This window comes from Pagrus major, chromosome 8 (assembly GCF_040436345.1).
Source record: "Pagrus major chromosome 8, Pma_NU_1.0".
NCBI classification, from domain to species: Eukaryota; Metazoa; Chordata; class Actinopteri; order Spariformes; family Sparidae; genus Pagrus; species Pagrus major.
The window spans coordinates 19,425,278-19,569,456 of record NC_133222.1 but is presented as its reverse complement, the minus strand read 5'-3'; the positions used below and the strand labels follow the sequence as shown (position 1 = coordinate 19,569,456).

The 144,179-nt window shown below is 40.1% G+C and overlaps 4 protein-coding genes across 8 annotated transcripts in view; 3 read left to right on the top strand and 1 right to left on the bottom strand.

Moving 5' to 3' along the window:
* Nucleotides 1-16,382, top strand: part of mfge8b (milk fat globule EGF and factor V/VIII domain containing b) — a 24,424-nt gene extending 8,042 nt beyond the window's left edge. Inside the window, exons 2-11 of one of the 4 annotated variants that reach the window (XM_073472560.1) lie at nt 1,119-1,241; nt 1,391-1,522; nt 2,505-2,537; nt 8,698-8,811; nt 9,521-9,702; nt 9,957-10,112; nt 10,202-10,346; nt 11,623-11,807; nt 11,903-12,058; nt 13,173-16,382. In XM_073472560.1, coding sequence (XP_073328661.1) covers nt 1,119-1,241; nt 1,391-1,522; nt 2,505-2,537; nt 8,698-8,811; nt 9,521-9,702; nt 9,957-10,112; nt 10,202-10,346; nt 11,623-11,807; nt 11,903-12,058; nt 13,173-13,316 — 1,370 coding nt within the window. In that variant the 3' untranslated portion in view covers nt 13,317-16,382. Of the gene's footprint in view, nt 1-1,118; nt 1,242-1,390; nt 1,523-2,504; nt 2,538-8,697; nt 8,812-9,520; nt 9,703-9,956; nt 10,113-10,201; nt 10,347-11,604; nt 11,808-11,902; nt 12,059-13,172 lie in introns of all 4 variants that reach the window. The other 3 variants (XM_073472559.1, XM_073472562.1, XM_073472561.1) reach the window with 3 other exon arrangements.
* A 13,947-nt stretch (nt 16,383-30,329) lies between these two features.
* Nucleotides 30,330-33,374, top strand: hapln3 (hyaluronan and proteoglycan link protein 3). Its single transcript, XM_073472598.1, has 4 exons — nt 30,330-30,474; nt 32,021-32,419; nt 32,540-32,842; nt 33,097-33,374. The coding sequence occupies exons 1-4, from the start codon at nt 30,330-30,332 to the stop codon at nt 33,372-33,374; spliced, it is 1,125 nt and encodes a 374-aa protein (XP_073328699.1).
* Nucleotides 33,375-40,123: 6,749 nt separating this feature from the next.
* On the bottom strand, nt 40,124-49,509 carry acanb (aggrecan b). The gene is made up of 18 exons (XM_073471847.1): nt 49,437-49,509; nt 48,110-48,493; nt 47,597-47,771; nt 47,245-47,372; nt 46,848-47,141; nt 46,393-46,647; nt 46,016-46,190; nt 45,588-45,715; nt 45,203-45,496; nt 44,051-44,140; nt 43,752-43,880; nt 42,592-43,644; nt 42,335-42,448; nt 42,020-42,178; nt 41,263-41,345; nt 41,040-41,184; nt 40,544-40,726; nt 40,124-40,215 (listed from the first exon to the last, which is right to left on the bottom strand). The coding sequence occupies exons 1-18, from the start codon at nt 49,507-49,509 to the stop codon at nt 40,124-40,126; spliced, it is 3,954 nt and encodes a 1,317-aa protein (XP_073327948.1).
* An 18,691-nt stretch (nt 49,510-68,200) lies between these two features.
* On the top strand, nt 68,201-125,312 carry LOC141001288 (inositol hexakisphosphate and diphosphoinositol-pentakisphosphate kinase 1-like). 2 transcript variants are annotated; one of them, XM_073472312.1, is made up of 30 exons: nt 68,201-68,334; nt 76,783-77,331; nt 79,292-79,487; nt 80,778-80,868; nt 81,363-81,448; nt 82,065-82,219; nt 83,241-83,342; nt 83,487-83,648; nt 84,902-85,023; nt 88,044-88,145; nt 88,596-88,682; nt 89,255-89,330; nt 89,752-89,861; nt 92,267-92,352; nt 92,552-92,677; nt 95,674-95,795; nt 96,121-96,303; nt 96,606-96,747; nt 97,153-97,376; nt 97,993-98,120; nt 98,207-98,321; nt 98,464-98,571; nt 98,666-98,782; nt 99,804-99,944; nt 100,157-100,265; nt 104,715-104,858; nt 107,696-107,758; nt 116,804-116,941; nt 117,683-117,796; nt 122,524-125,312. In XM_073472312.1, exons 2-30 carry the CDS (start codon nt 77,167-77,169, stop codon nt 122,613-122,615), a joined length of 3,606 nt encoding a protein of 1,201 aa, XP_073328413.1. In that variant the 5' UTR covers nt 68,201-68,334; nt 76,783-77,166; the 3' UTR covers nt 122,616-125,312. The 2 variants fall into 2 exon arrangements, with proteins under 2 accessions (XP_073328413.1, XP_073328415.1); XM_073472314.1 differs by lacking the exon at nt 104,715-104,858.
* The last annotated feature ends 18,867 nt before the right edge of the window (nt 125,313-144,179 follow it).

Genomic DNA, 144,179 nt, shown 5'->3' with positions numbered 1-144,179 from the left:
CCTGTAAGTGTCAAAACAGGGTATAATTGAAAAGTGCACTTTAAAATGCTATGTGCTGTATCTATATTGAGAAAAATGTTACTGGTAATTACTGGTTCAATATATTTATATAAACTAGATGATACATTCATTTGTCAGGAACTAGGTTACCTCACTCATGTACTGTAGGACACTTAATTTCCAGTTTTTGACATTTAGGATTTGTAAGCATTGTTGTCATAGTTTCTGTAAGGCATAAATCTTATTTTGGAATAAAACTCTCTCTGACTGTAAATCATAGCTCATTCAATCTTCATGCTTTTGAAAAACACTACACGCCTCTTCATTCCTTTTTTTCCCCACCCACTGAGAGATGACATGATTTCCCTCATGCCCAGAGAGCTGCCAGATTGTCAGGTTCAGGCCAAGCGGCTGTGATGCTGGTGGAAGCATCGAGTGTTTGTGTTGTGTTTACAGTGTAGTGATGGCTTACTCAGCTGTTCGAAACAGCACATCCAACCTGCAGTAGGCTGTTTACTCTTCACTCAGCAGCACAACAAAAGCGTGGAGTGAACAACTTAATAATGGAATATAACATCATTATAACTGATACTATCTCAGAACATCTCTTACTCTTTCTTATTGATAACATAAACTGGTTTTAATGCTAAAAACTGCACAAGAACTCCTCGCAGCAGTCACTACTGCAACAGAGTCTGATCGCTTTCTTCCTGTCCTGAAATATGGGCCTGGAAATATCAGATTTGATTCGACAGGAAATGCCTGGCAGTCAGCCGTTTATGAATGTGAATGTGAAAGTACACAACACAGCTGGATCAAACCGGATTTACAACCAGTTTTACATTATGCTCTTCTTTTACAGAATCTGTCTTTTGCGTTATTTTGTTTGCAACACTACACATTTAAATGAAAACAGCCAACACCTCAGTCAAAAAAGTTTGAGTGAAAGCTTAGCTGATACATTCGTAGGTGTCCTTTAGAAATGAACCCTAAACATTTGCTCTTGTAAGAGGAGATGTTGACTAAAACAATGTAGATGATTACTCTGAATGAGAAAAAAGTGTGTTGTGTACTGTGGTGGTCACTTTGTCACTCTCCCCCCCCCTCTCTCTCCTCAGGTGATTACTGCAAGGTGAATGTGTGCAGTAATGGTGGAACCTGTGTGACTGGGGCAGGAGCTCCGTTCATCTGTATCTGCCCTGATGGCTTCTCTGGAGAAACCTGCAATGAGACTGAGACTGGTAAGCCACGCATCTGAGGTTGAAATGAATGTTATATCTGATTTTTGATTGTTTAGACTTCGCCCTAGATCAATTCCTGAAAAAAATACGTATTACTGCTCAACCGCTGTTAAACCGCTCCTACTTCTGTGTCTCTCCTCATACAAAAGGGCCCTGCAACCCCAATCCTTGCAAGAATGATGCCATCTGTGAGTTGACCGGTCAGTCCCGCCGAGGTGATGTCTTCAGCGAGTATGTCTGCAAGTGCCAGCCGGGCTTTGATGGAGTTCACTGCCAGAACAGTAAGTCTGTGCTCCCTCCTCAATGGCTTTATCACTGTACAGTTGTGTTATAAGTGATCAGGGGTTCTAGTAGTTTAGTTCTGACACAATTCCAAATCAGTTACACTCTGTCATATTTGGGTATTTATATCATGATCCATGTAAACTCTGTTCTGTTGTTTGGAAGTATTTTTGTTACTGCCAGATTAAAAGTTTTCAGTGTATTTACATTTTGGTTGGCCTTTTTCCCGTGCCGTAAGGCACCACTGGACTGTATAAATGTATAACTACATGGCAAGTCTGCCTATGAGTGAGTATTATAAACACTGTATATACATTATATAACAGTATTGCAAAATGTCAGAATCAGTGAGCATCAGTAGGTGCCATCTTATACCAACAAATTTCTTTGGATATTTTTATTTTTAATTAAAGTGTAATTAAGATTGATTGTCAAAGTACTGAAACAGATTTAGTCATTAGTCTTGATCATTTGAGGAAAACTCCCCCCTCTTTGTTACTAATCGCTACACTACATCCTCACTACTTTCAGCTGCAGCAGCACACCAAATTAAATGTTTCTGATATGCTTGTATCCTTTTTTTACAGAGTACAGATATACATACCTATACAATTAATTAGCAAGTCTAATGAGGTCCCTGTTTATCCGTCTAACCTGACACACTAACATGCAGACAGCTGCTGTGAGTGTTGGCCACCAGACAGACAGCTGACGTCCTTATGGGAGCTTCATTCACACGTCACTCAGACTAGGTTGGTTCAGTCAGGGTCAGAGGGAAGCAACGGTGGGAACATGTGCTGTGCTCCTCCAACTGCCTCCAGCCCGGCACACAGAGACAGATGGCTACTGTTTGCGCGAGAAGGCGGCAGAATAACAGTGGCCAAGTGTGCACAAAGAAGTAATTTAGCAGGAATCAATTGGGGCTTTAGGGAAAAGCCTATTTATATTTTGTGTTTGATCATGTATGCCTTTTTATCCTAGGTGTCCAAGGGGCTGATTTAAGTTCCCAAAAAGGTAACAGTGGAAATGGGACTCGAGGAGAGAAAGATGTCTGTGTGTTTGTGTTTCGTGCTGTGGTCTCCTATCCTTCTTGGATCCAGGTGCTCTCTGTTCTCTTGGCTGCATGCGGAGGCTGAGGAATTCAGCAACACACACATACACACACATAAACAGTATGCACATACAAACACACACACTCACCGATGGGGGAACCGCTGAGTTCAGCACTATCTCTCCTTGTTTCTGAGTCAAGGCTAGCAGCAAAACCGGCAGTGAGATAATCTCCACGTTAGATACACCGCCTTTTTATCAGTTCACCAACCCTGACAGGAAGAAGTGCTTGCATATTAAAAGATTTGTTGTTCAACCCCCTCAAGCCTTATCAAAAATACAGCCACGGTTTACGGTTTGTGTTTTCTTTAACCCCTGAGAACCACAAATCACAGCTCATCAAGATCCATACATTCACAAGTCCATTGGCAGGTACTTATGTCTAAGCAGCCAGAATAAGAGCCCTCTGCAGAGAAGCCATTTACACTAATTAGATAATGCCTGAAGGATAATGATGAGGGGAATTTATGTGACTGTGTTGGTTTCTGAGAACCCCTCTGAGAACTGCGGGGTCAGGGAGGTGCCCCTCCATTCACAGCTACTGATGACTGTGTTGTGACAGTTTAAGTGCTCTCTAATTTGTGTGTGTGTGTGTGTGTGTGGGGGGGGGGGGGGGGGGGGTGGGGCAAGGCGTGAGGCTCATGGCAGCTAGCTCCTATGGTTTGTATGATACACAGAGACAGGCTGTAGAAATCCAGTGACTGTGGTTAGCTCTGGGAGTTGTAGTTTAAACATTTAACAAGCATCCTGACACTTACTTCATACATGAAAAAGTATATTGAGATGCACATTTTGGTTCAGAAATTGATTAAAAAGTTCAGAAATGTGACCGCAATCCTCTCACTGGTCAAGTGTGAAAATTTATGGGAGCCTGTTATTGGAGGATGAACTGTCTTTTTGTTTTTTTTGTTTTTTTTTTACAGTAAGCTGCCTAAAACAGAGCCTGACAAGTAGGTGTTTGCAAACTGGAGTTAGATGTAGAAGTTGTTCTCACACAAACCCACTGCATCTAGAAAACTATAAATAGAATAACGCAGCAGTAAAGAAGTGAAAGATGGACTAGTTGGGAATAGAATAAGATGGTAGAAAATAGCACCATTCTCTCTTTCAGGTATGGGAATGAAGTAAAAAACAAATGACAAATATGTTTTTTTTACCAATATGTAGTTACAATTTATGTCATTGGGGAATACATTTTTCCTTAAAGGAATAGAATTCCTCTGAGAAACAGATCAAGAGGGCAAGAAAATCTCCACTGGAAAAAGCTTAATCATTTGAGTGCAGCTCATCCCACATGAACAACCACACACAGCTCATGATCTCATATACAGACTGTTTAGAAATCACATACACACACAGTTCATCCCTCATGCCAGCCTAGCCAACAGAAAGTGGCGGTCCACGCTGAGTGTTCGCAACGTCAGTACTGCTACTGTTGCCGGGCGGAAAAGTGAACGTGGAGGCGGAACGATGAATTAAGTCTGCCCTCCTGACAATGTCACACTCACTACTCAGGTCTGACTGCAGCACTTCTGACTGTCCTGTCAAATTGGCCTAAAAGCCTTTATGGGTTGCAGAGAGAGAGAGAGAGTGTGTGTGTGTGTGTGTGTGTCCTTATGGGAGGCTCAAGTATGGAGATGCAGAGAAAGAGAGAGAGGGAAATGTCAATAGCCGTTCACTTCACTTTGGGCCAACGCAAATGGAAAAAGTGAGGGAAGATGGAGTCTTTTTCTTGCTTACAGTCTCCAAATCCCAGATTTTCATAACAGATTAAGGCACTTATTTGCTTCTTGGAAGTCTCAAAGGGGTGTGTGCATGCATTTGCTGCGTTTTCAGTTGTTTTGGGAGAATTTTCAGCTCCTCCCAGGATGTGGTTGCGTGGGCAGACTGGGCTCCATGCCCCCTGTCGAGTACAGGGTTTGTGTATGTATAATATATATGTATGTATGCCTGTATGCCTTAGTGCTGTCATGGATCTGACTAAGACTGGCATGCGTTTCCTAGTTTACTATTGTCCACATTAAACATGCTAGAATGTCCTATTAGATCCCCAAAGCTGCTTACTTGGAATGACAACATGATCTGAAGTAACAGAAGTATCTTTGAGGTGTTTTGACAAATGAGACTGAGCCTTCACAGGTAAACATAAACATGAAAACAGCAACAGACTTATAAGGGCTGTTAAAACAATGAGCCACATAGGGTGCTCTCATGAATATGAAATCAATACAGCAGATATGACAGAACTGTACAGATTTCAACGGTGGAACTGAGATTTTAATTCAGTTTCACAGTTAATTAGTGTGCGTTGTTGGCAAGTTTGTATTAGAAAGAATCTTACAGTAGAAAGTAAAGATTAGCATTAAACCTGTAAACTAACTCGATACTGAATTCAGATTTTTCTTCTCTGCTAAACTACCAAATTATGAAAACAAATGCTTTTTATCATCAAAATACGCTTTTTCATCAGCATTCTGGTATTCACTCAATAAGTACTGTATATTCACGTCTGTAACTCCTCTTCTGTTGACCACTAAGCAGTCTGGGGTTGAGTTCCTTGCTTGAGATCCTTCAGAAAATTTAACAACCACGTTTGTAAATATTTAACCATAATGTGGTGATGAACAACTCTATGTTCAGCAGGGGGAAAATCCATTGTGTACAACTTCTAGACTCACTTTTTTATTTAACCCACAAGGACATAAAGTCATGACTTTGTCAGTTTTATGACACTTTATTTCTCTGACTCAGATATTCTTAAAGTTCCCTCTGTATATTCATTATAAAGAAAAAGAGAAATAACACATCTAGCATACATGCAGGGAATCTAGACTTACTGTAGCAAATGTACATTATGAGTTTAGGTAAGCTGATCTTACAAAAATAATAAATGTTCAGTTCAAAAACTTAAGAAATGTAGCAATATAGATATTTTAAATGCTGCAGACTTGAACCATAGCTATCATTTTCTTGCACACGGGATCTGATGTCACCATGATCTTTTCAGGGTGAGCGCTTCGAGACAGTGCTTTAAATACCATGCTCTGTAAATAAACTTTATGACATCAGAAGTTTTGTCTCAGAGCTCTTCATCCCTCCAGCAGAGAGTGACACCCTGGCAGAGATCCGATTCAAAAGCTATTCTGGGTCTTGCTGGTGCTCCTTGGTGCACTGCAGGCTGTCCACACAGTACACAGCAAATTACACATCTGGAAACCTTTCAGCCTTTTTTTTTTACTTTAATGTGGTTTTATTTGGTGACCATAAAGCCTTCAGAGCACCCCCCCTTGGTTGCTCTACCATGGCAACGGTGAGAGTGGTGCTTAAAAATATGTAATTTCGTTATTTTGTGTTGTCGTTGGTTGGAAGAAAAGACCAACTTTTCTTCTCTGCAACAGTCCCATTACAAATGTTGCATCTAAAATGTGGAACGTTGATATTCATAACAATTATACCATAAATTCAATACTTTAATACAGTGTTGGACAATGTGTCTGTGGGGATAAAAGATACCTTTTCTAAGTTTTACTTCTCACACTGTCATTGCTCTTTGACTTCATAGGAAAGTGTACAAACACCACAGATGGTTTAATTTTAAAACTCAGTTTGAGTACCTTGTGGGCTGAGGCCTCACACTGTGAGTTATGGAGAATGTATCATGTAACACTCTTCTCGCACAGTAACACATAAGCAGGTTTGGGCCGTCAGACGCAGGCTCACACATTTTTTTAGTCCCAAATCCTGCTGGCTGTAGCACAGATCCTGGACGTAGATAGCTTTGCTGATCACCACATGCACTGCCAGCTGACCTTGGCTTTGCATTGATTAGGGTTGGGTTTCAAACAAGCCGCATGAGATTTGTATTGGTTTTCGCTTCATGCTGGGACAGATATTGATGCTCTAAATATTGTGGTAGTGTGCTGTTTCCATAATAAGCTACAGGGTTTGTTGGATACAGACCATGGAGTGTCTAGCACATGCTCTGCTTCCAAAAATCTATATGTATATACAAACAGTGTGCTGCTAGCGGATACTGCTAAGTATGTAACAGCTGATTAGATGTCAGTATTGGTTTTCTTGGTTGAAGTTGCTGACAGTTGCTCAGTTTTCACCCAGAAACATCTCTGTAAGACATTTCATGATTATAGTTGATCAGAACTCCATGAGTGTGTACATTTCAGGCATGTGTAGCCCTGTTGATAAACAAACCTACACACCTTTGTAGTCGTACTGCCTCCACCTGTTCCTTTACCTGTCTCAGTGATACTATGTGCTCTTTAGGCTTCTCCGTCAACTGCCCCTCCTCTGGTTAATGGATTAGACCCTGGGGCAGACAGGCTGTAAGGTCGTCCTGGTGCCCAATCCTCTTACTGGAGAGAAAACCACAAGCTGACGCACGTCAGGCCCAGGGTTTCCATCAGTCTGTCATCAATTACTGATATAGGTCTCTGAGTTGTATGGTGTGTCTTCTCTGAAGCCTCAGTCTGTATGCAACAAGGTAAGGAACACGTGGTCGGTTGTTGGTAACCTGATATCATGTCAACAATATGTCCAGTCAACCTCTTAAAGCCTGAAGTAAGGATTGCTTTAGAACAATACTCCCATACTACCTACAATAGTTATTTTATTTGATCCCCATACAGCAAATAAATTGGAATGAATCTTTTCATCCATCTTCATGAGTTACCTTTTAACTTCTAGCTGATGATACTCTCTGACCTAAGGGTATTTGGTCTTAATGCAAAACTGACCTAATCAATTTCTTTTGTTACACTTTGTAACAGTGTTTTTATTTTACTCTTATTCAGTATCCTAATTTAAAATAATTAAAACACATTAAATTGCCTGTAGCCCTGGAAAAAGCCCCTCACATTGTAAATTCTTAAAACCCAAAGATGCCCTGACATTATGAATATTCAGCATATGTGGATACAGACAGAGGCAGCTGCTACCTCCTGATGTGTTCCAAGACAGTAAATTGATCAAAGAGCTTATTTACAATTTGTAGAGAGCTTGATGTGTAAAATATTCAGCTGCTGCTGCTAGAAAAAGTGTATTAATGTGATTTTGTGTAAGCTTCAGAGCCAGAAGTGTCATGCCTGTGGACCTCGTTATCCAGAGTTTGTGGATGCACATTTCAAAATAACTGTATTCCTCCTGCGACTGTGTGAAAATGAACGTTTGGACACGGAGCTATTTATGGAGAGAGCATGTGGGTAGGGAGATGCTGCCATGTGTGTGTTTGTTGGATAGAAAAATAAAACTGGTGTGTCTGGATTGTTTGCGTGCATTTTCTTCCATAATAACCACTGAGGATTAAAGCTCCAAATACCCACTGAAATCCCCCTTTTGGTTTGCAGTCATCTATACAACCAGCTAAATTTGTGCCTTTTTCCTGTCCTATGTGGTCAATAGAGTGTGTTCAAAGCTGGTTAGTCACACTGACAGTTCTTGTGGGTGAGAGATGAAAAGGAGTTAGAGTTGATTCCCATTTCATTCTGCTGACTTGTTTTTCTCACCCTGACTCATTTGAGCTGGACAGATAGTGTTGGTTGGGGAGCCATCAAGAGGCAAAACAAAGAATTACAAGGGAATTAAACATACAGTACATTGCACTGAAATGGCCCTCAATAATACTTAACTATACTTTTATCATGAAGTTTGGGATTTCTTGTGAAGCTCATCTCCACACTCACCCAGCTAAACACATTCACTCCTGGGAGCTTTCCATTATATACTCCACATCTTGGCTAAATGAGCTCCTGGTGCAGCTGGTTCTTTGGTCTCTGATATCTTGATCAAGGCTTTGCTTACTGTCTAATAACAAGGAACAAGCACCTCCCTTTAGCCTCCTCTCTGCTACACCTGCAGTCCCGTTGGCATGGCTTCAACTAACCTCAGTGTGAAGCAGTTGAAGAAACATCAAACCCTCTGTCTTCTCTCGTCTCTTCAGCATGACCTGTGATCTTCATTCACACTAACTGTGATCTGCTTCAAGACAGTTGACCGGAAATCTGTTTATGTTTGACTTCAGTGAGTGACGGTGTGATTTATCTCTCTGCAGATGTAAATGACTGTGCCGGCCAGCCGTGTGAGAATGGTGGCACCTGCAGGGACCTGGACGGAGATTTCAAATGCCACTGTCCCTCCCCTTATGTGGGCAAACACTGCCAACTGCGTAAGTATGACCAGTCAACCCTTGAAAATACATCATGTTGATCACTGTCACTATCTTTACCTGGAAATAATTATAACTAATTATACTGTGTGTAAACTAGATGTGTTTCACAAATTCAATAATTTCACATTTATTCAAGTAAACTAACTGCACGCATATACACACAGGCATAATCAATCCACATGTGATGGTGTACTATTGCTGGTAGAAAAATATTAATTGAAAGAAGTACGATTGAAGGCAGACATTGAAGATGACAGGACTGGGAAGGCTGCCAAGCTGCTGCAATTTAGGATGATCAATAGGCAGCATTAAGAGAGATTGCCAAATGAGGAATCAATACTTTATTTAGTTAAGCTGATTCAAAGCTCTGCATCCTTAATGACTTCATGGTTTACAAAGCTCAGTGAAGGTTGTAGTGCACACAAGAACTATAGTTGAATGTGTGTTAGACTTCGATTATTTTGATTCTCTTTCTAAGTCCCTCTCATTGTGCACTTGCAATTGTTCTCTACTGCTGTAGTGTAAAAGTGTTGTCTATATTTATATACAGTAGCAGAATTCCTATTTATTTTAAAGTAAAGCAATTAATAAAGCTAATTTTTTCTCAAGAAATATGAGTACTTTTATCAGGCTTCTGAAAGGTTATTGTCACAGTAGGAAATCTTCCGCTGACGTCAGAATTTGCCCCCCCACCTCTCCCCTACAGGCTGTATTTCTCTGCTTGGCATGGAGGGAGGGGGCATCGCTGAGTCCCAGATCTCAGCCTCATCGGTCCGTTACAGCATGCTGGGCCTGCAGCGCTGGGGACCTGAGCTCGCCCGCCTTAACAACAAGGGGCTGGTTAACGCCTGGAGTGCTGCTGCACATGACAAGAACCCATGGATAGAGGTGAGATGTGTAGACAGATGTCAAGTGCATGGTTAGATAAATGCTTGGTTGTCTGGATGTTTGTAGATCTACCAGGCTAGAAAGATCTTGTCCGTCTACCATTAAATAATTAGAACTTAAGCTTTTGTTAATCATTCCCCACATTTCCTGCTGTTATTGTATGTCACTTGATGCTTTAATTAAACTTTTGGATAGAAGTCGCATCGAAAAATAAACATAATTTACGAATGTCTGCTCTCTCGTTACAATTTCAGATCAATATGCAAAGAAAGATGCGCTTTACAGGTATTGTGACGCAGGGTGCCAGTCGCATCGGAACAGCTGAGTTCATCAAGGCCTTCAAGGTGGCTTCAAGCCTGGACGGCAAGACCTACACCATGTACAGAACAGAAGGAGAGAGGAAGGACCGTGTAAGGAGACTATCATTAGCATCACTTATCAGTTCAAATAACAAATTAATAGTACACTTGACACAGTTTACTAATTCCTTTCTTTGTAGGTATTTGTTGGAAACGTGGACAACGACGGCACCAAGACCAACCTGTTTGACCCCCCGATCATTGCCCAGTACATCCGCATTGTCCCTGTGGTGTGTCGCAAGGCCTGCACCCTGCGCATAGAGATGGTGGGCTGTGAGCTCAACGGTAAACTCACACAGAAAACATACAAAACACACACTTTTGTCTTTCAGTATCTTTCTGTTAGTGTCTTTTTGTTAGTGACTGAAACAAGCTTTTTCACAATTTAAGTATTCAAACTCCAGGTGGGAAAAATTGTCATCCGACAGTCTTTTTTCTTTTTTAAACCAGTATGTAAGTCATATGCTTCCTCACTAATTGTTTTCAGCCCTCTTCACTCAGTGATTGATCATATTTCGAAGGGTGTTACTCAGAGGATTGTAATTAAACTTTGTAACTTAGAAACACAGATGTGTATTGATCAAAACCATATTTTGGAGTGATACTGGCAAGCATACTGCACATTGGATGCTAATGATTTAGGGACTGAAAGTCACATTCACATCTAAAAATTGTCGCCCCAGCAGGCAGATGTGATACATTTTCTTTTAAGTCTTCTGTATGCAGCACATTTCTGTTCCTCTAGCTGTTTCTTTTATGTAGTGTGATTCTTTTGAACTCGCCAACCTCATTACACTGCTGAATATTTGTCTCTCTTGATTGTCGTCTCATTCATCAGATCAGTGTCTGTCCTCCTCCCACCGATGCATGTTTCCAAAATTTTCAGTCGCCTGTCAGTCCGGCATAAGACAGCCATCATGCATGAGATTGGGCCCTTTTTTAAATGATGTTTGTACTTTTAAGTACATTTGCTCTAAAATTATGTTATGGAAATGAGAAAGGATGTTGCATAGCAGCTACATGCGAAGCTCGACAGTACAGTTTTCATGCGTCTTTGACCCTATGTTCATCTGACCTGCATGCCTGGCTTCTTCACTAACTCATACTCATTAAAAAGTCTGTTACTGCCTGTGAAGACTGTGTAATGAGCTCCAGAAGTTTGTTTCTACTTAAGGATTTGCACTCTTCTCATACTGACCATGTGTAATGATACAGAAAGTATGAGAATACTTTGTGTCATTAATGTCATAATATCATAATGTGGGTGTGATTATCTTGAACCACAGATGGTGGAAACAATCAGTGAAGGCGGTTAAAGATTCCACCATGTGAGCTTAGCTAAGCCTAAAGCTGCTCATTTATGGTTTCACCTGCATGCCATATCACTGTCCACTGCATCTGCTGCGCTCGCACTTCACGTCATCGTCGCTGGCTGGCCTGGGCTGCTTCTGTCCGTCCCCTGTCTATCATACTTTCTCTCTCTTTCTATTCCTTTCTTTTTCTGTCTCTTCCTCCGTCTCTCTGTCTGGTCTCACCTCTACAGTGTATTCAAACACTTCAGGTTGTTCAGAGCCGATGGGCATGAAGTCCCGGTTGGTGTCTAACCGCCAGATCACGGCCTCCAGCACCTTCCGCACCTGGGGCATCGAAGCCTTCACCTGGCACCCACACTACGCCCGGCTGGACAAACAGGGCAAGACCAATGCCTGGACCGCCGCCACAAACAACCGATCTGAGTGGCTGCAGGTAGGACAGAAAGGCATAACGGGCCAGGATATTTGTTGCTTTTTTTGTTTTCCCATTAATGTGTTTGTTAAGCGAAGCTGTGTCTGTGTCTTTAGGTGGACCTGGAGTCTCCCAAGAAGATCACAGGAATCATCACACAGGGGGCCAAAGACTTCGGTTCCATCCAGTTTGTCACAGCCTTCAAAGTGGCTCACAGTGATGACGGACAGTCCTGGACCATCGTGAAAGATGAGACCACGAGGACAGACAGGGTCAGTCCAGTTGTGCTTAGAAACATGCTTGCAAATGTTAATTAAAAAACCTAAAACCTGAAATGATCCACGTGGAAATTAATAAAAAATAAAGACTACAGCTTTAGGAATGAAAAAGAAAATTACCTTTCAAATAGAAAAAAATAGCAGTATTATGAGGGCATGTAAGATATGTTGTTGATACAGTTAATCAAAAATATTGTACATCTGATAGAAAATACATATGTTCTTATAATGATGATATTCATTGATATAGAATGAATAACATCTTGCTGAATTTGATGAAAACAGTAAAGAATACAGGTTTTTTCAGAGTTGTTTATTTGTGTGGTTGTAAAGGAATCTATAAAAAAGGGGCTTAGCTTTCCTCTGACGTACTCGTCTCTGCACCTGGAAGCAATTGGGTTGACGCTGGGTTTGATTAGTTTTCTGTATGCACTTCATATTGCATCCAAAAGTCTATTCACCTGCCAGATGTGCGCCCTAGTACAGCCAGATGAAGTATTAAGTCAGGATGTGGAACAAGTGACAGTTTTCTGACTTAATCGATGAAATATGTATTATTGAAGTTCAGTTTATGATTTGACTCTGTCTTTGATGGAATAATGTTTGCATGTGTTTATAAGGTTTTACTAATTGTGAAGGTTAATTTCATGATTTTTTCTGATGTCTGTGTTCAGTTGACTTATTGATTGATCTGTTTTTCACTGCTTTTCCTCAAAAAGTTTGAGTCTGTCAGTAGTTTTTAACCCTATTTCATTCTGCCTGAGGGCCAGAGAGCGCTTTAATATGCGTTTCTCATTGTTGCATTCTTATTATTGTAATTATAGGAGAATAATCCCTGAAAATATACACAGTTTATTATCATACAAATTTATTTGTATTTAGCTGGGACAGCAGTTTATTTTAAGCCGGAAAAGTAACGTTTTAAAGAAATCTAAAGTAAAAGTAAACAAGCTGTCAAATGAAGCAAAACTGACTTTAACTCCAGAAGTGACCAATATTTTTAGTCATTAAGGAAACAAGTAGCATCAACAGTCTTGTTATCTGAATTTTCAAAACTGTCAACAGCTTTAATCTGTATTGTTTTGATTTGCTGCTGTTCTCTGTCCAGATCTTCCCAGGCAACAGCGACAACAACGTTCACAAAAAGAACATCTTTGAGCCTCCGTTCTACGGGCGATATGTCCGCATCCTGCCGTGGGAGTGGCACGAGCGCATCACCCTGCGAATCGAGCTTCTCGGCTGTGACGAGTAGCGCCATCCTGGACCCACCTCCCCCCTCCTCCTCCTCCCCTTTTCTCTACCTCCTCCTCTTCCCTCCCTCCCTTCTCCCTCCTGAGCCACACCTGCACTGCCTTGCTCTCAGCCCTAGGGGGCAGCAAACACCAGAGTAGCACACCACCACCCCAACCCTGGCTGGTTGGAGGTGGGAAATGTTACCCTTAACCACTGTTATCAGGGCCCTGGTTGAGTTTAGCTCCTGTGTCTCTTCTTAATCCATTTCCTGAATCGATCACTCATCTTTTCCACCTGAACCAAATCTGTGATCATTTCAAGAAATTACTCTATATCTTTTTTGTCACTGAGCACAGTTGGGGTCAGATTTGTATCCCACCTACAAGCTAAATAAAAGGTGGTGACTCCCCCTCGTCCCTGTGTCAGAGGTCAGGGGTAACAGGACTGCTGCTGTATCAGTTGGTGCTGCCTAGACTCTGATCCTAGATCAGTTCTACCTGGAACATTGAACCTCCAAGACCCACGGCTGGTGATGTACATAAGCTCCACTTAATAGCTTGCACACGTCCTATAACCATTCACCTCCGCTCAAGACACACAGAATATATATTACCTTTAGAAAATATATTGACATTTATAGTTGATTTTTTTCTTTCCAAAAAAAAAAAGAAATTGTGAATTAAAAAATATGATTAATATTCTTGAAAGAAGCCTTTGTCTTTAAATCTGGGAAGAGACATGTTTGTTTGCTTGTTGCTTTTTAGTGGGGAAAAATATTGAATTCCAAATCAATTTACAAGACAATTTGGCATATTATTGTCTTTGTTTGAGCAAAAATAAGAGATTAAACATCTCAAGCTGTGTCACTGTGTGTTCTTCAGTATTCAGAGTATTTCTCTGCAGTGGTTTGGACGGTAAAATCCTCAGTTCATGTTTCTGCTTTAGAAGGTTAACACCCATGGTGTAAACAATGTATTCACGCTATTAAAACATATACGTGTAGCAGCCAATAACAGACTATTTACGCTATTCCTCGTTTTAACTGAACATGTTTAGGGAAGCGTATTGAAACTTTTACCAAGCGTCATCTACAAACTCATTTGAAAGTCAAAACAGTATTAAGTAATAAACTCATCTTGTGCCAACGCCCCCTTGAATCTTTTTGTTTTTGTGGGTTTATTTGAAATAAAAAAAAGTATATGGTGCAGTGACACAGACACTCGAAACAAAAGATTCATAAAATAAATTAATCTCTGTCATTGTGGGACACAATCAGTCAATGAACTTTATAAACTTTCACGGTCAGTCAGTTTAACAGAGAAACAGATGTGATTTCAAAGCTGGAGGAGACACCCTCATTGACAGACAGGATGTTATAAACAAAGGACAAAAAGAGTTTGAGATCATTGTCAAGTGAAAGACAAGAGACACTTTATTGCTCTTTGGATAATGAATAAAAGCTATTGACTCACACAGATTCACACATGAACTGGTGTGACAAAAATCTGACACAAGAACTCATCTTTTGAAATGTTATGTTTTAGTTTCTTGACTAAATTTTGTTATACATTGCACTGTTATTTCAGTATTCACATGTTACTGGCTGCTACAGCAGATGTGTTTCAAATCTCATGACTTGGTTCAATTAAAAAAATATCATCTTTATGGTCAGTTCATAGCTGTGTCTGGCTAACAAGCTGTTTGAAGTGGAATAATTCTGTAAAGAAGCATGCGTTGAGATTTTTCTCACCATCTGTAATTCTTCAGATCTTGACATTTCCATTTCAAATCAATTTTTAATTGCTGACAAGATTCTTGGAATGACTAGAATGGCAGTATCATATCAATAACAATCCAGTAATTGTGTCACTAATTGGTAGGCATAAACTGAGAGATTAACTATAGTGTAGAGGCTGCATATTTAAAATATATGATGTACGTTGTCGTCTCAGGTCAAAGCAGATCTGCTCCTAATGTACAGTAAATGCTAGTTAAACGCTACTAATTCACTCACACACTCGGCTGTGCTTCTAGTTGTGTTCACACAGTTAAACTTTTTTCATGGCACTTTGATGTTCGTGTTTTGACATTTGAAATATCCAAAAACCAAAAAGAAAAAACAAGAAAAAAACAGTATTGTGCTTTGATGAACAAACTGTAAAGATACTCATTACTACATATAGGAGAAAAAGAAAAGAAAATATAGTTGCAGTTCAGTTTCTTTGTTGGATTAAACTGAGCTTTGAAAGTCTGAGTTTGGTGTTAATATGTGACATGCATATATACAGTACTTTTGTACTGAGAACTGTCCGTATTAGTAGATGTTAATGTTTGCTGCCGATCATCTATTTTTGGGGTCCAACATTCTGCCTCCAGTTAAAAGCTGAGGCCCCGCTGATAAGACTGTAAGAGAGAAACCAAATTAAAACTGATTTTTACGGTTCCACTGGACATGTGACACGACCCGCCATATCATCCGCTTCTGCCGCCCCCGTCACAGTATTCTAAACCTTTTCCACCCCATGAATTATGAATTATGGGCTTGTGCAATATTATACTGTGTTAGTTTTGATAACAATGAATATTAATTCAATATCCTTAAAAAATGCATGAGGGGATAGCGGTGCCACTGAGAGGTCGAGGATAGATGTTGGTGTCAAACACTGTACAATATTTATTATTGTCGCAGACGATTCCACGAGCAGTCACCATTGTTATCCATGTATGCATGCATTTTATTGAATAGTATTACTCAGTTTAAGTTCAACCGATTTGAATTTATTGGTGACATAGCTTCTTTTCTTTAGGTGTTCATTAACATTCAAAGTATCAAAGTATTGTAGATATCTTGTTTCCCCGCTGTTCAGGTTTTCTATGATTGAGCTAGAAGAATTGATGACATTGATGTGTTTTTATGGTATAATATGAGTTCATTTCTTTCTATACTGACTGTTGACCTCACAGAATTTAAACTCTATTTGAAGTTGTTTTTTTTATTCCAGTATTGTGTTTCTAAGAGGATTCCTTTTATGTTTGGCCTTTGTATCTGAAAATGAAGAATAAATAAAGAATTAAAAATGTTTAACTGACTCTAAATGTCTTGAATAGCACGACAACAGTCTGCACTTCTTTGTATGTCAATGGATGGAATATTTAGGTTATATTATTAATCATATTGCTGAATTAATTGGAGCTGTTTTCCATTTAAAAAGGTGGGAGATCAAAAGACCAAAAGCACTGAGGGTCGTTTTGCCTGTTTAGCATTTAAACACCCCAGGGGCATAATCTCTTTTACACCAATATACAATCTTCCAAAGGTATCCTCACCCGAGGAGTCTCCTTCGCAGTCTCATTACAGTCTGTGAAGGTCACACTAAAGTGGTGAAATCCTCTGAACCACATCATATTCAGAAAATACATTCATACTTTGACACTGTGAAGGTTAAATAATGGAGGAAGCTCTTTATAATGTTGGTGCCGTGTTTCAGCACAGCGGTAGTATTTGCGAAAAAAGGCTGGTTACGTCACATTTTGTGCTCAATTAGTAAATACCTGCTAATTATCATGTAAGACAACAGTTGTCAGATGAGCTCATCTCGTTACCACCGGCCCTCCCCGACAGAGCAGCTGTTTTTCCCTCTGGAGTTGCAGGCAGTTAAAGTGTTCATGAACTAATGACAGCTTTCTCCTCTGTGTCCCCTCCAAATCTCCATCTTGTCTTCCCACCTATTGTCCTTTCTCTGCACAGCTTGGAGGGTAATTCCTACTGGTCCAGTATTCAGTGGAGGGATGATAGTTTTGTTTCTATATGCTTCTCCTTTAATTGGATTCCCAACCCTCAAAAATATTGAAAAAATACGGCTTGTGGTGCGCTGGGTCAGGGATAAACATGGAGAAATGTGGATGTAAAGAATTAGGTGCTCTTCAAGGAGGAGGACAAAGAAAATGAAAAAACAGTGACTGTCCATGTTATATGTAGGCGTTCTGACTGAGAATCTGCAGCACTCTGGTATACAGTAGTTTAACTACATTTATATATATTTTTTTAAATATATCAGAGTTCTTCGGATTATCAGACTGCCTACATATATCATGGACTGTTTTGCAAGTAAGCTGGACAATCCCTTTTTTTCGATTGGGGAGCTCTTGAAAAAACAATCCAGAAAACTTTTTCAGTTGCTTCCCACAATGAGAGCTTGAACGACCAAAAAGAATAAAGACACCAATAGAAGATGCATCTTGTTGTTGTGAAAGATTTCAGCCACATTTGGTGACATTTTTCAAGCGAGTTGTTGAGTTGTCATCGGAAAAAAATGTCTCATGCACTTTTACCAAAACGTTCAGATAAAATCATTGGATGGCCATCAGTCGCTTTTTTGCTTTTTTTGCTGATGAAACCAAAAGGTTGTAGGGGATTTAGTCAGCTAGTATAAGAAGTATTGCATAAACAACTTTGTTTTTGTCCTAAAATTACATAGGCCTATGTTTATCTGCTTTTTACTTTATTGGAAAAGAATAGGATACACCCCTGAATTAAATGAAAAACGTTCTGTTCTTGTATCAGATGTTTAAACATGTAAGGATTATATTCCATGGAAAAAGAGACTTGATACCTAAAAAAATGTGAAAAAGCCTATAACATATCATTTTGTGAGTATTTATTTACACTTCTGGTTCTCTGACCAGAAGTGTCCTTTTTCCCTAAGTTTGTTATCAAAACCAAGGCATTACGAGGGTCATTAAGCACAAAATTGCTAATGCGAATACAGACATATTTTCTTTGTAAATTACATAATATCTCCTAGAGTTGTCTTGGACAATATGAGGAATTTAATCCGACTGACTGCACCTCCAACAGCTCCGTGCCAGGCTTCTCTGTATTTGGTTTCCTGGTATGACAGCTGGCCAGGGACGGACCGAGGGCGTCAGGCCAAAGGAGGCAGGAAACTGGAGGCACCGCAGCGGGTTTCGAGCAGGAAGGATCCAATCCTGGAAAACAACTGCTATTTCAGATCAAGTATGTACCAACACAGACAACATCTCAAGGGACGTCATCTAAAAGAGGGGAAATCCTATGTTACTTCTGCTCAATTAAATGTCCGAAACTGTTGATTTGACAGGTGATGATGGCTTTAAAATAGTCATGACCATAACTACACCCTTATTTGGCATTCTGTATGTTTAGTCGGTGCTAAACTTACATCACTGAGTAACAAAAAGTTGGGAAATTGTAGTGTTTATTTGTCATTACAGCTCATTTTACCCTCTATCTTTTAATCAAGATGGAAACTGTCACCCCGAACCCGGCACTTCACTCTCCTGTTGGTCTTTTATTGAAACCTTCCTCTCTAATCATTTCAGTCACACTAAAACCACACACACTCACTCTCTCACACACCTTTCTATGAGGAGTCTCTGCTAATGACAGCGTGTGACTGCATACTGACACGATCGACTGCTTTGCTCTTCAGTCAAACCGCTCAAATGTAAGCACACTCAGTCATCTCTTCCTCTTTCATGTTGTCTCTCTGGGCTCCAGGTCCAGGCTCTGCTCGCCTCTCTGGGCCTGAATGTTGCTGCCTTGCAGAAATTACACCCCTCCAAACACCACAGTCACCCTGCAGTTCACAGGAGCTGCTGGTATTTGGGGCCCCAGGCCAAAACCTTTCATCTGGGGCTTTGAGAAGAGCACTGGTCTGCTCTCATCAAACGCACTGGGAGATAATGACTTAGAGACACACAGGGAGGGGAAACGGCTGTCACACTGGCTGAGAGCGGGGGCTGCAGCCGGTGACACACTGAGGGGCGGTTTTAGGGTTTTAGGAGCCCTTGATGACTAACCTCGCAGCCTGTTAAGTTTAATTTAATTTGGGAATAAAGCAACTTCACTGTTTCAGTGAAATCCATATAAAAAGGGTTTATTTGTTGGTGGATTTGTCGTTCATTTAGTCCTGTGAGCAGAAACATCCAAACAGACATTAAAGTCAAAAGTCAAAAAATTATCCCAAATGTTTAGAACAGTGTCTAAACCCAGAGAAATCTGAAATCTCGCTCAAGGTGAAGGTGCATTTTATTTGGTTACCTATCGCTATAATGTTTGCGGGAAGACCAGATGATATGTCAGAGAGTGAGGAAGGAAGTCAACGCAGTCACCAGAATAAATGCTGGCAATGTACGTATCTACAGACAACTGATATGATGCAACTTGACATTTCAATATGATGTTGTGACAATGCTGTGCTTATGGTCGGGTTAGCTTCAGGCACAAAACACAGCTGGAAATTGTCACCATGTCTCCTTAAAAATAAGGAGCTAGCTTACAAATGTTGAAACGCCATGGCCCCTCTTCAAAAATATCCTTAATATCTCAACTACGAGACTTGGCAGCCTTCTCGCCTAGCTCTTACTTCATCACCATCCTCTTCACCTTCTTATATTAAAGTCAGGTCAAAAACATGTACTGTGAACTATGACACATTTTGCAGAATTGGTACATATGATACGTACAAATGTGAATGTATCAGTGGTTTGCTGAAATGTTTATTGGCAACATTTGCTTCTGAAACATGATATAAAACTTCATTTCCTCATCTGTGAGGCAGATTTCTTCCACATTAACATCAGATAGATTTTCCACGGCAATGGTTGTTGGTTAACAATGAAGACAACAACTCTCATGAATCCACGCTTATTTACAACATCAAACAGGGTTTTTTCTTTTCTTGTTTTTTAAACTATATCCTGTGTGTTTAGGACATTATTGAGAAAATAACAAACTTCATAAAACTTAAATTCAAATTGAGCTAAATGCTAATATCAATAGCATTATATATGTTCGCATCATAGTTTCAAAACAGAACTAGATAGTGAACCCAAAGACGGCGCCAATTCAGTGAATTCAGTGAGAATTACTCACCTGGCGAGGTGAGTTTTCCAGCTCTCAGGTTTACTTCCTGGTTATGTGACCCACTGAATATGCAAGGTAGAGTTTCTCCCACTGGCCCGGTCCACAAGTTCCCGCACTGCCCTTAGACTGACATCGTCAGATTTTAAATCTTCTCAGCTCAAGATTTGCACGAATATAAAACCTCCATGGATCAGAACTTCATAACTGACCTTGCTTGCAGTTCGAGGTCTTTTTTATAATGGTGGTCTGAAGGAGAAAGTTTTGCTGCAATACCGTCAGTGACCACAGGGCAAAATTGGACGCTAGTATCCAGGTGTTTCATACTACGGAAGCCCTAAAGGGCCATGCATTCATACATTTTATTTCCTCCGTTTTCCCGTGATAACGAGTTAATTTGATTTGTTTTCTCGAGATCTCGAGTTATTATCTCGAAATAACAACTGCCGTTTTCCTGAGATAACAAGATAGTTTTCTCGAGATCTTGAGATAACGAAACGATAGTGTAGTATATTAAATCATTGCAGGAAACATCATTCAGTGTAGCAATGTCAGAGGAGAAGGAGCATATCGATCACAGCGTGATCGAGGCCTGAGGCTGAAATAGCATTATGCCTTGCTATTACAGATAATATACACATTAGTGTACATAATCTAAAAAGACAGTTAGCAAGGCTTCAGCTATATCGGCGGCGCAATCTAAGGGAGCCTGATGTCGTCATTAACTACATAGCTGACCAGCTATGTAGTTAATGAGGAGATCTCGAATTAATTATATCGTTATCTCGGGAAAACAAAGTTTCGTTATCTCGAGATCTTGAGAAAATTATCTCGTTATCTCGGGAAAACAGCAGTTGTTATTTCGAGATAATAACTCGAGATCTCGAGAAAACAAATGAAATTAACTCGTTATCACGGGAAAACAGAGGAAATAAAATGTATGAATGCATGGCCCTTTAGGGCTTCCGTATCATGCATTCATGGTTTGCATGCATTAAAGTAACCAAGTTAGTCAGAGAAACCAGATTATGTTGGCAATCGGTGACAATGACGTTCAGCACCTAAAATCTTTACCACGTTACGCATATTAGCATTACTAACATTTGCTGATCAGCACTAACCAAAACGTACAGCAGAGGCTAAATGGTAAGTCATTTGTTTTGCAGGTGTTTGGTCTTAAAGTATTGGATACATTTTAATTTTGACCTGATGTTGACGCTAGAAGATGCTAACTAGAAGTTAACCAAATACATTTCAATTCATCTTTAGCGGAGAATGATTTGCTGTAACAAATTTTATGGCAAATCATTCAACAGTCGGGGAGACATTTTACTTAATAATCAACCACATGGTGGCTCTCAATGAAAAGTCAGGGCATCACCAGAGTCAGAAGGATTCATCTTCTGGGGACTATGAGTGTCTGTACAAAAATATTATGCCAATCCATTCAGTAGATGCTGAGATATTTCAACAGAAATTTGAAAACTTTGAGCTGCTGGTGCCGCTAGTTGTCAAAGTTGACTCATCGCTGGAGACTCAAAGAGACATGTCAACCTCATGCACCAGACAACAAGCCAGGCGATCACCAAAGTGAGCAGAATTTATCCTCTTGAAACCGTAAATCACTGTAGTTGTTGAAATGGACCAAAGTAGTGGACTGACTTATCAGCACCGCCATCCCGACGCTAGCGATGTGGCATAAAAAGGAAGCAGGCCATTTTTTTAACCCATGATACATATCTATTTTCAAAGCGCATATTTTAGATGGTAATGAAGACGGTTCAGGGAAGTGATGAGAGAGGGAGGAGAAGGAGTGAGTGTGAAGGGTTTACCAAAACAGAGCTGTAATTCATGGTGTTCAGTGTCGGTGGTGAGTGAAGATGCAAATATTCAGAACCTTTACTCAAACCTTAACCAGAAATAAGTTAATTGAGTCAATTCAACCTCTGTTGGTGACAAATGTGGAAAAAATGTTGTTTTTTTTTAATTTATTTTTTATTGTTTTTTTCAATTGTATAAGTACAAACAGGACATAGCAGAACAACTAAAAAGGAAAAAGAAAAAGAAAACCCACCCCAAACCAACAGTGAGCGCTGCGTTGTACGTATGCATAAAGTGAATAAGTAAATAAAAATAAATAAATAAGGAGAGACAGGTAAATGAAGAGCACATACACAGAATAAGTTACAGAAAAAACTGGCAGTCCTCATCTTGCATGGACAGACGCTGAGTTAAAGCTTCTTTAAAAAGGAGTCCAATGGTTCCCAGATCCTCCAAAATTTGTCCGATTTGTGATTGAGGTCATGAGTCAACTTCTCGAGAGGAATAAGAGCAGAAATCTGTGATATCCACATGTCAACTGTGGGAACCTGGGGAGTTGACCACCGCAGCAAGATACATTTTTTAGCCAGGAACAAAAGAATTGTCAATAGAGATTTTGTGTCTGTGTCCAAAGAATTGTCTGGAGCATCATGGTTAAGTAAAAAGAAAGAAGGAGTCAACAAAAGCTGTTTACCAGTGACCTCCTGGATTACAGAGTGAACCCCCTTCCAGAAAGTCTGGATGTGGTCACATGACCAAAACACACGGATAAATGTACCTTTGTGTGTCTTACATTTAAAACAAAGGTTGGAAGTGTCAGGAAACATTTTCTGGAGGCGAACAGGAGTATAGTAAGTTCTGTGAAAAAATTTAAAGTTCTGTTCATGTATAGAGATTGAAGTACATTTAGGAAAAATCCCACTGCAGATCTTGTCCCAGTTTACAGGAGTAAACGTCACCTCCAAATCACGTTCCCACAACCACTTCAGAGAGTCATAACCAGAAGAATCAGAATAAAGTAGTGAAGTATAAAGCTTGGAAATCAGTCCTTTAGGAGACTTTGCCAGAACTATAGTGTTTTCCAGTTCTGACAATCTCATACGTATCCCGCCTGTCTTCAAGAGAGATCCTACAAAGTGGCGAATTTGGAGATACTTATAAAAATCTTTGTGGGGTATATTAAAACCCGCCCTGATTTGCTCAAATGATTTAACCGAGTCAGAATCCAACAGGTCTGCAAGATTTGACAAACCCTTAGACGAAAAAATGTTTTTGACACTTTTGATATTGTGAATATAGTGAGAGTCATCACATCGCTAACTGAGTTTCCACACCGTGTAAATTTGTAGGGAAGAACAGAATCAGATTGATCTTTGTAGTAGCAGGAGGAGCTGCAGCTGCTTTGGACAGTCATTGTGGGTTTGTGGATGGAAAGAAAAGAAAGTAAGAAAGGACTGAGAAGGTGGAGTACAACTGGATGGCAACTGAGGGTTAACTGGCATGAGGAGTTCGACTTGAGGCAAACCACAACTGATGAGATGTTGGTGTTGATCCCGGATCTGGGATTCGTGCCATTAGATGATTATCGTCTTTTAGCTGTGACTGTAACATTAATGTAACTTGACTGTTTGCAGGGTCACGCAAACTCAAACTGAGTTTCAGATGCCTTTTGAGTGTAAAGTCAGAGAAATGTTCAGCTTTTGTGAAGGCTGCTCCTCCTTTAGTACATTGTAGTTTTAAGCAATGCTATGTCTGTCAGTGGGACCACTGCTTTGGTCCAGACAGCAGTATCTCAACAACTGCAAGAATGATTGCCAGGAATAATTTTTACATACATTTATGGTTCCCAGAGGATAAATCCTGAAATCTTTTGTAATCTTCTTACTTATTATCTAGCACCCCCATGAGGCTGACATTTTTAGTTTTAATAGAACTGCCTCTGCAAAACACAGATATGTTCTTGAACACTGGTTTGTCACGCCACCACCACCACACCACGCATCCCCTCCTCCTGACATCCATCCATCCTGACAATCAGCTCATATACATGTAATCTGACTATGATGTGACATGTATTGTACAAATGTTAGTATGATACATATAAAAACAAACAGATTTAAAGTACCTGTGGTTTGTCGAAACATCCAATGCCAGCATTTTATTCTGGCCCTCGACTGCACATATCAAGCTTGATTACATCCAGGGTTTTTTATTTACAGGCTTGAATAAATGTTCCCATGATGTTCATTGATATATCAGAATTAATTTATCCCTTTCCTGCCATATTGTGTGACACTGTCAAACATGTTAGCCAGTAAGTGGTTGAATGCTAACATTAGCTGTTGTCTAATGGTAGCTAGTGGGTTACCAAATATGTTTGGATGTCCCTCTGTATTTTCAGTATTCATTGCCTTCAATGTAATTTGTCAGATTTCCTGCGTTTGAACGACTTGTAAACTGGAACTCAGCAGTGTAACCTTATCCTTTTGATGACAGCATTTGAGCTTCCCACCCTGAACATGACTTCAGAGGAAAATGGCCGCTATGTGAACATTGTCTGTTGGATGTGGTGTGGTTCAGACATTTATGTTCTCCAAATTCACTTTGGTGATTCCTTAATTTTCCATCTGGCACCATTATCAGGTCAAAATGTTAATTTGTCCAACGTTTTCATTTAAGACCAAATAACTGCAAAACTATTGACACTCCCACCAGTCTTCACAGTACTTTATGTTTAATACTAATTCGCAAATGTTAGCATGCTGACTTGCAAAATTAATATAATGAACACTCTAATCATCAGCATGCTACAATGTTACTTAAAGGGGCATTATGTAGTTTTGTACAAGAAATTCAGATTTTTTTTCCATAACTGAATAAACAAGCTGTTCTCAGAGGAAAATAATGAATTTTGTTTGAAGCTTGAAAGGTGGCAGGGTCCACCGAATATAAACAAAGTAAAACAGCATGAAATTGTGTTTTCCTTCAAGGTCAGTTTGCTTATTCAGTCATGAAAACAAAGAGAGTTTGCTTACTTAGTTTGTTTAGGCATTAAACTCATTTGATGATGATCTTTCTCTTCTGATTAAAATGTCTTCCCCAAAACTACATAGTGCACCTTTAAGTACAAATTCAAGCTATTTATATTTTACTTGAGTATTTTCATTTTATGCAACTTTATATGCTGACTCCACTACATTTCAGAGTCAAACATTGGACTTTTCACTCCACTACCTTTGTCTGACAGCTTCAGTTACTTGTTACTTTTCAATTTTCAGGTACTTTTTTATACAGCCAACAGTACATAAAGTAGTCACAGAACAACCTTATGCAAAAGTAATATTAACCCAAAACATCATATGTAATAGTTCTCTCTCTAATGAGAGACCTCTGATACTTGAAGTAAAATGTTCCTTACTTACCTCTACTTAAGTACGTTTTTGATTTCAGGACTTTAACTTGTTGTGGAGTACATATACAGCGTGCTGCTGTTTTTACTGAGTGAAAGAATCTTCCACCACTGATGCTATTGTTAGCATGCAGCACAATGTACTACTGTGCCTAAATACAGCATCACAGAGTCACTAGCGAGACTCTTTTGTTTCACTGGAAACAGTATTTGGTGTAATACAACTTTTGGGTTTAAAAAATGAAGAGCATAATGGCAGAAACATGTGAATGAGGTAAATAAACAAATTTTATAATCAGTGTGTATGCTAACAACCCTTGATTACTGACCACAACAGGGATTTCAAAGAAATGTCCTGGTTGTTTTCCAGGAGCTTGGGGCAGCTTTTTACTGAACATCCACAAACCCACAATCACTGCCCCCACTCCTGAAATGTGGTGGTCTTGGGTTTTTGTTATGTCGGCTGGGTGTCAGTCAAGTCCCTATAAAAACATCAGTGGCTGCAGGGGTCTGACCGCAGAGGAAAGCATTGCGTGCAGATCTCAGAGAGGCTTTTATTTTGGGTTAGTCTAAATGCTGTGGCTCTTTTGGGGGATGGCAGTGTCGTGTCAGACAATAATATCTCGTGTGCCCGTGTCAGGAGGGCAGTTTCCATCTGCACCGTGATAGCCAGACTTCACTTGGATATTCGAGCGGCGGTGCAGCAGCAGCACATTCTCTCAGGCCCCCGAGGAGAACTGGAATTGCTCCTGTTTTCCACCATGGCTGCTATTATTTCAGCTAATGACTGAAATATGAGTTCATGTGGCAATATTTGCTGTGTTACTTGAGGCCACGGCAAAATAGGGGCATGGAATATGCTCTGTCGGCCTTAACATACCACGAATACAGAAGTTGGCAGTGTTTGACAGAGCTGCAGACTGAACAGCGTTTACACTTGACACCTAAATAAATCTCAATTATTTGTTGTAATAAATAAAATGTGCAGTTTTCTTGGTCACAGAGTATCTCCATCACACGCACGACATTTAACATTTAAAGGATTTAGATTAAGTTTCTATACAAAGATTACGATTACAAAGATACAAGTGTTTTTCCTCATTTATACATAAAAACTCCAGGGGTCAGAGATAGGCCATTTTGGGTTGCATCATCCAGAGAAGATGCAATAAAAAACACCTGCCTTGTTAACTGTTAATGAGGACTTTCTTATGCTGTTAAATGGACTTAAACCTCGTAAAATTCTCAGGGTATTAATAGAATGCTAACATGAAGCTACAGCATGTTTAAGCTAGGCTTTTAATGTTAATGTCCTGTTGTTACACACCCAGAAGTGCTTGTTTTGACTGAAGGATGGTTGAGAAAAAGCAGAAAAAGAACATAAGTTGGGTTTGACTGCATTCTTAGTGGGATGAGACAAGGTCAAGAAAGGGGTCACCTGGGCTGACCTGACCCCCATTAGTTTTAAACAATGATGCAAGTAGCGTTCAGGTTGCATCTGTGTGCAAGATGGGGTGATGTGGTTAAAGTATCTGTACAGGTATTAGTATAAGTGTCACTGTTATATTTAATGAAAATAGTAAAATTCTTTAATATGCTACTCACATTTAGATGTTTCATTTAAGTCAGTTGTTTTCGTGGTGTTTGTAGCCGGGGGAGTGAAGTCAGTAATACAGTAATAACGTGATTTTTTTTGCCTTTGCCTTTGCATTTCTTTTCTTCTCTTTTAATTTGCTCTATTTCTTACATACAAGCTGCTTTAGAATAAGATATTTCTTGACTTTTATCTCTTATTTGTCTCAATTAAGACACGTTATGTTATAACTTAAATCGGAGATCACAACAAGCTAGCATTCAAACTGCTTTTTAATCATACTGTAACTGTCACTGTGTAAATAATCGTTCCATTTTTAAGTCCTGTTGAAATCTGAAGATTTACAATCGAACAGTAAAAATGAAAACAGATATGTTTTATTATGGCTGTCATTGTGTTGCTTAGATGATCAGTCTCTTGGGGCTCACTCGGTTAATCTGTGGTGATCTGTAGATTTCATTATCGGTCTATGTAATGGAATATTTTATGATTAAATGTCACTATTCAAATAAATCTCACATGAAATATGAGTTAAATATAGGTCACTTTTACAGGTCAAGCTGAACTTCATATTATTACATGTAAGAGTACTGCCAGTAGTGTTGTGTTGCCACAAATATCATGTGTGTTGGTATCTTATTTTTAGCCAGTGGTAGCAGAGGTATTCAATTCCTTTACTTAAGCTAAAGAAGTATTACAAAGTATGGGTCCTGCATTCAAAAACCTTCTTAAGTGAAAGTATAATCACCAAAATGAGCTCAGTAAGAGTAAAAATACTGCAGTACAATGTCTCCTTTGTCTGATATGTCATTATATATGACATCGCTAGATTTTGAATGTGTAAACATGTATTTTAAGGAATCTTATCCAACACTGGTGGTTACTCTACTACTGACTGAATGTCATGTTGTGTACAAGTCATTGCATTCTATTGTGTTGCCAGCAGCTGTCTTATCTGTGTGCTAGTCTTGTCTTGTTTATTTTTGTTTGTGGTTCATTACATAACGTCATGTGTTAGTTGTTTTGATGTCACAATGTAAAGTGTGTTGTGAACCCCAGAAAGAATAGCTGCAGCAATGCTAAAACTAAAACTAAAATTAAACTGCTTCATATTTTAGTCCACTGATTCCCAACCTGGGGGTCAGGCTCTGCCAAAGGATCACAAGATAAACCTGAGGGGTCGTGATTTGATTAATAGGGAAGGAAAGAAGAAAGAATAATCTTCTCTTACACAATTTTTTCTTAATTTTATTTTTATTTCTTTAGTTTTCTGTTGTAAGGTCCCATGGGGCAAACTTAAAGGGGCGTGACTTTGGCTCTCTGTATGTTGGCTTTGTTGTGAAGTTTTGGATACTGCGACCTCTTTGGGACTGCATCTGTTATAAGATGAAACCATCTGAAAAGTTTAGAGAGGTAATCAGTCTGTCATCTGAAATAGAAACCATTTGTTTTGTCACAAGTCAAAAATGTTAGAAACCACTTGATCTTCTAACAAAGCGTTGTATTTTATACTTTATTACATTATACAGTATGTTTTGTTTATGTAAAAATCTGAAAACTAACCAACAGGCTTGTATGAAATATAGTGGAGTAGAAGTAGCATAAAATTAAAATAAGTAGAGTAACATGAGTATTAAGTTGGCTACGGTACGTGAGTAATTGTATGCATTCACTTTCCATTTTACCTCACTTAATACTTTTACGTTACTTTACTTTACTTTAACTATACTGTATTTTCTGGACTATAGTTACTTTTACTTTTTAAGCCTGATCGGAGCACATTGGGCAATTTTTTGAGCACCTATGGTAACATATAAGTGAAACATATAGTTGGTACCTGAGAAATGTTAAATGGCACAGATGGTGCCACATTTGGAGATTCTGCCTGAGTACTCTGTACTAAAACCTCTTTAATTTTGCTCTGGTTCACTTTATTAGCATAAAAGTTGGCAGAGGTCATGTTCAGATGTTTTTCTGTGGTTTGCTAGAGATGTGGAGCTGCAGCTGATCATTCCTCAGGGATACTTATTCTAAAATTGTAATTAAAAAAAAAATCTTTCATTTATGCTGTGTGCCAACTTCAGTGACTCGGACCCAGTGACATATATACTTACACTTACACATCTGAACAAATATTTCAAGCGTTCCCTTTATTATGATACCTTGATTATTCAGATAGACCTTGTAGTTGCAGAGGTACACTCTGTTTACTAGTACTACAGTGTGGCATTAGTACTACTTGTACTGAAGTGTCTGAATACTCTGTCCACCGCCCTTACTGTCATTATGAATGGACCTATTAGTATCATTACAGATGTTGTATTTGGTACTCTGTTGTGCGGGCTCGTGTATAATGACGTCACTGTTGGAGCATCAAAGAGGATGCCTGTCCCGTGACGTCACCGCGCGTGAGTGTCGGGACGGTCCGGTGAGCGCAGCGACAGACAGCAGAGGATGAGGAGGGGATGAGCTGAAGACACGCTGGGCCGACAACTGCTTATCTGTGAGTCACTTTTTACGACTTTACACTTTTTATTCCCCCACAAAGAGACGCTCATGAGGCGGATTTAAACCGGAGATGGTTCGCTTATTTTACTTTCGAGGCTGCAGGCTGTGTGGCTGAATGTGGAGAGAAGGTTTGATTCAGCTGGTGAGCAGAAAGATGATGTTTATACTTTAGTGAAAATGCGGCTCATTAGGCGTTAGACAGACATAAACACGATCCTTTTTAAAATCATAGCTTTACTGGAAAACAAAGAGGTTAAATGAAAATAAAGTGGGAGAGAAAACTGCGAAGAAAGAAATTAAAAGAGGTTATTGTCTAATGAGATGTGAGAGAAGGCATGTGGTCGATCTACTGTGGCTTTTAAGTCATCACGGTGCATTCACGTTTTTTTTAAAGGTCTTCGTCCATCTTGGCTGAGAAACGATTGTTTTTATTTACTATGAAGGAATGTGCAGGACAGCAACAACAACTGTGGACAGACTCAATAAATAAATGCGTGAAGAAAGTAGCTCGTTTTTTCTGTGACATTCACAGTTTTGAGGATAAAAACAGAGTGATTTATTTGTGAAATTGGATTCTCATCACTTTTATACCACAAGTCTCCCTTCAGCTATGTTTAAGTTATTGTAGTTATTTTGGGAAAAGGCTCATTTCTTATTTTTACTTTTATTTTACTTTTACACGAACAATGCAGTCTCCAGTCTGTGATTTTCCTCCTGGTATTTATGGCAGTTGAACAGAATAAGGAGCACAGTGTTTATTCTGATCCTTTTCGTTCAGCAGAGGACAGACAGCACGATGCTCAGTCTACTGCGCCCCCTACTGGCCACCTGCATGTACCTGCTGCTGCTGCTGCCCGGCGGTCAGTGCAGGATCCCCGCGTACAGCAACGGCTTTCACTACCAGGACATCAGCAATGGGAACGGAAACGGAAACGGAGAGAGTAGGTCCTCCTGTGTGTGTGTGTGTGTGTGTGTGTGTGTGTGTGTGTGTGTGTCTGTGTCTGTGTGTGTGTGTGAGTCACAGATCAACTACATGCTTCGTTTATTTACATCACAACACCTGCATGTTGGGAGAAGACAGCTTTAATGAATGGAGCCCAGGCACTCAACCCAGTTATGAAAACAAACTCTGCCAGTGATTGATGTGGTTTGTAGTCCTCGTCCTGTGTGTGTGTGTGTGTGTGTGTGTGTGTGTGTGTGTGTGTGTGTGTGTGTGTGTGTGTGTGTGTGTGTGTGTCTGTGATAGAGATTTTTCGAGAACTCTACCTTCAAACAGAAACTGTTTGTTTTCTATTTGGGGCCCCTTGTCTGGCCCCGTCTTACTGATCCGTCTGTGGTCGCCCTTAGTGTTTCCTGTTGCTACAAACAGTTAAGCATGTTCATTTTTGTACACCGGTAAGTGTGAATAGTTTATGCTGTATACAAGAGGGGTGATTGATGAGTTCATGGCCTCAGGTAAAACAAGATTTCTCGTTCAATACAACTCTTGGAGTGATTATGCAGAAAGGTTGAAGTTAATAACTTTTGTGGTATTTCTGTTCCGGTAATTGTAAATTGCAAGTCAGCACTGTCTGAGAAAATGAACAAGCTGACAAGTCCATAGTCAGTGGTAATGGCTGCCATCCAGGAATGCTGATTTGACACCCTCAGACTACTACCTTCACCCCAAAATGAAGAAAAAGCTCAGAGGTTGTCATTTTGACTGTGATAATGACGTTAGCGCTGCTGAGGACCACTTCCTGGGGGTCTAAGACGCCGATCCGTTTGCTCCATTACCGTTCCATGAAATATAAATGTGCTTGATTTTCTGAAATTGACTCCTTCTACCTCAGGTCATGAACTTATCAATCACCCCTCGTTCAGTACTGTATAGAATTGGTATAGTCATGAAACTTAAAGAAAGTTTATGTCACACATTTAACATATCATATCAGGGAAAGTACTGCTACTGTAACACCTGACCAGTTCAGTACTGCCTAAGGACGCATGATATATACATTTCCCAATATTGACTTAATAAGCACAGCATCTACACACTACAGTAGTTGTCAGTATGCCCCTAAAAGTTGGTTTACAACTGCAAATATATATACATATATAACTTTTATTTCACTAGAAAGTCACATTGAGATCAAAATTTCTTTTACAAGTGAGAACTAGCCAAGACAGGATCAATATAGCAGCGTCACAGACATGACAAGACAACTACAACCTTAAATCACATCACAATAGCAGCAGTAAGCATACAAATACATTAAATAATATAGTGCATAGACAAAGCAACAATATTTATGCATTAGTGAAGCAACTGCAGCTGGCAGTGACCACTTCCGTTGTTCTGCAGTTAAATTAATTTAAAGATACAAGACTCTCAAGTTTAAGCTTGGCGTGCAGATCACTGCAGGACCAAGGACCAAAGTAGAACAGGTTGGAAATCAGAGTTATGATTCTCCTGTTTTCGATTTTCGATGCTTGTATCTTTTCTAGTTTACTTCAACGGGGTTCGTCTGCACGTGGAATCCCCGCAGCTTGCAGTGTCAGCCACCAGGGGGAGCAGCGTCACCCTCCCCTGTCACTACCACTACGAGCCTGAACTGGCCACACCACGCAGGACCCGGGTCAAATGGTCCTGGTTGCCCGCCAACATCATCGGTGCAGCTGTTTCCCCTGCAGCCTCCGCCAGGGAAACTGAGGTTATGGTCGCCATGGGCAACCGTCACCGCAGCTATGGCAACTTCAGGGGCCGCGTGCGCCTGCGACGCTCTGCACCAGGCGACATGTCTCTGGTGATCAATGAGCTGCAACTGAACGACACAGGAAGATACCGCTGTGAGGTGATCGATGGCCTGGAGGACGAGAGTGTGACGGTGGAGCTGGAGCTGCAGGGTGAGGAGTGTGTGTGTGTGTGTGTGTGTGTTAAGTGTGTTGATGAGTGTGAAATGTTACAGTAGTGTCATTTGGAAGCGTCATGGAAGTCTTGTATTGAGTCTTCTCTACTCTACACAGGCGTGGTGTTCCCCTATCACTCTCAGGAAGGACGCTACCATTACAACTTCTTTGGGGCCCAACAAGCGTGCCAGGATCAGGACGCCACCCTCGCTACATTTGAGCAGCTCTTCACAGCGTGGGAGGAGGGGCTGGACTGGTGTAACGCTGGCTGGTTGGCTGACGGCACAGTGCAGTATCCAATCACAGACCCACGTGCAGGCTGTGGGGGCGTGGACTTCGCTCCTGGCTTACGCAGCTACGGGCAACGGCATCGACTCCTCCACCGCTTTGATGCTTTCTGCTTCACCGCCTCCGTCAAGGGTAAGTATGACTGTATGTGAACATTTTTAAAGGTGCACTATGTAGTTTTGGGGAAGAACATTTAATCAGAAGGGAAAGATCTTCTTTTTCATGACTGAATAAACTGAACAAACAAACTGACCTTAAAGGACAACACAATTTCATTTCGATTACTGTTTTACTTTGTTTATATGTGGCGGACCCTGCCACCTTTCTAGCTTTAAAACAGCGTTCTGGGGACCTTATTTTCCTCTGATGATTTTCTCCTGCTTTAGGGAATGTGTACTTCTTAAAACACCCAACCAGGCTCAACTTCACCGAAGCGGTCCAGGCTTGTGTCAGTGATGGAAGTCAAATTGCCAAAGTGGGCCAGCTGTACGCCGCCTGGAGGCTGATGGGATTGGACCGCTGTGATGCTGGCTGGTTGGCTGACGGGAGTGTCCGTTATCCTATCACAAGGGTCCGGGCTAACTGTGGCCCACCAGAACCAGGGGTGCGTAGTTTTGGGTTCCGCCCACCGTACCTGAAATTTGGCGTCTACTGTTATCGGTAGATGCCGTGGCTCAATAACAAACCATTCTTACAGTGTACTGGTTCAAAGCTCTGTGTGAGAGGTTAGCATTAGCTGTAGCCTGGAATCAAATTAGCAGTTAGCCAGTTTGTTCATTTCTGAGCTATTTTGAAGCCTCTTGGTTTAATCGCTCTCCACCTTTATAAGACTGTAACTGACGTCTCAGTATTGAACTTTATTACCAGTCAACAACTGTTAAACTATGAACATTCATCATGTGATGCTACTTTTACTTAGACAAAATGTCTGCACCATATGGCCATAAGTATGTGGACACATGTGTAATTGTTGTTGGCATTAATACGCTGCTACAGCACTCTATCTATAAGATTTTGGAACCGGTCACAACAGCGTTAGTGAGAACAGCTACAGACGTTGGGTGATAAGGTCGGGCTGCAGGTGGTATTTCAGTTCATCAGAGTAAGACGGGGATGAGGTCAGGGCTCTGTGCAGGCCTGTTTTTCCACATCGGACTCTGAGAACCATTTTTTTATGGACGTCCATTTGTTCATGTGGGCATTGTCATGTTGAAATAGAAAGGTAGATTTTCTAAACTGTTGGAAGCACGCCATTGTCTAAAATGTATGCTGTACAGTAGAGGCCAAGCCCTGACCATGAAAAACAGCCCCCGATCAAATGCACATGAACGTATGTTGGCAAGTGTGTCCACATATTATTGGCCATATTGTGTGTAAAAAGAAAAAAAGAACATCTTCTTGGATTTAGATTATTTTTGCTGCAAGCTTTCCATTACAGAACAAATCGAGCTACAGACAGGTGACAAATTAAATGAAAACCCTGATTAAATGAGTGGAGAAACATCACAAACAGTGGCTCTGTTCTGCTGTGCGGGACATTTTGCTGGCATGGTTTGGGTCCACTTTTCCACCGGCACTCTCGGCCACGTCGAGTCAAACAGAGCCGTACCAATTTGCATTTCCAATACCAGTTTTACTATGCTGAGTTGAACTGCGCCATGTCTGGGATGGACCCTCTCTGTAGTGGGGCCAAAGCATGCCCGTGCTTCTGCTTGGAGGCTTGACACCCCAGTATCTCCCTCAAACGAGCGTGTGTTGCGGGACTTAACTCATGTCTGTGCATGAAAGTTGTTTTTAAAAGTTACTGTGTGTTCAGCTCACAGCAGCTTCTTACTGAATCTCTGTGGTTTGAAGTTGAGTTTCTCTCCAGTTTCCACGTTTGTACTTTTAGATATCTGCTGTATTTTACTGTTTCTTGTTAAGTTCCTGCTAGGGAAAACCCAACATTTCCTGATTTTGTTGCTTCATAATAAAAGCTTTGAAGTAAATACACATCAGAGGACTTTTATTGTGAAGAATTTATAGGAAAGGAAATGTGTTTGTCACTGAACTAATGGCTATTCTACATCAGTACTGCGGGAAAGAAGAGTATTTACTGACCACTATTCAAGACAAGCGCATCATTAGTTTAAGACACACCTTCAAGCAGGTAGCTCTCTTGTAATGGAAATGCAAATCCCTGCCGCGCTGGGCTGACGTGCCGAGTCAAACCGAGAAAGGCTGAGCCAGCACATGTGTATGGAAAAGCCCCGTCAGAGCCCCATCAATACAAAGTTGTTCTGAGTGATCATCTTTATCCTATGTGAAACATTTCTATCCTGTTGTGCTGTTTCATCCTTCCACTAGAGTTGCAGACTGTTGTAGAAATCCATGCTGAGGGTCATTGAAGCTGTTCTGGCAACATGTGGTGGTCCCACCCCTACTAAAACACTTAATGTTGTTTTTTTTCTTTAATTTATCACCCATCTGTAGTTTTGCTTCAAATTCTTTCATTTCAAACTCATGACGGTTATCAAACTCAGAAAAACCTTCTTATTCAAATGAATTCACTGCACTCCAGCCGTACCTCAGTCTGTCATCTATCCTGTAGCCTATTTATTCAACATTGAACATCGTCTTTGTCAGCAGTGTCCTCCAGAACATTGCAGTCAAACAGCAGCAAACATTTAAATATTCAGTTTTTCAAAGTGCCTTGTGAAAGGGCACCTTAATGGTTGAGCATTTTCCTGTCATCTCTTTCCATTTACTTCCACCACCGACTCTTTTTGTTGTCTTTCTAACACTGTGAAATTTATTGGAATCTCTGTTTGTCTCCTGAAATATCTGTGTATCCCATTTTATGAAATATAAAGCATCTCTTGTTCCTGTTTCTGGGTGACTAAGGGTAGTGCTCTGTGATGGAGAGTTATGAGTGAGTATTTGTATTGTTTGTAATATTTAAACTACCTTGTTTACATCCTTTGTGGAAGAAGAAACAGTGTTTCGTTACATACATGTACCTTTTGTTGTTTTTCATCATATATGTCTATGCATTTGTACTATTTTCTACAAATAAATAAAAACACCACTGTAAAGACATGTTTAGGCTCTGCTTTTTAGCTGTATGCTCACATTAGCATGCTTGTGGTTATCAAGTTAACAACTTCTGGATGGTATTATACGGAAGCCCTAAAGGGCCATGCATTCATACATTTTATTTCCTCCGTTTTCCCGTGATAACGAGTTAATTTCATTTGTTTTCTCGAGATCTCGAGTTATTATCTCGAAATAACAACTGCCGTTTTCCCGAGATAACGGGATAATTTTCTCGAGATCTTGAGATAACGAAACGATAGTGTAGTATATTAAATCATTGCAGGAAACATCATTCAGTGTAGCAATGTCACAGGAGCAGGAGCAGATCGATCACCGCGTCACATATCTTTTCAATCAAGGCCTGACACAGGCTGAAATAGCATTATGCCTTGCTATTACAGATAATATACACATTAGTGTGCATAATCTAAAAAGACGGTTAGCAAGGCTTCAGCTATATCGGCGGCGCAATCTAAGTGAGCCTGATGTCGTCGTTAACTACATAGCTGACCAGCTATGTAGTTAATGACGAGATCTCGAATTAATTATCTCGTTATCTCGAGAAAACGGCAGTTGTTATTTCGAGATAATAACTCGAGATCTCGAGAAAACAAATGAAATTAACTCGTTATCACGGGAAAACGGAGGAAGTAGAAGAAGTGTGAAAGTACTTATGTAGATTTTTCAGCTATTTGTACTTTACTTGAGTATTTATTTTTCAGAAAACTTTTTACTTTTACTCCTTACATTTTTAATACAAATATCTGTACGTTCTGCTGCGTAAACTTTCTAATCAGGCTTGTTACTTTAGTTTGAATGGATTTGAGGGGAATTATCATTTGATGCTTAACCAATCCAAAATGTCGGCATTTGACATCCTGGGAATGATGCTCAACAATAAACTATCTTTTATGGTGAATTTACAAACAAATCCTACTGATTCTACCTTTGAGTTTAATAGTCTTTGAATTATATTAATACGACGCGAGGTTCAGTTAGCTTCCCACAGAAATGGCAGGTAGAAATGTCCTTCAGTGGGATACTTGTACTTTTATACTCTTGAGTACTTTTCAGAGCCTGTACTATCTTACTTTTACTTGAGTAAAGAATGTGTGTATTTTTGCCACCTCTGGATACAGGAGGTGATTTGGAAGTCTGGAAGCAGAGTAGAACTAAAGTGTTAGAAATGTTGACTTGTAGGAAACGCTGCATGAAAAGGCGGGATCCCACCAAAGTAATCTCCTGGGGCCCATCTATTTATCATATTTCATGTCAATCCATTGTGTGCTTGTTGAGTGATTCATAGAAATATGCATTGAACTGACATCGCACGCAACATGTTTGGAAATCTTTCTTGATGCCCTTTGATTCTTTTTTCCGATTCTGTTTTTCTCAGATCCTCTGAGAGCACACCACCACTGGTTGGTGGATGCTCAAGGGCGCCGTACAGTTTTACTTACAGTTCAAACAGGAATTCCAGGGTAGAGAGGTGAGATGGGTCACTGACCCATACAAACAGCTACTGTATGTAAACAGCGTCACTCTGTCTGAGCACGATGCACTTTTAGATGAGTGGAGTCGAACACGTTGCTACGCCCTCCTGCATCCGGGTGTGAACAGAAGTCCCAGTGATTATACGGCCAACGGGTTTTATAAACACGTCCTATTTACACCTGCTGGCCAAACATGAGTGGACACACACACACACACACACACACACACACACACACACACACACACACACACACACACACACACACACACACACACACACAGATTACATGCCTACACACACACTGCCACATATACATCAGATTAACACACCACTTAGATGCATATGTGTATATGCAACCACACATGTACTTATATACATTCAGGGCTTCTCTCCCTGTTACACACACACAGAGCGGATCTGTTTGCAGTGACTGTAGTGATGAAGGTACTCGCTGTCGAGGCTGATGAAGGACCTATTTACTGTGTGTTTTTTCACGGTCGAGTTCCACAGGAAGGTAAAAACAAACTAAATGCCAGGTTTGTTCCTCTGGCTCGGAGAGTTTACCTCAAATTTAACAGCTCCAGGGAAAGAAAACGACAGAAAATCTCTGTGTGTGATTTTCATAAGTTAGGTAACATACAGTGCAAAGAGCCCTGTATAGTTGCTTAATACAAATTGTGAATGACCCCGGGGTAAAAAGTGCACACAATGATTTCACAGAGATCGATGATTCCAAGTTTTATTTGGCACAGCACAGTACAGCATACTGCATGTTCACATCAGGATTCGGGATCTGTCTGTTTGCAGCGTTACACATATTTTGGTTTATTTGTCAAAAGATAAGTTCTACACATAGTTGCTCACATGTTGGCGTCATGTTGGAATTTGAGCACATCCTGTAGAGTAATAGATTTAAAATTTCGACTTCATTCATGTATTTATTTGTACAAAACGTACAATTCTTTAGGCAAGCTTGGTGTTTCTCTTTGTGGCCTCGTCAGGCTCACTCATCCACTTTAATACTCTGTAGTGTGTTTATTGAAGTGTGTGTGTGTCCATGAAAGTACCATTTTACTGTGTGCGCGGTTGCGTTTCAGTGTTTGTGAATTTTCTGTGAGAAGTCAGATATGGACACGAGTATCTGCTCTCAAAGTTGAAGCAAATCTTGACCTTTAAAAGGTCATGGTCAACATTTTAAAACCTCCTCCTCCACCTCAACCCTCTTCTTCTTCTTCGTCTTCTTCTTCTTCTTCTTCTTCTTCTTCTTCTTCATCATTTTAATAATTTCTACTGCTTTCACAGCTTCTTTTCGCTACAATTGTGTCATTTCTCAAGTTTTAAGAAGTATTTCTATTGATAACACACGTGAAACACAAGCAATAAACCTCTGCAAAGATGTCTGAGGGTTTACTATAAAAATCCATTTGCGTCTTCCTGTCAAAACCAGTCATGCCTACTTGATTAGTATCTGCAACTTACCAGTAAATTAAACTAACAAATCAACAAACAGGTTGATGACGAACTGATTGAACAATAAAATCGTCTGATACGTTATCGACAGATCCTGCTGTTCAGAGAATTGTAGAGAGAATATTTACAGTGAGATCTATAAATGCATGATTCTCACATCAGACAGTGTTGACTGTTGAGTGTTGAGGTTGTTGCTCTTAAGAAGTCGCAAATATAAACCCCAACCTGCAAAACATCTTTTGCAACAGGTGACCCACAGAGGTCGACTTCCTGGAGGCTCCAGCCGATTCAGCGGTACACAATAATTCTCACTTGTTACTCTGTATGGTTTCCTTGCCATGTGTCAGCCACAGATGAGGACTGTTATAAATTTTATGTGGAGTTTTTTAAGGTGCACTTGATTCAAATGATTAGCACTGAAGTGACTGAAGACTCCCAAAAGTGCACAAGTGCCGACTGTTTTAATCCAGGTCTGTTGCAGTGACTTTAATCACGTCTTGAACTTGGATTTCTATTCATCATCAAATGGAACAGCACAATCATTTCAGTACATCTGATACTGCGGTGGTGCAGTTGATCAGTGGTTCTCAAACTTGAGGTTGTGACAAGATAATTCAGGGTCCGTAAAGATGATTTATGGTATTAAAAACCAATTTCTACTGCACCAATGTATGTCTTACTTGGATTTGTGATTTTATGCAAGACTAAGTTTCTGTAAGCCTCAAAGAATACAGAACGGAATTTCCACCGTTCTCCATCATTTAAGGGCTCACAACCAAAAAGTTTGAAAATCACCGTCCTCGTCTACAATGTAAGAAACCATTTGTTTCGCCGGCCTGAAGCGCACAATTGTAGTCATTAGAGTTTAAGACCAAATAAAAGAAATAAAAAACACTAAGAAACACTAGAAAAATTGCCCTAAAAATATAGCAAAAGTCTATGTAACAATGTGTTTTACTTCAGAGAATCCAGCTGCAATTGAAAACACTTCTTTCAGGGGTTGTTTTGGACTTTGTGTGTCACTCTAAAGCCTCTTATATCTCTACTTTATCTACCTTACTTTGTGTGCAGTGCTGGCAACTGTTTGCAGAAAAATGTCATGTTGTGCATTGAAATAATACGCCCTAATGTTGGGTCACAGCTATAAATTAGACAGCATAAATACAAAGAAAACTGCCTTCAGAAGGTGCAGAGTGACACTCAAAGATCCAAAACGTCAGTCAGTTAAACTATCACTGTCTAAATGTGCTTTAGTGTGTTTATATACATGGTCGGGACTGTTATCTTTTTGGTCGGGCATTTGCATTGGTGTCCATGCTTCTTTGCAAGAGGGGTCCTTTGTGGCTCTCTGCTGCATGTCCTTTCATTCCTGCTCAGAGCTGCTTCCTCGTTTCCTGTTGGCTGCTGACCCCTTTACTTCTCCTCCTCAGGGATCTTTTGTGTAGCCTGTTGCTGTTGGTGCCAGCTGGGGGAGAAGAGGTACGAATACTGATGACATCATGTAAACACGAGCTGCCAAAAAGACTTATAAACTACCTTGAATTGACTTGTGTTGTTAAAGGATCCAGTTAAAGGATCCAAAAGCTACCGTGAGCTCTTCATCAGTGTAATGTTGAAATGTTAGCTCTGCGGGAGGTTTTCTGTGTACAAAATACTAGATCACTGATGCTGGCTGACTTTCACACATCTTACAATTTATGTCCTGTTTGTTTCAAGGTTTTAATCTCCCTACATTAGTATTGGTAATCCCTCTGATAATCAATTTATATTTCAGTATTTCCCTGAAAATTTACCTTCTGTACATTCCACCTGTGGCTCCTCCCACTGTCCGTCTGGCTTGCAGCGTATCACCGGCAGGTGGCGCTGTGTGTAGCCCGCGTCACACTGGTAGCGGACTATAGAGTTGACGGGGTAGCGCTCTCTGCTGCCGCCCATAGGTCGGCTGTGTTCCACCTCAGGGGGAGCTCCGCACATGACTGGAAAAGAAGACAGGCAACAGATAAAGAACAGACATCAAGTGATAGTTAAGAAGCTTTTCCTGGTCGTGGTTGGTAGTTCATTTTTGTCCCATGACCTCGATCAAGATTCTTGTTGTGGTGCTTTGGTTTAATCCAAAGTGTCTTAGAGTGCACGAAGATGTATCTCTGTTCTGATTGACATAATCTCCAACCACAAAAAAACAACATTTTTGTTATTCCAACTGTATGTTCCACATCAGAGAAAATTTTACAACCAGAAAGAATTCAATAACTTCTTGACCAGACATACATTTTAACTCAGTAAACCTACCAGGTCCAGCCTTGCAGGTGAAGGGAAGGTGGTAGTTACAGGGCACGTCGTTCCACTGTCCACCCTCGTGCCAGATCATCACCACACAATCCTCTCCGGAGTTGAAGTAGTTATCTGGCTGGTTGGGCCTCCAGTTCTCAAAAGTCTGAGGAAGTTACAAAGACAATCAGTAAAAACATTGAAAAACAGTTTATGTAGAGATTTGTGAAGGAGCCAAACTCACCAGAGGACTTCCGTCTGTCCAGCGGAACTCATTCTGCACATCTTTGTCATTAAGTCCAATCCACTGGTAGTCCTGACCGTTGGCTGCAGCGCAAAGAAATTTTTAGCTTTGAAACAATTTATTCACCACGTCCCCTCATTCTATCCTTACATCCCACAAATAACTAATATGTAGTAGTAGTAGTAAGAAGAAAAATTAATCAGCAATAAGGTCCTGGGTTTGTGAACAACCCAGTTAGATAGGGAGCTGTTCAGGGGTGCAGCCTGCCTGTCACCCAGTCGATGTAGGGTGGGAAACGTGAATAAGATCAGCATGTATAGGAAGAGATGAATGCATTGGTGAATTTTGAATTTCACCTAGAAAATATGTTTTTCATCTCCCTTTTAAAGTAGTTCAAAGAAGCATCATCACTCCAGAAGTTGTTTTTTGCTATTTTAAAAAAACATTTCTCCCCAAGTTTGAACGCTTATTTCCCTTTCCTGCAATCCATATTACATATAATATAAAGTATTACTGCAACACTTATCACATATATCTGGAGAATCTCTACAGCCAATATCTTGAAAATCTATATTAAAACTCACAATAAAACAATTTAGATGAATAAAGAAAGAAAGATGGATAAGAAAAATATGTATTTTTAATTTTGGAGTGAATTGTCCCTTTATAAAAAGGCATGCTTGCATGCTTACAAGTTTGCAAATGCCACTGATTGCCTCAAGACCAGCTAGACACACACACTGACACATTTACTCACAGTTGACAAACTGCTGCTCCTCCTTAGAGCTGATGCTGACCAGGTGGGCGTTGAGCTCCTGACAGCGTTGCTGGGCCTCAGACCAGGTGTCTCTCTCAGCAAAGTGGAGGTAACAGCTGCCCATGAACTCCAACCAGCCTTCAGCACAGCCCTGCACAGCTACACACACAAACACACACATCACAACACATTAAGACAAACTGTAAATACATTAAGGATGTCATTTCTATGTTGATATCAGTTGACTTCCTTTAATTATCAGCTAAATGGCTTTGAAAACAATGTGCTGTTTGTTGCAGTAGTTTGGTGACTCACGTGTTGAGCAGTCTTCACCAGTGAAACCATTGGGACACTGACACACAGCGACCCCTCCCTGCACAGAGCAGGATCCTGAGCTGCAGGGGTTTGGATCACAGGGGTCTGCAGAGTCTGAGAGTAGCGAGAAAGAGATTTAATGACTGATTATGTCATTCCTGTTCATCAGTGGTGCTGCACCAAAACATTGAACATGTTTTTGGCTTTATGATGAAGTATTTATCAACAGAATTACAGTAAACACCTGAACCACATACCTTCCACCACTTCAGGCTGTTCCACAACAGCAGGGGTTTCCAGTGACATTGATGGTGCTGTGGTTGGGCTGGTGTAGGCTGCGTCTGGAGTCACTACGTACTCTGTAGGTCCTGCACGGCCTTCCTGACTCTCTTCCCAGAGTCCTGATTGGCCGAGACTCTCAATGTACTCATTGTACGCGGTTGGTGTTTCATGAGGGGCTCCACTTGCTGAGAAATGCAACCTCTGGTCCAAAGTGCCACTGAATTCATGATGAATCCCTGACCCACTTCCCTCCCCGCTCACCTCCACAACCCCCCGACCCTGCTCAGGGTGGCGTACCTGTGGCGGTTCGGTCACTTCCATCATGTCGTTGTCTGTTAGGTAGATGACATCACCACGATGCTGGAAAGAGTCCCCAGAGGCAGAGGCACTGCCTGAGACACCAGATGGAAAGCCACTGTGGAACCCTGATCCAAAGGGGCGATATCCAGACACCTCCTGCTCACCAGACTGCTGGACTGTGAGGTCAACGGCACTGTGGTCGACAAACGAGATGCCAGAAAATCCACCAGACCCTGATGCAGACACTCCTCCTGATCCGGATGCACTTGATTCCAAGAAACCTCCACTGGTTTCAACACCTCCCTGTCCTAATTCCTGCTCCGTTGGCTTTTCGTGTTTTGACACCTCCACCATCTTCCCATCCACTATGATGATAATCGACTCTCCACTGATGTCCCCACCTTCACTGCTAAAACCTGATCCTGATATACCAAAGCCAGAGTGTTGTCTGTCAGGGCCCTCTCCAGATCCAGATGCACTACCCAGTTCTCCAGATGTGACTATGACAGCACTTCCTCCTTCTGCCTCCTGTGGACCTCCAGAGGCAGATTCCTCTCCGGAGAAGACATCAGTGTGTCCGCTGAAGATGACTTCCTGTCCTGAACCAGAGGAGTCAACACCGCTGGCACTGGAGGTGCTGGACTCCACCGGGATCTCCCCGCTAGCTGACTGATCAGCTGAACCAGAACCAGACTCATCGACAGGGAGTGGAGGTAAGATGGGTTTCACTGTGGGAAATGTTAAGAATCCAGACAAGAGTACATTAGATGCTCAATGCAGATTGTGTTATATTGTCATGTTTGCAGAAAGACACTTTTCATTCACACTTTCTTACCAGTAGGGGCAACTTGATGAGTTGTGATGGTCGTCTTGTTGATAAACTCCTCTATTTCAGTAATATTTACACTGGTTTCAGTTTCATTGTAGATAACAGTAGTTTCGACTAAGGAAACAGTAGTTTCAACTACAGAAAAGCAGACAAAACAAAGCTGAGATGATGAAGACGCACAGAAATATCAATGATGATACTGATGAACAAACTCGCAAATTTAGGCTCATGTATTGTGAAAATATATTCAAGATCAAGCCTTGTAACAAAGACTTAAGAGAACAGATTTAATGCATCTGTCTTACCTGTGGGAGCAAAGTGATCAACTGCGACTGTTGTCTCTTTGATAACATCCACCGTCACTATTGTCAGATTCACACTGGTTTCAATTTCAGCTGAAAAAGACAGAATGAGATAACAGATTAGTTAAGCAAGAGTAAAAAAAATAAGTAATTTGGCAAAACTAACTACTTATTTCTCATTACTTTTAGCTAATTTGTTCAACCATTTATCCCTGATGTGTGACTTTGACTGAACTTAAAGCAGCTGTAAGCAATATTTTTTTTCTTTTTTATTTAGAATAAGTGTTAAATAGCTCTATAATGTTTAGTTAGTAACTAATGTATCTCCTTCCTCTGCTCATGCAGTAAAAGAGAAAATACATTTTCTGGTATCCCTGCCCAGGGAGGGGATCGCTAATTGCAAAACAGACAGGAAGTAAGCTGAAATGATGACAATGCTCTTAACCCCATTGAGGGACTTAGGGCATCCACAAGAGTCCACCAATGATTGCCTCTGATTTCTGGTTCAGTTGTATGATGATAAATTAGTTGAGCTTCTCTATGATCTTCCTAAAGTATCTCCTGGGGTACAAATACCTCTGTCTAGGAATCACTGCAATACAGTATCAAGTTGATATGATGAATTGAAATGAATTCTGGCAAATATATACTCTAGAGTTTCACTGTCTAATACATACACAGCTCTCTATGCATTGTAAACATTTGTGAACATTGTAGCTGGATTTAAAGAGAAATTGTCTTGTATTCTATGTACTTTTACTACATAGCTGTGCATCAACACATTGGCAGCCGTCAAATAGAAACAGTTTTTTTTTCCAAAGTCAATAGCCAGAAATCATATGAAATAAAGTTATTAAACTGTGCATAACTATATAGTCGGTTTGTGATCACTTTCTTCTAAAGAATGTAAGATGTTAGGAGAGGCATACCATCTTATGTTAGTGAATTTGGCTGAAAGGAGAGCTGTTTAATAAACAGTTTGTACTTTATTGTAAGTTTCAGTGTGACTTATCAGGTGGGCAAATGTACTGTATACTCCAAACAGAGTATCTAATTGCCTATATCCCACACTTCTCATCTCTATATGATTTTGTAATGCATGTGTTTATCTTACCATTAAAATATAACATATAAACGTGACTACATCTCTCCTACCTTTAAAACAGTAGGCATCGTAGCGCGAGTGCTCATCAGGAAATCCTGTCTGGTTGGGGAAGGCGTAGATGATCTGGACCCCGACCTGACCACCTCCACAGTGGGACCTGGGGGTTGTGATGGGGTAGCGGACGCTGCGGTCCATCAACCAGCCTGGACGGCACTTGTCAAGCCCTTGTTTCCAGGCAGCGTACAGCTGGCCAGTGGTGGCCAGGGTGGTGTTTAGTTTCTGACAGTGCTGCACAGCCTCCTCATAGGAGAAGCTGTCATAGTCACTGGTGAAGAAGACCTCGCCTGGGAGGAGCATTTACAAGAATTCAGAAGAGTTCAAGCAGATAGGCAGATAGATATATGTGTTTAAATGTAAATTCTAATAAATCCTCACCTTGCAGACGTTCCACATAACAAAATACATCATAGAGTTCAGTAGCTGGCCTCAGGCCATAGGATCTGACTCCTGGGAGGTGTGGCAGATTACCAGCACAGTTATCTCTGGGTGATACGATGGGATACCTGAGCATGAAAGAGGATGTTGATACAGCTATATTAAGGATTTGATTTGCTGTAATATTCCTACAGGAATCTGTTTTTTCATACAAAATAAACCTTTTTCATTAAGCAATTTTAAATCCTGGAGTTTTGAAATTTTAGAACAACAAATTCCCCCATTGAGACAGGAAGAGCAATGGTCTTCAAGATTTTTTACAGTTATTTGATCCCATCACAGTTTTGCTCCGATAAGTAGCCTGGTCCAAGAACAAATTTAGATATTTTGCAGGGGAGAAAATAATGATATCATTGCCTCCAGCTCACCTGACAGTCTGGTCGCGGAGCCAGCCAGCATCACACTGGTGAAGGCCTTTCTCGAAGGCCGCCTGCAGCTGCTGAGGGCTGGCGATGACAGCCCCAATATTTTTGCAGGCCTGCTGAGCCTCCAGGAAGGTCAGAGTGTAACGACCAGTGATGGGTCGGTAGTGGAACACCACACCTGGGACATGAGAGTGAGGGAAGAGAAGAAGCACAGAAGACAGAAGGAAGGTAAACTGTCTCATTTTATGGTATTTATTTTCCTTTGAGCTCAGCCTACTTTGTTCAGTTATCTTTATATCCTCATCGTGCATTGTTCCCCAACTGCAGATTGTGGTCATTTTTTTCATAGTTTGAACATTTATAAGTCATTTACAACTTACCTGTGGGAGCCATTGCAGCATCAATGCCCGTCAGATCGAGTCCAGGCTCACGTATTACAGGAGTCACTTTAGAGTATGTGTCTGTCACACTGGGCGGGAGGGGCAGTGGGAATAGGGTGGCGACTTTTCCACCACTGAACTCCTTACGCTCAGATGGAGTCGTGAGGCCCGGGTACACTCCAGGAGCAGGTGTCATGCGGATGATATCTGGGAAAGGGGTAGTCCTCATGGGCACAGCACCTACATCCTCACCAGCTGAGGACACAAGATTGCAGACAGTTCTGAAGCCTTAGTGAGGAACACCAGGTTAATGTTGATGGTTCCAATGCTAGAATAGCAGATATATTGAAATCTTAAAGAAGAAATCCATCCTAAAATAACTTTTTTACAGAATAAATATAAATTATTTTGTCAACAATGAAAAGATTTTCTCTTATTCTCCATTAAGTGTTTACCTTGGAAGCAGATAGCATCATAGCGAGAGTCTGGGTAGGGGTATCCTGTCTGGTTGGGGAACAGGTAGATGGTTCTCACTCCCAGGAGCCCCCCTCCACACTGAGGCCTGGCGATGTTGATGGGGTAACGCACACTCCTGTCCCCGAGCCAGCCAGCGTTACACACATCCATGCCGGCCTGCCAGGCCAGGTAAAGCTCTCCGGTGTTGGCGAGCCGAGCTCCGAGTTTAGCACACTGGTCACCTGCTTCATAGAAGGTGAACTTCTCTACAGACATGGAGTAGAAGACTCTGCCTGGGAGGAGAGAGGACGACACAGACGACACACTGACATGACAGTCCACAGCTATGTGCAGAGGGTTCATGTGTGTCGGGTAGCTTTTGTTAGATGAGTGTACCTGACATCTTCTGGGCAAAACAGTACACATCGTAGGTCTCGTTGACATCTCTAACTCCATAGGTTCTCACGCCAGGGAAGGTTTCCTTGTCTCCATAGCAACGCTCCCGCGGCTCCTGGATGGGGTACCTGGAGAGGTGAAGAGAGATGTCAGTCAGCAGGTGGACTTGGATGAAAATGATGAACATTTTCTTAACTAACATCATGTATGTAATATAATGTTTACATAATTATCATAGTTATTGTAGCCAAAATCAGGCCTAAACCTAACAAAACTGCGACTGTTTTACATTGTTCAAACATCATCAGTTGGACTGTCCCATCAGATCATCAAAGTAATGGATGGACACTACCTGACAGTCTGATCAGAGAGCCATCCAGCATCACACTGGTGGTATCCGTCATCGTAAGCAGCCTGGAGCTGTGCTGGAGTGGCGATGCTGGCACTGTTCTGGATACAGGCTGCCTTGGCCTTCTCAAACGTCAGGGTGTAGCGGGTGGAGATGGCTCGGTAGTGGAACACGATACCTGTGAGACACAGGAATTTTTTTATTTTATGAGCTATTTTTTAACATTTTTGTTTTAATTTTGTCAGACCTCAACTGGCATGATAAGACAGTGGGCTTGATTAATTAATTAATTTATTCTATATATACTTCTTTGTACCCAACAAAACACCAATATAGTGTATAAAGTTTTAAGAACACCTGCAATTTGATGCAAAACATGTTTGTAGAAGTTTAAACTTTTTTCTAGTGGTGTAAAAGATCATCTTGTTTACCTTTAGTTTGAGAAAACAATTGAGATACAATTATAGGGGCTAAGTTTCTGTATGTTTCAACAAACATTGATGGAAGTTTGTCTACCTTGAACCTGGATCTCCACAGAGTCATAGTTGTCCTCAATGCCGTGCATCACCTCGCAGCGGTAGATGCCAGAATCTTTAGACCTCAGCTCTGTTATCTCGATGGTGGCGTCAGTAGGTACCAGCGGGTAGTTGATCATCGTCACTCTGTCCAAATACTCAATCTCCACGTGAACTTTTCCCTCTGACGCCACCAGGATCGTGGTGACTTTCTCCTTGGTGACGTAGGTCCATTTGATGCGGTGGGAGAGCGGGGCGACAGTCGGGGCTCCGGGGTCATTGACGGTGTTGTCCTGGAAGTAGCATGGTACCACTACCTTACTGCCCAGCAGAGGATGGAGAGGCATCTCCATGGGGATGCTGACACGCAGCGTGCCATCCATGTCTGGGGTAGAGATAGGTCATGATTAATTAGTTAGTCTTCTTATTTGTTAATGACGATACAACCTAATGTTTTGGCAACATCTCTTACAGTCATGTGAGCTGTGGGCTGTGGCAAAGCCTTTATACAAATAGTAAAATGGTAAGTGTACTGTGCTTATATATCACAAAGCGCTTACCCTACACACATATTCACACATGGGTGCAGCAATGCAGAACTATAAAGGAACCAGGGATCCAATTACCAACCCTATCTACACTTAAAGGGTAACGCCACCAATTGTACCCATTAAAGTGTGTTTTAAGGTCTTGGGGAGTAGTACTTCATATGTGAAGTAGTATAAAGCCTTTTGTGGCTCCAGAAGAAGCTGCATGTCATCTGATAAACTGCCTCCAGGGGTGTCACTCAGTGGCTCAGTGGCATTGTGGGTAATGTAGGCACCAGGTTTTGAAAAGGAAGAAAAATATGTAAAATAAAAAAAGTGACATTTGTCATTCTGCTTTACTCATTTTGATCATTTGTTTTTAAACTGTCCTGCAATGTTAGACCAGTGGACTGCTTTTTGGTGTTCATGAACAGTGGGGGGGCCTACATACATAGATTCTACATAATGTTGCTTGAAGAATATTTAGATAGAAATAACTAATCTTCTCGCTGATAGTCTCTTTTGCTTATGTAGGTCGTATAGAGGCATCAGTATTAAATTTAGACTGTAATTAAGTTCTAATCAGATAGAAGATAACATAAAAAGGACAGGACTAATGAATCCCTTTTTATGCCACAGCATAATATTCATTTCTCATTGTCTTAAAATAGTCAGGTTTCCAAGGGGTCCTGAGACAGGTGTTTAATTTCTATACAATGATGATAAAGATAAGAATCCATTTAATGAAACTGAAATTCAACAATTGCTACTGAAGTTTTCAACAGTTTTTTCAACACTTACCTTCCTGGTCTTCAAACGTTATTGTTGCCGAGATGAGGGGCAAGGACACGCACAGCAGAAGCAGAGGGGTCATGGTTACCTGAAAGAATACCCAAATGTTTGAACAAGATAATTAATGACAGAAAAGACAGGCAGAGCTTAATGCTACAGAAAGTCATTTTGATGTTTAAGGTTATATTTGGTCTTTACATCACTTACTGATCACAAGTCGGCTAAAATTAGCACAAAGAATAAACAAAGGGAGTACACAGAGGGAATGTAATAACTACCATAAATGCTCAGTGAAATGCTCACACAAGTGTGAGAATGAATAAGCAGGTTTATTATCATTTCCTCTACTCCCGAATACCACTGTATTTTTCCTAACTCCTTTGTGCCTACATTCATACTCCATGTAATCCAGGATATTCAGTGAATTTGGTTATAACGTCACCCTCATTAGCTACAATGGAAATAGGACGTCAGGAGTCTGTAGTATCATTTGGAAATACCATACATGCCCAGTTAGGAATGAAAGCCCCTCTGTCTCAGTACACAGGAAATGTCTTTAGTTCTAAAATAAGGTTGAGAGGGAGAAGTATGATTCATTCGTCTCAAGTGCTTTTCCATTTGTTGAAAACTAATTAAGAAATTAATGTTGAAATGAGGCTATTTTTCCACCTTAAAAACATTTCAACACGTGTCCTTGTCTATTTGTCTGTGTGCATACAGTTTATTTATAGTGTCTGTGCATGAATGAATATACATTCAGCAACTGTCATATTGTTTTCTGTATCTTAAGTATTAGGAGTACATCTGTTTGCTCAAATATAATTTACATATATACTGTATCTGTGTTAAAGCTGCTATGAATATGCTTCTATTTCATTGACAATTGAAATGGCACGGCTCGAGGGATGGTTGGTCTACCACTTTGGTTCAGACCGAAATATTTTCAAATCTAATGTGTAGACATTCATGAAGCACAGAGGATGAAATGTGCTGACTTTGGTGATCTCCTGACTTTCCTCTAAAGCCACCATGAGGTTGTCCTTTTTGGCTTTTGGCGAAGTACCTCAGCTATTAGATGGATTCATGGTCCCCAGAAGATGAATCCTCAGGACTTTCATGATCATGACTTCTCATCAAGCACCACCAACTCACAGGTACAATTCTTCTTTACTTATTCAGTAAAATATCACAACATCTATAAGATGCATAGGCACAACATGTTGTACTGACATCCATGTTCCCCACAGGATGGGTTACAACAGCTTTGGTGATCCTCTGACTTTTCATCTATCACCATCATCAGGTAAAAAAAAATTGTGTCCAGTACTGTGATGAGCAAATTCCTACAAAACTAATGCCATTAGCATCAGCCTTGGCATTACTGTATACTGTGCTATACCACGCTGCTAACTAGAAAATTCTAGCATGCTAACATGCTAAACTAAGTTGTTGAACCTCTTGCCAAACATCAGTATGTTAGCATTGTCATTGCGGGCATGTTAGCACACAAGTGTGGTATGAAAACCTGAAACCTCCAGTGCACAAACACTGAGAATAGACTTTGCAGCAAAGTAGGAGACAGTGGTTAAACTGTGAAATTAAATATATTCATGCATATTGATATATTCTGATTTTTTTATGAGAAAGACAGAATGGGTGTGATTTTAGGGATTTTAATGTGGTTATAAACAAGTCAGACACATTGGAGAATTGTTATACATCCCTTTATACACATGTGGAGGAGATCTATGAAGGCCAATGATCCATAAAGAGCACACACAGAAAACACAGAAAAAGTAACTATTTAGCTCCTATGGTCGAAATCCTCTGAGGGTTTTTAATCTATTTTTTGGTTATAAAAAGTCAAATTTGACCCTAAATATTTTTAAATATTTGCAGCCGTCAACTTCATTCCAAAAACATCAGCTTTGCTATCACATCAGTCAAACCCTGATGACCACACTGGTTACTTTCTCTCAACTTTCCACTGCTGTGACGTGCAGCACCCTCAAACAGACAAACCGTTGCGAGTCCCAACTGAACCCTCATTGTGCTGCGTTCACAAGCCCCATGACAGGCTGCAGAAAGCACCCGGTTCATTCCAAACAGCCACATGGAGACATTTACAACCAATAAACCTGAAGCCCACAGTCACACAGTATTTTGAGTGGCTGATCTGAGGAGGTAAAGTTCAAATGACTCAGTATAAACATAACTATATACGTTTACTGTAAATACACTGGTGGTAATGCATGGCACATTCATGTGGCATTTATACTTAATGTCTGTGTGTCTACTACAAACTATATGAATGAGCGTGTGTGTGTGTGTGTGTGCGTGCGTGTCTGTGTCTGTGTGTGTGTCTGTGTGTGTGTGTGTGTGTGTGTGCGTGTGTGTGCGTGTGTGTGTGTGTGTGTGTGTGTGTGTGTGTGGCTGACATTCTCAGAGTTCCACAGATCCAGGACATACAGCAGGACTAATATTTGCCCCACTGTCTAAGATCTGTCTGAGAATGGAAGTTGGCCCAGTTCAGGAGGAAACATAAAATACCACACAGCATATGTAGACAGAGGGACAAATCCACCCTGGATTAATCACACAGTGTGATGTTCAGTCCATCCGCCGATCCTCTTCGTGATGACGTATGCACCCCACTTTTTTGTGTTCTCAAATTTGGAAGTGATTGAGACTTTCCCATGATCATACCTTCATTTTCAGGCTTAACTTTTCCCAACTCTTCTGGAGTTTTACCATATTAATATTTTCCCTAAATTACTTTCCAACAACAAGCAACAACCCATGAACTTCTCTTTTAAGACCTTGCCTTTGCATGTTCTGCAAGAATAAGAGAGTTTTGGTTCAAAACTGGCGTGCCATGGTAGCTCACCAGGTAGAGCGTGCACAGCCTATTAAGGCTGAATGCTTACAGCAGGGTTTGCACCCAGCCTGGGCCTTTTGCTGCATGTCATCCCCCCTGTCCCTCTCGACTGTCGCTATCGATGAAGCTGAAATGCCCCAACAGTAATCTTACAAAAAAAATAACGTTGGTTCCAAATGAAAATTTTCGATCTGTAATTTTTAAGGGTTATACACCTAAACCTGCTTATAGATTACGTTTTTAATTTCTTTTCTGTTTCCCTCAGAGTAGCAGCTACCAATAACACGGGACAAAACATGAGTTTCTTCATTCATTTGGAGACGTGGCAGCAGATAAAAAACGTGGCAGCATGACTGGATCACCAGTGGCAGACAGAATCGCATTGTAAAAGCAAGGTTTACAGTTGCAATATGGAAGAATTGGCCACGCGTCGAATTCATACTCCAAACAAAAAGGGGGCAGCACTCACTGTAACTGCTGTTAGCTAGTTAGCTCACTTAGCCATGCAACCAGTGCTCTTTCTGCCATTTTTTTCCCCCCCTGTTGAAAGGTTGTTTTTTGTTCTCAGTATGGCAAGTTTTCTCTATATTGATACATTAAAGCAAAAAAAATGTATCTAATGCCAGTTGAACAGCTTCTGAAAATACGTCTCACCTTGCTGCAGTGATGTACCAGTGTACTCCAGAGTGTGTCTGTACAATGTGACATCACTGTTGGGTGTGGGAAAAGAGCGCACTCCTAACCACTGATACTGATAATGGATAAATATAGAGGATATCTATGAGCAAAAAGGTAATTTATTATATTTCTTTGCTGTGATTTTGCCTAAAATGTATGTTATTTTACATCACATTCCATTCCTAAGTGTTACTGTCAAAGTTGGCTTCCGAAAATGGATAAAGGAAGACAGCAACACCCAGCTAGCACTGTGCTCACACCCTCACAATGTATTAACACAGAGAATGCCAGCTAAAACTCGAGCCAAGCAAACCAGAACCTCAACTCCTTACTTCTCACTATCCGATCATTGAGCAGATCCCTGTCTCTCTTTAAATGCATAATTTACACTGTGGCCTCTTCATAACGTGATCTAGCATTCGTCAGTGAGCCACGCCAGGCCAGGTCAGCCCCCGCTCCACAGTGTGTTCATTCAGTCGGTGGGGTGGCTGCAGCTCCCCTGTTCGGTCGCTGTGGTATGTTCCGCTCCCAGCTGAGGTGGAGGGCAATAAGGCCTTGGTCTGTTCCAGCAACGGACAGGGGCAGGGCCTGAGGCTGCAACCTTGCCAAGGTAAACACAAGGCGGGCATCCAGGGGAGCAGCCCCCCCACCGCCACCACCACCACCACCACCACCTCCCACCTCCACCCACTCTCCTCCAACCCTCCAGAGTCCCTCAGAAGAGGAACAGAGTTGACATTGATACTGTGTGCACTCACAGAAACACAGAGTAACACTCATAGATCACCAAGGGGATGTGTGGGAGCGCACGTCCGATGGTAAAGACGTGTGTGTACACATGTCGGCATTGACACATACTGTACGGCCTGTGTTAGAGAACACACACAGACTCTTGTACAGTGAAATGGAAAAATTCATATTCACAGGTGCTTGTGGGTGCATTAGTACATGCCTACATACTCAGCAGTCTATCAGAGAGACGTTTGAGCAGCTTGTGCACATTAAAGTGTCAAACACAGGCCAACGTCTCAAATGTTAGTTTAGTAACTTCAACATTGTCTTAGATATGAAAAGTGTAAAGACCTTTGCTTTAACTGAACCTTCAGTTAAAATTTCTGACGTCTGAAAATTACAATTCATAACATGCACTCACACAGCCTGATGTTACCATAGTAACAGGATGTCACTCCCGACAGTAGTTTCCTATATTGCCATAAATAACACTTTTCTACTGCTCAGATGCCCCACTCACAATTTGAATTCACAAGCAAAATATTATTTTCCTGTTTTTCCATTAAAGACTCGTCTGGCACCAGTTTGGAAATTGATTATATGAGAATGTGACAGCGCTGGATGTATGATTACATTTAAACCATCAGAGAGACTGCATTGTTTTTTTTTTTATTTCTCAATCTAATATCTTACTCCAAGTAATGCCATTAGTGGTTCCCAACTTGGATGTTGGACCCCTACAAGGGTTTGTGTTCCTTGCAGTCTTAGATGATAGAAAAACAGAAAAGCATGTTTTATTTTAAGGGTCACAAGACAGAAAGTCTTAGACCACAAATCACTACACTGATAATTTTAAAAGTTGACAACTACTACCAAGTATAGTAGACTATTGTTGTATGTTATAAATTGCATGAGCTAAAATGTTTAAAAATTTTAAATGATGACTTGGTAATTTTGAGGCAATCGGTTTCCCTCAATGTTTTTTAAGGTAAGTCACTTACAGAAAAATGACAATTGACATATTAGGATGTAATGAATTCAGACACCGAGTGAGTAAGATAATTCACTTATGTGATACAAGTTCATACATGTCACTTTCCGCCCAGGGAAGCCATCCAGAATGCAAACCAACCACTAAATATAAGTAATTTCCATATTCAAGATAGAAATGTTCCAGTTTCTTGCTCTTGAAATTCTTATTTTATTAAACATTTAATATTGTTATGGTAATCACAGCATAAAGTTAGAAAGTGCAGGGAAAGTAATCCACCAAATCAAACTCCAATAACACCTCACCAGTCAACTCAGCAAAACTTAGAAACCACAGCAGACTTCCAGCAAATAAGTCACAACTCCCACAGCAAGATGAGTAAACTAAAGGATCTGATCACATTTTAGTCTCATCTGATTTGTCTTCATCATAATTTACTTCCCAGATATTGAAAAAGAAACTTCAAGCAGTTACCTTTGCTTTGACATCTGAGTTCAGTACCTCAACCAAATACCTGTCCCCCAATCAGAGGATGAAGAAGAGTCAAAGTATCCCCTAAAACCCCTTCACAATATTCCTCGATAGGGACTCCAGAGGTGAGTTGCAAACGTACCGTTGATGCTCCAAAGCTCCCAGTGCCAGCGACTCCAGGGGCCTCGTGCTCCTTCCTGAGTAGGAGAGCAGAAAGAAGCTTTATTCAAACTCTACCACACATTTAGATGTTGGAAAGAGAGAGAGAGGGAGGGAGAGAGAGAGAGATGTGGTCCTCTCCTGCCAGTTGGTGAGGTCATACAAACAGCCGTGAATATCAGAGCTGAAGCGCAGAATCAGACAAAATCTTTAAAAATAGCTGAAGAAACACTTGCTGCTCCTAAACCAGTGACAGATTATCTAAGTCTTTCTGCAGTTATTAGTTTGAACAAAGGGTAATGCTGATATAATACAGCATTTAATCTATTAATGTAGTTTCAATATAGGTACAGTTTATATTCACAGATATTGTTTATTTATTATGTTTAGTATCAATGAAACCATTAATACTTACAGTGTCTGGTTGGTCTTTGCTCAAATCTGTTGCACTGATCTGCTACCATAAAGTCATTCTTGCGTAAAAGTAAAGATGTCGTCTTAAAATGCATCTTTGGTAAAAGTGAAAATCACACATATGAATAGTATTTGAGTAAAAGTTTTAAAGTATCTCATATTAAATGTACTTAAGTATCAAAAGTACAGGTAAAGTATATTAAACATATATTAACATGTATGTACATATCTGTATTCTGTGGGTCGACTGATTATCAGATCTGATATTCAAAATGTTCTGAATATCAAAATCAGCGTGTCTTTTTTTAATGCAGATAAAATAAATTAAATTAAAAATATGCTAGTTTATGCTCTGATGTGGCATGTAAGGACCACCACTGATTAATGGAGCTTGCTGTCTTTTGCTCTTAAGCAAAGTGGATTTGCAGAAACACTCACTTGTCTTTCTGCAGTTATAGTAGACAGGACGTCATAGCAACAAGGCAGTTTGGGAAATTGTCACGAAATAAAATTATTTTCGTGTCTGCACTGAATGAAAATCGTGTTCAAAACATCAGTCATTTCCTTGACATCAGTTTAAATAAGGTCTGTTTCACTAGTGATAGTTAACTGAACTGTTGTTATGGTTCCTGACGATTTTCAGTCCTTGTTCCCTGAATTAAAATAAATGGAGAATGAACTTTGAGAATAACCACAGGTCTATTAAAGGAGTGTTCTTATAGTGCATACATGATTTTAATGATTTTTCTTCTGTGGTACGACATGTCCTGCTGGCTCCTAATTGCTTCTATTTTTTGCCTTGCCCATTGTCCCCAAAACAAAGTACAGTGTGTTCATTTTGCTCTTGGGTTAAATTGATTGACCCTGGTTAGTTTCTCTGCTATGTTGGCCATGATGAAAATAATCTTCAAGTTGTTACATTGCCTGTTGTGATAGCTACACTGGTAACATTATGAATATGTTTATATAGAACAAAAGCATTTCTCCTGTTTAATGATGTGGAAATATGGGATTTACAGTACTTTGTCAAAGAACTTAAGTGTTGTATATACATTGAACAGCCACATTAGCATTTAAAGACCTAACAGTCTACAAAATATAAATGAATGTAACTGATTATCTTGTTACAATACAATGTTTTGCCAGGAAACCTTGGGTCCTGACTCCTGACATTCAACAGCACACCCCAATGGTAGCAGAAACTGCTCAGGATGCGATGATTAAGGTTTTGGCATGATCATTTTATTTTTTATTTTGTAGATTACATCCTGTGTCATACTTTCCCCTTCCTGCCTTTGTCTGCTTTCCCGCCCTTTATCCTGCTCACCTGTGTCCCATTAATGAATCATTCCTGTGTATTTAAGCCTGTGTTTTCCCCTCACTCCTCATTGGTGTGCCTCTGTTTCTCAGTCCCGTCTTCCTGTCGTGTTTTACCTGCATTTGCTGCCTGCGTCTGTTCCCTGCTCCTTGTGTGTTTCAAATTTGTTCACTCTTTAGTTTTATGGACTTTACGTTACCTGCATTTTTGTTGCTTGGACTTTGGATTTCAAATTTTGGATTTTGGACTTTAGATTTCGGCTTTATTTTAATAAAGTTTGCTTTTAGTTTTTCAACCTGCCTGTCTGTATGACTTGCATTTTGGTCCCTTGTGGCAAACTTTGACAAAGGAATGATCCAAGGAACGTGACAAAGAGCTCAAGACATCGCCCTGGCCTCCAAATTCCCCAGATCCCACTCTGAGCATCTGTGTGATATGCTGGAATAAGTCCGATCCATCAAGGTCCAAGCATGGATTAGACTTGGTCTTGGCCCGTCAAGGTCAGACTAATGCTTGATCAGATTGGGATCTGGGAAACTGGGAGGCCGTGTCAACACCTTGAGCTCTTTGTCCCATTCCTCAAGCCATTCCTGAGTAGTTTTTGTGGTGGCAGGACGCATCATCCTGCCGTCATGGCATACCACTACCATGAGGGTGTGTACTTGGTCTCCAGTGGTTTTTGGGTTGGTGGTGCGTCTCAACTGGCATCCACTTGAGTACCAGGACCCAAGGTTTCCCAGCAGCACAGTGCATTGAAACAACTGTTGTGGCTGATCGATGTGTAAGCGATTTAATCCTAAAATGCGGTAAAAAAACAAACAACTGCAAGTCTGTGAAATATTTGCTCAATGTTCAAAAATCTCAAGAAGTATACAGTTGTGTGAGTAAGAGACAAAAATCTTGAGGTCAGTGTGAGTACTTCTGTAAGCACGTGTTGGCCTGACATATACAGTATACTGCCACATGTGTCTGCTGCTGTGTCTGTGTGCATTCAGTTTAAAGTTAAACATGCTAATGTTGGCCTGAGGTTGAGGAAAGGCGTGTCTCCCGTTCGTCTCCCACCAAACTCTATTCAGAGGTGTAAATACTGGCTGTGTGCTCGCTGCACTCACTGACGCATGCTCACCATCTACATCTTCAAAGGAGAACGTATTAACGGCCGATTTGCTCTAATTTTGTGCTTATTTGCAGAACTGGTGTTTATTCAGCAGCTGCACACAGATAAAATAGTAACATCGGGTTTGCTCACCATCATTCATGTCAATCAGCTGTTGCATGGTAACATATCTGAAAGAGCAGCTCAGAAAGTTTTTAATACCCCGCCACCTCCAAACATCTATTTTACAGGTTTATGTTAAGCTTTTAGTTTGCCTGGTGACACATGATCTTTTTATGTTGACATTCTGTTGCACATTCACCCTTGTTTGGCCACAGATTTCTAATGCTGGCAGCTGATCATCTCCACTGGAAAGCTGTTGAGGCACTTCAACAGGAGTTGCTGAGGACAAAGTAGTGTTTCCCACTTTCCAAGCCGGCAGGTTTGGGGATTCCAAATGGCGCTCTGCAAGTCACATGGAAGCCTCCAAAATATGTTTAACACCTGTAATCTTCAGAGACGTTAAAAAAGCTTGTAAGCAGTTAGTGACTAACTCTCTGGCATTCATAGTTTTGCCACATGGAAAATGGAAGCAACCACAAAGTAACTGACTTATTCTATGGTTGTGATCTCAGACAGGCTTGTCTTGATTTTTGAGAATGAGTTTTTCTCTCAAGGTAAAGGCAGCCAAGACTCTCTGTCAGCCAAACCTCAATGTTGCTCCTTAGCCCATGAAAGAAACATTAAAAGTCAGACAAAGGAACATTAGAGAACCATAGACATTTTTTCCACTGTATACACTGTAGAAGAACTACTGTGTCACATTTCTCTGAAATAGGCAGAGTTTTTCATCGTCACTCATTCTGATTCATCTGTCAGGATCACAGACGTTATGACTATACTATGACTAAGAATTTGACCCAACCCTAAACAATATTTGGACCGCCAAATGATAACTCTTGGGAATCCTCTAACCTTTCAACACCAGAACCAGCACTTGGTTTGTACTTATACGAGATTTGTTGTGGATATTCATGATCTGCAGAACATGTTCCTTTTTCTGAGCCTCTCATTGTTCTCTCTGAAAAATTCCAACTGTGTCCCAGAAATATTAAAAACTAATACACTGTGATGAGATTTACTAAGCGCGTTCATGGTCCTCAGAGGATGAGCCCTTTTGGATTGTAATGATGCCATTTCATGTGTTTCCATCTCCCATTAAATGCACTATTTCGAACAAGACAAAAAAAACAACTCAACCAAGCCAAACAATTGAAGAGGTTATTTCGAATTTTATACTTCAAAACGTGCATTAAAATGTATTGATGGAAACACATACAGAATATGATGGAAACGTATCATTAACAGTGACAGGTTTTCCTGCTGTTTAACAAACAAAATGAGAATAAGAGGCTGAAAGTAGTTCTGTCCTGTGAAGCTTGAAGAACTGAAGCACTGTTGTGCTCTGAGGCAGCAGGAAAGACCCCTCCAGTGTGTTAATAGTGTCATCGACTTGAAATTGCAACAAGGTTGTTAAAAGTGTTGAATGTTTAGGCTTTATGTGCTGGTCTTACTATATATTAAGGCACACAATGAGTCTCTAGAAACAGACAGGTAGTTAGTCTGTTTTCACAGTCTGGGTCGTAAAGAAATCGTGTGTGTGGTTATGGTGTTGAGCTGACTCACAAAATCAATAATATTAAATAGGGAATGACTGTGATATCCTGCTCACCAGTTTATATAATATAGCAAGGTAGTTAGAGACCATGAATGGCTCTTCTGTTCTCACAAAAATTAAGTTTGTTTTATTATTTGCTTCATTTGACTTAAGAGTCGTGTTTACACATGATTGTTCCATAATTTTTCCTTCTGTGTTTGAGTGTGTGTATTTGTCTGTGTGTCTTTGTCGACACGCCCAAACCATCACTTGTGGTGTGATTTCAGCTCATTTACAGTCTGTGTGAGTGCAGACTTGACTCACAACTAGAAGCATTACACAGCCCAGAGTCCACCTGAAAGACCTCTCAGAGTGGACGAGGGAGGTCGACACAGAGACGCTTGTGTTTTCTCTCTTCTCCGCCTGAACTGATCCAAATGAGCAGCCGCACGTTGGAAACGAGCTGGAATATGCTGACACAGAGCGTTGGATGGATCAACCAGAACCAGACTGGGGCTTTTTCTTCAGGGTGACAAATTTCAAGCTCAGGAAAAGTGCTGAGGCGTCCGTTTTGGTTGATAGGTTGATGCACTTTCTGTTCACACAGGAACAAACACACACCTCCTGTATGCACCTACTCACACATATACAAGACATCACACACACTTGCATGTAAAGTATTCATAGATAAACATATGGGAATGTTGACATCTGTATTTTGAGTTTGCACACGCATTGAATTTGACTTCTTTTAGGTCACATTAATCATGTTATAGCAAAATTATAGCAAATTTAGGATTTTTAGTGATTCTATCAACGTGGTTCTTGGTTCAGACTGAAATAAATGAATAATTTCTGGACAGATTAAGATGATCACAGAACCACCTCACAGAAAGAGGGTTCTGGCTTTGAACCCACCGGCTGGCCGGGGCCTTTCTATGTGGAGTATGTGGAGTTTGCATGTTCTCTCGTTGTCTGTTTTGGTTTCCTGCAGGTGCGCCAGCTTCCTCCAACAGTCCACAGACATGTAGGTTAGATTAAATGGTGACTCTAAATTGCCCAAAGGTGTCAATGGTTGTTTGTTTCTGTGTGTCAGCCATGTGATGAACTGGCGACCTGTCCACCTGTGTCCTATAAGTTGATCAGCCTTTGTGTATATAGTCTGTGTGCTCCCTGCTGTCTTTGTCGGATTGTCTGTTCAGTTTCCCGTCCTGTTCTGCTCTGTTCCTGTGTCTCCTGGTTTCATCTCCCAGTTGTGTCTCTCTGGAGTCATTCCTGGTTTGCACCCTTACCTTTGATTTGTACTTTGCTTTTTATTTGCACTTTGCTTTTGGTGGTACTTTTTTTTTTGTTTTTGTTTCTTGGATTCTCCAGTTTTGTTTTCTGCCTTGGCCTGCCTTGTGCGGTTGCTTTACTTTTGGATTTGGATTTCAGTGACTTTGGTTATCAGCTTTATTTCATTACAGCTCGCTTTTTGTTCCTCACCTGCCGGCTTGTGTGTCTTACGTTTGGGTCCCCTTCTGTGTGAATTGTGACAGATGTACTCTGACCCTAGTGTCAGCTGGGATTGGCTCCAGCCCCCAGCGACCCCCCAAAGAATAAGCGGTTATTGATAATGTAAAAAATGTCATGGAAGATATCATTTTGTACAGACATTTGTGGTTCCCAGAAGATTAATCCTACAGATTTACAAACTATGGGTATGAATAAGTATGCCACTGTAATTTATACAGTACACACTTGAGTATAAACTCACATATACTGTACATACACATGTATATTGTACACAACCACCTAATTTGCAATTGCAAATATTCCATATTGGAATATATTACTTTATAAATGTCAGTGGTCTGTACATCAGAGTTCCTGACATAAAACATCTCCACAGTTTACAGAGTTAAACTTGCTTTACCTGATTTTGCGAGCTTTGCAGACTGTAAATCACCACACATGAAAGGTTAGACAGATAAGTCAACAGATAATTACTAACAAGTGAGCAATATCAGACAAAAAGAGATACAGGCAGACAGATCTGACAATAAGACCAACAGAAACATACAGATGAAGCTTTTTATGTCTATTCAGTCTTTTCAAACCAGCACGATATCCTACTAATGTGTCTTGAGGGACCAATCATTCTGAAAAAGCGCAAATGTATTTGGCCACAGTTAATATCATTTAACATGTCAGCAACATCCTGGGGTCCAGAAACTGGTCAGAGAAACGTCAACATACTGTAGATGCCAGAATATTACTTTTACACTTTCCTGAATTCCTTCCTGTGTTTTAAAATGTGCCTGAAATAGACGCTCTCAGTTTAGCATTTTGTGGCTGCTGGTATACAGTGACTGTGAGTTTATTTAAAATGTTAAATGTACTGTTCTCACACTGTTCCATGCTAGAATACATTTTATATACATTTACTCATCTCTAAAAATACAAAGACAATGAAGCTTCACATTCAGAACATGAGGATTAGTTCATCTCTGTGGTGAAATATGAAATAGACGGCACACAACCCGTCCGATGACGACAACCCAATGCTGAACAATTCTTCAATTTGGTGTTACACTTTGTGTCTCTTTGTGACAGTTTTGTTTCCCTTTGCTGTAGTTTTTTTGTCTCTTTGTGATAGTTTTTTGTGCCTTTGGTGTCTCTTTGTGATAGTTTTGTGTCCCTTTAATGTCATTTAGTGTCTGGTTTTGGTACTTTGTGTGTCTTTGTCATAGTTATGTGGACATTGTAGTTCTTCTGTGTCTATTGTTGGTACTTTTTGTCTCTTTGTGATTATTTTGTGTCTCTTTTGCAAAGAAAATTTAAACAGTCACTTCAGTTAAAGGTTCTGGCCCAGACACCCTGTGTCCAGTACCCTGGAGTTCAGTAAATTCAGTAATCTGAAATCTCTGAAATCTGAAAGTAATCTGAAAGTTCCGTAATCCGTCCATGAGTGAATGCTGCCTCTTATTTCCTTGACCAGTAGAGGGCACTAGCTCTGTCAAGAGAAGAGGTACTCTGTACTGTATTAGTTTGAAATTGAATGAGATTATAACATACAATATATGATCATGTTTTGCTGTTGTAATCCTGCATTCGCCAAATGCAAAATGGTCATTACACACACCAGCTGTTTATACGAAGGCCTCATACTCTCTCTCTATCTGTGTTTGTGTGTGTGTGTGTGTGTGTGTGTGTGTGTGTGTGTGTGTGTGTGTGTGTGTGCATGCGTGTGTGTGTGTGTGTTCCCTCTCATAAGGCTGTCTTTCAACGACTCCTGGCTGGGCATCCATGAAGGAAAGGGCCAGTTTGTGTGTGTGTGTGTGTGTGTGTGTGTGTGTGTGTGTGTGTGTGTGTGTGTGTGTGTGTGTGTGTGTGTTGACACAGCCTCTTGCAGTCTATCAAGTGGGAGGGCTGCATTTTTTCTTTACAGCCTCTCCATAGAGGTGAATAGATGCTTTATAGCTGTCGGGGCTGGCTCACTATATATAAATGTGTATATGTGTGGATGTATGAGCCACACTGCTCCAGTGAGCATGTGTGGACAGAAATGGATGAGAAGATGTATAGGAGATCTCCTTTTCATCAGCCTGTGGTTGTCCTTAATAAACTGTTGATGTATTATCTAGTCAAAGGAAATTACTTAAGTTGCTGTTGGGGGTGTTAGGATGCTACAGTCACACGCTCAGCTACCAGCAACAAAAATACCAGTACAGGAATTTCTCTCTGTGACACTGATGTAAAGACGTACTGGTGACTTACACAGTTGGACAGGAAATTATAACATCCTCTGTTTATTGTGCTTGACCTGTGTGGCTTTTATCAAACACTCATCCTGCAAGTAAAGCTGCAGGCATGGCATCCAACTGTGACTTCCTATTGTCCTGTATGTCACTATTGCTCAATCCAAAGAAGACACAGAAAAGCAGGATTGTCCACCATTTATTGAGTCTTATTATAATATCAGTTATACTTTGCAGTAGGATAAATGCACAATACGGGACTAATAGAGATAGAGTACACTAGCTATTTTCTAGTCATGCATCCATTATTTTTTCCAAACCAGATGTCAAAAAAGTGAAATGAGATCAGTGAGAAAATCTCTTGTTTTAACTCTTTCTGAAACTGATCTTTTGTAAACTTGGGCCACCCTCATGCCACAGGCTAAACCTCAAGTATCAGAGGCTGATATGGGATCTTCTCATCTAAGTCTCTGCGAGAAAGCAGTGTATTCACATTGAAAAACTAGTTTAAGTAGAAGTAGCAATGCCAAAATGTTAAATGTTAGTATCGCCGAAGATTTTCCAGTTCATTCTGTAAAATGGTCTTTCTGCGTCCGGTGACAATGTTACAGAATTAGTTTTTCTAACAGTTGGAAGCTAAGTCAAATAATTTGAGAGGACTGATGATGAAAGAAAGCACTCTTAAACTTGTTTGGTCAGGAGGTTAATGAATGGAATAATTGTTTCAATCCTGACAACTAGAGCCTTGATCATATTTTTATAATCTGTACTGATTAATAACAAGAGATGGTAACTGGATACCAATCTAGTTACCTTCTCAGTTGAGTTTTTATTGGGTTTGAGTGAAAGAAAATTTGGCTACTGTTGGAGCTGCTTTCAGAATCTTATTTTGAAAAGTAAACAGTTGTTATCTTTTTTCTGTGATTTTGCCTGTTTTATCATTTTTATTCCTTTTACTTGTGACTACTCATATTGACTTTTTGTGTTTTTACATTTTCTGTTCTGCCTTCTTGTTTTAAGTCACCAGACGAGGCTACCTTGCGTTTGGCTTGACTGTTGAGTGTTTTCCTGTAATATTGTCTTTCAGAGTTTTTTTTCTTTTGTTTGTTTGTCAAAGCACTTTGTGAAAAGGTGCTATATAAATAAAGTTGATTTATTTATTATCAAATTAAAGTAGTGTACATAGTCTGAGCTCTCTGAAATGAAGTGGAATTACTCTAAAATGATATAAAATAAATTAATCAATCAAGTACAACCTCAAAATTGTACTTAAACACAGAACTTGAGAAAATGTACGTCTTTGTTCCACCAGAGGTTTTTACAGTTATGAAACTTATAACTAAAAGTTAAAAGCATGCTGTTTGATGTGCATTATTTATTAGTATAATGTTTTTACTGTTGCTTCTCGGCCAATGTGACAAATGGCATGCAGGACTGTTCTGCATCTCTGTCATTACTGCAGCTATTATAAGCTTCTACCATTAATGGAATGTAATCCGCAGCCACCGTGGCCCAAAGTGAGACAGTTAAGTGCAGTTTGTTACTAAGATCAGTCATAGTTACAGTAAACGTGGTAGAGTTAATGATCCATAATAACAGCAAATATTTTCCACTTTTCCAGGAAGTCTGTGTGAGAAAGTGAGCGAGAGAGGTGGAGGAAGAGAGAGTAACACAGAGAGAGAGTGAAGTGAACTCATTCACCTCGTTATCCATCATTAGTGACTGTGCACACTCTTCATCCATGGAAACTACATGAAGGAAAGTTTCCTGTTTTTTTTAAACATATATTTGGTTACGGAGCAAATTCGGTCACAGTGCACATTTTAACTAGCTCTCCTCTATAGGTGTCAATGCTAATTTGACTGCTGACAATCATCTAAGTTTAATGTTACAGAGCTGCACACTTTAAACAGACCTTTTCACCTCTGTTTCCTCCTGTCTCCTTTAAACTCAATGTGGACAAAGACGTGTCTGTCAGCACGCTTTCAAAATCCAAGATGGCCGTCAGTGATAGTGCACCCATTGAATCAGTGAAGACAGGGCGCTTCAGAGAGCATTACAATTTTTTTTAATGCATTACATAATTTTTGGATGCTGGATAGGTGGTGAGAGAGAGAAGATGAGGAGGAGGGGTTTTTAGTTTTAGTGGTTTTTAGTGAACACTGCTTCCTTATGCCGAAGCACAGACAGACTTCTCATGTACTGCTGCATGATGGGGCAAGAGAGCCGCTCCACACTTTCTTGACAGGTTGCCAGACCGGGCTGTCTGGCAGCGACCAGCGCCGGTCTGATGCTGGGAATGTCTCAATGGGAAGCAAAGGCAACTGTGGGATTATGGGGATCTATGTAAGGCTTGTTTCATACCTCAGCTGACTGTGTGTGGTTCCTGTGTGAGGCAGCAGAGTGTGATGGATTACCTAATGAAATAATAAGTCTGTATGTGTTATTAGTCTCTTAGATGACACAAATCTGATCCACATTTGATGATATTTGTGTATTTTCATGTTTCTGTATACCAGATACATGAATAGGCTTACAATAAATAAAGCTTTACAGAACAGCCTATATTGACATGTACGGGAAAATATGTAATAAAATAAAGATATATGAAAGTATGTCCACATATATTTGACAATACATGCCAGTATATTGTGATTATGCTTCAAGAACATATTGCGCAATATAGTGAATATATACTGTTACATTCATCCAGTAATATATTGCAGGTACATTATTAAATATTTATTTGAGTACACATGAATATGGCACTAATTTCAAACAAAACCCTGTGTCAAATCTTCATATCAGTGTTATATGTAATTAAAAGTTGAAAATATTGATATAATTTACACAAATAATATATGGAAAATATATTTCTGTACTTCCACCAATATTTTTATATCAACAATAGATCACAGGACTACTTGCAATGTGATAAGTGTAGGCCATTGTGATAAACTCACAGATAAATATCTTCCAACTCTTCCTCAGAGTATTTTAGCATCTCTCGGGTCATTACTTTGATTTTACTACTGCTTTACTGTTACATCTCACCGTTCCCATCAGTGGAGAGTACTGAATAAAAAAAGCTCTAAAACACCACAGTATGTTACCTCCCTGGCACTAAATAGCAGGCTGACAGCTACAGAGCAACATATTTCCCTTAGGAGTTGGTGGAGACTATAGACAGAGCTAAAAAGAGAGTAAAACTTGGACATACATTATTCAGGGGTGCCTGAAACACGACTCTACTGTACCCCACACAAGTAATTGTTACTATGTGAATTCTGATTCTCACAACATACTGACACATTTCAAGGATATTAGTGCAGAAACAAAAAGCAGTTACAGCTCACAATAAATTATTAGTTGATCCCCTCTTGAAAGCCTTTACCCCTCACAGGTCTTGCAGTTATTGGACCAGTGCTGCTTTATTGACATGGGGTATATTGAAGTGTGGGAGGACTGCGGACTACAGTCTTTATATTTCACCCAAGGGAAGGATTGTAAAATGTGACTGAAGCAGCAGAATCATGCGAGAAGTTTTACTTAACCCTCATGCAACTGTTACATTTTATGTTCTTTTAACTTTCATTGTTGGATCATTTTGGCTGTATTAATGCATATTGCATAAATCTTGGTGATCGTTATTTCTTCTTTTAAATTTCAACCTCAGCTCATATAATATATCTTAAATACACGGTGTATATTACAGAAAGACAGCTAAAACTGTTGCACATATTATGAACCATTAAAACCCATTAAAGTATGTTTTTTTTCCCATCCCACTGTCATTACAGCATAAAATCATGCACCCCATATTATCAGGCTTTCATTCTGTAGTCTTGGATGAGTTTTTGTAATTGTTACTATTTTTCACTAGATAGGGCAGTTTACCTGTATTTTGGTCCATAAGCCGAGTACATGCTATTTCCCTTGCGTGCTATAGGGGGCTTTGCCTTATAATAAAACTTAAATCCTCCATGCAACTGATAAAAGACCACATTTAGTACAACAAAAATGTTCTGTGTCAAAAACTGCCACAAAAATACCATATATTAAGTATATGTATATTAAGTATATGGATTTATTTGAAGAAAGAAAACAACAAAAAACGGTGGCATCATGGCAAACAAATTAGTATTTAAAGGGTTGAAATCCTGAATATGAATGAATATTTGGTAGTTATTATCAGGACTGATGCTGGTTGAAAAATGCAACCCAGTGAAAGTTGAAGATTATATCAATATATAGTATTTTTATGGTAGTTATTGACGTGGAACATTTTTTGTACTAAATGTGATCTGAGTACATTTTTATTTTTGTATTTTTTATCAGTTGCATGAAGGTTAAGTACAGCACTCGAGTATACTGTTTATTTTAGTATCTGATTATATCGAGGATCCGTGGCACAAAAACTTCCCTCTGTTGGTCATTGAAACGTGCAGCGCTGCAACGCACACTTTGGCCGCTAGATGGCAGTGATGACGCAGCTTTAAAAAACTAAACTTTCTGTGAAAAAACAAAAAAGGTGAAGAAAAAGAAAATGACGGAAGCCCGCAGTGGAGCAGCAGGCGGCGGCAGCAGCAGCAGCAGCAGCAGCTATCTGGCTAATCACCAGCAATGACCGGACGTGAACTTTAGCGAGTAGCTCACAACTTTACAGAGAGTAAAAAGAAACTAAAGTGAGGCGGCGGCAGCTTCCTCACAGTCGAGTTCAGTCGGGGAAACAAGGAAGTGAACAGCTGACTGACTTCCAGAGGGTTTCCGCCGGTAAGTCCCGTTCATGTTAACGCTTTCTGCTCCTCTCACGGCGTGGCTTTGAGTCCTGTGATAGTTGGATTTTGCTGTTTTGTCGGAGGAAATGGACAAAAGCAGGCAAGCTTTTAACGTTTTGTAACTTAAGTGTATCTGTCAGGAGTGCTGTGTGGTTAGCAGGACGACGCACTGATTTATTTTATCTGTTTTTTTATGCAGTTTATTCCTCCAACAGGAGCTGATTCTTACTACTACACCTACAACTGACTCATTCATTGTGTTTACAGTGATCTGAGACGAAGGTTGTGGCTTCAAACAGGCTGCTGGACACCTGTGATGTGGTCCTAGTATAGTGTGGTAGCAACCAAGAGAGCAGGGGATATTTAATCAAAAACCTAAACTATCAGAGAGCGAAACTGGGAGTGTTTACATATTGTGTGTGTGTGTGTGTGTGTGTGTGTGTGTGTGTGTGTGTGTGTGTGTGAGTGAGTGTGTGTGGCTACTGAGGGTGGGAAAATGTGTGTTCCTGCTTTCCTGTGTTCCTGTGACATCTTCAGATTGCTTGCTTTGTCTGATTGAAAGTTGTAAAAGCCCAAATATTTTCATATAAGACAACTAAAAGTAGTAAGAGACCCTAACAGAGAGCTGTTGCTGCGTTTACCTTAAAAATGATTTTTTTTAAATTATTGATTATCAAAATAGTTGCTCATTAATGTTCTGTCAAGCGATTAATAGTTTAATCACTGATATTTTCCATCTGTAAAGTTAATGTGTAAATTAAATTAATTTAAGCAAACCAGGGGAGATCCACAACCCAAAAATATTCAGTTTACTGTCATAGAGAAGGAAAGAAACCAGGAAATGTTCTCATTCAAGTACTTTGTTTGTTGAAAAAAATCACTCCAATCGATCAGTTGATAATCAAAATAGTTGGTGATTGATTTAATTGACTGCAGGCAGGGGTGTTGGAATTAATTGATCATTGCAGCTCTGCACTGGTCACATGTTTTGTTCTCAGACTCCAGTAATCAAAAAAGCAAGCAAACAAAAAAGTAGTTTACAGCTCTTGTTGAAGACCAATGCACGTATTGTAGGTCACTTTGTTGCCGACAATAGTAACTGTTCAATAGGGCTGCATAATTAATTGCAATATAATTGAAATCACACTATGGCCAAGTGAAATATCCAAATGGAAAAGAAATGCAATTTTTAAATAATGATAAAATATGTGACAAAGCAGCTGCAGAGATGCCCTGGACTTTGAATCTTGCTCTGCAGCTGTAAGAAAACATGTTTATTTAGTACAAACCACAACAAATGTCACATTGTCATGATTTCAATAGTTTTTTGAGTGAAAAGGTAAATTGTGTTCCAAAACGATCATTCTCACTAATCGTGAATAATGTCGCAATCACAATATCTGACTTTTTGGACCATATTGTGCAGCCCTACTGTTAAATCAATCTAATATCATGAAGTACGATCAGTACATACAAAATTATTGGGTGCTGCTGTTATTTTGGAGAATATATTTATCGCTATGATCTCTACTTTTCTTCTCGATTCATTATTTAGCATGTTATGATGTTAAAATTGTCATCTGTGAAATTGTCTCCTATTTTAATATAAACCCCATCTGCTATATCTAATACACATTGTTATCTATCTTGTTTATCCTGTGTTTTGTTGCTGCTGAGTCTCTGTGTTATCTACTGCTGCAGCACCCCAGATTCTCCTCAGGGATCCATTAAAGTTTCATTTTATTGTCACCCTGAAAGCTGTATAAAAGTTATTCATCAGTAGCTGAGAAGCAAGAGAATAAAGTCATGTATCTTTCAATGTTTCATAAATCATCTTGTGAAGCCGACAGAGGTTTAATCTCTTACAGTGAACAATGTTTGCGTTGATGAGTTAGAAATAATGGGTCTGTTTTCAGGGCCTGCTGTACACCAGCAAGCCTATTATGGCCTCTGTTTCCAGTGATGACAACAGTTTGTATTTGCAAACAAAGCCAATTTCACGACAGCTCGCTGCATAATGAATTTACAAGCTCTACAAGCTCTACAAGTAACTCCTGTTCTGCTGGTAGTTGTATCCTGATAACATTACCGGCATGTTATCTGACCCTTGGGGGAGATACTGTTTCAGGGCTGATGTTAGTGTCCAACCTCGATAACTTTGTGCACTTAAGCAGTAGCTAATAATAATAATTAACAGTTTTGTTAATGATTTAGTCTTGAAGTCTCTTCAGATAACAAGCTGCTCACTGGTTCTGCCTGACAGGAAAGTAGTGATACTGAGCTAAATGTTAACCTTTTTCACTGTAAAGGTCTCAGTTACAAACACATCATTATGTCATTCATTACTTCTTTTTCTCCATGATTGACAAGCAATCACTGTTGCCATTTGCACAGTGTGTCGTGATGTTTCTCATTTGCTGTCTTATCAGAGAAATGATGGTGAATAGGAGCTAATGACAAGCTCCTCCCTCACCAGTCATAAACCCGACACAGGCTTCCTGTGGCAGACAGTCTCAAAGGTTAAAAGCCTTTTATTGGAGCCGAGTTGTTGATCTCCAGACCTGCAGTGATGGTGGAGGTGACTCATCCATGGTCGAGGGCCCACAGGTGACAGCTGGGGATGTTTTTAATCAGCCGCCTAATTTATTCATGGGTGACACAGGTTTTTATTTTTGTGATGGTAACAATATAAGTGGAAGACAAGAGACAGTTTCACATAATGATTTCGTCCGTTTTCTCTGTCTGGCTCCTTTGTGTCTTCCTTCTGTTTTGACCTCAGTGAAAGGGACATTAAGTCCTTCATGACTTTAATTGACCCTCATTTGTGTCTAAAAATTGACATCATCTCAACCGAGTCATGGGTGCAGCTTTGTGCCCTGAAATGACAGAAATATGAAAGTCAGACATTCATAATACACTTGTGTCTTGAAGTTGTCCACAAGGGTCAGGAGTGGAAATAGTTTGAAAATCTTTGATATGGGTGTGAATACAATGCCTGCTTTTTACTGTCTATTTTTCTGGGTGCATTAGTGTTTAGCGTTGTCTAAAGAAGGAAGTCAGAGATCAAGGTAAAAGCTTAAATGCAGAGCATGTAGAGCTGAAGTAGAAAGAAAACAATCATAGAGTCAGCCAACCGACTGATGTGATGTCAGTTATACTGCAATATCTATCTGCAGTTTGCTAACATTAGCCACCACATGGTACTCATACTAGTCAAGACTGCAGCACCAAAACGCCTGAGTGTATACATTTGAGAAACAGTGCATTTTATTGCTTATAAATTCAACATCTTAAATGTACGAGGAAGACTGTATAATTTCCTTTTTCAAAAGTCAGTCACATTTTAAAGGGGTACTCCAGTGATTCAGTATCACACTGTCATTACGTTGAGTCACTTGCAAGAAAAAGATTTTAAAAATTGTCTTAATTGTAGCAGCAGAGGATGAGATATTCTGACTTCCAGTCAGCACAAATAAGGGTACCACTTCTTTTCAAACTGCTCTTTAAACCCAATGGTACAATAGAATTTTACAGGCTGGGATTTACAGATTGTTTATCATGTTCATCTTCTTGTTCTTTCATGTTCAGCATTTTTCAGCAAACTCCAAAAAACCCCACACAGGATGGGTGGCAGCTCAGTGGGTAGAGCAGGTGACCAGTGACCAGAAGGTCGCTGGTTCAAACCCCGGCTCCCCTGGGCCAAACTGAGCTACATGCCGAAGTATCCTTGAGCAAGATACTGAACCCCGAAACTGCTCCTGACGCGCAGTTGGCACCTTGTGTGGCAGCCTCTGCCGTCAGCGGGCCCTGCAATGAGCTGGCGACTCGTCCAGGGATATACCCTGGCCTCCGCCCTATGAAAACTGGATTTGGCCCCAGTAACCCCCGCAACCCCCTGAAAGGGGGAGGTAAAGCGGCAACATCTCCGCAACCCTCATGGAAAAACGGTCAAGATAATGAACTGATGAACTGAACTTCTGATTGCAGAAAACATCAAGTCTCTCCTGTAGAGGAATTAATAAATTATTATTCCTACTCTTGTGTCATGATGGGGCACTTGCAGATGCAGACATACAATGCTTTTTAAAAATGTACACATTCAATGGGCAAAATACGAAAACTACTTCCGGTTTGCCATGTCACTTTGGCGGAAATATTAATTTTGGCAAATGCTGATATTTGTATTTTTTAAGCCTTTAACGGCCGATACAGATGCTGTGCTGATATTATTGTGCATCGCTAGTCAGACATCTTCGTGTCCTCTTCATCTGTACAACAGTGGTCTTTATAAGTCTTTATATGTACCCAACATGGATAGCTTTAAGATGCAGATTGGGTGGGATAAAATATCATTATGGCAATATTTTGAATCCCTTTCTATGGCAATACGATTATTGCTACACTGGTGCAATATATAGATTTTTCATAAAACATGCAGGCGCTCTAAACAGCTTTCTCTGATACTTTGACTTACCAGAGTCACTACTTCACAACTCCTTGTGGTGTAAGTTTGATTGAAAAGAATTGAGACATAGTTGTCTCCTGTTCTGCTTTCTGGCTATTTTACATTGCAATTACAGCTCACTTGGACATGGAAAATTTGCTGTCACTTTTGTATCGTACTCTTAATGTATTGTTAGATGATTGTCTTGCAATGTATAGCAAAATCACTGTTGTTATCGTGGGTATCGTGAATTGTATCGTATAATGAGCCTGTACTAGAGGAGTTGATTTTCTGGGGTAAATGTTGCTTCAGAGCACAGTATAACTGTAGAAATTGTAATAGCGTGCAACGTTGGACCAACAGTGGTGTTGAGTCATGTGTAAGTGAAGCCCAAGAGTCCTGTTCCCCCTTACAGCCAATCATGACACCAGCTCAGTTCACTGCTGAAAGTCATTTTAATCTGTGAAGTATTTAGTATCTATTTGAAATTAAATGTATCTTTAGATACATCTGGTGCTTCTAACCATCATGCAGTATTTACTTGACGTGTGCAGTGTTGGCTCGTCCTGCCAGTAGACTAAAGTTCATGCCCTTGGTGTAGTAAAGATAGAATAAACTCAGGCTCAGTGGTGCCTCCTCACAGCAGTTACATTATTTATCTCTGTTAGTGTTCTCCGACCCTGAGCCAGCAAGAAGGACTTCCACTTAGTTTAGTGCGGCCTGTCATCGCCTCTGGGGTTAGTAATGATGAGTTATCTTTGGGTAGCGTATAGCTGGCTCATGGCACCCAATCCCCGTGCCTTGGCTCCACCCCTCAGTTCCTGTTTCGCCCCCCTGCAGAAGAGGACATAGTTATTTCTGGGTACCAAGGTTAAGATGGGTCACATGTGAGATTCAGTTGAAGTATGTCCTGGCAGAAAGTCCAGGACACAGGAAGACCATGTCTGCTCTTTCGCAGCCAGAACGTTCAAAGGTGCCAGTGAACTGATCCGCACTGAATGTGAGTGGAAGTGACTTTAAATAAGTTCTCGCAGTCATTCAAAGACTGCATGGAATGCACAGTCGGCTCGTGGTATGTTGTGATATGATCTACCCATCTGTTTCTGGAGGCTTTTCCCCCCGAGTCAGCTGTTTGTTGTGGGTAGTGGGGTCAGGATGGTGGTAGTGGTGGTGGTGGTGTTTGAAGGCAGGGGTGTTGGACTACACCGCTGAGACACATGAACTGTCTTGGCTGCATCTTCTGTTTTGTGGACATACTGCAGTACAGTGGCAAGTTTCTTCTTCTAGCTTGGCTTCATTTCACACCTCGCTCTCGGGCTTTGGCTCAGTTACGAGGGATGACATAACAGCATTGTATCTTTGTCCTGTTGTTTCGGATCAGATAACAGACAAGCAGTGACAACACACACACACCCATTATTTGGAAGTACTAGGGATGCAAATGTCTGTTCAGATTTGGCTGCTGTTAAGTGTTGGATTTCTGCTAAGAGAAACATCATATCCTGATTAGAAAATTGCTAAAAAGTGATCTTCAGATTGCATCTTTTATACAACCAACAGTCCAAAATCTGACAAAGAAAAGCAGCAAATCTTATAGTTGAAGAAGCCGGAACCAGCAAATGTTTGACATTTTGCCTGAAAAATTACGGACATTATTATCAAAATAGTTTGCGATTAATGTTCTTTCGATCAGCTAATCATCATTGAATGGCATCAACCTCTGTTAGCTTTGGTCTGTGTGTCATGATTTTGCAGATGATTGTTTGTTCATGTCTTCGCTGTAACTGAAAGTTGTTTCAAGGCATTAAGTGCTAGTACACTCAGGACAAAGTTTATTCTCCTTCTTTCTTTTCCATCCCATTTATAGCAGTGAGAGTAGGCTAAATATCAGAAACACCTAATGCAATACAGTCCAACAAAACCAAAAACCACACCCTGGAAAATGACCATAGAGTTGAATTAACGCTTCAGTTAAAACGGTGGAACAATAACTGATCTTTATGGTCTTCTTGATTAATGGATTTATTGCAGGACAGGCTAAGTGTAAAGACCACAGTTGAGGTTCTTGCTCCATAGTTTTGAGTTCTCTGATACAATCTATCAGATGTAAAGTAGGTGCTAACTACAAACAAAACTCATTGCGTCATAACAATGTTATGTCTTGAAAACTTGTATCTTGAAGTAAACATGTACGTTACTCTGCGATCCCACCCTCTCATCAAGCTTACATAGTGCAGAAACAAATGATAGGTAGGCTATTACACAACACTGAACCATCAAAATGATTTTGAAGCTGTTATTTTATTGTAAACAAGAAATTCACAACATATGACACCGAACAAAGTTCTCCAGCTGGGTGCTGTGGGAACTGAAAAGCCACATTGAAATAATAGGCTTAAACTCCATTGTTTGGCTTTCAAACTGTCATCACAGTAAAGACAGAGACAACAAACAGCAACTCCTTTTGTTCCTCCATAATGCCTCTGTGTAAAGGACTCTGGGAAGTGGAAATTCAAAAACGATTGCAGAAACAAGTTCAGTGTTGCATCATGTTGAGGAGCCAGCCGATGAGCAACAACTATAAACTGTATTGAAAGAACAGCAGACAAACCCAACCAGGGTGCAATATTCTTGACAAGGATCCAGAGATGTCATAATACATTTAAACAAAGAGTTTCTAGACTTTAATCTGCATCATTTCACATTGATTGAGCCATTATGTCATTCTAAACTTCAGTGCCTTTTTTCTTCAAAGTGCGTTTTTCTTCAAAAGAAACTAAGTCTGAGTGAGTCCACAGTGTTTAAATCACTGTCCTAACCTGGGAGAAACTGGGGAGGGAAAGTGACTTAATAAGTAACTCTAGATTTGATGTGTTTTAGTTTAGACAACTGGAGCCCTTGGGAAATATAGAGGAAATTCAGTTTGTGGTTATGATTGAATAATTAAGATAAAGATTTATATCTAAGAAGTTAAATGCAATCCAGAGTAATACGATCCACAGTCTGGCTCCTCTTCAAGCCAGCAGGATGAGCTTTTTTGGAAATGAAAGAAGGTGAAGTGTGGGTCATCTCACCTGTTAAAAGCTCTGACCCAGACTTAACTAACTGAATTAAAGCCTGGTCTGTATTTATGAAAATACTAGTAGTGAAAGGAGGTTCAGGGGCAGGCATGGACACCACTGGCTTTTAGTCGTTAGCATCAGCTTCACTAAATAAAAGGCTGCAGACAGACGCTGAGCTGGACATTAGCTGGCTTGCTAAGTTATATGTCTGTCTTGTCTGATGTTGCACTCTCTTGGTGTACAGCCAGTTGTCATGGTCTCTTGTTCAGGTTACAGCTGCTAGGCTTTACTTTTTTGAGTTGTGTGCAAGGCTTATGCAAATGTTGACTGCTGCATTGCAAATTTGTCTGAGCATGCATGTGTTACTTCAAGGCATATGTTTCCAAGACTTAACATTGTTATGACATGCAGAGTCTTGTTTGTAGTTTGCACTTAACATAACAAGTAAATGTCTGAATGTAGGAAGGAACTATGGTGAAAAATAAATGTGCTAGGATGTTATGCCACTGTGCCGGCGACGGCTGTGCCTGGAGGCATTATGTTTTTGAAAATGACAACTTTGACTTGAGAATGAACTCGTTTTTTCACTGTTACCTCGTGTCTGTCCCATTGTTGTGAGTGACACATCTCGGGAACACCTGTAGGGATTGTTTCAAAATTTGGGGCAAAACATTTTGCTGATATTGAGTTGTAATAACCCAGTTTCTACAGGAATCAATGAAGTTTTCCTTCTGTTGTGTCACAGCTGATCGAGCCCTGTGGTTAATCAGATGCACTATATTTATTAAAGTTGCACAGCTGTAACTAATGTTTCTCTGCAGTTACCAAATGTTGCTTAACTTGTCCAGTTTTACTCTTTTGTGTATCTGAAGAATTGTTCTGAACTGGCTGCCAGAACTTGTTTTCATGTGTTATTTATTTACCTTTTTATTCCTAGGGTAAGGGAAACGGTGCACAGATGTTGACCCAGGGGATTCCTGTGTGAAGAAGCATCTCCAGACTGGAACATGTTATCTCTCAGAGCCAGAGCTCCTCTGTCCTGACACAGGGAGTTTTACAACCTGGGTCTTGACTAATCTACCTCAACCCACGTGGAGTCCACTCTCTCTGTTCTACCTCTTAGGAAATCTACCACTCTTTTTCTACCTCAACTCATACTTGTACGCCCACAAACGCACGTAGCTGTTATCAGCCAGCTCAGAAACACCAACAGGCCCTTCACTTTATCACAAGGCTTTCAGGTGTGACAGAGTTTACTGGGTTTCTTCCTGCTCAGCTGATTGAGGAGTCACCAAGCAGCCATGTTACAGAGGTGTTTGTGATGACCGAGCCCTGCGACGGGGAAGGACAGGGGCGGGATCAAAGAGACGTTCCTCGGTTTGTGCTTGGCTGTGAAGATGACGAACATGATTCGGGCCAAATGGAGACAGGCATGAAGAATGAGATGTATCGAGAGGAGGACATGGAGGATGATGAAGATGAGTCGGTAAGTGACAGGTGTTAATTCAGGTGTACACACAGCTGGTTGGTAAAGTTTTTAGGCGGGGTGCCTTATGGCTATAGGTGATTTGGTTGTGACGTTTTAACATCGAAATGAATATATCACTCATTTTTGTTACAGTCACATTTGTCTATTAGAGTCTACGCATAGTATTATCAATGATTTATTAAGTAACTGTGAATCTACAGTGGAAAAAAGGGGATTTAATTTTGGAACAGGAAGCCAGAGCTGTGTCCATCTTGGGCAATAGGAAGTTAACAGGCCTGGAAATTTTAAAGAGGAAAGTTTTATTTGGAATTGGACAGTGGAAAAAAATAGGGACAGAAATATACAAAGGCTGGCGTGAGAACAATGCAGTAGATAAACAACTTTAAGGCATCTGCTCTGTTGTTAGTCCTGCAGCTATAAAAGGACTTTATGGTGGTGCTTCAGGCTGCTCGCTTACTTGATATGAGTCCCTCTCTCTTTGTCTCATAGACATTTTTGCCATTTAGCTGATGTTACATTGAGGAAGCAGGTAGCAGTTAAGTTCATGCTTTAGCTGTCAACACAGCCGCTGTGGCACAACAGCAATTTTCATACTTGAGAAATAAATATATTTCCATGAATTTTCCATGAATCTGATAAAGGTTTAGCCTACAGACAAAGCAATACCTTTTTCCTGATTGTAGTAAGAAATGGGGACATAAAATCATGTCAATCATAAACAATCTGATGGCAAATTTAAAGAATCAATACACAGCTATCATCCTTCACAACTTTTGACAGAATTAAAAGTCTGCAGCAGCACTACTGGCCCTGAGAGGCTGTAAAGGTCATTACACACCGGAAACAATGTTAATGGATGAATACCACCACTAGTAGGGCCAAAGTGACCAACATTTCTTGTCGATAGAGTACATTTGAGATTGCACTTAATAAGCAAAACTGATTAAGTGCTGGTTGCTCTGGATGAAAAGTCGAGGGATCACCAAAGTCAGTAGGATTTCTCTTTGTTTGGACTGACAAAAGGGTTTTTCCTCTCTGTAGTTCCCATTTCAGGACATATAAGCTTGTCAGACACAACTCTGCATTGGTAGACTCAACTTTATCAGTCTAACTGTACTTTGTGGCTGAGGTTGGCGTTAGCATTCAGCTCAAAGTGCATCTTACTATGGTGTTATCATGATAATGTCCTTCTTTTAGCATGTTAAGATGGCTACAGCTAGCATATAACATGGAGGTAACCAGACAAAGTTGGCACACAAATGAGAAACCAGAATGTAATCAATTTGCAAATTAAGTGTGTTTTCCAACAAGGTTTTTATGAATTTTTCCTGAGCCCATGTAGTAATATCTTTCATACAATCATGTGTTTCACAACGTGTTGAACCTCTGAATGACCTTTCGAGAATGCCCCGTTCCAATCATGATCAGAATTAACAGATATTTACTTGCTGAGGTAAAACATTGAATATGTTGTCTTTGAACTGTTTTCAATTGAGTATATGTCAAAAAGGATTAGCAAATTATCACATTATTTTTTATTTATGTTTAACCCAGCATTATAACATTGATTCAATCTGGGTTGTGGAAAGATTTTTGTCAATCAAATCAAATCAATTCAATTCAGTTTTAGTTATATAGCCCAGTCTGCACACTGAACACATCCTCTTTCCTTAGACCCTCAATTTGAGTGAGGAAAAACTTTGTCAAACACATTGACAAAAAAAACCCTTTAACAAGGAAAATCAAATCAAATCAAAATCAAATCCTTTAAGAAAGAAACGGCTCTAAAGCTCCACCAAGTCAAATCAGATTATCTATGCTGTCATGCTGTCTTTAAACTGCCCTCTACGTGCTTTCGCATTGGCACATGCTGTCAGTTGTCATTACCCTTGTCTCACTTGTCATCTCCCTTCATCTTTCCCTTCTCTACCCTGGTCTTCTCTGTCCTCTCTACTAGCCACCAGAGCGACAGATTGTGGTCGGCATCTGTGCCATGATGAAGAAGTCCAAGTCAAAGCCCATGACTCAGATCCTGGAGCGCCTTTGTAAGTTTGACTACATCAACGTGGTCATCTTTCCTGAGGAGGTGATCCTGGAGGAACCTGTGGAGAAATGGCCCCTCTGCGACTGCCTTATCTCCTTCCACTCTAAAGGTACAAAAAACTTGCAAACAAGTTAAAAACATCCTCCTGCATTAGGGGAAACAGTGACAGGGGGGTGGAGAGGAAGTGAGGTCTAGCTTTTTAAGTGCAAGGTTGGAGAGCTCACCATGTTTTGCATATCCTCCTGATAAATTCTCAGCTGCTTTAAGCTGTCCACATGAACCCTTGTCATCCCGCAATTACATCATGTTTTTCCATAAATAATATGTACTATAATAAATATTTTAATGTTTTGAACCACAAATTAGTCAACAAGGAAAAAGTTTGAAAAGCCCTAATCTTGTCTCAGATCTCAACTGAGGATTAAATATTTGTTTTTAAAAATGGGGGAAAAGATTGCAGCGACACGTAGTAACTATGTCACAGTAATAAATAATCTGCATCTGTTGAGTAAATTAAATGTTCTGTGTTCCCCTGGGAAATATCAGTACCTAAAAAGCCCAGCCATATTTTAGAGAGTTTGCCAGGTTGTGTCAGGTTGTCTGGCAGCAGCCAGTAACAGTTTATGGTAACTGTGGGATTGGAAACATCTATTTAAGGCCTGTAATTATTTTTATTTCTCAGCTGACCAAGTGTGGTTTACAAAAGCAGAGCTAGATGAACAAGATCAATCCACTTTCCCATGTATACAGTATGTCTTCTGTCTTAAATGAACACGTTGCAGCACACTTAATCACATGAACAGCTCAGACATTAGCAGCAGTTTATGTTTTAAGTTTTGTTTATGTATAAAAGCAGTCAAGTACAAACAGCAAAGGATGAAACCACTTTTAAATTTATATACTGTACATATGTTTATACACTATTTAAGTCATGTTTCCCTCTGACACTGATTTGTCTTTCAGTTTGTGTTTGAGTTTCACATGGGACTGTTTTTCTCTTTCTATTTTTAAAAGAATGAGATTTTTAGATATTTGATCCAAATATATATATAATAATATTTGGTCCTGTGTTTTTATTATTATTGGACAGTAGTGCAAAAAAACCAACTCATATTTCCCAAAATTATTTCCTTAGGACATCTCTGTCTCTCTCGTGTGTTTTTATGCATGAGAAACTTTTAATATGTGCCAGTACGTCTCCAAGTAGTTAGGTTATTTAAATACAGTTGTCTATCCTGTGGAATATAAGCTCAGTCACTACTGTGTCAAATGATCAGGCAACAAATAATAAAGCAGAAAATCATGATCACTTCAGTTTGTTGTCAATGCTGGTTGAGCTTGGATTGATGAGGAAACTGTTTGAGCTTATAGAGTTTTTAATCACATGACATCTTTTCAGGTTTCCCTCTGGACAAAGCTGTGGAATACGCCAAACTCAGGAATCCACTGCTCATTAATGACCTCAACATGCAGTATTTCATACAGGACAGGTACGGTTTGAACAAACACAGAGTTGAGGGGTATCAAAAAAGAAGGCTACACACATTAGTATGAACAGGCTCAGTGACTGACAGAAGTAGCCAAAGTCATCAGTCAGCTACTTTTTGGCAGCTTTGGCCAAATCAGTTTTAAATAGCTCAAAATCACATTGCCTGAGGGGCTTTACAATCTGTACAATGAATGATGCCTTTTGTCCTTAGACGCTCAATTCAGTGAAACCCTAAAATGTTTAACAGTGAAAAGAAAATGGAAGAAAACTCAGGAAGAGCCACAGAGGAGAGATCCCTCTCCCAAGAAGTAGACATAAATAAAAACAATCACATGATGAAAATCAAATAACATGATTGTTGTTTCTACATAACTTACACAGTATACCTTATTCCTGTGTTACTGCCCAACCCTACTAACACACACACACATAGATTCATTCATTATGGTTTTCAATTTTGGATATTGTTTATAATGGTGTTTGATTCCCTGTCAGGAGGGAAGTGTACCGGATCCTACGGGAAGAGGGCATTGACCTACCTCGTTATGCTGTGTTAAACCGAGACCCCGACAATCCCGAGGGTGAGTAAGACGTCTTATTTTGTGTGAATGTATCTGTTGACACATCTGTGGTGTATGGCAGCATACAGGGCATCAATTACTTTATAATATGTTGATATTTTTCACTGTTTAGAACCAGAAACTAAATCACAAGTAGAATTTTCTGAACTGTATGCAGCCGAGTCTGTTTGTCTACCACTGTTTTTTGTCTTCTCCTCATATAATTATGTAACTTTGATAATAAATATTTGAAATTAACAATAATAAAATGCAGTTTATTTATTTAGTTTTGCTGCCATTTTGGCCTTATGCTTTTTAAGTAAATAGATTGTGTATCTTACTAGATTTCCTGGTTAAATAAAGGATAACTAATTGCATAAATATCTAATGGATTTATTGTATGAGTGGATGTGAAAGGCTCAGTTTTAGTGTTTTGTGAATGCAGCACCACAGTTAAAGACAGCTAGTAACCAACGAGTTAAATGTTCAAATCCCAGATCAGCAGGGAGATTTGTTAATTTGTTCAATAAATAAATGTATTTGTGCGTTTCCCTCATCTTTAGCATCACTGTTGTTTTAACTTTGTTGTTTTAGCAAGTTTTCCTGGTAAAATTGTTTTAAAACATCCCCTGTGCAGAGTGTAACCTGGTGGAAGGGGAGGACCATGTCGAGGTGAATGGGGAGGTGTTCCCCAAACCATTTGTGGAGAAACCTGTGTGTGCCGAGGACCACAATGTCTACATATATTACCCCACATCTGCTGGAGGAGGCAGCCAGAGACTCTTCAGAAAGGTAGCCGTCACTAGAGCTGGACGCTAATATTGGCCTTTTTGGATATTTGTTTGTTGGTTAGGTATTCGGTTTCGATCTTGGGATTCGGCTATACAATTTTTTGGTTGTTGTTGTTTTTATAGACTAGTCTATCTAAATATAGACTATCAATAAATGCCAAATGTAAAGTAGATGCTATTATGTTACAAAAAATACATACTGCCTGTAACAGGGTTTCCCATACATTCATGTTTTGGTGTCAGCTTGCTGCAATATCAAAATTGGCCACCACATATTGATTTTTTATTTTCAGAGGTGTACTTTCTCTCTTACTCTCTCTCTCTCTTTCTCTCTCTCTCTCTCTCTCTCTCTTTCTCTCTCTCTCCCTCTCTCTCTCTCTCTCTCTCTCTCTCTCTCTCTCTCTCTTTCTTTCTCTTTCTCACATACACATGGCACAATGTTTCCAACACCTGCTACCCAGGTATATTTACAGCCGTTAAAGTATATTTAACAGCATTACATCTGTGATTAATTGACTAGTGGACAATCTGCCTTCACTCTATCCCTGCTGTACCTGCTCCTGCTTTGCAGAGCAACAGAGAGAGACACCCCTCCTATAAATGCACATTGGTTGTGATGTAACCTCTCCTGTTTAATGTAGGCCTACTTATGCCACTGTTTTGTAAAAGCTGGGAAGTGAACCTGGTACAGTACTACTTTGGTTTGAAACATTTCAACCAGCTGCATCATTAACAACAAACTTCCTTTCAAATACGGCTCACCTTCTGTTGTGAAAATGGAATCGAGGATGAAAAAGGTGTGACTATAAACCTCAAAGCACTGCTGATGAGCAGACACATACAGGGAGAGAGCAAAAAAGAAAGACGCAAGGCAGAGCAAGCCGGCCAGTGTGCATACAATAAAGGCACCCCTGAGTCGAAGCTGACGGCATAAATGGAGAAAAAGTTGGGTAATACGCATTTTGTTTACAGTTTTTACATGCGTTTGAATTCTTCTTTGTCTCTCTGCCTCTTTATTGTAGATAGGGAGTCGGAGCAGTGTGTACTCCCCAGAGAGCAGCGTACGAAAGACTGGATCCTACATATATGAGGAGTTCATGCCCACAGATGGTACTGATGTGAAGGTACTGTGCAACTGTGGTCATCGATGGAAATGTTTATTAGTTTAAACAAATTTTACACCCGTCACTCCTGCTGATAAGTCATGCAGTTGACCCCTTTGTTTGTTTGTGTGTCTTCTGCCTGTGTGTGTGTTTCTGGACCATCAGGTTTACACTGTAGGTCCAGACTACGCCCATGCAGAGGCCCGGAAATCCCCTGCCCTGGATGGAAAGGTAGAGCGGGACAGTGAGGGGAAGGAGATCCGCTACCCAGTCATGCTGACCTCCATGGAGAAACTAGTTGCCCGCAAAGTCTGCCTGGCCTTCAAGGTAAACTTAGTCATCATGAAGATATAATGTAGCAAAGAAAAGACCCAAGTTTGAGATATTCGGGAATCCTGCCTTTATTTTTTTAAACCTGCATTATTTCTTGGTTTCCTTCTCATATCCTTATTAATTGCTGCCAAAGCCCAAAACTCAGCCATCTTTTTTATGTGCCGTAGTCCATTTGTAGTTAACACAAACATTGCATCAGCTTGGGTTTAGTAAGTCCTTGTGCTTTCAGCTCATTAAAAACCATCTTTGAGTTGGGAGAAAATCTCTTAAAACAAAAACTGTAAACACAGAGTTGCGGAGCCACCAAAATATTCACAACGGTCAACCGTTGTGAATATTTTGGTGGCTTATTTGTTTTACATGAAAATTAAATATAAAAATGTCTTCATATAAATATGTTTGGTGAATGGGAGGCACCGGAAGCATTTTTTTCTGAATTCTGCTACTGTGACAATTATTCGTGTGAAGACCAACATTATACAGTGCTATAATCAGCAAACATTAAGCAAATGGGGAAGATCTCTTTTGCTGACTGCATTAAAACCCATAGCTCGATATGGATGACTCAGTGAATTCAGAAATGACACTGGACTCCCAACAAACAAATAAAGTGGACTGCTGCACAAGGCACGGAAAATAAATTATTCATATGTACATTGTATTTTAAGTACAGCTCCTTATGTTATTATTACTTTTGTGTATCACAGTGTTCCCAAAGGCAAGTTGATTTAAAGATACTGAGTCCCACAGAAAATGTTACTTGCCAAACAAATACTTCTAGTAGCACCAAACGCTTCATAAATACAAACCTGTGGCTAAATAACATTTATACAGTTACAGATATAGAATATCTGTTATTAAGCTGCTGTTTAAACGTGCTATATGACCTGCAGAAATGTGATGTTTCATTCCTAATTTAAAAAGGGTCAGTCGGTTTTTTGTTGTTCTCCTATCACAGAACAAGTGAGGTCCACATATAGATAATATGATGTGCAACTTATTTTCTTTTGTTCTTTAGGGAGCAAGAAGCAAATAAACTTTTAAAATCTTTCTTCATTGTGAGCTTTTTTTATGCAGCCTCAAAGTCTTCAAAATGGCGACAGTGCATCAGTGTTTTTCCACTTGGATGATGAGATGCATTATGTCAAAAAGCAGAACTATGACCTGCCTTTTCTTGTTTTCCCTCTCCACATAGTGGCTAACATCTCTATGAAGTGTCTAAATATATGATTTGTGTGTGATTTTAGCAAACAGTATGCGGGTTCGACCTGCTCAGAGCCAACGGCCACTCCTTCGTCTGTGACGTTAATGGCTTCAGCTTCGTCAAAAACTCCATGAAGTACTACGACGACTGTGCCAAAGTTCTCGGGTAGGTGACATCAACTTACATACTATCAAATATTGACCTTTAAATTTCTTGAAAGAAAACAGATTCAGTGTGAGTAAAACTCAAAAATAAAAAAATTCAACAAGAGAAATGTCTTTCTAAGTTTTGATCACAATCTTGCAGACAGACAAAACAGAAAACAAACATGTACGGATACAGTTTGTCAACAAATACTGTGTGATAAAACTATATAGTTGTTGCAGCCAGTAATGAAAATAATGGACACCAGAATTTTGTCAAACCAGAGCCTTAAACAATATTGCAAAACTATCAGAACAAGTCTCTAATTAAGATAAACATGTTGATGAATGCATGAAGAAAGACATTTCTTCTTATTATTTCCTGTATAACCTGATGTGTCTGGCATGTATTGTACTTTTTAAAGTGAATATTGCCTCGAAGCTGTCCTGTTGTAATTTATCTAAAGCTCTGGACAGCTCTGACGATCCCGTTGTCAGCTTTACATCTTGGTTTGTTTCTGATTTATTACCTCTCCTTCTAGGAAACATAACTGAAGCTTTACGACCAAAGACTCATAAATTTTCCAAATAAAAAGACACAGGAGATACAACTTCCTCTCTAGTAATGGATACTAGCATGAACATGGAATTTCTTAGAGGCACATAACAGAAAGGTGCACTGTGCAAATGGAAAGTTGATATAAATATGTAAAATTGTATGTTTTGGATATATTTGATTTGTGTTATCAGAGCTGCATCATCTCTGTAGCAACTCAGTAGCTAGTTTAAGTAAAAAACAAACATTTTGTTTGGTCCATGCCTTTTAGATGATCTTAATATATCCGGTCTCTTTTGTCTGCATATAACTAAGACTGCAACTAAAATTTATTCCATTATCGATTAATCTGCAAAATATTTTAATGGTTAATAGAATATTTAGTGTATAAAACATCATTTAAAAAATGTAAAAAAAAGCTTACCATCAACAGTCCAAACAACAGACCAACAGTAGGAAACCCAAAGACTCTTCATTTACTGTCATAAATGACAAAGAAAAGCAGTAAATCCTCACATTCAAGAAGCTTGAAGCAGCAAATGTTGACTGTCATCAAAATGGTTCGTGATTAATTGTCCTTCGATCAATTAATCATTGCAGCTGTACATATAACATATCTCAAATCTGGGACAAAACGTTGAACTTTAAATCAAAATATTAAAATTAAACTGATTGACACAACAAGGAGCCAGCAGAATGGATGTCATGTTTACCTGTGAAACACTCGAAAGAAGCAAATCAGATGGGGGCCTTGCACTGCCCAACTTATTATTTTACTATTGGGCTGCCAATCTTCAAAAAATCCATGCCTGGTGTAATTCTCCCAGTTTAGACTGGTGCATAATGGAAAATGCTTCTTGCCATCCCTCATCTCTGGCGGCTCTGGTTTGTGCCCCTCTAGCTTCTCGTTATCCTAGTTATATCAAAAACCCAATTGTACTTTCCTCTTTGAAAATTTGGAAACAATTCAGGCAACACTTCAAACTTTCAACACCCATCCCATTAAGCCCTATTTGCAACAATCATTTCTTTCCCCCCTCCAATGCAGACACAGATTTCACTTTGTGGAGGGAGAGAGGTCTGGCTCGTTTTTCAGATTTATATTCGGAGGGCTTATTTGCTACATTTAATGATCTCCGTGTTAAATATAATTTACCCCAATCCCATATGTTTCGATACTTCCAAGTGTGGAATTATGCTCGCACACATTTTACATCTTTCCCTCAATCTCCAACGGGATCTCTTATCACTGAGGTACTCTCTCTTCCAATGGCTCGTAGTAAGATTTTAAGTATTATTTGACCTTATATCATCTTCGAATATGTCCTCCCTTGTGAAGGTCAGGGACAGTTGGGAAAGGGAGCTTGGCTTTGATTTGACAGATGACTGGTGGAGGGAGGCACTGATCAGGGTCAATTCTACATGTTCTTGTGCCTCGTAGTTTAATCCAATTTAAGGTTTTCCACAAGATTCATTTCACAAAAAACAGACTTAGTAGGCTATTTCCAGGCACAAATGATATCTGTGATAGATGTGGTTTATCTCCAGCAGACTATGTTCATATGTTTTTTTCTTGTCCCAAACTAGTCAATTTCTGGTCATGTTTCTTTAAATCGTTAAACAATGCCCTCAATATCATGTTAGAACCCTGCCCACTGATGTCCATCTTTGGGGTACCTCGTACTCCAACTAGTCTCGCTAGGAAAAACTCTGATGTTGTTGCTTTCCGCTTGCTCATAGCCCGCAGACGTATTCTATTACATTGGAAAACCCTAAACGCTCCTCCTACTACTTCTTGGTTAAGTGATTTAATGTCTTTTCTGTCTTTGGAAAAAGTTAAATATTCCTTAAGGCTTGAGGCTCAACAAACAATTTTTATAAAAGATGGCAACCTCTCATCACATATGTAAACACCCTCACCTCTCTGGACCCCAACTGAATCATTTGATGCATCCAATTTTTTATTTTTTATTTTTTCATTTTATCAAATTTTTTAGTGAGCACACTAGGCATCCTTTATTTATTTATCTATTATTTTCATTATTATTATTAATTTTTATCTTTCGCCTCCCTTTATATTATATTTTATTTTATTTTATTTTATTTTATTTTATTTATTTCTTTTCTTCATTCTATTTATGTACCTATTTATCTTCACCTACTAATTAATTATTTTTGTATTTATTTTTACTTATTTGTTTATTTCTTATTTCTTATTTTATTTATTTTTTTCCTCTCCCTCTTTGTTCTTGGGGATGTTCATTTTCTGGTTCTTTGTTCTAATGTACCATATAAAAAAAAAAGGTGGAAAACAGCTGTGGAATAACTGTATATCTTGTATTGATACTTGTGAAATGCTGATCTCCAATAAAAAAAAAATGTGGAAAAAAAATGTTTACCTGTGAAATTTACTTTTTAACCTGATATAAATGCTTTTAATGCTTAGCACCTTTAAGCCTGTTGCTCACTTTTCTCTGCCTCACCAGGAACATGGTGATGAGGGAGTTAGCCCCCCAGTTTCACATCCCCTGGTCCATCCCCATGGAAGCTGAAGACATCCCCATTGTCCCAACAACCTCAGGAACCATGTAAGTGCTTAAAAACAAAACATCCCCAATCTGATGTTCAGGGTTTCTGGCCAACCCTTGGAAATCTTTAAAAATGTTTACGTATTTAACAGAATGATTAAACAAGGTCTTCAATGTTTTTGATAATAAACAGTTTGCAAATGTTGCAACCAGCCCAAAGTGCTGTTCAATTGTATACTTAAACATGCACGTTTTGATTATGTCAGTTTCTAAATGGACACTCTTGGTCAACACACGAAGTCACTGAAAAACAACCCTCACACATTAGCACAGAAGGACTCTGGACTACAGACTCACTGACATCCTAACACAATCAGACTCTCACAAAATCTCAAATCTCCTTAATCTCTGCAGTTGGAAAAAGTCTTTGTGGAGTTTTTTGGGATAGAGAAATAACAAAGTGTCTGCTGCAATTAAAAGTTGCCCTGTCCTCTCCTCTTCCTTATTCAGGATGGAGCTGCGTTGTGTTATTGCCATCATCCGTCACGGAGATCGCACACCGAAACAAAAGATGAAAATGGAGGTCCGACATCCTCTGTAAGTCTCTCTTAGCATTAAGTTGTCGCTCACTCTTTCTGTCTTTCTCTCTCCCTCCTCCTGTTTCAGATCTGTCAAATATTTGGTCTTTTTTCCAACAACAACATTGTACAGTTTACATCATCTAACTTCAAAATACTGGATGAAAAGATTAAGGTGTGAGGTCAGAACGTCTTTTCTCACAAATCAACTCTACTGCTTTTATCTTATATTCTGCTCTACACAGTTCAAGGAAATGCTTCACTGTTTGTTGTTTACACAATGACGATACAGACCTCAATCTCTAATCTGTTTCATTAATTTTAACATTTGGATTTTTATTAGTCTGTTTCACAGAGATGTGCAGGTTGTTTCAGTATTATTTTTCTGCATAAACTGCCTTCTCATCTCTTCCCTGCTGCAAATTTTAAGGGAATAATAACAACTCAAACTACTCCAAGCCTGTTTCTTTTTACTCGCTTATTTTTACAAATGAATTAGCATATCAAATATGTTTGACTTTAAAATTTTGCCTTCATCCAGTGTAACTGTTTCTCTTAATCCTGCTGTTTTATTCTGTTTGTCTTGCACAGGTTCTTTGAGCTGTTTGAGAAGTATGGAGGCTACAAGTCAGGAAAGCTAAAGCTGAAGAAGCCAAAACAGCTACAGGTGAGTGAGATTTACTTTAATCTCTCAGTCTTCCTTTTTCCCACGCTCCTTCTCCTCTATTTATTTTAAGATTTTTTTTGGATACTGAATCCCTTTAAGAAAATAGGGAGTGTCAGAGAGCACAGTTACATTTACATGTATCAAGCAACATAATTACTGTTATTTGGGATAACAAAACACAATTGTTAAGTTGTCTAAATATTTATACTTAGCTGTCCAATTCCCCTCCCACACTGTATTCATCCTGTCACCGTATGAAACAATTTATGAAAAACTTTTGAAGCTACCATCTTCACGTTCAGTTTTGTCTTTGACGTCATGTTCAGTCAAGACATTTGCAGAGGTTCCAGTGTGTGTTTAGTCTGCCAAGTACAATAAAAGATAACAGTCAAATTAAGGATAAGTGCCTCTGTGTTTCCAGGAAGTGCTGGATATCGCCCGCCTGCTGCTGGTTGAACTGGGCCAGCACAATGACTGTGAGATCGAGGAGAAGAAATCTAAACTGGAGCAACTCAAGACCGTCCTGGAGATGTGAGTGACGTCTCACATCAAACACACACAGGCACTCTCTCACAAACACACAACATCAGTCATCGTCCTCCTGTTTCCTGCCATCATCATTCATCAGCAGTCATCTACTGGCTTCATCTTCCAACACTTCACCAGGGTCCAATCATTTTTACTCGTACTGACATAAAGACACGTGATTACCTTGATTCACTCCCTCCCTCTTGAGTCTCTAACTTTCATTATCTTTATCTTTTCTTCCCTCCTCTGTCTCTCTTTTCTCCTGCCCACTCTTCCCTCCTTCTTTCTCTCCAAAAGGGAATCCAGCTTGAATGACACTCAGTACGCACCCTCTCCCTTCTCACTTTAAAGGATGAGGTTTTACCCACCTCCTTTTCGTTAGTCTACTTAGACTGTGTGTACAGAATATTAGGAAAACCATTTCCTTTTCTTACCCATTTCAGGTGACTGTAGATGAAAGCAGTGTTCAGTTACATCCATTAAAATTGCAGATGAAAGGGTATGAAGCAGGGTAAAGATTAAGTTTAAAAACAGCTTGGCAGGATAAGAAATTTGAATTAGTATTTTGAGGGTATTCCTGATATTTTGTACACTGAGTGGATCATTTTCATTAACATCCATTCATTTTTATCCATTAACACTGGACACACACACAGTCAAATGTCTCTGATGATTTCACTGTGTTTACTTGTGTGTAAATCAGTGTGTGCTGTGCTACTTTGTGTGCATGCCGTTCTTACCACTTATCAAGTGGACTCTAAATCTCCTAATGTCTTCCTTCCTCCTGCCGTTCATCACCATTTACACTTGTTTTAGTGATCTGCTGGTGCTATTCTCCATAGAGACTGGAGTCAGTGCAACAACAAAATAATCTGGAAACTTTAGATTTTCAAGAAATGCGTGGTTCAAAACAACAAGAAAAAATATTCCTGTTAATAGGAAAAAGCACTTTATTTGAAGGCATGTGCATAACGATGACTTGACACCTGTCATGAAGATGAAAGAGTCTTTATGAATGTTCATGACTTTTGTCATAAGTATCATTCAGTCAATTGATAACTCAGAAACACATCATGGTCATTTTTTCAAATTTAGTATAAATGTTCACTATGACTCACGGCCTAACTGATTAGATTTTGGTAGCCAAATGTCAAAGGTCAAGGTCCCTGTGACCTCATGACGTCCCATTCTCGTGAACGCTATATTTCTTGAAGGAATTGTAAGAGTATCTTCAAATTATGCACAAATGTCCACAAAGACTCAAGGATGAACTGATTAGAGGCCAAAGGTCAGAGGTGAAGGTTGCTGTGACCTCACAAAACACATTTTGGTCGTAACTCAAGAATTCATATCATAATTTGACATAGAAATGTCCAATAGGATAAAATGATGAAATGATGACATTTGATATCCAAAAGATCAAGGTTAAATGCACTTTGACATCATATTATTCTGCAAAAAAAGTTCTGGCCATTATACAATGCCACAGCTCTGGAACAGCATTTTGGCTGGTGCGCAGAGGCATACGACCGCGATGGGGTTAATTCTAGTTTACTGCTTTTGAGGAGGTTTCAAAATATCAAGATATATGTTGTGTAATGCAAAAGCCCCAAAGTACCACAATATTATTTTAAGGTCATATCGGCCCAGCCCAGAGTGTGTGTGTAGAAAGAAAGAGAGATTGAGTGTGTGTGTGTAATGTAGTGATGCAATAACCCACCGCCATTTGATACTCCAGAAGTTGAAAACAAATACCAACCAAATTGCTGTGTGATGACGTCTCTTTGACAGCTCAGTTCAGATCCTCTGGTGTCATGCCAGAGTAACTTATCCTGGTTTAGGGTCCATCATCATGTGGCTCTTTGAGGTGTCCGCTCAGCTGCCTGTCCTATTAGAGAACAGTATGTGGTCAATAGTCTGAAGGATGTGCTAAATTCTTACTAAAGCACACTCCGCTGGGCAAGTGAAGGCTCTTGATATGTGTTTGCGTGTGACTTTTTCAGAATAACAACAAGATTGACGCCAACACTCTTAAACTGTTTCTTCTCATGGCCACACACGTACACTATTAAACTTTGAAGCTGGAATCACTGGTCTAAAGAACCCACTGAGTGACTGAATTATCATTAAACCATTTGCTAGTACTGGTCAGATTTGAAAAAGTTGTTGCCTTGTTTCCGTCTTCTCTTTCAGCTTTTGTTGGGGTGGATATGAAGTAGAAGTCAGATGTTTGCTGTTTAATATTTTTGAAAATATATTTAAAGATGGGATAAATATTTTTTATGTATCTGTGTGTCCTCACTGTATGTCTGTCTGTCTTTGTGCATATCAAAAAAAAATGTCTGCTTTGTGCGTGTGTGTGTGTGCGTGTGCGTGCGTGTGTGTGTGTATTCTGTCTTTCTCTCCAGGTACGGTCATTTCTCAGGTATTAACCGAAAAGTGCAGCTGACGTATCTGCGTAACGGCCAACCGAAAGCCTCAAGCGAAGAAGAAGGTACAAACACACAAACAGAGAATCAGTGTTTTTATGTACAGTCGCTCTTTTTGAACTGAGTGTGTGTGTATACTGAATGATGTGTGTGTATAAGGTTAGGAGGTGAAGCATAGAAATTAGAAAACTGATGCTGATATCAACATCAGTATTTTTGTATAGTGGTTGCTGATATAAATACCAATATGCTACTGTGTTTCAGACTCTAAGAAGGACGGTCCGTCTCTGCTGCTTGTGCTGAAGTGGGGTGGGGAGCTGACGCCTGCTGGACGGGTTCAGGCTGAGGAGCTGGGCAGAGCCTTTCGCTGCATGTACCCTGGAGGGCAAGGTACCTGCTACACTCATATTAACTATTAGATGTAAAATGCAAGGGATCTTTTGCTTTGGCTCTGATTTATATTGAGCTGTCTGTCCTCACATGCATACCTCAGCTCATAAGTGTTTATCTGCAGTCGTTCTGTTCAGTCAGTCCAATGTCAACATTGCATAGCTGATTTACGACACATCAAAGAAGGTAGAGAGGATTATTTAAGAGTCGACAACCCGGATTTTCACGTTTCCCGCGGCCTCTTTTTTTGTATCACTCATTATCTGCTTTCATAGATGAGATGTTTTAGAATTATCACCTTCGTGAAAACTCATACACCAGGTCCAAATATAAAGTTCTTTTTAATTTTAGTCATTTAAGCTGAAGAAGCATTACCTTATCAACTTAGTGTAATTTATTATATATGTTGTATCTCAGTGATGGATTTTGAGGAGACTGTTGGATTACTTAACAGAACGGGAAGAGGCTGCTGATAAAATTGAGACTACAGCAGCTGTTGTAACAACTGAAACCCACATTTTTTTCTCCTATTTAAAAACACAAAAAACGAACATAGTCTCTGTAATATCACATATAAGTTACCGAAGGGATGTTGAACCCTGTCTGCTTGTAGCAGTCACCTCAGTTGAGTGCTGAAGCCTGGAAACACACAGTACTGCTAAAGAATTTGCTTTTCTGAGCTTTAATTTATTTTAAATGGAGCATTGTTCACGTCCACATTAGAATTATTCAGTCATGGAAAGAAATGACTGTGCTTTTGGAAAGATAAATTTCCCAGTCACTTTAGCACAGTCAGGAACTGCATCTAAATACACTGGAAACATCTGACCAAACAACTCCATGACACCTGAGCACTCTCTCATCTGCTCATGGTGAAAAGCACCACAACATATTCAACATTCTGATGGAAATGTTGCCTCTTTTCATAATCAAAGCTACGATTGTGATGCAGAGTCATAGTACCTTCATATCAGGAACTGAAGGACATGAACAGATATTTGGTTCTAATTTTGGGACAGTACTTATTTAAATGTGTCCCATTACAGCTGCAAATAACTATTATTTTTATTGTTGATTAATCTGTCTGTTATTTTAACCATTCATCGATTCGATTGTTTGCTCTTTAAAATTTCAGAAACGGTCAAAAATGTTCCCAAAACCCAAGATGACTTCCTCAAAAGTCTTGTTTTGTTTACACCCCCAAAGATATTCAGTTTACTGTCACAACAGAATAAAGAAGCTAGAAAATATTCACATTTAAGAAAATGAAACCAGAGAATTTTAACTATTTCTCTTAAAAAATTACTCAAAGCAATTAATTTATTATCAAAATAGTTGGTGATTAATTTAATAGTTGGCAACTAATCGATTAATTGATTAAATGCAGCTGTATATCGCATTGAGTACCCATACACCATACCCAGAGTGAAAGTGCTTGCTACATACTTCACAGTTGACAATAGTGCAACACTACATCACAGCTGGATGAGGACAGCTGAGCACACCTCACCACCCCCCAGCTGTGATGTTAGTTAATATAAAGACACCCAGCACCTGTAACACTGAACACTGACCTTCTTGAACAGAAGTTGCATAAAGGTTTCTTTCTCTCTATCACTTTGTAAAGCCTTTAACTGAGCAACACCTTTCTGTCATTAGATTGCCCTTTTTTCAAGCTTTCCTTCTCAATGCTTTGTTTTATAGTGCATGCAAAACACTCTTCCAAACTGCACAGGAAAACAACCTGAAGCAGAACTGAAAGTAGATGCAATAGTTCGAAGTAGTCTGTCCTGTTTTGTGTTGCTTCTTTTGGGTGAAAAGAAGTTCATTGTCTCATCCCAGTTTTCATACTTCTTCCTCCACCACAAGTTTTGTCTATTAACTCTGCTTTTCTCTTCTTACCTGTTGTTGCACTGTGTAAACTACTAGCCGGTAACCGCCGGTCCCTTGGCTGTGAGTCCCCTATTGACTTTGGTAAGAGAAGGGTTTCCTGGTCATCACCGCTCTCCCGCTCCTCTCTCATTCTGCGCGTTTGTCGCTCCGTCCACTAACGTGCTCTGATCTCTCCTCTCATCTCATCATTGATTTGGTTTCATTCTGGCGACTAGTCCGGTTTGTCCTCCATTGAGATTGCTGTGGATTGCTTGTGTCGTCATTGATGTGTTCCCGTGGTGATCCACCGCAGCAAATGTTGTTTTGGTCACTCGCTCATAAACACACAGGCAGCTAAAAAAGACTGCAGTTTGGTGCTGTAAGCTAACACGGATCATCTCACACTAATCCTGCTGCATTTTTTCCCATGAGTTCTTGAGATGATGTTGTTTGTTTGATGAAAACCTGGCTACTTGAGCCTGGAATAAAGCCTAAAACTGGGCTCCGTTCCCAACACTTTCCAAAACTTTTCTTGTCAAATGAGGCATGATAACCCAAAGTAGTCGATAGTATAACATCAGGCTATTCGGCTGTACACTGAAGAAAAATGCATGAAGCACCAGTGTGATTTGATCTGTAGCACTGGTATGCATCCACCTCCTACAGCTACATTGATTGAATTATATTTAGCATGTCAGACTTTTATTGTCTCTCTTCAAATAGGTATGTTATGTATTTGATATCACCGCCAGGGGAGCCGTCTTCGGTAATTTTTGGGGTTTGTTCAACATCAGTTCACTTCACTTTCACTTCATTTTATTAATATCTTAAACCACACCATTTGAGTTGACATTTAAGTGAAACAAGTCATGTCAAAAGCTATCAAAGCATTCTGAGGACCATGTATTTGAACTGAAAGTGATGTTGCACCTGCACAGGTGCCTGTGTGCCTATTTTAAATGAAAATCTTGCGTGTACAATCAACACACCATTGTATTTTTTAATTTTTCTTTCAACTTCCTCCCTGACTCAGCTGTTTCTTAACTGAGAAATGTATTATATATCTCAATGTGTTAACCAGACCAGTTAACCATGATTATGCCTCTCTGTGTACCATCTTCAAGGTGACTATGCTGGGTTTCCAGGCTGTGGCCTCCTGCGCCTGCACAGCACTTACCGCCACGACCTGAAGATCTACGCCTCTGACGAAGGCAGGGTGCAGATGACAGCCGCTGCTTTTGCGAAGGTAACTCTGCCCCATAGCTGAAAGACTATAGCTGATGTAAAAACTGATGTCTGACAGTGTGTACTTCCATTAACACATAACATTTTCAGAAGCTGCATATCCACAATAAAAAAATGAAGGCTCTTAGAAGACGAAAGGTTCTTTACTTTATCCAAAACTTTGTTTTCTGAGGAAAAAATGAGGAAGAACCCTGATTTAGCTTGACTTTAGTTAAAAATTTATCAGGTTCACCTTGCATATACTGTATGTATTTCTCTCACAGGACTTAGATGAAGAAGAGAAACCACATAATGACTTCAGTTTTAATTGTCTGGTTTCTCTGTAGGGTCTGCTGGCTCTAGAGGGGGAGTTGACTCCAATCCTGGTTCAGATGGTGAAGAGTGCCAACATGAACGGACTGCTGGACAGCGACAGCGACTCTCTGACCGACTGCCAACAGAAGGTGAAGGCAAGGCTGCATGAAATCATGCAGAAGGACCAGGAGTTAACACAGGACGACTATCAGAAGGTATGTGGCAAACCTGCGATGGTGAAGTGAAAAAATCTTGCCTGATTTGATAAGGTGTCTTGTGCAATGTCTTGTTTGCCAGAAAACTCTTGAATGTTGAGTTTAAACACTTGGACGTGCTTATCAAATCTTTTCTCTTGAAATATTAGACCGTTCAATTGTGAAAATGTTCTTATGCAAGTAACTCTGTATCCCACTGTGACTCACTGCGCATATGCTATTTCCTGTGGAAAACAAAATGGTGTTCAAACCAAACCCAGTGGAATAAAAACGTTTCATATTCTGTTTCCGTTGTGTCTCAGCTGGCACCAACTGGCAGCCCGTCGTTGGTGAACTCAATGAAGGTTATAGAGAATCCAGTCAAAACCTGCGACAAGGTGTACGCCCTCATCCAGAGTCTCACCTCACAGATCCGCAAGAGACTGGAAGATCCCAAGTCTGCAGGTAGTGTGAACAAAGTCCTTTAAGGCAAGTCTTTGCACTTGGCAGCCATCTTACCTCTTCTTCCAGTGCAACAACACGATTGGCTGATAAGTTTTCCAGTTGGGCTGTGATGATAAAGCAAACGATCGGCTTTTGGGTGAAGGGGTGGGATATGCGTCATACAGGTTCAGGTGTTACAGAAGAAAGATTATTCAGCTGCATTTTTTATTTTAAAATATACAAATTTTAAAAGCTGAGATTTTTGGTTCAGCCTATAAGCTTTTGTCTGCATGAACCAGACAGCAGCAGGAAGATTCAAATGTATCCATGTAGTAAAATGTCAAGGATATTTCCAGAGACGATTGCCTCTTTTAACATTTAGACTATTTTGAATAATAAGATGAGTCATCTGTGATTTTTCCGCAGACCTGCAGCTTTACCACAGCGAGACGTTGGAGCTGATGCTGCAGCGCTGGTCCAAACTGGAGAGAGACTTTCGCATGAAGAACGGCCGCTATGACATCAGCAAGATCCCGGACATCTACGACTGCATCAAATACGACTCGCAGCACAACGCCTCGGTCGGACTGGAGGACACGCTGGAGCTGTTCAGACTGTCCCGCGCCCTGGCTGACATAGTCATTCCCCAGGTTAAAGGAGAACAGTGTCATTTAGCTTTGTAGCACAATTTAGGTTTTCTCAGGCTCTAATTTTGCATTAGTACTGAATTATTTTGTAATATTGGAATATTGAATTTACTGTAAGAGATGTACACCAGATCGAAAAACTTGGAGGGTTAAATTATGTGCCTAAATTCTCTGAGGAGTCTGGGAATGTCAGAAGTTTTACCAGAAGGTGTTTTATAATAATTTCACACATTTGTTGCATTAAATGTTGTTTGTGAAACCAACTATTTTCACTCTGAGCATAAAATGAAACTTTATTGATTCCTGTGGCAAGATTCAAGTTTTGCTCAAATAAAAGTTGCGTGACTCAGCAGTGAGAATCCAAATACACCATAAAGTATGCCATAAAAACAATTTAACACTATTCAGTTAAAATGAAAAGTTAATTACAGAAGTGCTACAGTGTAATTTTCGAGCCATGGACTATTATATTAAAGGCGTCCATGCATGAAAGTGTCACTCATTATAAAATATGCTGAGATAAGGCTTCATGTCCTCGTGACCATGAATAAGCAGATTAAAAAGAAGCGGATCAAAGTGTTCAAATGTCTTTTTTTCTCTTTCATATCATCCATATCAGGAGTATGGAATCAGCAAAGCAGAGAAACTGGACATCGCTCAGGCCTACTGTGTCCCTCTGATGAAGAAAATCCAGCTAGACCTGCAGAGGACCCATGAGGACGAAGCCGTCAACAAGCTGCACCCCCTGTGAGAATTAAAGCACACATATATTTGAAGTGCGTGTTTATAGAGGTTATTAGTGCTTGTGTCATTTCCTGTCCTGTGGTCTTCAGGTATTCCCGTGGCGTGATGTCTCCTGGTCGTCACGTCCGTACGCGTCTGTATTTCACCAGCGAGAGCCACGTTCACTCCCTGCTCAGCATCTTCCGCTACGGGGGACTGCTGGATGTATGCTCTGACTATTTTGTTTCTGACAATTCTGTCCCTTAACAATAACAGCTTTTGTTGTGTGTTGGAGTGATTCTCAGGTGTTTATGTGATTTGGGTGTTTGTTCATCTTGCATCCATGATTTTTTTGTGTGTGTATCAGGAGGAGAAGGACTGGCAGTGGAAACAGGCAATGGATTACCTGAGTGCTGTGTCAGAACTCAACTACATGACACAGATAGTCATTATGCTGTATGAAGACAATGATAAGGTCAGTCTACAGAGAGCTACGTAGCTCTGTCAGCCATAGCACTGCAGTTTTATGTACAGATTTCTTTAAGTCTTTATTTCTGTGTTTTGGACAGGAGCCGTCATCAGAGGAGCGTTTCCATGTTGAGCTTCACTTCAGTCCAGGAGTCAAAGGGTGTGAAGATGAGGAGAACGTACCTCTTGGCTACGGCTTCCGCCCAGCCTCCTCCGAGGTGTGTGAACGTGTTTGTTGCTTTACATGTTTCTATCTTTTTCAGGATTATGCAGTTTTTTTTTTATCCCTCAGTTGGCATTCTAAGGTTGTGCATTTTGTTTATTCCAAAGGTATAAAAATAATCCCCTATAATAGAACGTCCTGCTAATTTCCTTTAATTCATATTTTTGATAAGTGTTATGCATTTGACAAGACATACTGTAGTATTTTGATACACTCCGTCAGTTTCTGCTTAATTTGCTTTTTTGACATCATAATATCTGGAAAATTGGAGACGGTATCTGGAATGAGGTGAATGATTTAGTCAGTCAGTCATTTTTATATTTAAGTGGCTATGAGGCTTGCCTTTTAATCACTGTATGCCTGTTTGGTGAAGTCTGTGGGTGTATTTAAAAATTATGTGAGCACTCCAGAGCTCCCAAGTTGATGAATTGTTAATTGTAAATTGCCAACTGTGGAGAGTTTGTCTCATCATCTTTCTGCTTGCATAGACACAAATACTGATGATGTTAAATTATTATATTCAGAGGTGATATGCCTTTCAACTGGCCAGATATTTTGAGTTCTTGCACTGTGATGACTGACTTTTGAAAAAGATTTGTTGAAACAAATTCAAACATACAAAGACAGTGCATGATACAAACATTGTACATTGTGGGTAATGTAGGCACCCGGTTTTGATAAGGAAGTGCTATGGCCAACTACATTACCTACAATGCAACTTAGCCAAAGAGTGACATCACAGGAGGCAATTTTTTTAAGATTAAGATATTTTAAGATTACATGCAGCTTCCTCTGGAGCCACAAAAGGCTTTGTACTAATTTCACATATGCGGTAATACTCCTTAAGACCTGTAAACACACTTTAATGTGTAAAATGAGCGGAGTGACCCTTTAAGTTCATGTTTAATTCAGTTAGCCATGACAGCTCAGGTTGTTATTGCTGTTCATACCTGTGCGTGTGGTGACACAGACAAGAATATATAAAGTGTCAAACATTTCCTTCTCTGACCTATCAGAATCAAGACAAAAAGCCCAATCAGGGCAGTCTGGAGGACCTCTCCCAGGACCAGGTAGACCAGGCACTTCCTGTCTCTGAGCCCATCAACATCCAGCGAAGGTCCCCTATGATCCGCAACCGCAAGACGGGCTCCATGGAGGTACCAGACCTTAGTGTTTCAGAAGTAGACAGAATGTAATGCTAATAATGATAGGACCAGACTGGGTGTCTGTTTTTATTTTTCCACATGTTTTCTTGTTTTTCATTTATGATTCAAGTGTTTTAGTTGAAGTGAATGGGAATCATCAGGTCCCTGATTTACTGTAGCAGCCCGTCTCAGTCTTAACCCCTGGTCTCCATGGCCCCACTCAGGTCCTCTCTGAGACCTCTCCCACCCAGTCCTCCAAAGGCAGCACATCTCACCGACTCTTCCCCTTGTGTTCACGCCAGTCTCCTGAGATCAAACCAGCCAGTGGCCTAGGTGGGCACCTCATTTCTGATGTGTGTGTGTGTGTGTGTGTGTCTGTGTGTGTCTGTGTGTGTCTGTGTGTGTCTGTGTGTGTCTGTGTGTCTGTGTCTGCCAACAAACACACTGATCTCACAACACATTTATCTCCAGCTGTCGTCACTGATCCTCCTCCTATCACAAGCATCTGCTGTGACTTCTCTCTCCCACCTTTTCATACCTCTCTCTGGCTCTCCTTTTATTTCTTTGTCTGTTTTTCTGTCACCTCTTTTCTTTCCATCACCCCCCTCCCCTCTGTTCCTCTCTCTGACGGTCACATAGCTTCCACCCCAGCTTAGCTTAGCAGCAGTCAAACAGGATCAGACTCCAAACTATGTAGGACAGAGGTCAGTGGAGAGAGTTGCGTTCACAGCCAAATGCACCAGCTCTGGTGTCCCATAATGTTCAGAGATGTACCGATACCTCTACTAGGTGATAAAGTGACAACATAGGGAACATACTGTAGGTTTTATTTCTGAAATCATTAGAGGAAGCAAACCAAACTTAGGATTTAATCAAACACTAGACTCTAGAGTTCACTAATGTTTTATTTTAAAGTTAATAATACTGCAGAAAAGACTTTGTATTAAAACATGTGTCCCGATTCCACACAACATACCAGTGACTGGCAGTATAAACTATATACTGACTGTCAAGTTACACAGTTTTTACTGTTTTAAACAAACAGTAAATGATGCCATACATGCATCAGTGGACGTCAGTCAAAATATGAAATTGAAAGGTGCCTGCCAAGTGAAAGGGACAGTTCACCCCAAAATCATACAGTTCATATTACCTTAGATTGTTTTGGTGTGAGTTGAAGAGTTTGAAGATATCGCCCATGGAGATGTATGCCTTCTCTTGAATATAATGGATGTCGATGGCACTCTGCTTGTGGTGCTCAAAGTGCCAAAAAAATACATCTCAGAACCTCAACAGCAATATCTCTTTCCAGAAATCATGACCCATCTACTCAAGATAATCCATAGACCTTGTTGTGAGCAGTTTCATGTGGAACTATATTATTTCCGTATCAATGCACAGAAGGAAGCTTGCAATTACTCATGGACAAGTGGCTTACTAACGTTACAGTTCAGCCAAGGAGAATGCCGTTAATGTTAACTTACATTGCACAGCAATACAGTTGGATGATGTAGTAAGGTAGAAAGAAAGTACTTCCTACATGAAACTGCCCACAGCAAGGTCTGTGGATCATTTTAGATTATTACTGTGGAGTAATTGGTGGTATTAGTATATTTTTGATTTCAGGTGAACTGTCCCCTTTAATACAATGATAATTTTTTGTTTTCCAAGATAAAATGTGCTTCAACAGGAGCTTTTAAAATCCAGCATGTTCTGTCATTACAAAGTACATACTCCAAAAACCTGCCTAGATTTAGTGTTACCAGACAGAGACAGTTACATTGTCTGGTTTGATGAATTTCTGCAGGTTGAAATCCTGAAAAGAGAGAATATGTTTGCAATGCTAAACAATCTAAATTGCAGTAAAACCTCAGGAAATGCAATCAAACACATATTGGATTTATATATAAATTCAGACCACTGTATTTGAAATAAACAATAAGCTCACGTGCACAGTGAAAAAGGATTATAACAAGACAGTCTTGCACAGCAGATGTGCCCATTAGGAATTGCTTTTTACACCACATCACATATCACCCAGCAGAATGACTAATAAATATTGTTGTTGTCTTACAAATGAGCTCAACATTACCCTTAATCCAGCAATACTTTTTAAAATAATTGATCCCTATAATTGCAGGAAATATCATTTAAGAATTGGTCTTCCATGAAAACTTAATTGTTTGTTGGGCAATATGTAATATGAGAGTCCCCTTACATATTATGCTTAATGGTGCTTTATGGCGCCACAATTTAACTAGGTTTTTATTGCTTTTGTGGAAAAGATGAGACAATTGGCAGTCTTTAAAAAGTACATTTCATATCGCACCAATTATGTTTTGTTCTCATCCTGCTGCAGAACAATCCGTGTATCATTCGTTCATTCGTTTTTCAAAATAAAACCAAAAATAAGAAAACGAAAAAACAATTCCTTTTCTCAGTATTCGTTTCCTAAACTAAAATGAAAAAACGGATAACGACTCGTTTTTTTCAGTTTTCGATTTTATGCTCAAATGAATAATGGAAAAAACGGATAACGAGCGTTTCCCGTTTCATGTTTTATCCCATTTTGATCTGAAAAAAGTTCAATGAGCCGGAAGCGGAAGTGACCGTCTCTGTCTCTGTACTGCGAGGGCGCGCAAAACAAAAATAATGGCAGGACTTGAGGATCATGCAGATATAATTGGACAGCTTTTTGGGGATGGTAAAACGCATGCCGAGATTTCTACCACGCTCTGGTAACGTCAGAGAATTGACTGGCTCTGCTAACGTTAGCTTTGCTCCAGGCCACTTCCGGGTGACGGTAATTTCCGGTGTAGGTACCAAATGCTTGCAACATGAAACGGGAAACGCTCGTTATCCGTTTTTTCCATTATTCATTTGAGCATAAAATCGAAAACTGAAAAAAACGAGTTATCCGTTTTTTCATTTTAGTTTAGGAAACGAATACTGAGAAAAGGAATTGTTTTTTCGTTTTCTTATTTTTGGTTTTATTTTGAAAAACGAATGAACGAATGATACACGGATTCAGAACCCTTTTCAGTGCCACAATAAACCCTTTTAAGTTGGATGTTTGGGTAGTTGTTCTTGGCCCCTCATCATGTTACACAGAATGTCTTAAAATATCTAAAATGTTCCAAATCAGCTGTATCAGAGGTCTTTTAAGAACCTCTCTGGGTGCATCAAACTGATTTGACCTCTACCCTAATGAAAAAACCCTTGAAAGACTCTTGTTTTGCTGTGTGTACAGTTTCCAACAACCTCCTAACACAGACACTCACACAAGCATGAAATCCTGGCGTGTAAATGAAGAGGTGTGGAGAAAACCATAAAACCGTGAGTGTGAGAAGGGGGAGTAGAGTCGGCCAACAATTTCTGCCACGTGTGCTTCACTGTGTATCCTACTTGACTGTTAAACTGCTTAAGCTTTTGTATTGAGTGCAGTTTATTTGATTTGCTTGCACAATTGAGACGTAAAAGATATAATTAATACAAAAGGATTTGTGACAGAGAAATAAGTCCTCTCCGATATGAAATAAATCTTAAGATATGATCAAATGTAATCATAAACAAATGTGAACAGGAGCAGGTAAATGCACAGTGTGGGTGTAGTGCTACTTCCCCCTAATCAGCCTGTCACTCAGTGCTTCATTATAACAAGCCTGAAAGCAGCAGTTGGTTCTGCGTTTGCACGACATCAAAGGAGCTCCATATAAATCCCCTCTGTGAATTCTCTGAGTGGAGCCTGTCAGTTTGTTATGTATAGTGCTGAGTGATCCCTCCCAGTTCAACACCGCCACCAACAACACTGACTGCACAGGTCACAAGAGCAGCACGTGTCAGGGACGACCGCTGTTAGCCAGCTGCTTTGCATACCTCCATACTGTTTTTAGAACAAAGAAATGATATGCAGACACTGTCACCTTTTAAAAAAATATATTTTTATCTCTGCAATTTCAAAGATAATATTTCCTCTTCTTCATGTGTGGTCTGCAAACTCAATTTTGATTTAAAATATAGTAAAAAATTGGGTCAATTTAACTGCAACTTCAGAGAGTTGGACAGCAAGGTTGTGAAACAATCCCATTTCCACACTCGGCCCGGTCGTCACGCCTCTGCTGTTTCTGCATACAAAACACACATGTTCTGTATGCACTATTCACTCTTTGCTTACATATATGCACACATGCACAGGTCATATAGATATGGTCACTGTTGTGAAAACCTTGTAGCTTGCAGGTAATCATTTCCAGGAACAGCAGCCTTGTTTTCAGATTGTCCATGAAACAAATTTTAGTTATTAGTTATTTATCAGTTCAGAGCTGCAGTGATTATTCGATTTATCGATTAGCCAATTGAAAGAAAATTAATTATCCACCTTTTGCTGGTTCCACCCTCTTAAATGTAAAGATTTGCTGCTTTTCTTTAAATCTTTTGGTGTTGGACTCTTTGTTTGACAAAAGTTCATAAAATAAAAAGATTTGATTTCATTGATCATAAAAATAATTGACAGATTAATCAATAATGAAGATAGTCATTAGCTGCAGCACTATCGTACACCATTCCTCTGAAAATGATTACTTTGTGTTATTACCACCAAATTCACCCAAACTGTAGTTACAGGGTTTTCACACAGGTGTACATGATCTTTGAAATGTACACAACACACTCATGCCTGAACTGCTCCATAGCGACCGTTGTGTTATGAATAATGGCATGGTGTTTAATAAGAACTAACTCACCCCCCACACACCTCCTCCCCCCTGGCTCCTCCTCACACAGGCTCGCTCTGCTCTGGCCTCTTCAGTGCCTCTGCCCTCGGGGTGTCCTGTAGCGCCCCCAACCTGCGGGACTACGTCCGCACACACCACCACCACCACCGAAAACCACCTCTGTCTCCTGGCAGTCTGCCGATTGGCGTGTTTGGTATGTTCACACTGCTGTCTGTCCTCTTCCACAAGGCGGGTCTTTTCATCTCCTCTTGAGGCTTCTTTTTTCCTCTTCTACTTTTTGATCCTTAAGCTTCAGACACTTTGATTTTTGGGACATTCAGTATTTGTCACTTTTTTTTATCAAGGCTCCCTTCTTTCTTCTGCTCCCAAGACAAACCGGCCATTTCAGTCTGTTGCATCACATAATTTGAGTGATTTATTTTGCAGTGTGCATGACGAGGGCACTGATTTGACGGCAGAGTGACTGACTGACTGACTGAATGCCGAGCATGCAGCCTCACATTGGACTGTGTGATACGTTGCAGTTATCGGTGATCAGTGTTTATCCAGATAAGCATGCCAGCTCACTGATCACACCATTGTCTGCTTGGGTTCGAATGTGTTGAAATGTTCTCTCTCTCTGTGCATGTTGTTTTGAAGCATATCCCCTCTCAGGGACTTTAATTTCATAATCCACAGTAAAGTAGTTTTTGTGTCTGGAAGCCAGAAGTCTGGCTTTTTTCATTAATCACAATTTACGGTAATCCTTACATTAAGAAACTCAGCCTGTTATTTGGAACAGATATACTTTCAAGACTCAATAATCCACCTTTAAATAATCCCCAGTCACAGTCTTCCTCCCCACTCGTTTCCCTCAGTCTCATGTTGGTAATGGTGAGTACAAGCAAGCTGTTTTTACAGCCACCAGGGGTCCTTAGAGCAAGTTAAATTATCCCAAACATCTGGATTGGATATCATTCTCATGGTCACAGCTGTTGTAGTTTATTTGATATTGTCCATAGATGAATGTGACACATCCTCGGGTTAAGTGAGCAGATGATTTTACTTGCAAATTATACATATCTGCACAGACTGCAGGGATATTTTCTTCCCTTCTGCAGGTTTTAAACACTAGAAACTGAGCTGTTCAATTTATCCACCGGGTGTCGCTCTGACTGCAAGACTACACACTGCCAGGAGCAAACAGATGCTTTCCTTTCTCAATTCTGTTACATCATGTTATTCTCTCTGAGAGACAGGTGAGGGTTTGGACTGACGTCAGTGCTGATCATTTAAGGGAAGAGAAGGTTGCATCAGGACAACATATTAGTCATTTACTGGAAATGTGAAAAGAAGAACTGGTGGGCCCTATCAGATAAGTTCAAATAACCCATCATCAACACCACCATGTTAAAAACAAGTTCATTTGAATGGACTTTAATTGTATAAAAGGGAATATTGTTATGATCATTTGGTGATCCTGGATCTCGGAGCAGAGCCCAAGCCTCTAAATGGGTTTGGTCAAGTTTGAATTGCTACCATCACCACTTAAAGCTGGTTGTTTCAACAATCTATTTATTATTGTAAAGCATCTATAATCAATATTCCTATATAAACAATGGATCATGTGAAAGTATGTGAATTGTATGCCCTATGGAGCACTGCAGTGTCTTTTAGGTCAGAAACTTGGTCCGAGCTATTACGCAAACGCATATGTTACACAGACGCTGCAAACTACGCAAGAATGATTTCACGCGTTGTTGAGTTCTGGTATTTGTCACCTGAAAATCCAAACAGTCTGCGAGCACCGGAGCATTAAACAACAAGAGGCAGCCGACCACTTCTGATTGGTTTCACTTCTGCTAAAAACAGTTCCAGTTCGAGCTGAACATGTCTGATAACATCAGCGTTTCACATCTTCTCCTTTCTTGTCGTCAATTTTTTTTTCTTTTCGTTTTGTGGACCAGGCACAGCTGTACACATTCACAATGTTAACAACTGTGGTCATGGAAATGCTCTGGATAGCTCGATTTCGCACCTTTGAGTAAGGCGCATGTTGAGTATGTTAGCCAGGGTTGCGCATTTGAGCCAGCTAGGTCAGGCATTACCATTTGCGTTTGCGTACTTGCGTGGACCATGTTTCTGGCCTTAGTGTCTTCCAGCTAATTGTGTTGGCCCACAATTTAATGACAAAAACTCTCATCAGCGCTGTTTTCAGCTGTAGCAGGAAGCTGTTATCAGTGAACCCTTAAAACCCCACTCTGGAGACTAGCTGGTGAACATGGTGGAGTATTTAGTTACTAAAAAGCCAGATATTTCCCTCAGGAATCAGGGAGGGGACCAAAAATGGATCTGTAGGAGAGTGAATATTGGTCTTCTATTCGGCAGGTGGCCAGAAACACAACTTCAGTTATTGTAAAGATTAAACAAACAAGAAATAACATGAGGTTTTTTTTACATTTGGACAGAGCCTGGCTAGCTGTTTCCCCTTGCTTCGAGTCTTTATGCTAAGCTAAACTAAGCTAACATGCTGCTTTCTGTTGCTTCATATTTACCATACAGACATGAGAGTGATATCAATCTTCTCATCTAGCGCTCAGCAAAAAAATAGCAAAAATCTGTATTGCCCAAAATGTTAAACTATTGCTTTAAAGCTTAAAAGACGGTCACTAGTTAAGTAAAAGGAAAAAAGAGTTTGGATCCACAGATTGTTTCCTGTCAAAGAGAAATGCCCTTTACACCAAAGCCCAGCGTCACTCCTCTGCATGTTTAATATTCAGCCAAAACGTCCATCATTTTCTCCATCTACTCCACAACCTTTCCATTCACTTCCTCTGATAGCCTATCTCCTGTTTGTTTATTCAGAGATGACTCATTTTCACGCATGTTGGTTGGCACACAGATATTGGTGAATCGACAGGCCAACTCTCTCTCTCATTCTGTTTTTCTCTTTTTTCTCTCATCTAAAAACACATACAAACAAACAGGCAAACAGGCAGACACTGGTACCAGCAGTCCCAGTAATACCAGTTACCTTTCTTATCTCCTCAGAGCTGTTCTCTATGCCGGCAGTAAAGAGATTTTCTGTGTCGTTTGCCAGGCATCCGACTAATGGTATGTCTGCATTTATTCAAGTTTATTTCGACACTCCTCCAGTTTTTCCTGTTATCTTGCATGATCTTTTTTGTGGGAAAACATTTCTTGTGTTTTCTATTTTTGGGGGTTTGACGTTTGGCTGCGTTAATTACTTTAAACGTCTCCAAGATTAAAAATAAGAATAATTTAAGAAGTTTCTGTTTCACCACACACCCTCGGTGTTTGTTGTACCTTGTGTTGTTGTCGGCGCTCACCTCTTAACACCACCTGCTCTGCCTGCACATGATTAATTTACCTCTCTGATCCTGCTGTCTCTTCACAGGATGGATCTACTGTATGTGGAATATATCTATATATTCTAATCTATTGTCATATCGATATATTTCTCTGTGTTTATAATCTGCACACACATCACATCACCTGCACTTTTTGTCAATTTAAAATGATTTATTCTGTCAATCTCATGTCGGGGCTATAAACTTTAAAGCAACGTTATGCAACTGCTTACCTTAGAAAAACCATCCTGATGGTACACAGATTTGTAATTGGGAGAACGGTGCCTCTTTCATTCCCACTCCGCGATGCAAATACCTATCCTTGCAGCACGTAACTTGGGTTGAGCGTTACCCACAAGAAGTGCGTAATGCTTAACGACACAATGTCACACTGGTGACATGAATTAGGTTGTAAAGTTATAGATGCCGGAGCATCTGTGTGACTTTATTTGCTGATTTTGGTAAAACTGGATGATATTTTATGAAGAAAATAACTGACTGATGGACAGATAACTTCTTTTTGAAGTCATAGTTAAATGCTGCTCACTGCCCGGAGGAGCAGGTTTTCAGGCCAGGACCCACCAAGGAATGCTAGCATGTATTCCACTAATAGGATCACCTGCTGCAAGGCTAAGTTAGCTTTCCAGCTAAAGGCAGCTACAGTTAGTGGCAGTAAGTGAATTGCACTCAAACTTTAGTCTTACCAATTCTTGCATAATGTTGCTTTAACACCAGCCTGTAAAGCAGTGTTCCAACTGCTTTTTGTGATTGAAAGTTTCCTGATGTCACGGTCTACTGACACAGCCCGGAGTACACTTCTACATCGCTGCAGCGAGGTGAGAAGTTAAACCAGTAGAGGTCGGCAAAGACAAAATTATCGGGGTGTCAGGTTGGTCCTTTTAAACTGCATGTGAGCTGCTTTTCGACGTGAATGAGGAGCTCCTCACAAAATCAAATAGATTGTTTCTTCATTTATGTTTGATTGCACATTTGATTCTACACCAAAACAACGGAGTATGTGTTTAACTGGATTTATTTATGAATTTGTACCATTAAAATTAATTACCAGTCTTGGAGTTTAGAATCATTCATTTCTCAGTTCACAGATTGTTTTTTTTTGTTGTTGTTTGTTTTTTTGATCACACAAATTCAGTATGCTTTGCATTTCCAGTTAATTCTTTAATCAAATAACTCGATTGACCAGAAATTAATCATCCATCATTTGATTGATTCATTCATCATTCCACTGATTTTTCAAGCAAAAATGCCAGAAATCCTCTTGTTTCAGCTTCTCCAATGTGAGCGTTTGCTGCTTTTCTGTTTTATATTATTGTTAATGGATATTTGTAGGTTTTGGAGTATTGATTGGTCAGTCAAAACAAGACATTTAAAGTCACTGCCTTTGACTTAGGACATTGTAATGTAAACATTTAGTCTGTGAAAAGTTTTGAGTTTGTCCTCATTGTCTTTGATTCATTCAATATCTGTCAAAGAGCAGGAAACAGCAACTGTTGGGAATTCATGAGAGTTACTCCTCACTGCTTGTTTCTGAAACCATTCCTTATTGTTAAAGCTGCAGTTTGATAATTCGATCTTTACTCTCCTAAAATGTGTTTTGCGGCTGTTTTGCACCACCACTGTGCATTGGGAGATCATTCATTTATGGGCTCACTGGTGGCAGCCCTACTGGCTCTTACAGACTGAGTTATGGCAAATTGAACTGCACACAAGTTCTGAAAGGTTATTTGGATTTGACTGAATGTTATTTAGGATTTAGATCAATGGCTCAGAAACAGCCCAGCATGCGTTGGCTGTCTGATTAGTGCTGTCTGTGTGTTAGCAGGAGGAATTACATGTCGTCCAAGCAGTAGGATGATCTGACGTTTTGAGTTAGTGTAAGTCAGAAATCTGATATAATGTTGACAAGTATTTGGACCAACCACTGGGAACCACAGCGATGAGTGTTTGGCTCCAGGTCGGGTTGTTGTCAAGTACGCATGTGGTTTGGCTTAGTGTCTTAAGTTAGACAGAAGGGTTAACATAATATATAAATCATGATTATTATTGTATAAACAAGCTTGTTTTAGTATCACAACACATTTAACCTAAGCATTCAGGCTGGTTTTACTCAGCTTTGATTCTTTATTTAAGTGTTTAAAATAGTCTGAAAATAATTTCAAATTCTGTGACCTGCAGCCTACTGATTTACCCCTCTTTGTCTGGTTTTGATTGCTAATGATACATAATGAGAGCATATGTTCTCAACTTAGTGTCGTATTTTGACACATTTTGTAAAGATAATTAAGACTGTGGAAGGTATAACTCACTGTGGAATACTAATAGGATATTTAGCTGTATGGGGCTTACGCTGACAAAACATTTTTAGAGTTGTATATATTTATTTTTGGATTGAGTCATAAATCAGTCAGGTCACATTTTCACAAAATCAATGTAGTGTTTTGGAGCGAAACACCTCCCATTATGTGTTGATTTAAAGTGGAACCTTAACTCACACATTTGGTTGACAATTGTGCAGCCAATGTGGACACTGGTGAGAGAGAAAATGATGTATAATATGTAAGACATTATTTCTAAGTCAATTTTATATCTGGTTTATGGTTTGCCAGGGTATAATGAAACATCTTGTGCTCACTTAGAAAATTAGCAAATTAGTACTGATGAATTCTGATGCTCAGCAGAGTAGAACAATCACGACAATTTCTCACGCACACCTCCGTTATTAAGAGAAATATCGCACAGTGTAATGGAGAGAAAGCAAAATGTGAGAAAAAGCCATGAATTATATCTCCATCAATCAAATTTAGAAGAGAAGTTGTGCTCACTCGGTCTTTCACTGTCTTCTTAAGGCTGTTCCTTCTTTTTTTGTGATCGTGATCAGAGCAGCGCTGGATTAACTAAGGAGGAGTGTGAGTTTGTGTGACCCTCACTAAGCAAAATTGTATACTAGGTACAAGGGGCACATACAGGAAGGAGCCTCAAGATGGTTGTAATGGATGAGTTGTCTGAAAGCAGCTCATGATGTATCAGATGACAATGTGAAAGGAGTCACTGAACCTACAGAGAATTACAAATAAAATCTGCAGCTCAGCTTTATGGAGCTCTATAGTGAGTTTCTGCTCCTTTTTCAGTTTAGTTTTGAGAGCTGTTTTCATTGAAAAAGCTCTTAACGACATACGTAGACGTGAACATAGTGGAGAATTTAGCTATTAAATAACCTTTTCCTCAGGATGTGGTAGAGACATGAGGGGCAAAAAGAGAGTAAGTATTAAACTTGTGTTCATCAGGTGGCGAGAAACACGACTCCAAGCAAATCAGTGTGTTGCTCCAACAATTTTCCAAATCAACTTAAAGGTGATATATTGTTGTATTCACAGCTTGTTTCTGCTGCCCCCAAGTGGCCACAAACTGTGTCTTACAGTATTAACAAACAAGTTAGGAATGGATTACCACAAACTTATTATCCCATGGTGAACCGCGAGCTCCAGGCCATTACATGGTTGGTAATCCAGCCTTGCCAGAAAGTCATTATACAGATGCCACAAAACTCAAACACACATTCTTTACTTGAGAAAACTGACACAGTGCAGTTTTATCTCCATGCATGGTTGAAACGATTGAGACACACTGTTGTGCTCAGGCCTGAAGACATAAGAGGTCCTTTATTGATCAAATGACACTCCTCCTCCTGCTCCACTGTACCTTCTCTTCCTTCCTCCCTGCTCTGCCTCTTGTCCCTCAGAGCCCTCAGACAAGCTCCATGTAGTCCAGCCGCTGGGGGGGCTTCCCGCTGAGCCGGCTCTTCAGGGGGTTGCCCCTCTGGCTGTGGACGGGGCCATGGCCCACCACCTGCGCCACTGTCCCTACCACCTCCGCCTCCTCAAGAGCTGGCTGATGTCTGGCCAGGAGCTCCCAGAATCCCTCCACGGTCAGCCTCTGTAGATCCGTGTCCTCCTCTTCCTCCCTCTTGCCCATTCAGCCAGTGTTGGGGCAAGCGGGACGATATTACTGCCAGTCGAACTTTGCATCCACTGTGGTCCAATGCTCAGTTTTTCTTTCAGCCTGGTTTTCTGCCTGTGCATTTATCCTTTCTCCTGTCATATCTGCAGTGTGCAACACATGCTTTGAAAGCAGGAATTGTTCATTTTCTTCTGCATTCTTAAAGTCACAGTGAATCCTTAATCCTCCTTAATGTGACATCTTCTGAATCTTTGGGTGGGGTTAAGTTATGAGAAAGATTTGATTAACACAGTGGGATTTGATTAGGTCGCTCAACCGTGGGTGATAATCCACCTCTCTCACCTGAGCTATTCCATCAGGAGGAGAATGAGGGGAAATTTAATACATTAGACCTCAACCACATTCTTTGGAAACACTTTTTGCAGACTGAGATCCAAACACACACCTCTGATGAATGATATAAAGTAGACTGTAGCTCACTAACGTGTGTTAAAAGGTGGCAATACGTTATTCTGAGGAAAGAGTGGAAATATATTGACACATATTTTGCCAAAACAAGTAGGATGAGCACGTACACCATTATCTGTTTAGCCAACTACATTATCTAACAGGTCTTAAACCAGAAAAATTGACAGAATCAATTGGGAGCTTTTCATTTTTATGCCTCTGTGGCATAAAATTTCTTCAAATTTGGTACAAATGTCCACTATGACTCACCGATGAACTGATTCGAATTTGGTGGCCAAAGGTAAAAGGTCAAGGTCACTGTGAACTTACAACCCCTTTTTTGGCCATTACTCCAGAACTAATTCGATAATAACGGTAAAATTCTACACAACTGTCGAATAAGAAAAACTGATGAAGTTATGACATTTTGGTATCCAAAAGGTCAACTACACTGTTCATTAGTTCATAATATTCTGCTAAAAAATATCTGCCCATTATTTATTGCCATAGCTCCAGAACAGCAACATGACTGGTGCACGGAGGCATACAACTGCAAGGTGGTAATTCTAGTTTAAGTCTGAAATATATAGAAGTTGCTGTATTTATTATTTATTATAAACCTATTTAAAGAAGAACATCAGAGAGTCAGAAGTCAGAGGAGTAAGACATCTGTTTACAGAAGTTTGGATAAATGAACTTTAGTTGGCTACCTAGTGAGGATTGTCCTTTGATATTGACAAATTTTACTCAGATGATACCACTACTTGTAAAAAGTACGTTATTTGTACTGGATACTTGTTTCAGCTGAGTATCCACTCAACCCTAATAATAAGAGATAACTGAAAAATTAGCACGAGGACACAGGATTAAAACTTGTCCTTTTCTTTATTTCACTGTGTCTTTAAGTCCTGAAGTCTATTTTGTCTACAGTCCTACCTCACACACAATTGGACCCTGTTGTGCCATTCTCGAACTAGAAAAAGATAGACTTTATTGCAAATATTTTTTTAATTAAATATCTGCAAAAGAAGGACTGTGTTCTCTCCATGCATGCTGTGTGGACTTTGGAAGACCAGCTGAAGAAAGTCTTCTGTGGAAGACTTTTAGGCTTGTCTAACTGCATCGTGTGCATGCTCCGTCCTGAGCAGTGGTTATAGAGGAAATGTCCTCAAAACTGGCTATTTGTTCATTGACAAGCTCAGTAAAAAGGAATCAGGTGTTGGTAGCACCAGTTTGGTCTTCGCACCAGGAGGTGACGCCTATGCATCGCTGCGTCCCAAAATATGTTTCCCAGCCAGTTGGCAGATATTTGAGCGTCTCTTGAAAGATTTGGGTCATCATCACATCCCTCATTTTAACATCCCTCAGGTTAATTAAGTGCAGTCTAGTTCATGAACTGCTGATTTTTAAAAGTGTTTCTGGAGCATGTATTGGCATGTATTCTTTCTCAACCTGTTACAGATTGTTGCAGGTGTTTTTATTTGCTACATGCAGAGTAGATTGAGATTTTTTGGCTTCCATGACTTTATTTTTTGCTGTTTTAAATATCACTGTCCTGTCTTTCCTGTTGTGCTGTCTTTGTGCTCACTCGTGCTGGTTGAGTGAATGGTGCAGTGTACTGAAGCATCAGTGTTTTCTGCTCCCCACTGCATCTGGTGTGTGAGCTGAATTTGATATCCACATGGAGAGGCTGCAGCAAAGATGGGGAGGAGACGGAGGCGATAAGTGCCATCTTATGTTGATTTCATACAACTCATGCTTTAGTATAGATAGTATTAGTTTAGTATAGTAACGACACAATGAACAGTTGGGGGTGAGGATAAATGTCATGTGGCAAAGCTAAAGAAGGAGATCAAACCTGTGAAAATGCGACACACATTTTAGTCTGCTGAGCCACTAAAACACTTCCTCCCGAGGCTCTTTTAAAGCCAAGCAGGTATTATTTTTCTTCTGTCATCAGAGCTTTGGCAGGCAGACCTTTTCATGTTGAACAACCATCTTGCCTCCAATGAATAAAGCTGCTTGATGATTATACAGTCTAAAACAACTGTTAAAGCAGCTGTCTGTGATAAAAAAATGCCTTTCCAGTGTTGTTTTTCTGTATGTTTTTGTTTGTATCAGCTATGTGGCCAAAGGGCAACAAATAAATGCTATGTACAGATATTGACATCAGATATAAAATGGAGGGACTGCTGAAAAACAATGACTAAGAACAGTTTCATAACCCGTGAGCCTCTCTGCTGAAACTGGGCTGTTAAAATTATCAACTAAGGGAACTCGTATCTTTGTCCCTTGAGGCCTCGAACGGTTCCTGTCCATTAAGTGCTGACTGTAGTTCGTTCCGCTTGTGTCGTTGTATTAGAAAGTTGTTTTAGGGAGTTGCTGTGGAAAAACCTTCAGTCATCACAGCACATTATTCATGGAGAAATGCCATGCTGACCAGCGTGCTCTCTGGGGAGATGGATGAATTGAAGCCCCTGCTTCAACATCCATCTATCTCTTTATTTTTCATGGTATCACTTCATCATAGTGTTCTCTGCCTCAACACTACACCAACATTTTTTAAGTAAAATATGCTTTTTTATTTGCAAGGGTTGTGGTCAATTCACTCTCAATCCATTAATTATCAAAACTAGAGAGATTATTGCAATACCGTTGATCCTTCAGGAGAGGTCATCTTTTATGTTGCAATCTTCAACCATCATTAAGATCCACAACAACTCGCTGTCTCGCTCAAGGACACTCCACAGGCCAGATAATTGTTGTAATGTGGCTTGAATTTCATTTCTGTGCAGCTGGGATTATTGAATATGCAACTTAACAAGAGGAAAATAGAAGGTTGATATCTTGTACAAAACCTCTATACCTCCCAATAAAAACATGTTTGGGTCATGGTATTTAATTAGTAAAGCTGAATGCAGTTTGTTTTTTTTGTTTTTTTATAACGTAAATGATGATGCTTCCTTTTTTCACTGTTGTTGGCAGCATCTAAACACTTAGTACTAGTTACTTTACAAAGAAAGCTTAATGAGTGTTTAAAAAAGAAATATTGTTAAGATTTGAACTAACACATATTAATGTAAATAAAGTATGGTAGTTAAAATTATCTCCACCTTGACCAGCCACAACATTAATAATAATGTCATAGAAATGACAATCAGATAATATGACATTATGAGACATTAGCGTTACAACGACAGGGTCATTCTGTTGCTTAATGAATACTTTTAATACTTGAAGTACTTTTTGTTGCCAAATCATGTATTTTTAAAGGCCCAGTGTGTAGGATTAACCGGCATGTACTGGTGTGGTTGCAGACTGCAGCCCTCATCTTACCCTTTCCTACGGTGGCAGCCAAAAACACAAATGCAAAAGGCTCTCTCTAGAGCGGGTGTTTGGTTTGACCATTCTGGGCTACTGTAGAAACATGGCGGACACCATAAAAGAGGACCTGCTCCCTCTGTAGATATAAAAGGCTATTTTTAAAGTAAAGAAAATGCAGTGATTGTTAGTTTAAGGTAATTATACGCTAATGAAAACATAATTATGGATATTATATTCAATTTCAGCTGCATAAATCCTACAAACTGGACTTTTAAGTGAAATTATAAATGCATGACTTTTATATGTAACTTGTTTTCACAGTGTGATATGGATATTTTTAACTGATGTAAAAGATCTAAATACTTATCTACTGACTGTCATTATGCTGATGCAAACTTCATTTAAAAAAGTGATGAATCATCTTTACATTATTATGTGCAGACAGAAGGATCTATAGGCATTTTCGAAAAATGATTTACATTATAATATTCACAAATAACTTTCCATACAGGTCACGTGCTTGACTTCAAACATTCATCCAGCTCAGTACAGTATGTCAACATGCTAAGCTTAATGAAGACTTTGAGAGTGAATTGATCCACGCCATCTTAAAATGCAGTTAATTACACTTTCCCAAATGATGGACAACATCCCATTTTTGTTTATATGGTCTGACTAACCCAAGAAGGAATTTAACAGCAGCCATATTTGCTGATTATGTTTGTTCACATTACTTTTGGCTGGTAAGTTTGTGTAATGCTGCTACTGTGGGAGGCCAGACGTTGGGTAAATTTTACCAGCCACTGTAGACGGTAACAAACCACTAATCTTAGATCTTACAGTAGCTTTAAAGTCTGTGTGGCTAGTTAACAAAACAAAATGGCTGCCGGATGTTGGGACCTGCTTGTCAGACACCTGGAGGATAGTCAACATGCACAGAGAGCTGTAGCGTCACCACTCCTCCTCCTCCTCCTCCTCTTCATCTGATGGAGAAGTGGTACGACCGGCTGTGTTTCTGTCTCTCCTGTCTGTGCTGCAGGGTTTGAAGGCTGCTCCATGGTGCCCTCTATCTACCCGCTGGAGACGCTACACAACTCGCTCTCACTGAAGCAGGTGGACGAGTTCCTCAACAACGTGTGTGAGAGCAGCAGTGAGGCCCACGCCAAAACTATGAAAGGTAGGCCGGCTGATTAATCAGCACCATATGTTTATATATATGCCAAGTCAGAGAAACATCGAGCTGCAATTAAAGCCACCAGAAAATGTCTGCCATCACCCAATATTATTCTGTATTATCATCAGGAGCATCACATCTATTTAGATGATTTGTCAGTTATACTCAAGAACAGGTCATTTTGATAATGACATTCATTTTTTATTGTACTGTCCTGTGTTCAAGGAGGTAGGGGATGCATTATTTCCCAAAATATCCTCCATCCGTGTGGATTCCTTTTCAATCAATAAATCTTTATTTGTATAGCTCCAATTCACAACAAAAGTCATCTCATGACACTTCCCAAATTGAGCAGGTCTAGACCAAACTCCTTGATTAATTTTGGCTGGATGAAAAGCTTTACTTGTGCTTCGGAAAGTTTGGGAAAGAAAGTTCAATATTTTGTGTAAGACTGAGCTGCAAAATAACCTGTTTACCTGTGGTATGACCACTGCAAATTAACTTTTGGTGTCTCGTAAACCCACAAAGGTTGGGCACCTTAAATTGGAGGGACTATTTGCAAAAAGGGCCATAGCCTGTACTCTTAATCTAATTTAGATGTAAACACCACATATCAGTGCTTCAAAGTCTGCTGGAGTAGAGCCAGCTCAACTAAACTCTTAAAAAATTAAAGTAACATGAGCTTCAGTGTACGACATTTGGAAACAAATGATCTTAATGTTGTTTTTCCCGTCTTTGGTCCAGCACTCTCCAGCTTGTTTGACTCTCAGAGCCAGACGTCTCTCTACAGCCCTCAGCAGCCTCTGTCCTCCTCTGGGTCGGAAACATCTCTTCGTCCGCCAAGCCAGCCACTGTGGCGTGAGTGTTACAAGAATTTATGGCACAATACAATATGTAGACAGCTTTTATCTCTTATGGTAGATATCTTTTGGTGTAACACAGTTGATACAGAAGGTTTCTTGGGTGTTTTATTTAAATGCCTTTAGTACAATAAAGGAAAATAAGAGGTTGATCACTGGTTTTAAAGCCCAGTTCTGAATTCATTTTTGATACATATACTGTGGTCGGTGCTTAGTGACTATCAATTTCGGATTCTTCCTTGAACAAGGCTTTTAATCCTCCCCCAGAGCTGCTCTGCGGCCAGACTATCGCTTCACTGACAGGTCCCATGTGTGAAAATGAGTAACAGTACCAATGAGAAGCAGAGTGATGCTGGAAAAGACCATGCATAGTCAGCAAAACCTGGAACAAGATAAAAAGGTCTTCCACACCTTCACAACGACCTTCACATTCTGTAGATGGGAGCAGATGTGACCCGATAGGCCTCATTTATCTTAACTGACCCCGTGGTTACAGATACTATCTGTATTATAACAACCAGGTCAGCCCCACATCAGCTGTCCTTGACCCTCAGCCCATAACTAAGACTGCTAATGGTTATTTCCATTATTTATTAATCTGTTGATATTTTTCTTAATGGATGCATCAATTTTTTAGTGAAAAAGATAGAAACAGCTTTGCTCACAGTGTGCTCTGCAGAGCTGTTGGTGCTGGCAACTGCAAGAGACATCAGAAAAAAACAACAACAACAACAACCCCACAGTGAAAAAAATTATGATCAATTCACACCAACAACAGCGATACGCTTCATCGGGTTAATGAAAAGGCACAATGAGCCAAGAGGCTTTAATATGTGAAAACAAAGTGATTCATGCCTACCTAAGGAGTGATGGAGCAGTTTTTTTGGAGGCATGTTTTGTTCTTTCCCAGGTTTTTTGGTTTGTATATTTTTTTAGATCATCTGAGAAGCTGGAAAATATTTACCATTTTTGTTAGATAGATTACTTAAAGCTACTACAAGTAAGTATACGTTTTTGTTGATTCTACAGATGACAAGGGTGAAACAAAGTAAACTGTCTTTAGGGCTGTCCACACCAGGAATGATAACTATAACAATAACTACAATTAGATAGCTTTAATAATCTTTCTCACTCAAGTGGATGGCGGACTTTACTCCAGAGTATTTTTAAGAATGTTAGAAACACTGATAGTCAATCAGAATACACCCAAAATTACAGGACCATCAATAAGCTTAATTTTGGGCAGATTCATCTGCAAAATAATGTTGCAGGAGTGCTCAAAATATTGGTTTCTAACTGTAGCCGACCTCTTTTATGTGTGCTAACTGATGGCATTTAGAAGACACTTTTTAGATGGTCTACTCTAATAACTCAGCCTTGGTAATTAATACAACTTATTAAACACTTACATAACGTATATTAGGCTGCAAATTACACATAAAAACTGTCTTTGGCGCTGATGGGGTTCCTGAAGTTTCTTTTGATGTCCTTTATAACGATCACCAGGATAATGGATGTTGACTCAGCCAAAAGTATGAATGAAATTTGTCTTCAGAAGATGACAAGTCTTCTTACAGAGTGCTGGATTCTCCTCACTCTTCTCATCTCTGAAGAATTTCATAAAATCATCCTTCTGGGGGTTTTCTTTTTTTTGTTTCTCCGTGCAGTGTTGGCCTACAGCACTAACAGGTAATAAAGTCAGTAATATCCATTTTCCTAAGCTGCCGACACACACTACGCACTGTTCATTTTGTCGTTCATCAGTGTTAGTTCTTGATGTGGACGGCCCTTTACTGTACCACCAGACTACATCGCAGCTTCTCTCCTCGGGCTGCAAGATCCCTCGATTCATCCTCAGCACTCCACCATGAAAAAATAGTTACAATTTTATGTCCTATCTGACCCGGTGACTTCATTAAGAATAACTATAACAATTAACACTGAAATACACACAATCTTCACACACAATTGAATACAGATGTGTCTATATAACCTCAATGAAGAGAAGATTAAGACTGTTTCACAACCAATTAAAAGTTCCTTGTTGTGCGTTTAAATGATTAAATGAGTTGAGATTGTTTTGTCATCTGATATTTAAAAGGTCAAGAAAGAACTGTGATCCTTTCCTTGATTAATTGTTATGAAAAAGTTTGGAGATTAATTTTCTTTCAGTCAACTTATTGATGATCCGTTAATTGTTTCACTACTTCTCTGAACACCGACCTTAAGTTCCTCTGGGTAAGAGATCAATATAAAAAGACTAAAATGTGCACATGAAATTATAAGGAAGTGAGGGCTATTAATGAACAGCCTAGATGTCTACAAAATGAGCCTTAATTTTAGTGAACTCATAAAAAAAGAAAACTCTTTAACAGCCCTGAAACTGTCAGCCGAGCTAAATAACAGCAGAATGTAAATGTCTGGCAGGCGACCTTGTGGGAGCAGCATCACTTATAAAACTTCAAAAATAGGGCTCCTAGAGAACATCACAGCCTTCAACAGCTCCTCATTTTTATTTGTTCCACCTTTTTCTTCTTCTCTTTTTTCTTCAATCTGTTTTCAACATTTTTATCCCCTGTGAGGTTATTCATTTATCCTCCTGCCACTGTTGTTGATTGATAAACTATCCACTCTCCTATCTATCTATCTCTCGTGGTTTCCCTATTTCATCCACCTCTTGTGTATTTCATATACACTGTGCACACTTTGGGTGGTTTTTAATCTCTCTGTCGATCTGTCTCTCTCTATTCTGGTAGAACCTGCTCCAGATCTGGGCTGCTGTAACAGCCGATAACTCATTTATCCTCATTTATCATACGGTGTTCAGGCACAGATGCTGGAGGTGACGTCAGGATGAATACGACACTTGGTCTGCTGGTGGTCAGACACTGGTTCGTCTTCCTATTGGCTGTAGTTACATGAGAGCTGTGTGCAAGGGCACGACTATGTCATCAAGATGTTTTTATGTGTCCAAACGACAATGACTGGATCTAAAAAAGGCCTTAAATATGAAATAATGTATTGACTAATGAATGTACTGCAAGTTATCTTAGTCTTACAGTATTTTCTAGTCAGAGTCTAGACTACAAGTGTCTCCCTATTTTTAACTCTCTCGCCTGCTGTGCTCCTGATTGGTAATTCCTCCCGTTACTGGGGCGATATGTAAAAACTGGCTCCCTGTCGGATTCATCTCTAAACAAATACTGTGCAGCATAACACCATAGTAACTGCTAACTGATTATAATTGTAGCTGCCATGAGCTAGTTAGCTCAGTTAGCAGCGCAGCCAGCGGTCGTATTAGCTGACTGGAGTCTGCCAGAACTGGAAGCTCGGAGCATCGGCGGGTTGTTGCGATTACACCACTAGCAAAGGGGCATTTCCTTTTTCCCCATGATAACTCCATAGACTTGTCTTACATAATGTCCAACTTCACATTCTGTTGATAAGTTTTGTTAATTTATTTATTAATATTTTAAATAAAAATTATTCATATTGCACCGTTAATCTCCAGATTTCATTGTGAGACAAAACAATTGGGAGTGTCTCTGTTTTCTGTGGGACCTGTGTTGTGGTACCTGGCAACCAAACCCAGAGGCAGAGATGAGTCACTCGTCCCTGCGCTCCACTCAGATGGCAGCTGAAAATGCATGAAACTGCTCCCAAGAAGAAGAAATACACTTTCAAATTTCACTCAAAGTGGTGTGACTTTCCCCTCTATGGACATTTACCTCGTGTCTCACTGGTTTGTCCTCTTGCCTCTAGTCTGAAGATTGTAGTCCTGCATAATTTTATCCCTTCTCTTCTTCTTTTTGGAGGTCTACTGTACATCTTACTTTCACATCCTTGTTTTTATACCATTAACCTCTGGTGTAAGGTTATATGGGGCGTGGGCATTGAGGGTAGGCTATTTGCCAGTTATATCTGTACATTGGTTACCGGTTCACGCAAGAGCTGATGTTAAACCCCTCCTTCTAACCCATAAAGCCTTTAATGGACTTTTCTCCCTCATATATCTTCAGTCTTAATTTCTCCTAATATCCAGTCACTTTCTTTACGTCCCCTCAATGCCGGTTACTTCTCTGGAATAACGTACAACTATTGGTACACTCATTGACAATCCTGATATGGATACATGGTCCTCACCTCAGGCACGTAGTCTCATTAACATGATCACTCGTGTATTTGTGTGCATGAGTGCTTTCAAATGTGTGCATATTTTCTCACCTGTTATATTGTATTTTGTTGTTCTTACACTTGTAAAGTGTACAGAGACTCTCTGGGTGATACGCACTTTAAATAAACTAAGGTTAAGTTGAAGTTGATTTGCAGATACTGAAGAAAATATCCCCTTTTCTCAACCTAATGTTGGCAGGTAATAATACTTGATATACTTGATGTGACTTGATTTATGAAACCCCCCAAAAAAACTGTTTTCATGAAGTTCTCCATGGCAACAGAAGATGGCATAGCGAGGGTATGACACTGTTGCTTTCCTGTTTTTGTACCACATCACTCCCCCCACTTTGTTCACTTTCTGTCCTCCACATGACGCACAAACAGTAACACATCTCAGTAAATCATTTGGAGTGGAGTGAGTTGTCAGGGCACAAGTTATGAGATTAATACATCTATCAGGGATCAGCAGAAAGTGGGATTTGTACCAGAGAAATTATCTGTTCTTGGACTCTCAAGATAATTAACTGTATTTTCTGTGTTTCTTTAAAGACGGCAGTATCCCCTCCAGTGCTGTATCCAGCGCCGGCCCCTCCTCCCCAATCACAGAGAGCTCTGGCCTGAACTTCAGCTTCAGTGAGTAGACTCTGTCTGAAAACACAAGGACTTCTGGGTCTCTAAGGGCACCATCTGAAGACATCTGCTTGTCCCTCTCTCTGTTTCATCTTCTCATCTGTCCTTCTGCTCACATTCAAAAAAAAAAAAAAAACACTGGAAGAGACTCTGGAGAGACTGTAAATAAGACTCCTCAAACTGGACTCTTCTGCTTCACCCTGACTACACCTCCACAACTCCTCTGCTCTGTGAAGAGAAAGAACACTGGACATGAAAATCTCTCGAGCGTGATCCTCCTCTTCAGTTTGTCAACACATTCATAAACCCGCTGAGTAACAGTGCATCAAGCCAACATTCAGACCAGTTGTGCCTTTAGTTTAATTGGATGCTGCCTACACTAAAACAACAGCAGTGCCTGCTGGTTTGATATTTTTTTTTTTTTTTTTTTTCCAAATGCTGTTTTTCAAAATATATCACACACCAGCTGCTTCAATTGTGACCATAAACATGTACAACTGAAACGCATTACAGACTGTGAGTCATCGTGTCAACCATCATTGATTTGCTTATTTTTCAACAGCACTGTGGCTAGTTAATCACAGCCCGAAACGAAACGTGTTGTTGTTTTTGAAATACAAGTGAAATTGAGTGTTGGGGTGCTTTCATGCCTCGTTCGGTCCGTACTTCAGGTGTGAAACCTCCCCTGGACCACGGTGTGCACCAAACAGCCGAGCCTCGGTCCGACTGAAAGAGGTGGTCTCAGTCCAGATCAAACTGAACTATGGTTCAGTTCCATTCCAGTGTCAAAGCATTATTTTGAAAGTTTTCGGACTTTCGGACAAATTATAGGAAATTATGACAGGCTAACGTCAGAATACATGGAAGCTGAAGGTCAGCTACTGGTCGAATTGTGAACACGTTAACGTCAGACACACGCCCGTCAACAAACAGTCAATGTCAAGTCTAGGGAGATGTAGCCCACGTAGGTAATGATGACAGGACGTCGGTATGTTGTGTAAAGTTTTTACGTTCACTGGAATAATTGCAGTTTGAAACCAAAACTAACCGGCTCAAATGTATACAATGCAACAAACACATGAAACTTGGTTCGGACCTTGGTTCAGACTTTCAGGTGTGAAAGCACCCTTAAGGTTGACCACTATAACCACAGTTTGTGGTGTCTTTCAGGTTTATATAGGCTCAAAGTTGGAGCTTAAAGGAATAGTTTGACACTTTCCTGCTAACAGTTAAGATGAGATGATGAACACTCTCATATCTGTTCATTAAATATGAAGCTACAGCTGGCAGACTTTTAGCTTAGCATAACGATTTGAGACAGGGTAAACATCTAGCCTGTTTCTGTCCAACAGTAATAAATAATCAGCTCTAATTAATTTGTTATATTTTGTTTAAGTATAAAAACTGAAGTGTAAAAACAACAATTTGTGGGATAATGAACCGAATTCTGAGGCCATTTTGAATTTAAATCAACTTTTATCAAATGGGCAGGTGCAGCCCAATAAAAGAGATTACAAATAAATGATCCTCTAGAATCTGCAGGAATATCTGTTTTGAGTTTAAAGTTATACATTTGGCTCACGTTTGTATCTGCTACATTCATGTTTTGGTACTTGTTATTCACAGGATTTTAGCTCACTCCATAGATCCCAAATAATTGAGTCTTGAGTCTCTATTTTGAAATACAGGTATTTTTATAATGTTAAACCCGAGCCAGCTCAATCAAACAGTATCAGCCTTTTCAACGAAAATCTGCTGTTAAATTGAAACAAAATGTGTCTGTAAATGTGCCTTTAAATGATTTATGAGAGAAATATTGTAGACACTGTGGATAACCTGCTGTATTTTTACTGCTTTTTCATTTTACAAATGAAATTTGATTTTGAGAAAGTCTGTGGTGTAGTTTTATTTTAGAATTAAAGGGAAGAGCCACTTGACTTAGTAAAGAGTATAAATGTACTTTTACATGACAACTTCCTGCTGTCACACCAAATTACATGTGTATTTTAATGTTACATGAATCAAATAACTGTTTCTAATGATTAAATGAGTGATGAGTGATAATGAGTCAGGCAGATGAATCATAAATCTGCAGATGGAAATTGTTTTTTAACGACATGTGACTGAAAAGGGGGTCAGTTCACTTTCAGTTATTTTGAAAGGAATGCATCTGGTGGTGAATTTACTACTTTAAACTCCAAATAAATACTTTTATTACTTTCACCAAAACTTGTAGAGTTGAAGCTCATATTTCATAAAACACTGACATGCAGTTTTATAACAGTAGAACACTGTGATTATTACATTCAGGCGATCTAGTCGCCAGAGAAATAAAATGGCTCCCAGCTCATTTTAAACTGGTTACATTGAAAATGGACTGACCCCAGAACCTGGAAACACCTGCTGTAGAACAAACATAAATATATATGTGTATTTGTCAGTCATAATGAGAAGAGTTTTAGTTTTAGATTCGAATAGGATTAATTATTTTTTTACCTAAAAGGTGGGTTGATGTAGGTAATTTTAGTTTTGTATTTATGTGATTATTTAATGTGCTATTTAATGTCAGCCAAAGAGGAAAGTGTGTTTCTGGGATGAGTTTGGCTGCTGGAGAACAAAGTCCAGGTTTTAAAATGTGTAAAATATGTCTGTAATGTTAAGAAGAAGAGGAGGAGGAGGAGGAGATTAAAAGAAAATCAATTAAACAGTGAAAACATTGTTCAGTATGTTATTAAGCGTAACAAATCACGTGTTCACACCTGCAACAGGCCTGTTTAAAGTGTGTGTGCGTGTGTGTGTGCGTGCGCGTGTTTGCGTGCGCGTCATTATTAATGGTCCACAGTCCAGACACATAAGCCTGTTATTGCTCCATAAACAAAGCTCCTTGTCACCGCTCTGCCAACACACACTTCTCCCTCCACGTCTCATTTCCCTTGTTCTCTCCATTTCTTCCTCTTTTCCTCCTTCGTGTTTAACGACCTTCTTTTCTCTCCCGTCACTTCTTTTTCCTTCATTAATCCCCTTTCTCTTTTTTGTTCCTCTCCTATCCTTATGTCTTCTCTTTTGTCCTTGTTTAGTCCTCTCCTTTCCTACCTCAACCTATTTTCTTCCTCCTAACCTTTCTCTTGTCTCCACCAGCCTCTGCTTTCTTTGCAACCCGTTTTCACTTCATCCTATTCTTTTTTTCCTGCTGCCTCACATTTTCGTCTTTTACCTCCTCCCCCTTCTAACGTCCTCCTGTCCTCTTCTTGTTGTCTTTGCTCTCCCTTCTTCCCTCTGTTTCCTCCCAACTCCTTTTATCTTGTCCATGTCTCCTCTCCTTATGTCCTTTCCTATCTTCATCCTTGTCTCCGCTGCTTGTTTCATCTCCTCTTCTTGTCTCCTTTCCTATCTTCTTCTTGTTTCCTCTCCTCTCCTCTCCTCTCCTCTCCTCTCCTCTCCTCTCCTCTCCTCTCCTCTCCTCTCCTCTCCTCTCCTCTCCTCTCCTCTCCTCTCCTCTCCTCTCCTCGCTTCACCTCACCTCTCCTATATTGTCCTTATCATCTCTTTGTTTCATCTCCTCTCCATAGCTCCTTTCCTATCTTACCCTAAACTCCTCTCCTTGTTTTGTCCCTGTGTTTCATTTCCTTTCCTTGTCATACTATCTTCTCCTTGTTTCCTCTCCTCTCCTTGTGTCCTCTCCCTGTCACATCTCCTCTCCTTACCTATTTTTTATCTCTGCTCAGTATCTCCTTTCCCCTCCTTTTCTCCCTTTCCCTGTTTCATGTCCTCTCCTTGTTTCATGTCCTTAGCTTATCTCTTTTCCTATCTTATCCTTATCTCCTCCTCTTGTTTTCTCTCCCTGTTTCATCTCTCCTCCTCGTCTCCTTTCCCAATTTCCCTTAGCAATTCTCCTGGTTTCCTCTTTATTGCATCTCCTCTCCTTATCTCCTTTCCTATCTTATCCTTATCTTATCTCCTTGTTTTCTCTCCCCGTTTCATTTCCTCTCCTTGTTTCATATCCTCAGCTTATCTCCTATCTTTTCCTTATCTCCTCTCTTTATCTCCTTCATATCTTACCTTCTGCTTGTTTCATCTCCTCTCCTTTTTTGTCTTCTTCTTGTTTCTTTTCTCCTTTTTTCCTATCTTCTCATCTCCTTCCCTATCTTCCCCCCTTGTTTACTCGTCCTTTGTATCCTCTCCTTTCCTTGTCTCCTCTTCTCCCCCTTAATCTCACCCCTCACCCTGCTTTACCCTCTCTTCTCTCCTCTTTTTCCTCTCCCTCTTCTCTTGTCATTTTTCCCTCAACCCATTTTCCTCTCTCTCCTCGTTCTCTCTTCTCGTCTCCTCCTCCCTCTCCCTCTCACAATCCTCTCCAAACAGCTCTTAAGAATAGTGATGACTCATGCCTCCTCCTATTGCTGCCATGCGTTGCCATGGCGACGCCCCCAGATGTAATTGACTCCTTCTGAGCGATGCTGGGTGAATGGAGAGAGAGAGAAAGCGAGAGACCGCCGACTCACCGGAAGCCAAAAGCTGATGTCATTCACTCCGTCTGTCTTTCTCTCTCTCTGGCTTTATTTCCTACATTCACACACACTTAAACACACAAATGTCCATTCATTCAGTCTTCATCAGCTCTCATACACATACACACACACACACACACACACACACACACACACACACACACACACACACACACACACACACACACACACACACACACACATTTTGAGTTACAAACACAGAGCCGCCTACCTTGCTTCAATACAAACTCAACAATGGCTACTTTCATTCACAGAGCTCTCAAGACTACAGTGTGTGGCTGCAGGTAGTTTTATGAGATTTAGCAATTTCTCACTCTAGTAGCCGAGTCACAAAGAAAAGAAATATAATGTAGAGGCTACAGAAATGTTTTAAGAGATGGAATCAAACACAAAGTTTAGAGCAAAATGCCAGCAAGTCTGTCAGGGCACAGAGTCTGAGCCCTTCGCTCCTTAGACAATGTCACACAATTAAAATAACAATCTGAGCCTGTCTGTGACAAAAACAAACACTCTTAGTGGACGTACTTTGAATTTTGCCCTCAAAGATCACATTGCAGCCACAACTACCGACTGTCATTTAGACATCTAAATATGTAAAACTTGGTCCCAGGTTTAAAAATACCAGAACTACTCTTTTGTCATTTGTCAATTTCCTTTGTTCTATATCAAACAAAACATAAATCTATTACGTAAGTATAAAATAAAATAAGCTTCACATTGATTTGCCAAAAAACTGACCAACAAAGTGATTCATTGGTGGGCTAAGATGTTTAGTTTTTACTAGCTGTGGGCAAATGTCCATGGAGAAAAAATATTGTTATTATTTTAGTTTTGTATGATGATTGCCTCCAAGATTACAGATACTCAGCACAAAGTCACATAAACATCGGGAAGTGACCTGAACTGACGAAAGTGAGAGCAGCGCTACCGTTAAAAGCTTCTGATTCATTTAGTACCAATGATGAATTCAGTGTTGTCAGTTTAGTTTAAAAACTCTTATATGCATGTACTGAACACCTCTCCATGTGAGTGGTCAAGATATTTATGCTACTACAAATGTGTTAAACACCAGAAACTGCCACAGTTTGGTTTCAGTCCTGTAGAATTTAAAGCTGCTATTTTGGAGAAGATTTCCAGCAGTGAAAAGTACAACAACAAAGCCATTATAGGCAGAGTTGCTTAATTTCCTGTCCATGGAGGAGCCTCTGTGAACCTGAGTGCAATAAAGGCACAGGTAGAAGTAGATTAAATAGGGAAAGTGGGTGCACAAGAAAGTAAATTGAAAACCATTTTGGAACCTATTTGTGTGATCCTGAAAGCCCTCGCTTACCGTATGAATGAGCCGGGTCGAATAAGATGAAAAGAAGCACTGGCCTCATACTCCTTAATTGGAAATATACTAGATTTATTTATTTCTATTTACCTTCCCGGCAGTCCTGTGAGAGATAAAGGTTAAAAAATGAAATACAAAAAACTACAGACTGAGGTTTACAAATCTTTTCCAACCTAATCTAAGAATTTTATCCTCAGGTCCAGTCTTCTTAGCTCTTGTTTAATTTCTTCTCTCACATCTCTGTTACTGAAGGTCACCGTGTCCCAAACCCAAACTGTAACATTCTTCCTACTATTCAAGGACTACGCTTGTACTCAGCTAAAAATGCAAAGACAGGAGTGGGAGGGAAAGAGAAGAGACGAGAGTAACTATTAGTCATTCTGATGAGAGAATTACCCTCATCCACTCTCCATCTAAACCCAACAGGAAGGCAGGGAGGTGACCGGTTATACCTTGAGTGCCACGTCCTCAACTCCCCCGTCATAGATAAACCCTCTTCCAAAGCCAAAATGCATCGTCATGGTAACTGGGGGAGGTCTGGCGAGGAGAGGGGGGGGTTGTTTTGCTTGTCGATGTGGCAGTCGAGCAGCAACGTGTGGGCTCGGCCACCCCACCAGAGACCCAAACTGCATTTAATAGTATTGTATCCGAGTTTAGAGGCAGTGCCAGCGTGAGAGAACAACAGGCCAAATTTGTTCCTCTTTCTTTTTCTGTTTCACTCCTTTTTTCTCCCTGTGAGTGCTGAAAGAAAAACAGCGCGAGGCTGGAGGCTGACACACTTACTGCAGGAGAGAAATTAAATGAGAAACAAAGATAAATTAAGAACCATTCATCACCGGCTGAAATTAATGCAGACCGTGTAGCAGCAGCAGGTGTGGGTGTGGATCTATCAAGGTTGATTTTAGAGCGTAAATTGATCTGTCTCCCCCACCTCTCAGGGAGAATGTAGTGGGGTTTTTTTTGTTTTAAGATTACTGAGTCGTTCTCTTTCCCTTGCTGCTGTAGTCAAAGATCTGTAAATGTCAAATGGAAGTCCTGCTAAGTTATTTTGACAAGTGGAGAGTGAGAATCGGGCTGTGCTGCTGGAGCAGAACTTCTTTCATCTTTCCACCTGAAAAATCAAAGCCGATCAATTCACTGACCAGGCATGTTATCTCCAGCACTGAAGCCAAAAGAACATTTCCTCACCTCATATTTAATTTATAGATTTAAAGCAAGCTCAGGTTTGTACAAGAGGACAACGCTTTTAAAAATAAATCCAGAAAGTTTTGATTTTATTTACCAAACTGGTGGTTCGAGATCTCATCTCAACAGCTGTACTGTATGTTTTCAGGGATATAATATGTAAGATTATTATTATTATTTCTGCATTACAATGTCCCAAAAATGATGGATTTCTGCTGCAGTCAGGTTAATAAACAGGAGTGAAGATTAATACAATTTTTAACCCAAAAATTAAAAAATAATATTCTCTTAACAGCTGGAGATCAGAGCAAAATTCAGTGTGACTCCAGGAGTTTATTCCTGTAGAACAGGCCCATTCAGCTACTTTTCTGGAAGGGCCAGATTTCAAATGAAACAATGTCAAGGGGCCAGACTTTTACGTTCCCAATGTCTGGCCTGCTCAGAATTTAAATGTGTTAGAAAGAAAAAGTGCATTGTTTTTTCTCCACTTCATTAGTTTTCACAGTTTTTTGTTTCAGAGGGCAGATTGTCAGCAACACAATTTGGGAGACACTGCATATGAAATAGCCTGCTCAGGTAAGACCTGTGATTTTTAGTTTAATGAATTTTACAAAAGAATTAGCGACTTTGCTCACCATTTATTATAAAACAAGAGTAGGTCTTGGGCTTTGCTTCAAGCTAAATGTTAACATCAGCAAGCTAACATGCTTACAATGATCATGCTAACATGCTGATGTTAAGCAGGTACTGTATGTTTAGCATGTTCACCATCTTACCATAGTTTAGTGTGCTTAATGTAGCACTAAGCACAAAGCTGAAGCTGATCCAAAGTATTGGACATTGTTAAATGTTAACATGGCACTAGGCTAAATGTTAAAGAATCATCAGAGTAATTAAAATGTCTGAATGTTTGCACCTTTTTCGTGACAACTCATTCAAAAGTTTTAGTTTGGAGCAAAATGGTGGACCAACAAACAGACTAGATACAATATCACTTGTTGCTAAAATTATAAATAATGTCAGATTTAGTTGCTTCAAGTTGCTAAGTTCATTTGGGTCTTTTCTTGTTGGATTTTCCTTTCTTCTGGTACCTTGTTGTACATTGAGCCTTTAAAAGTCTCCCACAGGAAAGTAATCTGTGGGATTCCTGCAGCTCTAGTTTGTCAGGGTTGTACAAATGTCGGTAGACAGTAGATGAATGTGTTGTGAAGGGCCGATGGGACCCAGCTACAAAAAAATATTCTTCACTAAACCGTAACTCCCTTCATTTTTAACCAAATTTTAAGGCTTATTTGTCACTAATCCCTGATCCCAGCATCGTCGTGTCAGATTGTAGCCAGAACAGATTTGCTGAACAGTAGTGCAGAGTAGAAACTAAATCATTGTTGAGATGCAGTCACTGCTGGTACAGAGGCAAATAGCTGTGTGTCCATTAGCTGTAACTAATCACAGTCAATGAGAATGTCCAAATAAAGCAATAAACTAAAAAATGGTCCAGTTCCTCTTTTTTCATCCTGATGTAGACTTGGTTCAGAGATAAATGGCTGTAATGTGCCTCCAATAGCAATTATTTGTCAAAGTAGAATAAATCACAGTAATAGCAGGCAGCATGTTGTTTATTTGGATTTTATGAGCAGAATCAAAAGCAGGTTTGTGACTGAAACACCACAGATGGTGAACATTCACTGAACATGGTGAACATGTGAAACTCATGATAACTGTCATTTTGAGCATGTTAGCATTTAGCTCAAAGTATTATTTTCATTATGCCCCTGATATTGATACTGACACCATCATGGGTGAACTTCCTGTCCCTTAATGCAGGTTGAGTAGACGAGCGGGGACCAAGGAGAGAGAGGAGGCTTCAGGATGAGCTTCGAACAAGAAATGAAGTGTCTCTTCGTCTCATTTCTCTCACGTCATCACATGGAGAAAGTAAGATGGAGTCGAGGTAAGCCAAGAGACACGTTAGCATAATGAAAATGCCCCCATTAAAATGTGAAGCCAATATGGAAGTGCATTAAACTTGCAATCTTCCTAATGGCCGCCAGGGGGTGACTTAAGTGGTTGCAAAAGGAAGTCAGATTGTATGTACGCTTATGAGAAAATGACCCTACTTCTCACTTGATTTATTACCTGGTAAACCTTTTGTAATGAGTTTATGGTCTGAATCACTAGTTTTAAGCCTTATTCAATACAGCATGATTTTCATTAAGTTGAATATTGTCCGATTTAGAGGAAAACTACACTGTAAAGAAGGGCATGCTATGGGGCTGGCCAACTAAGTACTTTTTTTTAGAAGTGCCAGATTTGATTTTAAAAAAAAAATCCCTGTCTGACCTGTAAAGCTTGGTATTTAAATGTGTAAAAAGATACACTTTTATTTTCACAATTGTTCAAGAAGTAGGTCTTTGATTCTCCCTCTGCTTTAAAAAGCCTGTGTTAAAACTTTTTAATGAAATAAAAGTATTTTTGTACTTAGCAACAGACATAACCATTGAGTGGGCTTATTAGCCCGAAACGAAATGAGCAATGAGCAGGAATGTGGTTGTTAAAGGATACAGGCATAGAAATATGTATCCCCTGCAGCGCCACCATCTCGTCCAAATATGGTCACTTCTGGCCCCAAAAAAACAAGATGGCAACAGCTGTGATGCTAAACTCGAGGCTGCAAGAAGGTAGTTCACAAATCAGTGGGTAGTTTGTTTCTGCAAAACCACAGATAAGTTAAAACTGAACATTTGTTTTGGTTGAATTTTCTATTTCTCACTTGCCACAACGCTGTGTAATGCTATGGTTAGGTTTCTGCACAAAACCCACTTGGTTAGGGTTAGGAAAGCATCATGGTGTGACTTCAATACCTGTTTTGTTTGCTACGATCATGGATGGAGATGGTTCGAATTCCTGTTAAAATTGCCAGTTTTGTCGCCACAAACAGCTGGTAGTGTCCATTAAAATATCCATTGGTGTGACTTGAACCTGTTTGGCAGCCTTGTTGGTTTGTAATAATACCACCACCACCCTCTGCATGTCCTGATGTGAAGGGTGGCTAATGAGCATATAATGTGAACATGATATGCCATGTTTGGTACAGATGTCGACCTTGGACGCATCCATGGTTTGCAGAAACATTAACTGCTAATATTATATCTGGCCGACTGGGCGCATTACAGAGAATTCTTTAAAGTGAATACTGTAATAAGTTTTAATAATTTGAGCAGATGTTATTTAGTTACTCCCTAAAACCTCTTAAAAAATGTAGAATGAAGTGTAAAGAGACAAAGGAGACAAACAAAACACCCATGGCACATGTTTAGATTTCAATGTACTTTAATTGATGATCACCAGGCTGTTTCCCTTTTACAATGAATCTGCAGTAGTTCTAGTTTTACCAGTTAGATTTAAAGAGACAGAGAGATATTGAATATTGCACTGAGGAAGAAAAACATAACTAAGATTAATACAATGCAAAAAAAGAGAGAGAAAGAGAGAGAGAGAATCAAACAGAACTACTAATACAGCGTCTTCTTAACAACATGTTAATAGGGCAAACATTAAAAGCACAGCCCAGTATTATATTACTGTAGGTCATTTCAGTACCAGTTAAGACAATTAGCTTTTTTCAAATATACCTCTTTAAAATAGCATTGTATTTTTTTTATTATTATTATATTATTTTCATGTTAAACAATTACATTCAGGATTATAACTAAATAAATCACATGCAGAGAGATTAGATGGACGGATGACACCATGTTGTGATCAAATGATATCTTCATTTTAATGCAGGTATGGTGAATGAAATTGAACTGAAAGATGCACGTTTTTTTCATTCTGTATCTTGTCAGCGTTTTGTGTAGTTTTCTTGGTTCAATGAGTAGTTACTGTAGCAGTTTTGATCATACTGTCACTAAAATCAGCTAAAATGAACAGTTATTACAAGAAGGATAGTTTGTTATATCTTTCATAGTTTTTATTCTTTCCAGAGCGATATGTACAAATCTGTGTACAGTACATAAATGTACATGTAGCGTTTGTTTAATTTTATTGATGGTTGTCTTTTAAGTCTGCATGTGTTTCAAGTCATATTCAGGAAAAGGAAAAAGTTGCAGCTGCAGTTAGTACTATTTGTCTGTTACTGTTAATGTTTGTTATTGGATCTCAGTTTCTTTCTGACACTCCTCTGGAGCAGAACCATAATTGAAATGACAATTTGTCAAAACAGAGAACAGTGCCTGCCCTTACTCTCTGTGCCATAACATGTATTTCTGTATAGGTTGTTGTGAATGTTTTTTTTTGTTTTTATTTATTTTTTTCTCTATTGTTTTCGATTCCAGCAGCATTCGCATGGTAGTACCAACTCTACATTCAGAAAAATAGATCTCCTGTATAGTGCATTCAGCTTCTGTATAGTCATACAGTTCAGTATTGAGTGATTCACAGCGTTCTACTGATGCCTTGAACATCTCAAGGCCGGCCATTTGGAATCTGCCAACTTAAAAACATTATTCAAAGACAGAACAACATATCAGACCATCCACAGCATCTGATCCATACAGTGAAAAGCTTCTTCCTGGCTTTTTTGGACACACACAGCATCGAAGACGGGCTGAAAAGGACTTTTTGCTTGATCGATTGGTTTGCAAACACTAAGTCGGGAACTGTTTTCAAGGGAGTCATTTTGAGTCTTCACTGTCCCTCAGTGTGCATATATTAATGTGGCCTTCAGTTAATCAGCTCCCTCCACACTGAAGTGTTTGTACTTGTGCGTACCCAGCTGTTTAATACACAACCTGCATCAAACTCAGATTCTCTGCAGTGGGATAAGAAATGCGTAAAGGACAAGTATAATGCTGTGAAACTAAAGGGAGGCCAGGCAGAGCAGAGAGTGCAGAGGCCTTGGAAGATGAGTTATTATGAGAGTTTACGGGGAAAGAAAATGGCACTGGTCCCAGGCTAGCACAAGTTGATAAATGCTCTTGCCTTCTGTGAAGTTTTTCCATATTTTGAATCATCTTGTGGGAAATAATGAGGGTTAAACTGTGCAAGCAGATGATCCTCCCTGCTTTTAGTTGGCAACATCTTGACAATCAATCTGTCATCAATAATTCAAGCAAAGTCTTTATTGGAAGTCCAAGTCTCCCCATGCTTTGCCCAGCCTGGCCTGTCCACTATAGCTTCAAATCAGTCCTCACAACAACAAGATTAACAAGCACGTGATGAGCCATCTCTAGAAAATTTAAATGTAAACAGAAAATAATGAGAATTGCACTTGCTTCTCAGCTGAAATTGGAGAAAATGAAACCAAAATGTCTTCTAAAAAGAAATCAAATGAAGAAATAAAACTCGGCCACATGTAGATTTGATGCAAGCTTCTCTCGAATCTGGCTGTGAACAAGCGGAAAGACCTTTCATACTGAACCCACTGAAAACTCACTTGCCACGTCACCATCAGAAACTATTCTGTGTTATAAAAACAGCTACTCGGTGTGTATTATACTCTCACACACACAAAACTACTTCAGAGACATTCCTACTTTTATAACTGCGTCCAGTACAATCATAACCATCACATTCATGCTCATTCTATAAAGATTTCTCTGGGATTAATATTAGTTAATGATATTACATTACAATTTAAAGTTATTTCCTGGTACTACGCTAACTCTCTGTGCTTCAACTACAATCAAAAATCCAACCTCTAAACTCTCCTCTCCCACTTCGAAAAAGTACATTCCTATTTGGTGCAATACCTGCTCTAAGACATTCATATTGGTTTGGCTAAAAGTGGCATTTCAGAATGTGGAATTAATGCTTAGTTATTTAATTATAGTGTATTATCCTGGGTTTGGATAAGGTTTGTGCGTGTACTGTATGAACTGATTGGTCCTCTATTTCAAAGTCATGTACTTGGTTTCTTTGATTTACCCTGGTTTCTGCCTCTGCGTCAAAATGGCTGACATGTCCTTAAAATATCCTCCTCTCTCCCAAACCACAAGCTAAAGGCACGTGAAAGAAGCCTCCTGTAACACACTTCACGCCATTTTTTTCCCTGAAAATCGCCCCAATAATAAATATAAACATTGCAGTTCCCACTGGTGTAACTTTCCCTCTGAAGGGACTTGCGGACGAGCTTCCATTGCTACATTTGTCACAGGTCACTGCTTGTTTTGTCCATCGCTTCGTGATACCGACAGAGACGGTAAAATGTAACTGAACAGGAGGAAATGACATAAATGTTAATTAAACCTTCTTAAATGCACAATCAAAAACGCTGCATTCACCTCAGATCGTAATTTGCTGCATCATCACAAAATATATCATTTATTTAACATAACCTCTGTATTGATATAGAAACATTTACCCTAATATGTATACTGGAGTACATACAACCAACAAAGACCATGATAAGACTTAAAGAGGAACCATTACATCCAGCAGAGATATGATTAGTGTACAAACGTCGTTCCTTTGTCTGGCGCCTATTGAATTCACTTGAGCGTAGACAGCCAAACAGTGTAGTAAGCTATCTACACTATACTGCATTCCACACTTGAAGGCTGGCTAAAGAAAGGATTAACCCTATGCAGTTCTGAAAGAGTCCGAGCTAAAACGCAAGCATCATGCACCAGCAAAGCTGTGAAAGCTGAAACAGTGTCAACTTCAGGCGCCTCCTAAAACTTCACCACAAATGACGAGAAGGAACGTTTAATTTTTTTGTTTTTTGTCTTTACATAACATCAATTTATGTTGTTATTGAGTTAATCCAAAAACTACTGTAGCGTGAGCAGAATTACAAAGGATGAGTTTTGTTGTGTGCACAGGTGGAAAGGAAAGCTTCATATTAGGAAACTGAAAATATTCTACCCTTTTAAAAACACTGTGCATACAATCTAGACAAATTATTGATTACTGATTCATTTAGGAGACAGTTTAGAGAAGTTAACCAATAAGAATTTTTGTTCTTAACAGTGTTTTGGCACTTGTTTTGGCCTTTCGGATAAGAAATTTGCCACTTTAGAGTACTACCTTTCACAAGTTAACTGATTTGAGCCAACAGTTTAAGAACTATACCTTACTAATCTATAGTTTGACTGTGGCATTATGCATTTGAGGGATAATTATGTCCGTTTGTCTGGTAATATGAGGTGATTATGTTGAATTTTTAATCACCATTGTTAGTGCTAGTTTAAGAGGTGTGTTGGGGCAGACAGTTAACTCACAGAAAAAAACATAAAAGTACGTTATTAGTTGTGTGATAGCCCCACTGTCACACAGAGCATAAACCCAGAGTTTTGACTTTGATTTCAGCTAACAGAATCTAGCGTACTGAGGGCTGCAGCAAATGCGTTTGAGATTGGTACCATGAGAGAGCGAGAAGCTTTGAAGAAGCAGAAGCTAAAAGCTCTCGCTCTACCTCCAGTGAGAACAGATGACAGGGAGGGAGAGGATGGGAGGGGGAAAGCACAGCGGAGCTCGTGAAGCTCAGAACTCAATCTTGCAGGCAGGGAAGGACTCGTCCTGCATGACTACGGTGCTGCTGGAGGCCAGAACCATGATGTTCAGGTCCTGCTGCCTCTCGTGGGTCTGCTGATACCAGTCCCGGGTCACCTCTGTGTCGTGGGTTGGGATCAGAGTCACCTGACGAGGACACGAGGAAACAAAATGAGGGGGCAGATAAAAAGGAGGAGGTGAAGGAGAAAAGAGAGCAGCCATAACTGAAGAAAATATATATAAAACAAATACAAGAATAGACACTGAAAAGATTGACATCACTCACATAAGCTATTAACATGTTAAATGTGAAGTTGGTTAGCTTAGTTTAGCATAAAGACAGGAAACAGGGGACATTGTTAGGTACAAACGCCACCATAAAGCTCAATTATTAAAACATTATATCATTTTTGTTTAAACAAGGCGTAAGGACTGGCAGTTATCATGTGCATGACCTTTTTTTTTTTTGCAGAAATTGTGAGAAATACCTGTAAATTGGAGCCCCACTGAGCTTTGCCCTCTAGCAGGGCGTCCAGGACTCCGCGGCTGGGTTCACCGCTGCCTGGGTCGTTCCCGCTCACCACGTAGTAAGCAGCTCTCACTCTCTTGAAGAATTCCTGGTCCACGTTCTTGGCACTGCAATGGTTGGGCACATAGGCCAGGTCGACGTAGACGGGAGGTCCAGGGGGGACAGCCGAGCTGGTTTTCTGGGAGTTGTTAGCTGGAAGTGAACAAGGATTTAAAAACCACATTAGGGTAATAACAGAACCTACAATTACTAAAATCTTAAGCAAGTTTTTCCTCAATTTACTGTTGTCGTTCATCAAAAATGTGTCTACAGAGCAAAACAACGGACAACACATGTTGCACAATGACAATATCTTAACCCACCTGAACTGCTCTTGACACCATTGACCAAGCCTTTTCCAGGGTTGAGGATCTCGCTTTTGGAGCCATGGGTCTCAGACATCTTGATTAGCCTGGAGCTTCTGTCTGTGTCCTTCCTCCTGAGGGAGGCTGATCGAGGTGAGGCAGAGTCCTTTGAAGTCTGCTTCACTGGCGTAGAGGACCTCTTCCTGACCTCCCCCTTACGAGCGGGAGAGGCTGACTTGGGTTTGCCCTTCCTTAGGCCCTTGGTGGTCTTGTGCTCCTTTTTAAGAAGTTTCTCTGTGCTGGTGATGTCATTGAGAAGAGCCTCTGGATCTACCATGCACACATCTGGGTGGGGAGGGTGGGGATGAGGGTCCTTCATCGGGGTCGGGAGGGGATCATGAGTCTTCTGAGCTGATCTTGGTGATGAAGGATGGTGACCTCCCCCAGCTCCAGATGCAGATGATTTGTCCACTGGCAGATGTTCAGCGTCTTCGTCTGAGTCAAGATTTCCTTCAGCTGTTATTGACGGACACTCCTCGGTTTCTGGAGGGACGTCAGAGTCAGACTGTGAAGGCAACGATTCGCTCACTGATGTCGGAGGTGTTTCCTCTCCAGCTAACGTCACAGCCAAGCCGGATGACATGGCGCCAGGCAGCTGGTGTGCCCCCTGTCCAGCGTCTCCATGATAACTTGGAGGGTGGTGGCGCCTCTGCTTGTGCGATCTCCTTTTGACAGAGTGTTGCTCCTGATCATCCTCATCTCCTTCCTGAGAGTGGTCACTGTGCCCTTCTTCCTCACCCTCGTCACTGGAGAGCTGATGAGGGCTCGGGTTGATGAACGAGGGAGAAAGTTCTCCTTTGCGATGTTTATATTCGCAGGAGGAGTAGCCAGTGTGGGAGGAAGAGGAGGAGGTGGCTCCTGTGTTCAAGTCAGATGGACGATCAGCCTTCGTGGCTCCTTTGCTTGATGTTTCTGTTTGATAGGTATCTTTTGAGGAGGACGTAGAGCTACTGTGGACAGTGGCCATCCATTCCATCGCTTCCATTGCTTCCTCATCCTCTTCTTCCTCATCATCATCACCGTAGCCTGGAGGAGGGGCACTTGGGCAGTCATCAGGTCTCTGTAGTAGCTCCCAATCAGATATACTGCTCTTTCTCCTGACCTCTAACCTCTCTGATGGCTTCTCCAACAAGCTCTTCTCCTCTGCTCTTTCTGCTTCTCCTTTCTTACCATCTTCTGCTTTTTCACACATCTTTGGATCAGCTGTTACCTTCTTCTCCTCTGTAACATCTTTACATGTCTTTTCTTCCAACTTCTTATCCTCTGTTTTCTGCTTGACTTCACTGTCTTTAGCAGTCTCTGTCTTTTCATCTTTTGTTTCTTTTTCTGACACCTTTGCATCCTCCTTCAAAGGTGCAATAGCTTCCTTTGTCTTTTCCTCCTTCATATCCTGTGTTTTCTCCTTTTTCTCTATATCTTCCTCTGTTTTGAACACGTCTGTTGTGGCACATGTGGTTTTGCTAGCTCCACTATCACTCGGTAGAGTAGCTGAGGCTGTCTGTTGAGTTGTTTGCATCACCACATCAGGTTTAGACACAACAGTAGAAGAGGTGACGGTGACCGTCTTCGTCTCTGTGGAGGTTAGGGTACTTTCTACCACATATGACTCAGTTGTTGATGAAAAAGTCTCTTTTTGCTCAGCCACTTTGATTTTTTGACATTCAATACGACATGGTAGTGTGCTGTCCTCCATTTCAAGTGTATCAGGCTCCTCATCTTCCGCTGACCTTTGGGACACCCTGTCAGTGGACTCAGCCCTTTGAAGGGGAGAGACATCGAAGCAAGCCTCTGATTTGGATGAAGTCTCTGACACCTTCACTGGTTCGGTACCTTGTAAAGATGGTGCTACGGTAGATGTTGTAATCTTAGTTTCTAGCATGTAGAAACTATCAGTGCTTGACTTTGTGTCCGTTTCAGGCTTTACAGAACCACTTTGATCCTCAGTCTGTTTGGCAGTGGTAGACACGACTGGGGATGATGGTTTGGTCTCATCAAACTGGCTGGGCAAAGACACTTTTGTTGCAGGTTTGGTTGTCACCTCCATGTACTCATCTCTCTGAAACCCTCCAAAGCAGGAGCTTGAAGATTCTGTGGTGGATGGCTCCTCTTTGGTTAGAGTTACTTCAGAGCTTGGTGGTGTTGTGGAAGTTTGACCTTTGTCTCCAAACTGTTGGCTCAAAGAGGCAGAAGTTGAGGCTGAGGACGAGTAACTATACGACGAAGAAGAGTATGTTAAGGTTGTGTATGTGCAAGATGATGAGGAAGTTTCCTCATGTTTTGTGGTCTTCTCATCTCTACTTTCTTCTTGGACGTCTCTTTGACTGTAATATTTATCATCACTTAGCTTGGATGGCTGGGTTTCTTTCTTCTCCTCCTTCAATTCTACTTGACGATCCCCACTGTAAAAAAGCTCAGAATAATCTCCAGATCTGCTCTGTCCGATATCGGCATAGCTGCTGCTAAGTGGAGGAGAGGGACTAGATGTAGTCTTGGACATGGACTCTGAATAGTCAGGTGGCAAAAAGCTGCCTGACAAGCTGCTGGTTGTTGTCGGTTGAGAAGTTTCCTTTGTCAAAAAGCTTGGCGATGAAGATGCTTTGTCTTCGTCTCCTCTTATCGACTCAAGTACGTCACAGGAGGCAAAATCCTCAGCCGATGACAACCTTCTCTTTGTGGTCGGTTCAGGAGACAAATGCTTTTTGTCTGTGTCCTGTTCTTTCTTTGTTTCAGGAAGTTTTGGGGCATCTGATGTAGTTATACCGCTTTCGTCTATTTTTGGAGCACAAGGGCCTGGTGACGCAGGTGGTTTACATACATCTTCACTCCTTGTCTCAGGAAGCTTGGATGTGGCAGTATCACTAGCTTTATCAGCCTCTTTGAGTGGTTTTGTTTCAGGAGATGGTGGTTTTTTACTCATGTCCTCCTTGTCTGTCTCTGTGACTTTAGAAGCCGAGGCATCATCAGGTGTTGGTTTACAGACCTTTTCCTCTTTAAGGATGCTTGATTCAGGCAACTGAGACTTTTTGTTTGAGTCCTCTACCTCTGCTAATGTAGCGCTATCACCAGAGCTACGTCTGCATATTTCTTTTTCAGACTGTTCTCTGGCACCCTTTTCCATATCAATATCACTTAACTCCTCCTCTTCTTCCTCCTCCTCGTCCTCGTCTTCGTCTTCATCATCATCAACATTGAAATCTTCCCCCTCTACGAGTATCCTTTTATCTATCAGGCTCTCTTTCCCTTCAGGAAAGTCTAACATGGATTTACAAGTGGCAGAGCTGCTAATTTGACTATTGTCAGATGCCAAAACATTATCATCTATTTCATGTCCTAAATATGTGGCAGCAGGTGAAGTTCTTGAATCACTTGAGGTTCCTTCTTTCTCTACAGGTGATGCTTGTCGAGGTAAAATGTCTTTTTCTGCAGGTGAATGCCGACCAGATGGAGATCCCTCTCTTTCATGATCAGAGGACTCCATTTTGTCTTTAAGCAATTTTTCTTTCTCCTTTTCTGTTGTTTTCTTTTCTGTGAATTCTCCAAAGGCTACAGGAGAAGTCGAAACTTGGGGGCCGAGATCCGAGTGGCTCCATGATGGAGATGGTGTATCTTGTCTTAATGATGTGCCTGCTGATTGACCAGCTGCACTGGTAGAAACCTTATCACTTTCTTCTGTTGCCCCGGTTGTTTGAAAAGCTGCTGCAGCACCTTCGGTCATATCCTCTTTCTCTTTCTCTGATTTCTCAGGTTTGTCCTCTTTGGGACTGAAAGAGTAAGACTCAGCAGCCTGGGACATTTTGTTATCTTGGATTTCTACGGATGAAAAGCTCTTGTCAACAAAAGGTGTATCTGGTCTTTCTTCTCTCTCTCTCTCTTCCTCTTGGCCTTTCTCTCTGTCTTCATATTTAGGCGAGGCACTTCGGCTGTGGTGGCTGCTCCTTTCACTCTCTGTGAGCGACACCGGGCTGTAGTCGACTCTACTGAAGGACAGAGGCTCTTCTTTGTACTGATCATCGAGGAGGAACATGGCTCCTCCAACCTCTGCCTGGCTTGTTCTTCTGTTATCATCAATACCCATATCAGAGGCGTGATCAAAACCTAAAGAAACCTCACTTTCTTCTCTAGAGTCCAAGTCATGATCCTTTGGAATGGGCTTTTCATACGGCTCGTACTTGGATGCACCAAAGGTTTGCTTTTCATCATCAAGACTTCCACTGATTGTTTCCTTCTCTGAGGTAATTTTATCAACACTCTCCTTTTTCGAAGCGCTGCTGGCGTCCTCAGAATCTCTGTCCAGCATAAAATATGAACAAGGCTGTGATAATCCCGGAGAAGCCACCTCTCGCTCTCCTTCCATCTCCCTCACTGCCTCTTTGCCTGTTTTCTCATCCAGCTTGGTCTTTTCTGTAGCACCGACTCCTGAGCTCGTCTGAGACGGAATCTGTTTCTCTTGTATTGGTGTTTCGTCCACACTGGATTGGCTCTCAGTACTCGAAAGCGTACAGCTCATGGGTTGACTCTCAGTGCTTGAAACTGTTGATAACACAGGCTTTTTCTCAGTCGAGTCTGACGTTGGGTCTGCTTTGGCTGCTGGGATATCAGACGCTGTTTCTCGTTTTGGAATAGAGGTCGTCTCTTCCTTTGAAGTGACAATATCAAAGGAGGGCTCTGGCTTGGCGAGTGGTGCAGGTGTGGTTTCTGTTTTCACAACATCTTTGCCTGCTTCAGGTGAAAGTCTGGATTCTTCTTTGCTGAACTCTTTGAAGTCTTCATCAATTGAGGGCTCCTGCATTGTAAGTGTTGGTATAATGATTGTGGTCTGTTCTGATGTTGCTGGTTTAGTTTGGTCACTTGTCTGTGGAGTTGGGGATAAGGGCAGACCTGCAGACGAGATGTCATGTTCTGATTTTCTTGGCTCCACTGACAAAGGTCTGGACCCTGCTCCTCCCATACAAATGTCCTCCTCCTCTTCGTCTTCCCTGTCTTCATCGGACGACTGAACCACAAATGCAGGTTTGTAATCTGACTTGGATGCCATTGCTGCGTCTTCTAATAATGTCTGTGCAGGCTGTTTCGTGGCTTTGTCCAGGTCTTTTTCTTGTAACTCCTCTCGCTCCCATTTTTCCTCTTTGGTGTGGTCTGCATCAGAGTCTTTCTCAGTGATGTCATATGTCTTCGTGTCAGAAACATCCTTTTCTTTAATAACTTTTTCATCCTCTCCTGGTTTTGTCTTGTCATCTTTGATGTCTTCAGTCCCATAGGTGTATTCTTTTTCTTGTTCCTTTTCCATTTTCTGTTCTTTGCTGAGTTCAGCTACGTGTGCATCGTCTTTTTCTTTCTCCATCTTCTCTTCTTGACTAATGATGACCTTTGCTTCTTTATCTTGTTCTTTTTTCTCCTCCTGAATGTGGCTGGGAGACACACAAATGTCATCTTTCACTGGTTTCACGGCAGTAGTTGATGTAGTTACAGAAGTGTCTTGCTGCATTTCTATTGAAGTAGCTGCAAAAGTTTCCTTTTCTTTTTGAGTTTCAGTAAGCTTATCAGAGGTTTCTTCGTGTATATGCTTATCACAAATATCATCCTTTTTAGTTTTCTCCTCTTCCATGGTCTGAGCTGCAGGAAGAGCTACCTCTTTTTTATCATCCTTCTTAGATTCAGGCTCAACAGGATAATCATCTTTCTTGACGCTAAATGTTGGAGTGTACACCTCAGTCTCTGTCTCCTGTTTGATGGATTCAGATTCTAGACTGCCCTGTTTGACTTCATCCTTCATTTCCTCCTTGATGGTTTCATCTTTGGATGGCTCTTTCTCTTTCGTGTCCTTGGGTTGGTCAACACTGGAGTCTCTTTCTTTCTCCTTTTGTGTGTCAGGTTCTTTATCCTTAATTTCCTCCAAAATTGGTTTGTGGTCAGAGATGTCTTTCTTTTCCTCCTCTTTAACCTCCTGCTTTTCTATCTCTTTGCCAGAAATGTCAGTTTTTTCCACCTCTTTCTCATCCTTAGTGGTTTTGACAGAAGTATCATCTTTGTCGGTTTCCTTCTGCTCCTTAATGGATACAGAATCAGCAATATCACTTTTGTCTTTCTCTTTTTCCATTTCT

Coding starts and splice junctions, on each gene's coding strand:
- hapln3 (XM_073472598.1), top strand. CDS start 30,330: ATGCTCAGTCTACTGCGCCCCCTACTGGCCACCTGCATGTACCTGCTG. Junction 30,475..32,020: donor CGGAAACGGAAACGGAGAGA/GTAGGTCCTCCT, acceptor TATCTTTTCTAG/TTTACTTCAACGGGGTTCGT. Junction 32,843..33,096: donor CTTCACCGCCTCCGTCAAGG/GTAAGTATGACT, acceptor CTCCTGCTTTAG/GGAATGTGTACTTCTTAAAA.
- acanb (XM_073471847.1), bottom strand. CDS start 49,509: ATGACCCCTCTGCTTCTGCTGTGCGTGTCCTTGCCCCTCATCTCGGCA. Junction 48,494..49,436: donor AACGTTTGAAGACCAGGAAG/GTAAGTGTTGAA, acceptor TCTCTACCCCAG/ACATGGATGGCACGCTGCGT. Junction 42,179..42,334: donor TGGTGAAGACTGCTCAACAC/GTGAGTCACCAA, acceptor TTGTGTGTGTAG/CTGTGCAGGGCTGTGCTGAA.
- LOC141001288 (XM_073472312.1), top strand. CDS start 77,167: ATGACCGAGCCCTGCGACGGGGAAGGACAGGGGCGGGATCAAAGAGAC. Junction 79,488..80,777: donor TATCTCCTTCCACTCTAAAG/GTACAAAAAACT, acceptor ACATCTTTTCAG/GTTTCCCTCTGGACAAAGCT. Junction 88,683..89,254: donor ATGGAGGTCCGACATCCTCT/GTAAGTCTCTCT, acceptor TGTCTTGCACAG/GTTCTTTGAGCTGTTTGAGA.